At 41.8% G+C, this 144,179-nt stretch overlaps 2 protein-coding genes and 1 long non-coding RNA gene across 4 annotated transcripts; 2 read left to right on the top strand and 1 right to left on the bottom strand.

Annotated features, from left to right (window-relative positions):
- Nucleotides 1-67,012: 67,012 nt before the first annotated feature.
- DLL1 (delta like canonical Notch ligand 1) lies at nucleotides 67,013-75,449 on the bottom strand. Its single transcript, XM_031504529.3, has 11 exons — nucleotides 75,169-75,449; nucleotides 74,574-74,885; nucleotides 74,308-74,368; nucleotides 73,817-74,074; nucleotides 71,315-71,375; nucleotides 70,703-70,833; nucleotides 70,394-70,563; nucleotides 70,049-70,265; nucleotides 68,305-69,097; nucleotides 68,075-68,189; nucleotides 67,013-67,719 (listed from the first exon to the last, which is right to left on the bottom strand). The coding sequence occupies exons 1-11, from the start codon at nucleotides 75,226-75,228 to the stop codon at nucleotides 67,714-67,716; spliced, it is 2,184 nt and encodes a 727-aa protein (XP_031360389.1). The 5' UTR covers nucleotides 75,229-75,449; the 3' UTR covers nucleotides 67,013-67,713.
- LOC146767936 (uncharacterized) lies at nucleotides 75,177-75,602 on the top strand. The gene is made up of 2 exons (XR_014954311.1): nucleotides 75,177-75,309; nucleotides 75,432-75,602. It is a non-coding gene; the product is annotated as an uncharacterized LOC146767936 (long non-coding RNA).
- Nucleotides 75,603-79,746: 4,144 nt separating this feature from the next.
- FAM120B (family with sequence similarity 120 member B) lies at nucleotides 79,747-131,092 on the top strand. 2 transcript variants are annotated; one of them, XM_085576808.1, is made up of 10 exons: nucleotides 79,747-79,884; nucleotides 83,534-84,579; nucleotides 88,891-89,071; nucleotides 95,089-95,184; nucleotides 101,198-101,370; nucleotides 105,140-105,232; nucleotides 120,390-120,596; nucleotides 124,422-124,530; nucleotides 125,798-125,911; nucleotides 129,286-131,092. In XM_085576808.1, the coding sequence occupies exons 2-10, from the start codon at nucleotides 83,560-83,562 to the stop codon at nucleotides 129,336-129,338; spliced, it is 2,046 nt and encodes a 681-aa protein (XP_085432934.1). In that variant the 5' UTR covers nucleotides 79,747-79,884; nucleotides 83,534-83,559; the 3' UTR covers nucleotides 129,339-131,092. The 2 variants fall into 2 exon arrangements, with proteins under 2 accessions (XP_085432934.1, XP_021382842.1); XM_021527167.3 differs by lacking the exon at nucleotides 79,747-79,884 and adding an exon at nucleotides 82,615-82,688.
- Nucleotides 131,093-144,179: the final 13,087 nt, after the last annotated feature.

The following is a 144,179-nucleotide window of genomic DNA, read 5'->3' as shown; positions in this document are numbered from 1 at the left end:
GGTAAACTAGCAATTACAGCAGAGTCCCAATGTGGTGAGGAGACCAGGATTTGGTAAAACTGGGAATTAAGGAGCAAAATATAGAGAAGAGAACACTGGGAGGGGCAGTGCCATTCACAAAGATGCTGAATTTCCTACCCCTGGGCATTTCAATGTGCCTTTTTGCCTGTGTCCCATGGCTAGTGCACACTACAGTGTACACAGAACTTCTGCAGAGCCATGACCTTCCCCACTGCCCTGCCAGGAGCCCAAGCAAGCAGGAACCTGGAGGTTTTGTTTTGGCTTTCAAGGACACCTCCCTCTTTCATATGCTGTTTCACTCTGGAAGAAGAAGAACAGGAAGGTACCGACATTTAAGAAACAGCTCCCCTCCAGAAGAACTGCCTTCCCTAATCCTGACCATGCCCAGGGATCATACACCACCGGCCTTGCTCACTGTGTGGCTCTGCCATCACACAGGTCAGATGAGCTGAGCTGACTGGGTACTAAAGGGGAGAGAAAAGGCTGAGACCAAGGAGAACAACATCTACAGAATATGTTTGGTTTCCAGTAAGCAAGGAGATAATGCTATTTGGAGCCCTCACACAGGTGTCAGGGGCAGAACTGAAGGCTGTCAAGGAGGGAATACAGGGAACTTTCACTCTTTAGGAAGGAAGACAGAGGGGAGAAAGGATTGTTTTCACTCTTGATGAACATGGGTTTGTCCATCAGTTGAATCAGGGATTTCACCTCATTTTTTAACAAGTCAGTCAAAGGCTTGGTTTTTTCCACACACTTTTCCATGGTGCAGACACAGTCCTGAAAGCTTTTCTTGTAGTGGCCTTTCCTTACCTGCTTGCACAGTTGTCATCCCACCATGACCTCATGACCCCCTTGCCAGGTTCAGTGGGGAGAGAAGGAGCTTTATGTTGTTTTCACATCACAGAGACCCTGATCAAGTTTCAGCTGCCACGGCTGGGATGCTAGAAGCAAAAAAAAGGTTGTTCCAAAGATGGTTTATAATGCCTCTGTTGAGGTTTTGTCAATCTGTTATTAATTTTTTTGTTTGTGTGTGATTATTTGTGAGGCTCAGACAGGAAGGAGCAAGTAGCAAGATGAGGGTGGTAGAGCTCAGAGGATATTCTTCCATGATGAGTCCCTGCAGTGCCTCATCTGTGGGTGATTAGACCTCCTGCACTTTGCCTTGTCTGGAACCCTCGTCTGTTCTGGTCCCAGCTGTTTTCATAGTCTCCCTAAGAAGAGAGGTTGCTTTTTTATTCTTGGATAACCTTCTCAGAAATAGACAGTGAGGACTTCCAAACCTTCCTAGTGATGACAGTAAATTTTCAAACTCACTGGATGTGTTTTGTATACTGTTCACTTGTGATAGTAGCCTGACTTTAGAGGAAAACACCTTCTGTTGTTGAAAAGCAATACTTCATCAAGACATACTTTAGCTATTGAGCTGTCCCATGTCATAACTCAAATCCATCATTCACCGAAGAGGCAGGACTCAACACCCCCAGATGAAGAAGTAACACTCTAGCACCAGGAAATTAATGGCCAGACACACCTGATTTATTTAAAATATTTAAATGTTTAAAATACTTACATAATATTAAATAATAATTGTGCTCAGAGATAATGTCATAGGGCAGAGCAGGTTAAGTTGAGTAGACTTTTTTCAGCCCATGCCTACACTGTATCTGATATCCAAGTCCAAACCCCCGGCAGCCAGGTGGGAACAGGCTTGTCTAGAGCAGCCCGACAGGGATCATGCCCTGCAGAACAGCAGTTCAAATTTGGCAAAAGTTTGCAGTGATTTTTGCTGCCAGAGGAAAACACAGAGTGTTTCTGCACAGAGTGACTGTCCCCAGCTCCACTGCACACCTGCCTGCCTGGGGTGTGAGGAAGGGGGCTGACCCACAAGGGCTGTATGCCCAGAGGCCACTGTGGGGCCATGGGCATGTGTGTCCTGTGTATCCAGAGAGTCGCAAACTGCAGGCAGACAGAGGGGCTGAGAGCCTTCACTCACCCACCCTCCCACAGCACAGCCCTCCCTGTGCAGCAGAGGCTTCAGGGCAGGGGCCGTATATGGAGCAGGGAGCAAACATGGAGACTGTGATTGTTTAAATGCCTGAAGCCTGAATCGCCACCACTTTCTTGGAAGTTACATGCTGCACTTCCCGGGTGAGCAGCACACTGACAAACAGTGTGCTTGTCAGTTCTGAGAAACAAAAGAGAATGAAATCATAAGTTGTTGAGTTGCTCAATCTTTGCTGTGGTTTAGCAACAAAAAAATTTGTAGGAATTTCTTACCACTTACTGCAAAGTGATGGATAAGTCAACTTGAGAGCAAGGTATATTGGGAACACCTTAACATGTGAAGGAAAGGGGGAGTATGGGAGCCAGGTTTTAGCCAGAGGTGAGAAATTATGCACATCCAAAAGATCAAGACAATTTGTAAGGATGGGGACTGCAAGGTCTCAGCTTCCTGACAGCCTCTAAAAGTCACCCTCCTGGTCCTTTTCTGCTCCCGCTGTTTCCCTGACCTCATCTGCCCATCAGTGACGGATCTCTGGTCCTGTCCAATGACCCCCCAGTCTCCTTCAAACCTCAGAAGCTTCATGGAAGCTGCAAGAGTTAGATCTTCCCCACCTCCAGTGAAATGTAAGAAGTCCATGGGGAAGGACCACAGTGCAGAGTCACAGCAGCCAGTGGAGATGGGAGCAGGTGTGTGGCTGAGAGCAGTCATGTCTGCTGGTATTGAGGGAAGCATGGAAGTACAAGACACCCTCTAGTCCTTCCAAACAAGGGAACTTGAAGTGCTCAACAGAGGAAACAACTGAACACATTATCAGTGACAACCAGAGTAAGACAAATGATCACTCCATGCTGGCGTGTAAATGCCAGAGTTGTCTTAGTCTGCACTTTTCATGTCATTGTTTGCCTGAGATCTCTCTCGGAGTCATCTCTACATTCACCAGATTATCTGGATCAGTTAAAGATCTGTCATGCCATAGCTGGAAACTATATTCAGACCCCAAAATGTGAGACTTTAAGACCCGTGCTCTGCTCCAAGTACTAATGTCAAAGCACACACACAGCTGTGGAGACCTTCCTGGGCAGCCAGGCTGCTGGCTCAGGGAGGTTTTCTTCCTCTTGTTGTCACAGGAGCAAAGAGTCTCCTTTCATAGTCCTCTGTGTTCCCTTCCCCAAACAGCTGTCAGTGCCTCATGTTTTAGCCAGCTACTTTACAATAAGAAATACCTTTCCAAACCTACCCTCACTTCATATGTGCAATGCCAGCTGTCAGAGCAAAACAAGTAGTTTATTTCCTGTGCCCTGTGGGCTGTGCATGCTGAGCCTGGTTCTTCCGGCCTTTTCTAGCTCCAAAAGACACAAGCCTTAGCACTGAGGCCCAGAAGCTGTCCTGTTCTAGAGCTGTGGGAGCCTCTGCCTGGATGTGCATAGCTAACAAGTGTGTCCTGTTGAGTGCCTTCTCCAGCAGCCTTGAGGCTATGGTCTTGACTTTGACATGACCTAGTCATGCCTCTTGCCTGACTCCTTCATTGTTTCAAAGGCAGAATCCAAGGATTTGCTGTCACTTTAAAGCATTCGTCATCCTCTACAGCTCAGTCATCCTGCCACGGGGCTCAGGAGCAGCCTGAGCGTGATGCAGCAGTTCAGCTGCCGCAGGGCAGCAGATGCAATCTCTCTCTGGCACGTTCGGGTCTTGTTTGCGGTCAAACCTCTGCTCGTGCTGGATGCAGATTGTGGCATGTGCCCACAGGAATCTGCCTAACAAATACACGCCTTGCCAGCTGAGAAGGAAAGGGATTTTGGGGTGGGAAGGTGCTGAGCAGGAGCCATCAAGCTTCTTACATCCCATTCAGCAAGCTGTCCAGCTCTACAGCCACTCTCAAAGGCTGTGGGCAGAACCAGGCAGACACTGCCTGCAGAAAACAAATCCCACTTCTCCAAACATGGCTGTCGGTGCTTAGCAGAGATGCTGAAATTCACCTGGACCCCAGGTGGCTGCAGACAGCAGGACTGCAAAAGCCCAGATGCAACCTTTCCGGTACTGCCTCCATGCTGGGGCCAGGCTGGCAGAGCTGGCTCTCTGTGCTCGCCATGAAGTGGCCTCACAACCAGTGACCTATCCCTTCCTCCCAGAAGGCTGCTCTGGCTGTTTCTGAACTGCTGCCCGAGCAGCATGAGGCAGAACCGTGGCAGAGAAGGAGGCACAAGGGCCCGATGTTATTGACTCCAGCCAGCGAGCGGGCAGTGTAATCTGTCTGCTTTTGTTCCGTTCGCTTGGTGGTGTGCTCTCATTAGCCCCCCACCAACAGTCAACCTGTCAGCAGGTCTGTGCTCCAACTGCCTGACCTCTGACTTCCACTCATTCTTCCACAAATTAATTTCCCAAATTGACAAATTAAAGTGCACAGTATGCCCAAGGTCACTAAATCACACTGGGTTCTGGTAAATGTCAACTAGCGTCGAGGGGAGAAAAGAAAAAAAAGGAAAAAATAGGGGGAGGGAAGGGATAGATGGTACAAAGGGATAAAGGGAAAAAATACCATATTTGTTTGAAAGAAATGGGCAAAACCTCTGAAAGGTAGTTTCCAATTTGCAGGGGATGATGCTGTGTGAGAGGCTGTCAGCCTCCAAACAAATGGAGGCTGACAGTTCACCCAGAACACAAGAACGGCTGAAACATGGTGGGTCAGATATCTGTGCTCCATCAGGTCACCCTGACAGCTTCCCAAAATGGTATTAGCTGGCCCACAAAAATGGTGAAACCATGAAGCCCAGGCTGGGTCTCATCTCCCTTGCAGTGCCACCATATTCACACATTCCAGTTGAGTTTTTCCTGATTCCTGTCAGACAAATGGGAATGCCAGCCAGAGTCTGAGCACAGATGTTAGGAAAGCCAGTGCACACAGATACCTGAGGAGAGGGCAGAAGGGCAGACTGACCTTGGGAAGCCCCAAGGAGTGAAGAGCATTTGCCATTGCACCAAGCCTCATTGAGCCTCAGATGCCAGCCAGGAAGATGTAGCCACAAGGAACCTGCAGGGACATCAACCCCATAACCCTGCTGCCACTGCTACCACGTAGCACAATCTTCCCCAAAGGCCAAATTAATGCCTTTCTGCCATAGCCTACCGATGAGTGACCATAAACCCTGCAATCCTCAGTCTATCCATGATCAGTTTGTATTTGTTCATTTGCCAGCATTGTCTCTGAACTCATGCTTTCCTCTCCACTGCATTTACCCACTGCTTATTTACAAAAAGCCAGTGTGTCACCTCACAGCTGCCACTCACTGGGTGATGGAGACCAGAGCTGATATGATCCTCTGATGCTCCTAATAGCCTGTCTCTGCACCTGCGCTTCCAGGGCTTCATCTTTCTTTACCACAGCAGACAGCAGTGCTCCAGGGGAGATCTCACTCCTCTCCAGTGGCATTAATACTTCCCTGCCTCTTGGGAAGGCTGTGACTCACATACCTTACACTCACATTTGTCTTTTTCATGGTGGCATGATATCTCTGCTTCTTAGCTATCCCATCAACTAATACACCCAGGTCTTTCTCTTCTATGCTTGTTTTGAGCTGATAAGCTTTCAGCTTATAGTGGAAATTCATGTTATTAGTCCCTAAGTGCATGACCTTGCACTCTGTAATATTAAATTTCATCCCATTTCTATTAGTCCAGCCCTCAAGGTCAGTTAGTGCTTCCTGTATCATACCCTGATCTTGCATAGTAACTATGGACCCAAATTTGCTGTCATCTACAAATTTCATCCACACACTCCTACATTCCATCATGAGGCCATACTGAAAATATTAAGCAGAATCAGACCCAAGATTATCCCTTGAACAACTGCACAAGCAGCTTGATCATTCCCACACCATCATCGCTTGTATTCATCCCTTTCTTAGCCAGACCTCCACACACTGTTCTTATGCTTAACCCCATCATCGCCCATTGAATTAATAATTTCCCATGTGGCATCATATCAAATTCTTTGCTGATAGTGAGATCAGACATGTTTCCTTTACAAGGAAAATCAATTAGCTTTCTTTCATAAGATATCAGATTCTTCTGGCACAATTCACCTTTGACAAAACCAGGCAGCATACAATCTTGCTTTTTATTTGTGTCCTTTTTTCTGTCCTGTACAGACCCCGAAGATGTTTTTCTTGCATAGAGTGCTGATGAAAGCACACTTGCTGTGCAGACACAAGCAGTGATTGTTGTTCCATTAATGGTAGTTTCATCTAGGAGGACACAAGAAAGTGCCACAGTTGCAGTGATCCTTCCTCTGTCCTGCTTTCTGCAGCCCCTTCTACAGTGGGGGTGTAGCAGGCTTTGGCATAACCCCTGTCCAAATCAAGGTATTGTACATAGTGAGGAATTTGCCTACACAACCGAAAACTGGTGTTTATTAAAAACATTAAAGAGCAGGCTAACACTAGACAGTCCTGTTCCATTCTCCCTGCACATGCACTTTTTGGTCCTGCTGAAATCCCTGGGACTGTTCACAGAGTAAACTCTATTACTCTATAAACTGGGTTCAGTGGCTGCCATCTGGAGAAATTTTATGGCTTGCCTGAGTTCTTTCTATGATCACAACGGACAGAGGTCAGCAAATATGAGCACTCAGCCTACGTTTGTTATCTTCATTGTTTTTGTTGCTTATCAGAGCACTCTCCCAAGGAGTTATGCTTTTAATAGGCTCCACTGTAGGGTTGTCCCTTAACAGACATATAGTCAATGCCATCCAACCATTCAGGAAGTCACTGAGAAGTGGGCAACTGAGGTTTTACTCTTGCTGCATCAAGGCAAAACCATCAGCCAGCAATTACTTGAAACAATTTTGTGATTCTGTAGGGCTAAGTTCTGCATAGCCCTGTATTTTCTGTATTGGGAAAGAGGTACAGGACAAGACTTAGGGCACTGACACCATAGGCATAATATGAAACGTAACCCTGGTGAGCACAGGTTATTCCATGGTTGCATTGTGGTTCTATGAAAGGGATCCCTGCATCATTCACTCTGTAAACAAAGGACAGGGAGAAATGACAGCTCTCATCCCCTCCCATCTTCTCCTTCTCAGGCATTCTGACAGCACAAGGGAAAAGTTGGGTCTTCTCCCTCGGAGGTGAAGCAATGCTTCTTGAAGGAAAGCATGGCAATATATTCTCTTAAGTCTTAGAGGGCAGCACTATAGTTTTGAACAGAAATTGCTCTGGGATCCCCCTGCCCACCAAGTCTCTCCTCTAAATTGCAGGAGGGTAGGCATCTACTGCTTCTCTCTGTCATGGGCACTTGGAGCTACATAGGGAGGGACAAAGACTCCACCTGTCAATGCTCAACATTTGCTGTAGCAAAAAACTAATCAGTTCTGTATATTTTTGTGTGTTTGGATAAAAGATGGAGTCTTCCTATTAGATGTCTGAGGGGAATTCTTATGCACCTTGACTTCCTTGCACCGGCATGTAATCTGGGTTAAAAATCAGCAGAATAAACTCTTAGTCCTAACTCATCTGAGCATGGTGGGGTAGGTATGAATCTGTGCATTTCACATGGAAACTCCTTTCTTCTTCCCTAATCCCACATGGTAAAACACAGAGTAAATGGACATCAGCATCTGAGGAATTTTGTTGGTCTTGGGAGGTGAATTTTATAATGGTTTATCTGCTTCCCTATAACAATGACATTGCACCTCTCCAGCTAGGTTCAGCTCATAAAATATGCTCATCTGAGTAAAAAATCTGTGTCACCCAGAAGTTTAAGCATTACATTTAAGACCACTAATTGAATCTGCTGCTCTGAGATCCTCTTGCAAGGGATTCCAGAGCCTAGAAACAGGCAAATACTCTGGCACCAGCTGTCTTAAGCCTAAATCTAGTCTCCACCAAAAGTCTGGCATTAGATGTCTTCTCATTTTACATGTTTGCATTTTTAAAACAACATTCCACAGTTTTGAGGCTACTGTAGGCTGCCTGAAGCATCAATTTGGTGACTTACAATCTGAGTCTTACCCCAGCAGACAAAAGGCAATGACCACAATAGAAAAGAAAGCTGTAAGTTATTCTTTGCATTCAGCTCTGGAGAACATGCACCTCCCTGGACATGGACTAATGTGACCACATCATTTATTCTTCTGGGTCCAGGGACCTGTCTGACATAAGTAAAGAGGGGTGATTTATTTCCATATTGGTTGAAACACATGAAAACTCTACCCTCTCCTTTTAATACTGCATGCTGCTGTACTCATCTTGGTGCTGCTCGTGATAGCAGCGTCCTCCTGCATGCTGCCTTTCCACAAACCATGACACAAGTGGACAAGACTTTTACAGCAGCTACTTAGCCAACACAGCTTGAAGTCCCATGGCACTAACCAGAATCACCTTTCCCATCTTGTAACATGTAGTGATTTTAATTTAAGAGAGATCAAGCCTCACTCCTTAGTCCTCATGTCCCTTTTCACAAAACACAGGAAGTGAAAACCACAAACCACAGAGAATGTAACAAAATTCAACCAGGCTACCAGTTTAAACCTCTAGCTCGGAGCTGGCAAGCACACTCTAGATTTACCCTGCTGCATGTGAAATCAGCATTTCAACCTGTTTCTTTCACAGCTAGCTGTGATTAGAGTTTGCACCTGGGATTTGCTGCTTTCAGTGTTGTAAAATAAAGCACAAAAAATGCAAACACATAAGTGAAACACAGGCAAAAGAAAGGCAAGAGCATTTATTATAACCAAAACTTTGCACTTCATGTCACCAAGTGGACTTGTCAGTCTCATATGCATAGCCAAGGAAATCAACCCTAGACCCCAGAAATTATGCTACATATCATATAACCTGCTGGCATATTAATACCCTTTCCTTTTAAAATCTCTGCTCTCCCTTTGGAGCCTGCCCTCTCACTGGGGATCAGACTGACACATTATAGGCTCAGTTTTCTTTCTGAGCTGACACCTCGTCCAGGAAGAGCTGGCTAGGATGTCAGTCTTTGGAGGGTACATAGAAAATTCCAATGTGCAATTTGCATATCATCACTTTACTGGAAGGTATCGTAAGAAGAAATAAATAGTTCTCTCTTTTAGGTCAATACCTTTAGCTTTTAGCCAGCATATCAAACTTGAATTAAAAAAAAAATGCACTGAATTTCACTAGATGACCATCTTCTCAATAATCTTGAGCTGAGAAAAAGCCCATGCAGAAACAACCACTTTGTGCATCTCCCTTTTCCTTCTCCCCACATCTATTTATGGAAATATGTGGAAATTGAAATAATACAGTCTTTTGTTTTAGGTGACTCCAGTTGTTACCTTTTGAAACCTTCCTGAAAAGCTGCCTATAAAAAAAGAACTCTGTATAAAATGAAGTCTAGAATGATAAAATAGGAAAGAGAAAACCTGAGAAATTGATTAGTTGCTCCCATCATCTTCCCAACACATACACTTTGGTCACAGAAAAACCACTACTGAAAATTATAAATTGTGGGTTTTTCAAACACAGCAGATGATTACACAATTATGGCAATATAATATTACCTCATAGTTATACTAGAGTGACCATCTTGTAAGTATTTTTGCCATGCAACAAAGGCTTCATTTCTCCCATCACATTATGAGTATACACTTTTATGGACAAGGAATTAAATAAACTCAGAGGAAAAGCTACACCTGGACACCAGAAGCCACATACTCATAGCAGTGAGCTTTCAAGGAGCCCCCTTGTAGGAGCTCAGACTGACTGGTGTCTGGGAAACATGTGCCTCTTTTCTCCACAGGTGGATCCTCTGAGCTCAGCAGAGTAAAGTCCACATACAGGTCAGCAGCTACTGGTGTCTAATTTACAGACCAGCCTGGTAATGTCTGTAAGAGAGGGATGAGCCTCAGCTTGCTCCCAGGACCTCAGCAGATCCAGCAGGCAGCCCAGTAGCATGTGGAAATAGGAAAAACACTACCAGCAGCTGCAGAGGGAACATGTGGTGACACAGAAACTTTGACAACCTCTTTTGAGCAGTGTCCACTCCACCTAATTAAAAAAAAAAAAAAAAAAAAAAGTTTATGATTTTCTCATCTTCCACAATTCCCTATCTTATACCACTCTATAAAGACAGATTTCTCTTGCCTGCTCAAGAGATGTGAAAAACTGAGTTAGTTGCACCTTCTCAAACATCACCATGTTCCCCCATAAAGCCTATCAGAATACAGCCCTCAGTGACCTAGAGAAATTTACAAGAAGCAGGCCACAAAAGTTTTTAGAAGTGAAGAATCTGAGAAACCACCTACATTCTGTTTATTCTATGATCTGTTTGTGCATGTTTTGGATTTTCTTGCACAGGAAAGGTATTACCTCACAGAGATTTACCACAGGAAAGCAAGTGTTAAAAATAACTCAAACTTGTATTATCAGGACAGGTGAAGGATCAGAAATGCATGAGGTCTCTTCTCCCAACTTTTGTTGAGCAAATTCTTTTCTCCTTAGAGTTACTTCCAGAAGTGGTACTGGGTTACTGTTTCCAGGGGTCTTTCTATTTTTGCCCATATGACCACAGGGTGCTTAAAAAACCAGCACAACTTCCACCAAGGAGGCACAGCTGTGTGCCCAAGAGGAGTTTCTTGCATTTTGCATCTTAAAAATGGTGTGTGTTCCAAATTAAATCCTTTTGTCTGCACTTTTCTATCCATAAAGCAGAAAGTAACAAGGCTGTGGCTCCCAAAAGTAGTTTTACATATAGAAACAGTCCTCCACATCTGAGACCCTCTGAGACCATCTGCAGCTCTGAATCTGCCTGTCTCAATGCCTTTGTCCCTTCTGATTTTGACAGGTCTTGCTGCAGTCCTTTTGTCACTTTCCTACTGGCCAGGCCTATAAGGGCCTGACTTGTGTCAGACAGAAGCATTTTAAAACCTCATTCCAGATCTCTGCAGCTAACACTGTACATGGCTAGCACAGCTAGATGAACAAGGACACAGCTGCGAGCTGATGATAGAACCCCTCCTCTCACTCACTGAATACCAGAAAAGTCCACGTGTCTTCAGCTAGTTAACTTCTTCTGTAAGAAGACTTTTTTCCTCAATAATTAAATAATAATTAGCCCTATGTCAATAAATTTACTGACTGAAAATAACTGTAGCTTCCTTCCAGTTTCTCTTCTGTAATTATTTGTGGCCAGGAGTGGCCATGCAGATTTAATTATTGGAAATAAAATGTTGTGCGAAGTTCTGTATCCATGACACTGGTGTTGTTTTTCAAGGATTGCTTTCAGAGATTCTCCTAATGCTATGAAGTTGCATCCTTCAGGTTTAGGGGCTGGAATATCAGGACCACAATTTTTCTCTGAGGTACTTCCTTCCTCTGACTTAGGCTGATGTTGAGGTTGACCAAAGTGCATGCAGGGGCCAAGATGCCTAGGCAATGTCGGTCCATATTGCACTATCTGAAAGCACTCCAACAGCAGGATAAGGTCAACTCTCTCAGCACAGTAGTGACTGAAGAGTGGGCCCAGAGGAGTTCTGATGAGCAAGCCATCTATCCTGCTTTTCTTTTTACCAGGAAGCATGAGAAATGCCTGCCCTTTCTTAGGTGCATTTCACTCTCTCTTTGGGGGTTGCTTTATCTCACCACACCTTGCTGATCTGGGGAACCCCAGCACAGCCTGGTGTGCCCCACATCAGAAAGGCAGTGCATGAGCTGCTGATCTGCAGGTGAGAGCCCCCAGGTGTGTGTGCTGGTCAGCCCTACTGCCCAGCAAACTTGATGAGAGTGGGACAGCATTCCTGCTGCACAAGTTCAGTGAGGAGCCACCTTAAACTGAAGGCTATCAGATTGCCACCAGCACACAGTAGCCAGCCTGCATTTTGTGGGTTTATTCTTTCCTAGAGGGCCTGATCTGGTCCATGGCGTTTTCCCTGTACAGTAAGCTCACACCGTCTTTGAGGAAAGATTTCAGTCAGGAAATCTCTGAACATTATCTAAGTACTTTTCAGCATCAGCTATGGTTGGCTGTGTAGTTTCATCCACAGATGAATCACCCACTAGAATAAACACCCTGGGTGGGGCATGGATGGGTCTCCCTCCTCTCCCCCACCCCCAGTGCTTTGAATACTGCAGGGTTTTGATTTTTAAAACATATGTCTAACAAATGTAGCAGTGATAATGAGGAACATGTCTATCTGCCATGTTTCCTGTTCAAATTTCCGTTTTAATTTCTAAAGTTCAAGTACATTCTTGATGCCGACAAGATAAACGTGCAGCAAGCAACTACAACAGAAGTGTGAAGAGGTGAGAGCCCAGAGCTGCAAAGAAAGCCAGAACCACTGCACAACACAGCCAGGCTCTGCTGGGGGATAAGGCTGGCCCAGCAGCCCCATACCACCCTGATGACCCAGTTAGGTTGTAACACCTGATCCCCAGTTTTGGCAGGGCCTGTGCATTGCCCCAATGAGCCTTGTGTGTTCAGTGTCTAATACATTTGCTTTCTGCTGCCAAAGAGATGGTGAAAGTTTCTGTGGTCAAAATCTCCACTTCCCTCTCACACCCCAATTGCATCTAACAATTTTTTTAAACTTACCCGAGCACCAAGGACCAGATAAGCTGACATTCTAAGTGCCTGAACTGCTGCATGCTGTGTCCTTGTTGCCCAGAGTCCTGCCTGCCTCAGCAGCTGATGCTGAGACTTCATAATCAGCACAGGGCACTACCAAACGTAACAGGAGCACACATGTCATCCTTCTATGCAGGTGGGGTGATGTTTCAGGAAAAAGATGACAGACAGTTTACTCTCTTTCAAACACAATATGCATGCAGAAGTTCCTCTATCACCAGCCACACAGCTAAAATTTTACCAACAAGAAAATACTACCCACATCTCTTAGAACACTCTTTAGTCTTTTTAGTAAAAAGAGAACACTTTGACTCATCCTTTCAACCACAGGCCAGTTCCTAGAGTTTGTAAGCCAATTAGATCAGTCCATCCTGACACACTTCTCTATGGTTTTGATTCTGAGAATTTCTTTACTAAGCTTAAGATTAGAAATTATAAGAAATGGAAAAATCTTGGGGGGAAGGGAAAGGAGAGAAGATGGCTATCTAGGTTTATGAGAGGTATATTCAGAGATTTCAGAAGAATGGCAAATGGCTATAAAAAAGTTGACTGGTCTTGACAAAAGCCCTAATGAAAAAATATGGTCTAGATATCATGGAAGTAAAGGCGAGGAGATATGAAATATGAAAATACGAAATTGCTATCAAGAGATGACTTCTGAAATGAAATCTTGTCCTGCTTGCCACAATCATGAGTAGTTAAATTAAGTAGCCAAATTCTGCCTATCACAAATGGGTCAGAATTGATAAGGGCAGTCCACTTAACCTGTTCATCTGTTCATGGCAACCTTTGACACCAGCCAAACTTCTGATAACCAGCATTATCTACCACCACAAGTTCCTCCTTGTCCTTCTCATAATTGTGCATTTTAGGAGGAGGAATGCCATAGTGCCAGTCAGCATCTGGAGTTGTCTCTTTCTTCAAAGTAGACTCAGCCATACTCCTGTTTTGACTATCCTCCCATGTGCATGCAATCAGAGAAGATTTCCACTGTCCTCAGTTGTTCTTATGCAGTCTCATATGGCCAAATAACGAGCCTAAAAAATGGGTTAAACGCATTTGTCTCCAATCCCAGCTTCACCAGTGCTGGGATTTTTTCACATCTCTTAACATTAAGTCAAATACATAGGTGTCCTTTGTCATTTGGGATGTCTCGGCATCCAGCACATCTAGGGAACAGCTGCACCTTTTGGGAGTGGGAGCTGGATGCCAGATGGGTGTGGGGAATTGCACCACACGTCTCTGTGTAGGTACTACATTTATTCATCCTTCTGGGCTGAGCCCAGCCTCTAACTAACCACATTTGCTTCTCCTACTCTAAAAATGCTGATGATGTCTTCTAAAAAACTTCTGTACTTCAGAATTATCTTGTCTTATAGCTTCTGACAAGCCCTGATAAAGCACTTTCTCAGCTGTTTCTGCAGAAAACAGTAAATGTCAATAGAGCAAGTATCAAGACAAAACAGCAGAATCTGGCAATGGAGCACCCAAAATCCCCATCCAGTTAAGACAACAGCCTTTTATTATTAACAATGAGCTTTCCTCTGTCAAGTCTTTAATATTCACAATACTTATAATGATGATAATTATTTATTAGCAATGCACTGGGAACCAGGGATTGATTGTTGCATTATAACTTATCAACAGCTACTTCTGCTAGGAAAAGTAAAGAATTACTTATGGAGCTAGACACTGTTACATTTGGGCTGGCAAGGGACAGCCTGGCTGCCTCTTGCTTAAGGTTGAGCTGACTGATCAAGTGTCACACCCAAGGTGACCCTGCAAACCCATGGCTTAGGAGGGATTATAGCACAGCAAGATCCTTAGCGGCACTCACTCTTGCCCTTTGAACCCTAGACCTTATGGCTCCTCATCAAAATGTGACCTGCTTAGATAAAAATATCAAGTATTTTTTCACTCTGGAGCAACTGGCGTAAAAATTACTAGAGCCTGGTCTTGTTCTGTTTTCAGTGAGCAGCGCAGTTTTTCTGCTCTGCCTACGCTACTTTCAACATGCTGCTACTGTTAAAACTAAATAGCTAATCCAAGATCACTGGAAATGAGAATGTGACCAATCAGCACATATTGACATAAACACACATCATCATATGATCAGCACATTTGGTAAAACCAGACCAGTCAATCCTTTAGGCTGCATCCAGAAAAATCCCCTCTCCCTGAAAGCATAGGAGGAGCAGGCAGCACACCGGGCTCACCAGAGCCAGTGTCTCTCAAAAATACTGCCTGTGCATCACAACCCATGTGCATGTGTGGTAAATAAACCAAGTTTTGTGAGCAAACAGCTCAAGGGTTCAGACACACAGCCTGTGTGCAGGGCTTATGGAGTTGCTATATGTCAGTCAAACCTCTGTAATTGTCCATGTCTGTGTTTTTAATCTGTTTCAGTTTAAGCTCCTTTCAGCAAGTTTTCAGCCAAATGGCATCACCTCACATCTAGGGCAGACCAAAGGCATGCATGGCAGACAGCTACCAAGGCTGCCACAGCTCAGCTGATACATGGCTTGTGTACAAGGGCACTACATAGAGGAGGCTCACACAAACAGCTGAAAATGAAGAATGGTGGGTGAAGACGACCCCAGTCTTTTACCATGTCCTTTCTGAAATCCAGAAGGCTCAGGAGGTTGCATTATTAACCTGATGCCACTGATATATGTTTTCAATATGAAGTCTTTCATTGGAAGTTTTGCTGCCTAGAACTAGAGAAACCTAGGAGCTGAGCATGGAGTAGTGAAGTATTCCCTGCTTCAAAGCAAAGCACTCTTTGCAGAGCCTTTAATGATGTAGCAGTAGGCAATCCTTACAATGAAATCATAGACCTGAAGCCACTGAATGTCGGGGCTGCACAGGATCTGAGTTCTCAAGATGCACCCATGGCTGATTACAAAAAAGAGCTGATGTCATAACATTTCCAAATGTCTCAATAAGATGTTGAATATGCTCAGTTTTGATTAAGGCTGTAATACAGCCTATGCATCAACAGTGACTTCCTGCATGTGAGGAATATTCATGGCAATTGCAAGCTTAAAAAAAAGCCCATCACTCTGCCAAGAGGAATTGCATAGGAAAATGCTGCTGAGGACAGGGGAGCTCAGAGGTCCCATTTAAGCTGAAAGGAGATTGACCATATTTCCACCATGAAATGCCTAGGACACTCAGACTTAGAAGTCTGTTTCAGTTTCATTTCCATCAAGGCTCACTGCAATCACAGCTCCACACCACAACTTCAAGCATTTGATTTTCTTTGTGTATCTTGACATCCTTTCTCTAAAGGAAAGAAGTAACTCTAGAATTCCTCACTGCAGATCTTCTGAGATTTGTTTCATGCTTTCTCAGCAACATAAGGCCCTCAGAAGGAAGGTGAAAAGAAATGCAAGGGAGGGTTATTATTTACAAGTATTGTCCATGGGGTGAGAATATCTATTGCTGCAGGAAAAACATCTCTGCACTTTCCAACTGTTGTTACTTGAACTTGTGACGTAGAGTGGAGCTGCTGGCTTTCTCAGCAATTAAAGCTTAGCTGTTATTGAGGATGTTTCCCAACACATTTCCACAATGGAAAATCAAATACAAATGCACAGTGTCTTACCAGCAGCAGAGGAAGCATTTGCAAGCAAAGCTTAGCACGTCAGGTAGAAAGTCTACTTGAATACACCAATACATAGTGGTGTGATGAAGGCAGTCCCATGATCATTCATTAATTGAAACAAAGGGGGTTTTCCCATCCCATTCAGACCTGCCCATTCCAGTAACAATGACATAATTGGGGGTAAAAAGTGTCATATGTGGGCCTTCATTAGCTTTGGGTTGCTGACAGAACTTCCCTCTTTCACTCTGTCTCATCCCTAAGAGAGCAGTGGGGAACCAGTGCAGACAAAAAGCAATCCTTTATCAGAGCACCTGGTTAGCGGACAGGTGAACCACTTTTATTCCTCAAAAATAGCTCTTGAACACTGACTCAAGTTATCCCAGTGTAGGCTTCTGTCTGTAAATGAGGTCACAGTTTTTTTATATCTCATAAAAAAACTGGCCTCGTGCCACCAACATTGTCAACCACCCCTATCACTTTGACCAGGATGGGCTAAAGTATGCAAGGAACTTCTGTTCAGCTACTCGCTCTGCCTCTCTCTGCAGTGGTCACCCACCTTTTCAAGCATTTCAGGAACACATTAAGTCATTCTAGACAAGCTTTACTATGCAGCTAAACAAATGACCCTTTCTGAGCATCAAGCAAAATAAGAGCTTGGGAACAATTGGAGGAAGTGAACCAAGCAGACGCTCCTGCAGTAATTATCATCATTCACTTAGGAAAGAGGGGGAGCAGGGGAGCACCTAGATGGGACCACCCTCTCCTCTGAGGCTGGGGTCCACTCCCATTGTTCTCACTAGGAGTCATACCACTGCCTCCAGCAGGAGCAGGACCAGGTCTTTTAATCCCCGTTTCCTCTTGGCCGAATGAACCGCAGTGTATACCAGTGACAGCTAAATGAAGGATTCCTTTTTCCAGAGGACCGGCAACAGCTCTTAACTCATAAACTCAAGGTAATTGACATTACAAACAAGCCTTACCCAGAGGGACCCCAAAGCAGTCAACAATTGTGCTTTAATGAGTAGGAAGGGAGAAGGGGGGAAGTCTTTATATGCTGCAGTAGGACATTCTAAGAAAAGCTCTTTCCCTTTTCCAGGCAAGGCAATGATTAAAGTCTGTGCATGAAACCCAACAAGGAGGGAGGCCTTGCTGAAAACGCCTTTCTTCCTGGCTTTCCTGTGGAAAAACAAGGGGCTTGAAAAATGGTTATTGGGACTTGAGAAAGACAACAGCAGCCAGTTAACAAACCTAAACAATAAAAGAGGAAGCTAAGCTCAGATGAAAAAAGATGAAGATCCTAGCACTCTGAAGTTTTTGCACACAAACAGAATTCAAATACTAGTATGAACTGCCATAGAAGGGCAGAGAGTGGGGTGGAAGTAGCTCAGGCTGATGTAAGACAACTACCTTGCTGGCATTTTGCTTTAAATACAGTAAACCTGTGCAAGGCAAATCAGAGACAAATTTACAGCTTACAGACTGTTGTATAAAATTGACCATGAATTGCCCAGACCAGTAATATCATTTTGCTTGAGACCTCAAACTGAACCCAAACCACGTTCCCAACTTTGAAAGGCCAGTGCATTATCTGCTAAGCCATCCATCCTACTGGAAAATCTTCTCCATGTTCATACAAAAGGAAAATAAAACCCAAGCTGCTCTGGGCTCTAAGCCAAGTCTGAACACAACATACACACTCCCCAACAGGCAGGGGAAGTGTTGCAACAGGGTTTGGCAATTATGAACAAGCACCAATGGTTGCAAACTAGGCTTTTCTACAGAAGTCATTATGCCAACTGCTGTGACAGTTGTTTGTAAGTTGCAGGTATATTTCCTTGCTAGTGCTATTACATTCCTCCTGGAAGGGAAGGCAAAGCTGGAATATGCTAACCCTCAGTAGAGAAGAGCTATGTACTAAGAGACTCCTGAAATGCAGGGCACCATCTTGTTTGTTCTTTTCTTCTCTGCCCTTCTGGACTGTAAGCACCTTTGTTTTACCAGGACAGGTGTAGAGGCACTCAGAACAAGATTTTCTCTTATTTTGTTCTTTGCTTTCAAATATTTTGTCACTGCAATCTCCTGTGAAATCTGCATCCTACATTCCATGATGGAAGCTTTCACCTAGCTGACGCGCAGTTATTCTTCAAGAACATACCCCATGTGAGGCTCCATCACAGTATAGGTCTGTTGTAACAACTTATTGTTTTGTTCCATATCAAAGCAAGGCAGCGTTTATTACCCTTTATCTACATGCCAAATTCCCCTTGAGGTGACTGAAAATGTGCTCATATTCAGCTGGTATATTGCAAATAAGCTGCAGCAACAATTATTTGGTTATTGGTTAATAGTGCTTGGCTGGCTCTCATGATTTCCACAAGCACAGTGACAGTTTGCCAGCAGAAGTGACACACTAAAAGCCCATTTCCAGGGGATACTACTGCATATTAATAAGTGATTCCCCTAACTTCTGCTTCAGAAAAACCAGCCCCGTTGCCCTTTCTAGTGTTATGTTCAAAATGTGCAGGATGGCAGGATGCTGCAGTGCATGGCACTAGGCTGAAGGCACAGCTCTGCAAATGAACTTCTCCACTGGCACTAGGGGATACTCTCTTCAAGGGTTCCCCTGCAACTACTTCTGATAGGATATTTTTTATTGTGGAAAGGCTTTTCCGAAAAAGTAAATGAGATGTATATATAGTGCTGGAAGGCACCTAACAGCATTACAAAAGACAGGATAGAGGGGTTACTTTTTAGATATATGAATAAAGACCAACAGCAATATGGAAAGAGCAGGAGATATCCATGTCTTTGAAAAAAGTTTAAGGCTATTTTGAATTATTTGTACTTAAACAGCACAGGCATCCTGTGAGGCTTGAAAATTCATGTACAGCATTGCACATTGAATATCAAGAAAGTTAAGGAGCATGAAGTGCATGCAGCCGACAAGTGTGATTCAGAGAAAAGGAAATTTATTCAGAGTCTTTCTGAGTAAACCCCTAGTTTTATAAGAAACACCATGAACTGCATGGCTTAGCCACTTCTGCATAGCAAATTGCTCAGTTTATCGGTTTTAGAGTCGCTTAAGGCAGTATCAATTTTACCTAGATTTGTATCTACAGTTCCAGAGTACAGAGATAAAATAAACTTATCTTTAGACCACAAAGTCAATACCCCTACTCCCTCAGTAGGGTTCTTTTTATGGATCTTTTACTGTTTATACATTGCATGAAAGAGATAAATGGACACTAGTTCACAGAATCACAGAATGGGTCATGTTGGAAGGCACCACAGGAATTCACCTGGCCCAACCTCCCTGCTCAAGCAGGGTCATCCTAGAGCACATTGCACAGCATTGTGTCCAGGCAGTTCTTGAATATCTCCAGTGAAGGACACTCCACAGCCACAGTGGTTCAGAAACCATTAAAATGCACATTAGTAAGCACTGGTGAGCATTATCACTGAAGCTGTAATTGTGGACTCCTTGGTGATACCTCAGGAGCAATGTGGTGTTTTAAAACCTGCCAGGTTATGTGAGGTTCCTCCCAGCCACTAGTGCTTGGAAGAGAAGTGAGTCTGCATTTGACAGAGTGAAAATTTTCCTAAGCCTTAGCATTTGGAAACACTGACCCTCAACCTTTTTGCCACCCACTGGGAAATTATTCCTAGCCGTGAGAATTGCCTCAAACTACTCCCCTGAAGCTCAGTTACCATTGGGAGTGACTTCAAGTACTACCTTATTTGAATTTCTTGCCTCCTTGGAGACAAAGTCTCCTATGAATGAAACTCACCTGGCCTTCCTCAAGCCACAAAATCTGCTTGGGCTGGGCATGGGTCCAACATGGATGCCCCTGGGGTTTGAAAGCCCTCTGGCCTTGCCAAATCCCCAGTCAGCGCCTCCCTCATCTGGGCCAAGGTGCCATCCTGGACGTGCAGGAAGCAGCAAGTGCCACAAGCCACTATGGCACTTGCATGTGCCTCCAGCCAGGCTTGGAAAAAGTCCCAATCCTACTGTGATGCAACAACAGACTGCTTTAGATGGACATGCCTGCAGGAGAGGGCTCCCTTCCTTCTCCAAAGTATGGCTGGCTCCATGAGACCACAGGCAGGTTCACAAGACCACACATGAGACCACAAAGCAAGCTCCTCATCTTCCTAAGTGATTCTGTGGCTTCATTTTTCCAGACCCACTGAATAGGTCCAGTGTCTGCTCCGAGTAATGGGAGCTGTAGGCGCTCATCATCCAAAACATGCAGATTTAGGAGTCTTTATTCCCCATGAGCAATCATTTTAACCCCTCCATGGTGTTCAGAGACTTAGCTGGAGGGGCATACAGCAGCCAGGGATCAGACTTCTGTGGACTGTAGCCGTGTAAATGTCTCATCAGCAACGCAGCTGTATAAAACTGATCAAGACAAAGAGAGCTGTTTGGAAAAAGCCTCTCCTGCCCGCCTGGCTGGCCCAGCACGGCCCCGGTGCGCAGCCCAGCAGCCACGAGACGCACACGCCGCCCGCAGCAGCAACCGCTATTCACAGAGATGGAAGGAGCCATTTTTTTGTCATTAACAAAAGGCAGTGTCTATTAAAAAAATAAAAGGCGTCACAAAACAAACAAAATGATTCATTGGGATTTTAGAACTCACCTCCAGACACAGCGGGAGGGGAAGAGCTTGCCATTACCCATTCTGCTTACAGAATGGGATCAGCCCAAGAAAAAGCATGTTCCCACAGTAGACAGTTTGAGCTTGTTTTGTCAGACACTGAGGTTCAAATGACCTTTCTTTTTGGCACAAGGATTTTGGCAGCCTGGAGAATGCTGGTGCTAAATAACAGTAACACCAGCTTTTTCCTGGTACCACATAGAGTAAACAATGCAAACAGTGTTTCAGGGACTTGGTGGGGCTGAGCTGCCGATTCGGATGCAGAGACAGATCAAACTTTGGTTAGAGAATGAATGGCTCTTATTTACTTGTAATCTCCACCTTGGTGACAGACACAGACATGCATGTGAGAGAAACTCCTTCTTCAAAAAGATTTTTCACCTTTCTTGTCTTTGTGTTCTGCTTCTTCAAGTATCTTCTTAGATGTCATCTTGTCAGCTAATGTGTCATGCAGAAAAGGTACCCAGTCACAGGAACAGTATTGAGAAGCAATTGTACAGTATTAACAGCTACAGAAAAAGCAAACATAATCCTGCACTGCAAGTTTTCTACCTCAAGTTACCTTTTAATTCAACTAGTTGTGACTTTATGTCTATTTTTTGTTTAAAAATTTTTGAGTTCATGGGAAAATTTAAATTAATTTTGTCAGAGGGTTAGGGATATTTTGTACTTCACTTTTCCCAAGGTTTGTGAAAGGTTTTGTGAAGAAAGAAACCCTCTTAAGTTCTGATACAGAAGGACCCTGCCCTCTGGGGTCCCTCAGTCATTATTAGATATCCAAGAATCCAAGCAGAGGCCAGATTCCTTCTCCAGACCTGTCTGGTCTGCATCTTACTGAACTGCACTTCACTCCAAACTTGAGCATGCAGGTATCTACAGCTCCCTCCAGCTTCCTACCAAGAACAGACTTCTCAGAAGGCCAACAGAAGGCATTTCAATTGAAAAAAAAAAAATAAAAAGGGCAATCCAAAAAGCTAAGTGCCATTATCTTTTGACTAGCTTAGCTTTAGATTCACTTAAGGCAGCAAGGCAGAAGGATTGCTGGAAACTCTCAAAGACACAAGAAATAAATTGCATGACTCAGGACTCAGTATTAGCTGGAAGTGTTTGATTTATTTCCTAAAGACACTGACCCACCTGGATGCTCCAATGGCTTTGGTCTCTGTCTGTCTGTTTTTCCACTGTTCCACTCTTGACCGTCACTGCTAAAAGACGTCTTCCAAATTAAGACGTTTTATACATTATTACAACATTGAAACAAAATCAGGTGATAGTTTTCAAAGGAGCTGAAGGTAGAAAGTCAGCACCTCGCTTCCTTTTAGAACCTTTGACATTCCCATCTTCAATCCCAGCTCCCTGCAGCAGTGGGCACAGCAGTTCAAGCAGTCAGCCACCAGCTCAAAAGAAGGGCTGAGCTGGTGGTCATCAGTCTCAGCTGTGAGAGGAGCGGGAGCAATGTCCTCTGCAGTCACTGGAAAGGATACAGCGGTGCAGATGAAGCTCCCACAAAAACATAAAGCTGTCCAGGTCTCAGGCTGCAGGGAGTGCCAGAGTCTGGCACTGGTACTGGATGACAGCAGAGACAACAGCTGTGTGAAATGCAACCAGGCAGATGATGTGCTCATGGTGATGGCACTAAGAGAGGAGTGGAAAGGTTAAGAAGCATCAGGGAACCTGAGGAAGAGATTGGCTGGTGGAGCCACTCTACACCATCCCTGTGGCAAATGCACCTGCTGGCTGCATCACAAGGAGCAGAGGATCCCCTACCATCTCACCACATCAGGCAGAAGAAGGGAACCTCAGATAGTGGGCAGGGGCGGAATGGAAATAGGTCTTTTCTAGAGGCAGCAGGTGAATCCCCTCCCACAGGGAAATCTGGTGTAAAAGTTCTTTGAAAGTGAAATTGCTTTTTGTATTGACCTGAAATATACTTAAAAACATCAAGAGGTATTTGTCTTCCTGTGGAAACTGATGATACTAGTTTTTTCACTGAAAGAACATAAATGTGATATTGCTTTTGCTCTGTTCAAGTATAACAAATACTGTCCTAACCTCATGGCAACAAAAATGTTAAGACTGAATGAAGAAAACCTTGCACAGAATCAAACCCTACTACATGCCAATTAATATCTACTCCTAAGGAAGGTACTTGCAATATTAAACCATTGCTCCTTTATGTAACAAAAACTTATTTTTCTGAAAATAATGGTTTCCTGGTACTTCTTTCTAATCTGACCATAGATTATTCTTCCAAATATCTTTCTATCTATCCATCTACTTCTGTTCTCCCCACAGAGGTACCTGTAACACTTCTAATGTAAGTAAGTTTAAACTCCTCAGAATGGTGAGAGCAATGCAAGCTTTTGGTAAGGAATAGCACTTTCTCATCAAGGAGGTGAGGTGGAAAACTGAACAGAAGCATCCAGGTGTCCCACTGTCAGTGGAAAACAGAAGAGAGCTACGTTAAAGAAAATAATTTTGTATTTTCATATTTGTCCAAAAGAATGCAGAAAAAGGAAAGGCCAGAGGCTATCTACAGAAGCAGCATGGATCAACATAGCTAACAACAGACATTTGATCATCTTAAGTAGAAATAAGTCATTCATATTTACAAACATAAGCAAAATTATAATCTATTCAGAAAATAGCTTATCTAACTGTGGAGCAGACAGTGTGTCCACATAGATGTCAGTGGCACAAATTCTATTTGCTTCTGTCTGGTCAGATGAGTCAGGAGTATGAACAGTAAATTTTCAGGACCAAAGGTGTCTTGAAGATGGCTTGATCAGCTGCCTAAATATTAAGCCATAGCCTATCCAAATGCCAAGTGAGCTGTTAAATATTTCTTCCATTAAACTCAACAAACATTACCTCTCCTTTCCCCATGGGCAGACGGCAATACTACCCAAACCCATCCTGATCGCTCCTGCAGCCCTTATACCCAGCCCTGACCCCAGATCCCAGGTCTTTCCTTCCCTCCAAAATTATCGAGTTCTGTCTCTCTGCTTCAGCCTCTGCCTGAGGCACACTGCCTGGATGCTGCCAGTGAAGCTCTGAGACTGGAGTGGATGGTGACCAGAGTTCCTTTCTGCTTCTTCACTCCTGGGATGAAATGCCCCATTTTCAGACTCAGACAATGAAGTTCAGCACCCTGACCCTGCAACACATTCCTCAAGTCTCTGTTAAATTAGTAAAACAGGTATTTAGGGACAAGTGCACTCATCTGAATGCTCAGACACAGTAATTTGGCACCTGGTCCTGTTTGAAAACTGGGTCAACTGCTATTTTCCTCTCAAATCTCCTCCTTTCACTGGTGACAGTCAGCCAAAACTACTTTTCTAATCCAAGTCAGTCTTGCAGATTAATATGGCAGAACATCAGCACCTATATCAAAGAATTACTATCTGTGGGGCTGGAAAACTATGTGGTCCATCCTATTGAAAAAGTAGGATCTCAGCAGCCTTTTCAGAATTACATCCTGAAACATATGACAATTCTCCCAGCAAACAGATGTGTCAGAGAGAGTGTAAGAGAGTTTTAATATGTCCCTGAAAAACTTCCATAGATTGATGTTGTGAACATAGTCAACAGGCATAATTTGCAGCATCCCCTGAGCAGATGCTCAGGTAGAAGACTATATGGAGAGCAGCAGGAAAGACTGAAAAGGGGATTGATTGTGAAAAACATATTCTGTAGGCTGAGTGCATCTTGAGTTTATATCAGTTTCACTTTTGGTCACCTGTGTGCTGACATACTAATGAAGGCTTGCTGCCTACTTCTCAGTTTTATTACATTTTGTGTCAATCCTGTACACAGAACTACCCACAACCAGAAAGCCTGGGGTGCTACCCATTTAGATTTAGAAATTGACAAACTGAGAGCAGTTGACCTCAAGCTTTCTGTTCATTAGAACAAAACTAAAAATCTCACTTTGAGCAACTACACAGAAAAACCATGATCAGGCTGGGCTCAGTCTTTTATTAGGCTGTGCCAATCCCAAAGCCCAGCCCACTCCATGGAGCCTGTGAGAAGGGACAACTGAGGCAGGAAAGCAAATCACAGAATCAGAGTCCTGATGCCTTTGCATGGTACCCCCAATCCAGTTTGTCTCTCCTGAAGGTGCCACAGTCCTGGGTGAACATATAAGCACCATCACCAAGCCTAAGTGGGGTCTTCAGCATAGAGGCTACTTGAGAACTCAAGCCTAGTATCCAGTGACATTTTTTTAGCCTGATTCATAAATCACAGCTTCCTATACACAATTGGTGGCAGTGATATAATTGCATCCAGTCCCTCTGGATACAATTACAGGTTGTTGTCTGTAGCCAATCATTCCCTCTGTGTCATCTTGTGTGAACTCCTGCCAGTTAACCTTCATTCCAGCCCAACCTTCTGTAATTATGAGATCATCTTTTCCACCACACCATCGACACCAACTGGGGTGAAAACATCTATGTTTCAGCCCCATGTTGCAAACACCAGTCATGGTGCTTGCTGGTTCACACTCATGGACAGGACATTTGAAGCTTCTGGGATCTCCCCAAGGAAGGTGATGGAGGCGATCACCATTTGATGGTTTGATTGTAGCTTTGGGTGTTGCCATGATCTACTTGCAGTGCCCTTGCCCTGGACTCTGTTATTCTCAGCATGCTGGACACACTTTAATTCAGATTCTCAGCTATACTTGGTGTTTAGTATGATCCTGCAAAATTCCAATTCCTGTTTTGAGCAGCACAGTGCATGTTTATGGTGATAAATCCCAAGATGCTCATCAACAGATGCATGTTACTCAGGCTGACAAATTATGTCTGAGATCATATACTGTGTTTTGGCAATGGGTTTTTTTAAGTCTCAATTCAAGACAATTTTTTGCCAGTTTGAAAGCACAGCTGAACTACCAGAGAGACTCGTGCTTAACTTGGATGTATTTACTATCAAGTGTACTATTACAGCTCTCCTTTTTCTAAATTGATTGACCTTGTGAATCTTCCTTGCAACTATTTTGGAAAGAGATGCTCATGGGAACAGGAGCTCCTCAGTGCTCTAGTGAGACCGATCCATCTCCAAGCCCTATTTAAGAAAAGTTACCCTGAAGACTCTTATGGTATTGGCAGAGGCTGGCTCCAGCAGTGTGTCACCCCAGCCATCCTCTCCCAATGACAGGGCCAAAGCAGGAGCTGTGAGGGCCAGCTGCACGGCCAAGGACCTTCAGCTAGTCACATCAGGATTTCTCCAGCCAACAAAGAACTGGAAAAGTAGCAAAACACTGTGTCAGCACAGAGAATGTTTAGGTCTTTCAGAGAGTTTGTTTAATTTTATGATTCTAATAAAACATGCAGGGTTGACCTATTTCACAGAGTTTCTTCTTTTCCTCACTGCTTCTTCTGTATTTTTCTTATCAGCTGTTCTTCCTATAAATGCTGCTGCTGAAGCAGTGATTTTTTTTCATTAAAAAAAAAAAATTCACTATAATTTCTACAGCCTGACCACACTCCTCTCTTTGTTACACTGTGCCCCACTAGGAACTGGGAGGATGAGCTCCGCAGCAGGACCCCCACTTTCAAAAGTACTGGGATGCGTGTGTGCATGTGTGCAGAAAGGGAACGCGAGAGGGAGAGAATGTGTGTGTCCCCAGTTTAATTAGAAAATTTAATTGGATGGAGTTTGGGTCATTTTTTTCCCCTCCTTTAGAGCTGGCTGCAATAAACAGACTCTTCTCTTTCCCTTTCATCCTTCAGTGGTTTGTAGTTCTGCATCTGCTCTGCTGGCATTGTCTCTGCTAACGGCCATACCGATCAGGAAGCCAGAGCCAGGAGGCAAATGAAGGGACTGCATTGATAAGGCTGATCACTGAGCCCCACATAACTGGCAACTGTTTCTGTCTTCTACCTCTGGAGATGAGTTGAACAGATTGTGTAAAATTTGGTGGCTTCCAAAAAAGAAAGGGGGGGTGGGGGAAGAGGGAGGGACATCTTACTGCCTCGGCCCTCTTGCTACCTGGTACCCAGGGGTCTGTTCAAACAACATCCTCAGCACAGGAAGCAAAAGTGAAAAATTCGTGGAAGTGAGCAAATCCGCTGATTTCAGGGAATGTTTGTACAAAAGAGCAAGAGACTAAACACACTGCTACTTTTTTCTCTAGGGGCGGATGCTACAGGCTTAAGCTCTGCCACAGTACCCTCCAGCTCTCAGCTCTGGCTCTGCTGTGGCAAGAGAGCAGGCAAAGCCTTGCACCACATGCTTGGGAAAGTGCTCAGCTCGGACACAGAGGAACCAGTGCCAGGAACAGTGACTAACATTCAAGAGAGTCTCAGCATGTGGGACACTTCTCACAGATGCTGTTTTCCATTGCTCAGCATCTCATCACACAGGATATGGGCCACAGTCATAAGGTGAGATGGATATTTGTCATCTCTACCCAGAAAAAATGGCCTGGGCAAACCGAGTGGTGGCTTTCTTGTTCTCCTCAGTTTGACTTTCAAACAAGATAGTAAAGATCTTCTCCCTCACCATGTTCTGCCACCTTTCTGCACGTGTTAGCAGCTCTTCTGATGTTCACTCTGTGTTTGAGAATGCAGAGGATTTACATGGAAGATGTTTGCCCATCCTTTTCTAGCACAGAGAAGGATTATGACAAAATGAACCACTTATAGAGGACAAATTTTGATGCAAACAGTTCCTTTCCCTGAATTTTAAGACAAAAGGGACAAGGTGGGCCTCTACCATATCATCCTGCTGGTTCCTCAGGTGGATCAAGTTCAAACACAGCATTATATGGTCCACACGCCCCATAATCTCTCTCTCTTTTTCTTCTTGCTTTCCCTACCCCCCAGTCACATTACACAGTCAGGCTGGGATCAAATTCAGCTTGCTTAAATGTATATCATTTCCAAGTTGAAGTCTAATCTGCAGCCTTGTCCCCAGTGAGATACTCAATTTACCACTCCTGTAACTAAAGCTCATTGTTACGGCTATAATAATCAAATGTATCACTTTCCTAAAGGATACTTCTGGTCAACATTTTGCATTTTTAGAAACTTCTCTAAAAAACTCTTCTCTTTGTTATGTCACATGCAGACTTCCTGCTCCATTCAACCTTTCTTTTTCTTTCTGTGTCCTATTCATTACACTAATCTAGAGGCAAAAAAAAAAAAATTATATTTCCCTTGAAAGAATCAAAACTGTTTGTGTCTATGAAAGAATAATAGCATGACCAGGGGACTACAGATCAATGTTATCCAGATCAGCACTTAAATGGAAATCACTCTGCATGAAAAATTCACGATGCCCTCTATCCTTCACATGAATAATGGGGACATCTGGTTACAGCAGACAGAATCATTTTACGTGTATATATATGTGATATACAGAACTGTGGGCTTTCAGTGTAATCCAGACAATGACTGGCATTGCCAGAATTAGTTATTTTATAACTATTTTGAGGAGACTAATACACCTTCCTCTAATGAAGACAAGTTCCTAATAGTAGCATTATCAAGACAGGACAATGGGCTAGATAAGATCGCTGATGAGATCCTGTGATACCTGCAGGTTTTACCTGCTTCTATTTTTTAACTGAAATTTTTGATACTGATGAAAGGAATGGTGGCCAATCTTCTTGCCCATTTATTTCTCCTTCTTTGGCCTTGGCCCCAGTGAGGTCTCTGCAGCCCTTGGACTCTTGGCAACACCTGCGTTAAGGAGGAAGTGCAGAGCCTCCCCACACCCCAAGCACTTTGCACACTTTTTGCTCACAGGTGTCCAAAGCAGTTTACGCCATGATGGACTAATGGAGCAGCTAGCGAAAAACCATGTCTAAAATCTCTGACCACAATACTGAGGACTGTACAAACACCACTTACCTACCACCCTGACTGCCCTTCTAAAGACTAAAGCCTCAATGCTTTATGTCCCAGGACTGAACAGGACCTTCTCATCCTTTAAACACAGCTGGAGGACAAATGTCAGCAGGTCCTCTGACCTTCTGGTGTGGTGCACTTGGGTTAGGAACACCCCTCAAGAAAGTGGAAAACCTAGCTTGTTCCCTTCTCTGCTCCCACAGGACCTGATCCCATGCTCTCACCAATCCAGGGAGGAAAAGCCTTAAGGGAGAGGCTGAGGTGGAGAGGCAATGCCTCCATCTTTCCTTCCACATGAGGCCACTGCATGAAGACTTTAAGGGCTAGGAGAAACAGAGCCCTGTGCTGCAGTCTTCACATTTAAAGGCATACATGAGTCTCAATTTCTCAGCCTTACCTTTCTGTGGATTTATACTTAACATGATCCGGTCTTTGGACAGAAGTTGCCGTTTTGATTTGTAATGGGGATACCCCTGTCTTTAGTTAGGCTTTTGAAAAGAACATTAGGCCTATATTGTATTTCTTCTCACAGAACTCTCACAGCTGCTTCAGTTTTGCCTGAAAACACATCCAAAGTTTAGAGAAATCAGTGAGCTTCCCTCCTCTTTCTCAGGAAAGTCAAGAGTCAGTGTGCAGTGTTGCATAGAATCCCAGAGCCCAGAGGATGCATCTCATGTCTGTCCCCACCGTCAGCCAAGAACAGAGGACAGGAGGGCAATTCTGGAGTCCAGGAAGGGACACAGCAGTGCCTCATCAGTGTGCAGTAATATGGAGGAATGAAGAGTGGGCAGCAGTGGTGCTTTTAACTGTTGGGCATGAAATGTAAAGGCAGAGGCCAGCATGGAGAGCAGACCAACTCAAATGGCTTCAGGATATGCATATACAAAGTACACATATGTTAGAATTTGAGATTAATACTTGGAGATTAATACCTTGTCTTAAACCTGGAGAAAAGACATGAACAAAAGACATACAAGCTCAGCAATCCAGAGATAGAAATGGTAACAGATAAATCAAGATTATCTCCCACCATAGAAGAAAATCAAATAGCATATTTGTCGTTGAAGTTAATGATATATCAGCATGCGCTTTTATGATCTATATATATTTAGCTGTCTTGGACAATATAATCAGATTAGATCAGCAGAAGAGAATCCCATACTACACACTTATGTCCTAATAAATATGCACGAGAACTACTTCACATGCTGCTCAGGCTAGAAGCTGCTCTCTCCACTGCCATTAATATTGATTGGTGTTTAAGTGGAACTCACTGTCAGTCCATTGCACCAGCTCTAATGTGATAGCCATGGTTAGTGGAATTTCTCTTTCTAACAGAGACCTTAACCTTCCTGCACTTTCTGATTCCCTCAATGCCCGCTGTCTCCTCAGGTGCTGCCTCAATCAAGCAAAGATGTGGTTTACATAGAAGAGAATTTTTCATATATGAAGAGCATAAATTTTTTTCCCTTCACTCACACAATTTTAAACATTCAAATGAGGAAATTACTGTTGAGTGGTACAGACTAGATCTAATCTCATTAATCCAACAATCATTGAAATACAGGACTTCCCCTGAGGCCATGGATTAATGACCAGCTAGGTGGAGCTGCTGACATGAAGCACAGCCAAGTGCCATTAACCCCAGCCAGGCATTATTTAATCCCAGAGGAAATGTCCTGTGCAAAATTTGTTAGCACTTGGGCAAAAGGAAGAGGGAGGAAAAAGGTGCACATGGTCTGGGTGCATGGAGGGCGTCCTTCCGGCTGTTGCAGACGGGGCATCCCTGCAGACTCCCACGTGTCTCCCACGTCTGCCCCAACCCACGCTGACCAGTGGACACGTAATTAAAATGAATTAATGATCTGAAGCAGAAACTGTGTTTAATGAAGCCCCACTCAGACTTGTATGCTAATGCCAGCCCTGTTTGCAGACAAATATTTACTAACCTTCTGTGCATAAAGTGACAGGCCACCTGTTCTCCACTCTCATTATGTCTCCATAAGTCTAAAGGTAACACTGCCTGGTTAGACCTACAACATTCAAACTTCAGAGGCTCATAAACATCTTCAACAAAGCCAGATCTGCCGAGCTCTATTTGTTTCAGTCTCTCTCTTTTTTAACTCCAGCTACTGTACACTCCCTAGATGCAAACTCAACTAAATGCTGTTGCCTCTTCTAGCATAAGAGGTAATTTCCTGTCTAGATTCTCACCAAATAATTTCTGTCTTCTCAACCAGAAATCCTTTAAGGTGCTCCCAGCCTTGACAAAGAGCTCCGAAGAGAAACACAATAGGAAATGCCATATTATTAGTTGCAATAGCACTACTGGCAATACTAATAGTTATAAAAGACATCACATTCATAGCAGTTGCATTTAGCATCATTGTAATGTAATTATAATGAAATTAATAACAGTAATGGTTTAAGAGTCTACTCTTGTTTTCATTGAACTAGATGGGAGTTTTGGGATTTACTTCAGGGAACAGGGTCAGATCCTAAACAAGCAAGGATTATCCTACCAAAAAAAAAAAAAAGGAAGTGGTATAGGATTAAGTCTCCCTCCCCTTTCCACTCCAAGCAAAAGAAAACCAGGAAAGATTAGAAAGCTGTCAGGGAAACAGACAAGCAAGAGACAAGCAGAGGTTAAAAAGCAAACAAAGCTGCATGCATAGCACTGGGTGTTGCCCCTATTCACACCAGCAGGGGAATGTCCACCTGAGCAGTCCCTTACCAAGAGGAATGAGGGACCCCATGCACAGCTCCTCTGGAGGAATTAAAATGTGCCTCACATTTCACCTCTCTGCTCAGTGGTTTACGCTTGCATTCTGCACTGAGGTGTTAGTTGCTCCTATGTGCTTGGGCTGCCCATCCACCCCAACACATGAGTGTGGGAAGTTCTAGGATCCATGGGAGGAGACAATGTTTCCACACATGCAGGTAGCTCTCCTCCTTTGGCACACAGGACAGAGGTTGCTGCACACAGAGAAGCCAACACAATGAGTGACCAACTGCAGCTTGGACACTCAAGTGACACCAAACACGTTTCTTTACAGCAGGCCAAGTCTGAAATCACAAGAGCCAACGCTGAATCAAAATGTACCCTGTCAAAGGCCAAAGGCCAGGAAGAAGAGCCCTATAGGCTCATGCTGCACCAAGTTCAGCACAGGTTTTGGTAAGCTAGACCCAGAGGGGCAGCTCCAACCCTGGAGATAGGCTGAATCATGCACTCCTGGTGGCACAAGGAAGAGTAGTTGTGAGCACAGATGAACTCGACAGTTTTCCACCTCTGCCTCCTCTGATCTCCCATCAGCCACAAAACTTTCTGTTTCACATCTGTATTTTTCTGGGAATGGCATGACACAAAGCAAAGACCCACAGTATTACAAGGTCATGAAAAAAAAGGCAACCCAAAAAAAAAAAAAAAAAGTACTGCCTGCTTGCTTGTTCCTCCATCTCACCACAGCCAAACATTAACAAATGACTGTTCCTTTGTAGATAGTTGACTGTTTCCAGCCCTGACATGTGCAATCACTTTCTGGTGTCCCACCCGACAAAGCACAGTGTGAAAGGATGTACACATGAAAGCTAGGGTAAATTCAAAAACATCAGGCCCAGGCTGCAAGGGAGCTGAATTCAATATCAGCAAAACATACAGGAAAGGACAATGTATAATGGAAGTGGAGGGGAACAGAAGGGAGGGTGCACAGGGGGAGGGGATAACATAAACATTCACGCATGAAAATATCAGATGATTCGTGTTGCACAGTGACTTGAATTCAAAGTATTTATGTGGTCATTTCCATTTCTTTTCCCAAGGGGGTGCTGGGACTGGCATGGCTGTCAGAGTAGTGTGAGAAGATGCCAGCACAGGCAAGCAGTTTCCAAGGCAGAACTACAGCAATGCCTGATATTGTATTAATGTGAGTGCTGGCCATCTGGCCATTAGGAACAAGCTGCTGCCAGGGTGTCTCTCTTTTTCCATCTCATTTCAGAAGCTCTGGAGCCTGGGACTGAGACCCCTAGGGAGATTCTGGCTAAAGATCATTCCAGCATCCACTCAGATGTTGTAGAGAAAGGGCCAGAGAGCTGATAAGGCAGGAGAATGTGCTCACACCCACACAGGGAAAAAAAAACCCAACAGAGAATAACACTGAATGGGGGGGGTTAAAGATAGAAAGAAAATGCGAGCAGATGAACAAGGGAATGGTTTAAACAAATAAGAGGGAGGAAGCAGGAAAAGGAAAAGAAAAATAAGAGGCACAGCACTTACTCAAAGGAGCCTTTAAAGGAGGAGAGAGGAACAGAGAAGAAAAGGAATAGAAAGGGTTCAATAAGGAGAAATGGCTATCATTAAAGGCACAGGGGCTATGAAAGGACTACTAGCACAATGCACCTTTTTGGATTTTAACTACTCAGAACTAAAGTAAGGGCTTTCAGTCTGCCCTCTTGAATAGTACCTTGTCCCAGGAGCCTGCAGCAGCCGGTGCTTGGGTTAACGGATTAGGGAGTGTAGGCAAAGGTGCCAGAACTTTTTCCTGACAAAATAAATGCTCTTCCTTATGCTTGTTTATCTACTTTTTAACCACCATTGGAGATACTTAGATTGCAAATATTTCAGTGTGTAGAAAGACAAGTACAAAGTTGATAGTCACTATTTTATATCAGTATAGTTTTATATCAGTATAGAAGATTGCATTCCTGGAAATGTCAGCAGCTTTACTTGATTGGTGTTAAATCATTCAGAGAGAGAGAAAGAGAGAAAGAAAGAGAGAGAGAGAGAGAGAAAGAGAAAGAGAGAAAGAGAGAGAGAGAGAGAAAGAGTGAAAGAAAGAAAAAGAAAGAAAGAAAAGAAAGAAAGAAAGAAAGAAAGAAAGAAAGAAAGAAAGAAAGAAAGAAAGAAAGAAAGAAAGAAAGAAAGAAAGAAAGAAAGAAAGAAAGAAAGAGAAAGAAAGAGAGAAAGAAAGAAAGAAAGAAAGAAAGAAAGAAAGAAAGAAAGAAAGAAAGAAAGAAAGAAAGAAAGAAAGAAAGAAAGAAAGAAAGAAAGAAAAAGAAAGAAAGAAAGAACATCACCCAGCAGAATAAATCTTGGAAAATGGGCAAGAAACTGTCATGGAAGACCAAGAGCACTAAAATGACAACCTGTGAAACCTCACTTCCTGCAAAAACTGCTCAAGAACCAGCATTACAGTGTAATTTCCTGAGTAAATTACTGAAAAGTAGGCATCATGTGCAGCTCTTACTTCTGTTGCTATCATTACAACACTACTATTATTTTGGTCCAAGTGGACCTGCAGGCGGGACTGAAGTCTGACAAGAGGATCCCTTCTGAGATTTCACATGCTTCTTCATTTTACTTAACATCTGCCTGATCTGTCTCTGGCATTCAAAGGATTGTCTTCAAAAAGATGCTTCTTGCATGAAAACTGTGGTGTTAACTCCACACAGAGGAGCCTAAGTCCATCTGTAGATCATGCCAGCCTTGGAGGAGGGGCAAGCTGAACTCCACTGTGACACAAAGGACATCCAAGTCTCAGCGGTGAGTCTGGTATGGGTCTCACAGTTTGGGGTTATCAGTAGTTCCAGAGGACATGGATTACAAGAGAGGGGAGCTGGGAGGAGAAGGTTTTTCATTGACATGAGGTCTCCCATATCAGGAGAGCCACTGCAGAAGTGGTTCTCTGGGGCCTCTGGATTAATCTGGTTGACAAAGCAACCCAGAGCCCAAGTATCTATTTCCCAGTGGAGTTAAAGATGAAAAAATCAAGGTGTTCTCTGTAGATCACATGGAGAAGTACAATTTTTCCCCACTTCTGAGAAGCCTGCAAACATTACTGATTCCCCAGGGAGGTGACGTGGGGCACAGCCTGTCCTGGACTAGGAGAATAGGGGATCCCTGCATTGTTCAGAGAGGTAACCCTCAGCAGGTTTTCTTGGGGCACCACCTGCACAGGTTCACTCCTGGTACTTCTGCTCTTTTTCAGGGCAGGAGGCAGCCACTACTGCTCTGTGGCAGCAGTCACGCAGCTGGGGCACAGATACAGCTACTGGTTTTGGCAGAAGCACATCATGCTCTTGCAGCTGTGGAGATGTCTCACCTCATCTGCTTGAGATGGTGGAGAGAAGTAGCACAGGAATGAGAAGTGAGATGGAGACAAAACTCTGGAAAATCAGAGCAGGATACCGCCAGCACCGCCAAAACGGGAGTTTGCAATGGCCTTTTCACAGAGGAACCTCAGAAATTATCATAAAACTGTTGTCAGTGTGGTTCTTGGCTGGACAGAGAAGAAATGACATAGAAATAAATTAGAAAGTTTCCCACAGTGTCAGTTAGATGAGGTTCACAGCACAGGAGAAAGCTGAAGATCATTCTGCAGGAAAGAACAAACATTTACATCACAAGTAGTGTTGAGCCCAGCTTTACAATATTTACAACCTATGATTACGATATTCTCTGGTTAGGAGAACAACTAGCAACAGTGGATTACATACATTGTTTGGGATTTGATTTTGAACTGTCCTGTGAAGGCAGAAAAACTATGAAGGACTTAATATTCAGAAATAATATAATTCACACTCCAGAAAGATCAAATCCTAATGCAAACATTTGAAAATAAATATGACTTTTTTCATAATATGCACTTTAACATTGGAACCTAACCTTGGCATGTCCTGAAAGACCAAGTTCTTCCAAAACGAAAGGTTCTTGTTACCTTTCAGGACCAGTCCTCAGTCTCTTCTAAATATGGGACTTTCTTCCCTTTTTAGGCTTATTTTTGTTTTTAACCAAGAGCCAATTAGACAGATTTTGAATAAGGCTGGAGGACTTTTTGTTCAAATGAGAAAATTTTAGTCCCTTGAAGTGTAATGGGTTTTCAATAGAAATCCTCTCCTGCTGTGCATTGATCAGCTATTGATTGGTGAGGGTTTAAACTAAATTATCACTGCCAAATAAAAGACTTTCAGGATGAAGGAATGGAGCTGAGCACAGTATTATATGAAAAGTAAGCCAATCCTTTGTGATGGAATCGAAAGGCCCTGGTCACTCTTGAAGAAAAAAAATGTTAATTGAAAAATTCCTTAAATAGGTAACAGCTCCGAAAGTCTGCTTTACATAAAAGATATGAAATCACAATCAGCCGACAGAGAAAAAAGAATCCTGCAGCTCAAGTGGTTTTTCTCTCTAAATGGTGCTGATTACTTTCCCATTCATGGATGACATGGAGTGATGGAAATTAGTCATTTCATAAGAAAGGACTAATGACAGCTGAACTTGTGGGCACTGGGGGCAGTTTGACGATTGGCTCCTCGAGACAGAAAGTTAAAACAAAAGAACTTCCTATTGGGTGGAAAGATTTATCCCAAAACTGGCAGGAAAACAAATACACAAGCTTGGTCAGGCTTCAGATGATCTGGGTTTTAATTTTGCTTTCACCAGCAATCACAGGAGTTTCAAAGTTTGTGGAAAGAGCAAGGGAAAAGAATTGTGTTGACTACACACAATTGGCTATTAAAAAAAACTTCTCAAACAAGCCATTTTCTTTCAATTTGAAAATTAGAAGAATGGATCTTGCTGATTGTCTGAGACAGGTGTGGGAGGTCAGAGCTTCATCCAGCTGTTAGAACTTCAATCAAAGACGTGATCTATAGAGGCACTAAAAAGCTTTTGGTAACTTCTGTATAAGTTAAAAAGGAAGGTCGGTATTCTTAAAGAAAGGCCAGATCTTTGAGGAGGTAACTCTAGACACCTGTATCTCAACATGGATTGCACTCTGCCAGAGTCACAGAGCATTGCAGTCGCTCCAAAGTCTCCAAAGCTGCATCCCCATACTCTCCATGGAGCATGGACATGTCTTGTCTTGCCCACGTCCTTGGCTACATTAATCTCTGTCTCTATGCTGCAAAACCCAACAGCACCACCCTGAACACGTCTCTGCATTCTCTGCTGGGAAATGTCTTTGTTGCAAGCCCCTAGTATGTCTTTTTTATGGGCCAGGTGGCATGTACATAATACTGAGTATCTTTCTTATCTTGTCAAAAGGTAATGGATCATCTAGCCAACACATTTAAACATGCCATTTTATTACAAGCACAGATACTTCAGGAGAATAAATCTGTAGCCCAATTTATAGAATTTCAGTACCTCGAAGTCTGGGATTCAGGACAATCTTTTTCCCATTTCTGAACAGCTGGCTCCACAACTCAATGTGGATACCAAAACACCATCATTCAAATTCATATTTACAGGGCTCTGTAGTGTCTGGCTTAGGGATTAGGTTAGTATGTTATTCATACCTCTGGAAAAGTCTGGTTTAGACGCCACAAAAATTCACTTTCAGTCTGGCACTTTGTACAACAAAGTTACGTGCATTTCAAAATTTCAAAGGTGTCAGAGCCAAGATGGTTGCTTGGTTCTTTCAGTCAGAGGAACCATATCTACCTAGTGAAAGTTTATTTGATTATGTTGCTCTGTAGACATTTAGCTGCTGGTAGTTGTAAACTCAGTACTTGCCCAGATTGTGATACAAATATTTCCTGCAATAAGATCCAGTAGAAGCTTGCCCTATAGCAGGATATCACAACAGTAACAGAATAAATACTTCTCTTTCATAACTCTTCCAGTATCAGAAATATATTGATCAAAGCCAGAGCCTTCAAAAGAATGATAAAATATGTCATAAACCCCTCAATATTGTAGTGTAGATACTTTGAATGTTAATGTCTCAGAAGAGCCCTATCATTCATAAAAAAAGACTGGAGAGCACTCATGTAGGTAATCTCTTTAACCATAAAGGTCTCTGCTGCTTTTTTATTTATTTTACTCATTAATATCCCAAAACTGTGAATTTCATTGTGCATCAGGAGAGCACAAGCTGTGCTTTAGGAAAGCATGCATTCCACCAGGCTTGAGAGAAAGGTAACTGGAAAAATGTAATCTTTTCTGAAAAACATGAGGTCAAACTAAGTTTTCTAGTTGTCCCATTTGGTCCACAGCTCTGTGAAATGATTTAGCATAAAACAATCATTCCCTTCTGCTAATTTTACACCCTCTGACTTTTAATGGAGACAATTCATTTTCATGTACTCTTTGTGCTAAAGTAGGAAATTACATCTATCTCCAGTGCAATCTCCCATTGAAAACACAGATTTCCCTCATTTTTAGTTAAGCAATTACAACAGAAGAGTATGTTGGATAATGAAAGCTCAGGTTTTTTTACCCTTCCAGTAGTGATGAGTCACCTGGCCTTAGTAGGAGTAGACCCTGAGGTAAATGAATCTGATGATGCTGAAGACAGCACTCTGGGAGAAGGAAAACATATGAAAAGGAGATTGCAAATATTTTCTTTGCCAGCTGGGCACAAAATATCTTCTTAATTCTTGCTCATCTCAGCATAATTATGCAACAGACAAATAAATAAATTAAATAGTACCTCCCTAATCTCCAATCTAACCCCAGTATGGATACAATGAATTTTAGAATTGGAACTAAAAGAAAAACCTCTAATGAGGATGCAGAACTTTATCATCCACATAGCAAATATTGAGCAAATCATGTCAAGATAAATCTGATGGTTTTATTGGGGGACCTGATTTGACCCACAACTCATTGCCAGATACCTTGTTATGTCTCTAGGGAGTCAATACTTTGGCTGGCCAGGAAGGTCCACTGGGCTGGAAAGTCAGGGTGCTGGAGCAATGCTGGGTGTCTTCCCAGAACATTCTACACAAGCCTGGGGCCAGAGTTCAAAAAAAGAAACTCAGTAAAGGGAAGTCAAGTCTCACCTCTCCTGCACCTTGCATTTCAGAACCTACATTTTATGTGTCAAAGTTTCAGATTACACCTCACTGTCAGACTTTGGCAACTGACACAACATGCCTACTGGGCATGTTTTTCAGACTCCAGGAACTCACTGGGCAAATGAAAAATAATTTGTTTAACCATCCACACTACTCCTTTGATGCGGGTATAATGAAAATGTCAATTTCACAACAGAGAAAACTGAGGAATGGAAAAAATATCACCTACCTAAGGTGAGGAAACCAGCATCACAGACAACGCTAGAATGCAGATCCTCTAATTACTGGACTGTGTTCTTCTAATTGCCAAATGAACCCACAACCCTAGCACTGGAATGATTATACCATCATCACCATCCTGTTTACTCAACAATCCAGTATTAGAGCAATGACTGGGAGAAAATACACTTTGGTTTTGTAAAATTATCTCAGAGGTTTGACAAGTCCTCACACAGAGACCTGTAACAAGTTCAAACCACTCTTAAAACTAAAATCTGAAACAAGCTTCTGAAAAAGAATCTGTGTCACTTTCTGAAATGAACTGTTCATTTACATTCCTTTAATGATCTGACTGTAATGAACCCAATGCACTGAGCAACCCATGCAAGAAAGCTCATTTACACTTCCAACTTTGTTTTTCCAAGAGAGCTGTATTATTTACCTCCTCATTTCCTTTGGAGCATTTACGACGGGAGCTATAAGCTAAATGTTTCGAGCAATACATGGAAGATGAAAGGTGACTAAATATATTCAAGCGGGTAATAAACAGAGAGCATTTGTAGGTGAAAACAACCAGCTTGGCATGAGAGAGAGGGAGAGAGGGATAGAGGGAGAGAGGGGGAGGGGGAGAGTGAGTGAGAGAGAGAGAAAGAGAGAGAGAGAGATAATGCAGTGGGTTTAATAGGAGGCTTTTAACGTTTCCTGTTCGGGATTGGCTGGCTTATTAATGATTTAAGCACAAATTGAATTAACCAAATATTGAACATATGTTCTTTTAAACTCTCTTAAATCTACCAGAGCCTTGCACGAGAGAGCTATGCGGCCATGCTGTTCAAGAGGGGGGAGGATGACAAGGGGGTATTGAGGGTGACTGGGTAAGTAAAACATAACCTGAAGGTGGTCAATTTAATGCTGTGTTAGTGGCCTGAACTTTCAGTTCCCAAAGGGAAAGGATGATTAATGCCACTACCAAATGTATACCCATACCTGACCCTGATCTCATCAAATCCTGCTGCCACCATCTGCTGTTTTTAATTCCTCTGCAATATTTGTATTTGCTACCTCCCTCCTACAAAGAGAGGGAGAAAAAAAAATGTTCCCTGCTTATGAATGGTGTGATCTGGTTGTACTGGCTGAACGCTGGCCAGGAGGCATCTGTTGCTTATAGTCCTGACAGCATCTGCTACTATTTCTCACTTTTCCCAGCATGCTGTGAGATATGGTTTCTCCCAAAGGTGGCCTTTGTATGCACCATTGTCAATTCCATCATTGTCTGCCACAGCCTGTTCCCACGATGCAATGGTAGTTATTACCATGCTGCAAAACCTTTTCTTGCAGGCTATCTGTAATCTAAGATATTGTGTGATTGAGTTATGCAGTTAACCTTTTCCTATGCATCAAAACATTAAAATAAAAAGAAACAGGCTGGACCATTTTTGGTAGAAAAAGCTTCAGAGTTTGCAATGGATGGGAAAATTAAGCAGATTTTTTTGTTGTTTTTTTAGGTTGTTTTGGTTTGGGGAATTTTTTTTTTTTTTTTCTGCTTTTAAAATAGTGACAGTTTGGCATTAAGTCAAGGTTTAAAAACAAATAAAGATACAAAAAGCAAAAAAATGTCCCAACTAGCAGTTTTAATTCCTTTAAAAATACTATAAAGGATGCATTGTTTTTTCTCCTGATTCCTGATACGGCTATTAAGCATTGTAACCAAATGTGTGTGAATGCTATTATTTATGTGTCTGATCTTTAAATACCCTCTGCTAGTGGGATACAGGCTGAGGCTTCTGATGGACATAGGCGTCCCAAGCTGTCATCTTGCCTTGTCCTTCTGTCAAACAGTTAGTGTGTCAAGCACTTCTCCTGGGAACTTTTAGAGTACAAGCCTGGAAGCGCAGAACGGTCCCGTCTCCAGAGAGCCACTTTTAACTCACTACAATATCCTTGGTGTCAGCTCAGAATAGCCCACTATGGGGCAAGGAGAAAGAAAGCGCAACAGATGTTACGAGTAAAACCATGTTTACAATTCAGTCAAATTATTGCCCTTATGTACCTTCTGACCAAAACCCACTTAAAAGACAGCCAGGTTCCTAGCGGTTGGATTTTTTAAGTCAGTTCTGTTCATACAAATCTTCACATAGAGAACCGGTGCTATTAAAAGAGACATCACACCTCTCATATGAATGCCCCTCTCCCATTTCCCCCGAATCATCTGTTAACACTGTGGACTTTCAACTAATATAGTTATCACCTACATCTGTATTTTTGGCAATTTCTATATCCACAGAACCTTTGTAAATATCTCTCCCTATAATACATAGATCACAAGTGATATCTCGCCAAATGTATTCAGGCATCTCTTATTGTCTTTTTTTCCTCTTCAACTTTTCATTAATTTGGAGCTACTAACTACACATAAAATCATACTTAATCCCTTTTAAAATTTCTTAGGAGTTAAAGCAACCAAGGTAGCTGACTCTGGAAGTAGTACTGATAACTAGCTGAATTTTTAAAACCATTCTAGTGCTGACTAAAATCCTGGAGAGAGGGAAGGGAAAAAACAACTATGGTATTTGTGAAGAAGACTTTTAAAATCAAGCCCCCCACTCCCCAAATCATCATCCCTCCTTCCACCTAGTCTCAAGGAACTGTCAGGCAGTGCAATACAGCACATGGTGACAAAACAAGTATCACAGAAGCATTTACAAGACTGCATTTGGCTACTGTTTCTCTTAGTCTCATTAGTATTATTTTTTAATCTCTATTGCATTTTTGAGTGGAAAAATACTGAGAAAAGGAAAAAATTGTAGGATTTAATATCTCTGTGATTCCTATTTTAAATGGGGACTTCTGCTATTTTAATAGTGTTTTTATACTGCCAGCACAAGTAAGGCCAAGTGCAGTAACAGCATGGAAGGAAGGTGAACAAGTACGGTACAGACATACTACTCTCTTTAGCACCAGATCACCTTGCCTTCACACATTTGCAAGTTATTTAACATCCATTTTCAGTTTTACCATAAATTTAAATAAGGACTTCTGATTTAAAACTGCTTTGTGTTCTCTCTGAGCATGTAACAAGTTTAGAGAGAATAAGGGCACTTTACAGTTTAAGCCAGGTATGATGTTAGACAACAGATCTGCTGAGTTGTTACTGGTTAAGACCATTTAAAATACATTGCTGAATTCATGATCAAGGTCCTCTCTGCAGTCTGAAACCCTTTTTCCATAGGCAACAGAAAACAGAAAAACGTGTCTGGGTAACTCCCTTGCAGCTTTTCTACCACTAAAATGATATGAGCTTGGGGAAGCACAGACCCCCTAGACTTAGTATCTAGTCTCCATAATGGCTACAAAATCTGAGCAATGGAGAAATTCACTAGTTCTTTTTAAAAATGGAGGATGAAAAAGAGTGTGTGTGAAGGAATTCAGATGTACAAACTGTATATGATCCACTTTTATAAAACTTTATATCCACAGGCTAAAAGCAATAAAATTATCTTAGCAGCCAGAAAATATGCCTTATGACATTGAGCAGGATTATAACATACAAATGCTCCAAACGATAGACTTGAAGCTACAGATTCTTCCCAGGTTGGCTGCGAGGGCTAAGTTGCTGCAAACCTACCATCCACCATTCCCGAGTCTGTAAGTCCCTGAGGCACCACTGCATCCTTTGCTACAGCCATTAAGATACAGGATCCTTTACTGACAACTTTTTTTTGCAGGAGAACCTGTGTGTTTATTATTTCCTGTAACAAGGTGAACCAAGCTAAGACCTGTCATGAAGGGCACCATGACCTTCCCAAGATCTTCAGTAAAACAGCAAATCCCAGATGTGATGTGAGGAGGCATATAAGCGCTTATTTCAACAGAAAGAGATTTGCACCCTGTTGGCATAATATGGCTTCAATAAGACCCACTGGGTATTTTTTCCAGCTTCGGGCCAACCATACGGACTGCGATGCTTTTCATTTTCACCGCTCTCTGCTGGCGGCCTGGCTGGAGCCCGCACGTGGCTCCTGTGAGAGGTGCCAGCCAGGGGCACAAGCCCCACCTGAACCAGCGCCAGTCCGGCTGCCAGCAGCTCCCCCGAGTGAACCGCAGCACTGGCTCCTTTACAGAAAAGCCTGCGCATAAATGTTTTCGCGTGTCAGGAAACACTGCGGCAGTTACTTTTTTTCCCTGTTATTCCAGCAGCAGGAACAAGAATGGACAAAATTCCTCTTAGGATGGGTGCGCAGGGTATTTAGGTGAGGAGCTGTTGCCTCTCCTGCTCCCTGCAGCACTAGTGCCAGCAGCTCCGTTTGCAAACTGGAAAAGGGCCCTGCTGTGTGCGGGCAGGTCTGGATGGCGAGCGAGAGCCGCTGGCCGCCCCTGCTCACCCACCCTGTTTTGGGTGGGTTTAGCCAAGCGGCTCCAGCTCCCGCCCCCCAAAGAGCTGGAAGTACAGCACAGCGGCGGCGGGAGAGGCCTGTCCTGGGTGGGGAAGGGTCAGAAGGGGAGCGGATCTCGGCTGATCGCCCCCCGGCAGCGGCCGCCCGGGCGCTCGCCTCGGCTCTCCGGAGCACAGGCGACCCTCCTTCCCTCCGCCCGTGAGGCGTGAGCCGCCGCTGCAGCAGCAGGGCCGGCCGCGACCCTTCCTCCAGCCTGCTCTGGCCTTTGCCGGCCTTCCTTCCCCGGCCTGCTCTGGCCTTTGCCGGCCTTCCCTGGCCTCTCGCCGGCCTTCCCTGGCCTCTCGCCGGCCTTCCTTCCCCGGCAACAGCGGGCGGCAGCCAATGGGGCCGGGCGGGTCAGGGCGGCGGCGGCGGCGCGGGCCTTTGTGCGGGGTGGCAGGTGACCACGGCGGGGGAACAAAGCGGGGTCAGGGCGGGAGCCGGGTCCCTTTTCTCAGGCCCATGTTCTCCACTCCTCACAATCTGTCTGAATTTAACTTAGCATTGAGGGCCCTGCCTGTAGAAAACAGCTTTATGTCGACTAATCCAGGCAGAAGTAAGGGTAGACACAGAGACAGGTTTGAAGGCGGGGACGTGGCTATTCTGGTGCCTTTTTTTCTTTTTTTTTTTTTTTTTTTAACTCCCCCTCCCTTCTCCACTGCCTCCAGTGAAAAGTTTTCTGAACCAAAAAAAAAAAAAAAAATGGTGACAAGATTAATCAGCCCGTGGAGCTGAAACACATGCTTGACTTAAACAACCTCTTTGCTGTTATTAACAACTGCTCCAGCATTTCTCTTGTTATGCTAATGGTACAGATTAGAGTAAAATCTATTCCTTCTTTGCTGAACAGGCCAATTGATAGAGGCTGATCTATTTTCCTCCCTGTTTAATTCTTTTTTTCGCCAGGCACAAGTGTTTGCAGCAGCAAGAACAACAGAACATGAAAAAAAAATTCTAAAAAGTAAAACTGCACACAAGAGTGACTAGGCCCCACATTCACTAAAATCATTAATAAATACAAATCTATATCTTTCTCCAATATGCCCTGAAAATAATGTCTGAGTGTTGTAAGATACTGACCACAAAAGACAGGAAATTGAACATCATGCCTGATGTCCTGCCTTCACCTCATTCATTTTTTTTAACTTGCAGACAAGGAGTGCCTGCTAAAGGAGATGGCTTTGATTAGTTTCAATACATTCCTTGGATGAAATACGAAGGAGAAGGGATTGTTGCTGGCTAGTCCTGGAGAGGGCAGCTTGACTCAACACCACACCATGTGCTGGGAGACAGTCCTGCTGCCAGCATAGGTAGTAAGGCCATTTGCTCTATGGCATCAAGGAGAGCAGGGAGGGGACTGCGGGTCAGTCTGGCCTTGGTGGTTTGTGCCTCCTGTTAGCTTGGGCCTGACCCTAAGTGCTCTTTAGTTTTGCAGTGTTTTCCCCCACAGCTTTTTTGTAACCAAAGCCTGGGCTCTGCATCACAAGTAACGGCAAACATGACATTGCAATCTATGAGTCTACAGGACAGTAAATATTTAAAAGCCTAGTATGTCTGACATGTCAGAGAGGAGCATTCAGCACATAATAGCTGCTGAATTAGAATGTCTGCACTATCAACTTCCATTAGCAGCATGTGTATGGTATTTATATTAAACCCTTTATCACTTCCTCTGGATTTGAATTGTTCCTATCTAAATAAGTGGAAATATCATCACCCTGGCATAATCCTAAATCAACTTAAATCAGTGAGAATCCTCCCACTGATCTTGCTCATTTTCTAGATTTTGCGTACCACTGTATGCAGTATATCTGTGTACGGTCACTGCCAAAAGGTTAACATCTGCTGCTGCCTACCTCCTTCTTCAACCCAGCCAGACCCAGTCACAGCTGGTAGATACTGTAAACTTGCTCAGTTTCAACATTCCATTGCTTCAATGAGTCCATCCACTTGTGATGCCTAAGGCTGATCTGCCTGGGTCCAAAGACATTGAAGACATTCCTAGGCCAAGCGTAGATTTGGAGGTCTGCATTTGGCTAGCGCTAAATTTGATCCGACAGATTTCATATTTGCACAGAGTCAAAGACCACAGGGATTTTTAGATCATCTGCTCTGACTTTCTGTGTACCATATGCCATCATATTTTTTCCCAGTTATTCCCATATTGAGCCTAATTACCTGTACTTGATTAAAACAGATCACCCATCCTGCTTTAATGAGTAGAAATTAAAAAAAAAAAAAAAAAAAAAAGAAAGAAACTGCTACCTCCTGTGGTAGTTTGTGCCAGTATTTTAATTACTTTAAGTTTGAAAAACATGTACCTAATTTCTTATTTAAGTGTGCCTTGCTTCCATATTCATTTTTGCCTGATTTGGCCTTCCTGAACCTGAGACTTTTTCACCTTGTAAAATTATTTCTTTGCAAACTTGTGCCTATATTTAATTTTTTTTTTACAATATAAACTGGTTGAACCCTTAAGGTGTTCAGTGAAAGCTGTTTCCTTGATCTTTCTTGGCTGTTTAAAGTGAGGATTGACTGCTGTCACTTGCAAATCCTGTGCAGGCACCCAAGGACTCTTTTGACCCCTTTGCCATAGCTCAAGCAGCTTGCCCACTGTAAGTGCCATCCCTTTCCAAAATAGTCATATTTCAGGAGGCAAACCCACTTTTTCCAGGAGTGGCTCACCTATTTTATCCTAAGTATGCACTATTTTGGAGTTTGAAAGATGTTTTGTTTATCTGACATACGATCACATTGCTCCACATGAACTGCTGTGTTCTCAAGCATTCCACTAATCTTTTATGTAAATTTGAATTTAGAAGGGCAGTTTTTTACTCCAAGATAAGCAGGATTAGGCTTGCATCTGGCTGTTGTCAAGCACACTAGGAATAATCTTATTGAAAGATAATTATGCAGGGACACCTTCTTTTCCATACACACACACACCAATGTCTAGCTATTGATCTGTTTATAATATGATCTATTGCAATATTTTAAAGGACTTCAGTCTTATTTTGTGTCCCATAGCATCAGTGCTGTATGAAGTATACTTTATTTCCATAGTTATCTTAAAAAGTTGAACTTCAAATCTCATTGAAGGAGTTGGCAGTTATCTGGCAAGTTCAACTTTCTTTGGTGTCATTAATCTAAAAAATATTTCCATCATCTAATTCCTTATTGATTAAAATCTTTACTAGTCCAAGCATTATTCACCTCAGATAAATGGTAGGTTAATTGGGTCGCTGTTTCTTGAATCATCCTACTTGCTCTCTTTGAATGTTTTGCACTCTTTGCAGCTGGAGTATCTGGCTCTGAGGTGGAATTAAACTGAATGTCAACAAAGTGAGGATTTCATCAGTCAGTGGTTTCTGAATTTCTGTGTGTAAGTTACTGATCCCTAATGTTTCATACATGACTACGGCCGAAAGATGTTGCCTTATTTTTCTTCCAGTAACTCAGTGTCTGAAAGATACTTCTATAAAAAATAGGAGTATATCAAGAAAAGGAAAAAAAAAAGCTGTGAAATATCTATTTTTCCACATCTGAATAATTAATTTTTGTAATTTTCATCTCTTAATATTTATCATATCAATAGGATTTCTTTTGTTCCTACTGTAGTTTAAAAAATTGTGTTCATTGTCTTTAGCAATTCCAGATAGCAATTTACTAAACCTTAGTTTTCCCTTATCAATTTTCTACATTTTGTCCCTTATTTTATCCTTTAGAGGAAGCTATTGAGTTTTAAGAAGTCACTATATTGTTCAGCACTTATGCCTCTTACAGCAAAAAACATAGTATTATAAAAAGGGATGGAGACAACTATTCGTGCAAATCAATGAGGAAAGAGCAAAAGTGGCTATAGTTGTATATGTTAGTTATATAATAATATTTGCTGTTAATTATTATTATACATAATTTTTATTTCTCATGCTTCAGCCAGACACAGTGAACTTCCTGTCATAGCAAGTAGGCAGGAAACAAAACTGCCATTTCCATTTACCAGCCTTCACACAATTTGCTTTGGTCAACATACCATGCAATCCCTGGTTTACCCAAAAATAGCTTGTAGACAGAATCTGTGCCTAAAAATAAGTCAGCAAGGGAACTAAACACAATAATGAAGAGACTTTGGTGCTATGTGTACATTTTCCAAAAACTTGCACAATATCTAGCAATAAACACTTTTTGAAACCTGAACTACTCCATCATTAGTTGTGTATGCACTGCCTCCTGTGTTGTTTATGTTTCTGTAGCATTAGAGTCCTATTTGTGGACCCATTCTATTTAGGCATAGCACTCTGTTGAACAATACCAGATTTTGTGGTCTTGCAAACCAGCTGCTGGTTGGAGAAGAAGTAATGCAGAGTTGGGAGACTTTCTCAGTGTGGAAGTTATCAGGCTTTCTGGATCAGAGACCTGTGACAGCCATTCACATTTCTGTCTGAGATAACCTTAAACATTCATCTTTTAGCTCTGCACTCCAATGGGAATATTGTTTCATAAACTAGCTCCTTGGACAGCTGATGGTGTACCGCACTCAGGCTGGAAAACAACTGATTAGGCAGTATTTCATAAAAGCTCCAGGGGACAGAGTTTTTGAAATGAATCAGAACATAATAAAGAAATGCCTAGACTCTGCATCACTGTCTTAGGGTTTGGCTGCAAAAACCTTTGTAGGCTGATACAAGCTCGCCCTGCCCACACTCCAGGGAAGCACAAACGCTTTCCACCTTAGTCAAAACCAAGGAAACTTTGTTCTAGCAGCCTGTATTAGTGCTGCATGGATCCAAGGTGGTTTCTTCTGCATCTCAACAGGACTTCCTAGCAAAGGCTCAGCATCCTTTTAGCCACAGATTTCAGTTTGGAGCTGCCATGGGCCCAGTTACCTCATTGAACAAGCAGAGTATCACACAGCACCATATGAAAAGGTATTCTGTATAGTCCTGTGTGCACAAGAGATGGGCGAAACCCACTCAAAAGTCCATTGCATAAGACCTCTGCAAAAAATATTGCTGTACTATTGATAAGAAAAAAATCTTTTTTCTAGAACTTGCTGTAGTTAGACAAAACCAGGTCAAAATCTTGTAATCTGGAAGTGACTTCTCCAGGAAAGAGGCAAAAATATCTAGTCTAGCAGTTTTTCAAGGGCAGAATAGTGTTCTTCCCAAGAAAAACAACTGGTAAAGCCACAGGTACCAGCCCCATGCCAGGACTGTGTCAGACTGCAGTTGTTTTACTCTCTGAATGAATGATGCCACTGCTGTATTAATTTGGCTTGTATAAGATGTTCTGTTTATTTTCATAAATACCTGTAATTTTATAGTCTATCTTCTATATTATACATATCCACTGACATTACAGCAGGTATTGTCAGTGTGTGACAGTCCTGAACTTAGCTCACCACTGGTACTCTGTGCAAACTTGAGTCTAGCTGTTGAAGCAAGATATGCAGAAATTGGAGGGACCCCAAAGAAGATGAGAGAAGGCTGAATAATTTCAGCCTGTCACATTCAGAAAAGTCTGATTGGCACTAGGATACAAGTCTTCAATTATGGAAAAGGTCTCCATTAAAGAAGAGAATAACCTGCTCTCCTTATCCACAAGTCAGGAGCTTAGAAATTATAAAACAGACAGACATTAGAAAAACTTTCTGACAGTTGTGACAGTGAAGCACCCTGGATCACTAGGAGTGATTGCAGAATCTGTCACTAAAAGTCTGAAAGACGCAGATTGAAAATATTTCTCAAGAAGGGGGATGAGTCTGCCTTGGTGCTGTGCTGTGGACTTGAAGACCTCCCAGGGTACCTTCCAAGACTATTTTTTTGTGTTTACAGTACTACAGCCTGAATGTAAAGGGCTCACTCTCCATAAAAAAATAAAGAATTCTCCCTCTAAAGACCCAAAGACCAGTGTGTTAGCAAGCTCTAGCTTGTAAGTGCTAAAAGCTTCAGAATAATGGCTACTGCCTGCAGATTTCTGTGGGTTAAATGAAAGTGTCTGGAGAAATTAACTGCTGCCTATTCCAGGTTCTCAACCATCACCCATGTGCTGGAAATGCAACTGCAGACATGACAAAGAAGCAATTATCCTAACAAAATCAGTTATTACCAGTGATTCATATGGTAATGATGGTGGTGAGGATGATGATGGTACTGCTAAACTGTAGCAAGGATGATAATAACCAGTGTTTTATGGGATAGATTACAGGTTTAATCAAAATGAATAGTTTATCACAGATAATTAATTTTACAGGGGAATATGGTCCTAGAAAAATGCCTTGTTCTGAATGCCTGAAAATTACATTGATTTAAGTAGTGGGCTACCATATTTGCACTATTAATTTAGAAGAAGAGAGAATTTAGCATTTTTATGTAGATATTCTTTGCCAGCCTTAAAAAATGGGTATTAATGTCATGATCATGGCAAGGACAACCACTGCAGAGTTCTATATCTTTATTGGCATCACTTGTATAAGCTCTAAAATTTTACTTGAGTTCCATTATTTGTTTTGTACCTGACATCGAAAGAAAAAAAAAATATGCATGTGCTAATATAAAACTAGGATTGGTGAGCATCTTGTGAATTTCATAAGCAACAATTCAGGAGAATATTTGGGCTCCTATTATTACAGTGGGACTTAAGCACAGATGAGGGGGAAGGTGTCTCTAACAAATAATAAATGGAGAAGCTCCCAAACAGGCTATTATCACAAAAAAATTATTAAGCATATTCATTTCCCAGCATATGTTCTTTTTTAACAAAAAAAGGTTAGAAGCTTCATTTGTATGTTTTAGGGGGAGACTAAAGAACAAAAAATGAGAGAGAATGGGGTGATAAGATAAAATTAAAGAGTTGTCCATATTTTAAAAATTGATAGAGACATTTCAGTTCCAAGAGAACACTGCTTTATCCATCAAAAGAAGTAGGTCTGGGCTACTAGCATATGTTCTGTCCCATTCATTTTAATTTTTCCTTGTATAGTTTGCATGTTTAAATCTCTGTAAGACTGATTCTTGTTCATGCTTTTTTGTTGCTGTTGTTGATTTCAACTCATGCTCTGATTTACTTCACCAAGTACCCTCCAAATTCAAACAAGCTGCAGAAATGCTGAAATCAATACATGCCTCTTGAAGGATAGACATTTTTGTAACACAAAGGGGAGAATGACTAATAGATTACTGAAGCCTTAACAAAACCTCAACAGATCCCCATATGGTGCATTGCAATTAAAAGAGTAAAGGATGGATTTCTAATTTTTTGGGTGGAGGGAAAAAAAAAAAAAGAAAAGGAAGCATTTTGGACAAGAAAATGAGTGAGATGGAGACAGAAGTGATGTGTGACCATACACCAGATAGAAACCCTTCTTTGTGAGCCTTTCATCTCTGGGTCACTGGTTCCAATCGAGCCCAGGTCGATAGCGAACAAAAATCATTTTAATCTGATGGCTGTTTGCTGACCTATGTGAAGTGAACTGGTTGTGTCAGTCCACTTCCCAGCTGACAGCTCTCCCCATCATCAAGGCCATTGCTACAGGTGGCAGTAATTGGTACTTTTTTGAGGCCAGCTCAGCTAAAAGGCTGAAGAATTGAAAAATCAGTAGGGCTGAACCACCTCCTTCTCTTGCTCAGCTGCTCCCTCCAGGTGAGTGCTGGGGGAAGCTGGCACTGCTGTTGCCTGCACCACATCTGCTCTTTGAGCCAACAAAAGACTTCAGGGCAAAGGGGAGTCCTCTGAAGTGGTAAAGACCTCTTGTCAACACAGATCTTGGGGCAGCTGAGGGGTTGTAAGGCCCCAGGCCTGCAGTGCCCTGCGGGTGGATACCATTGTTTGTTGGTGGCCCCAGGAGAGGGCTGGTGTGAGCATGGGCCTCTGAAAGGACCCATCAGGCTATCAAGCCCAGTCCGCAGGGCCTAAGGGTCTATAGTTAAAATTCTGTCTGCTAAACAAGACCAAGGCCTAAGCCCAACTTTCACTGATGTGTGTGGAGGGACATTTGGGCTCACATGCAGATATGTCCAAAGAACTTTAATTAGCTTATATGAGAGGGGACCTGGCAAAGTGAGTTCAATCTAAGATTTTAAAATAATATAGGAAGAAATAAAATAGGAACTTTGAGAGCTTAATAAAAAACAATGCCCTAGAGAGGAGAGCTTTAATCTTTGATTTGATCAGTGTTTCTCTGAGCAGCTGATACCTCCCCTGTTGTGAGGAGATAAAGTATTAGGAAGAGGATATTATAAGGTGGACTTTAAAGTACACTGTAAGCCATAGCCACCTACCTTGTGTCCCTCAGATGCCTCCTGGGAATGTTGATTTTGACATGGGACATCAGAGATTCCAGGATGGTCTGGCTAACTGGGCCACCAAGAGGTGCTCCAAAGCCTGCCCACATGGTGCTGGCCAGTGATGTTTTCCACAAGGTAAATCTGTGCCTGCCCCACTGCAGACAAGAAGAAAAGCAGTGAAGGGTGTCAGAACTGCCAGCAATGCTGTCAAACCAAACCTCAAAAAGTGGAAAATGCACCTTGTAAGTATCTGCTTTCCCTTTCAGGGACAAATACAGAAACTTTAGAAGGGTAGTTCCCATCAGGCAATCTCCAAGTAGAAGGATCCATGCTGCTTGTGGATTACCTGACATCTGAATGAGCTACTCCCAACACTGCAGTTCACAAGAAGTTTGTGTGCTAGTACAGCTATGAGACATAGTTGCATGGGATATGGACAAAAAATGAAAGAGGCCTTAAGGAAGAATCTGTCTTTTGCACATTGAGCCTTGTGCAAGTCTTTACCATACGTGCTCCTCTCACATACATACAAATGTCCTTTTCAGCACCTACATCAAGCATCACTGTTCCTTGGCAGACTAGGTACTAAGGAATGTGGTACCTCAATTCTCAAAGTAGATTAAAAAAAAAATACATGGCTGTCCCTCATGTGGTGCCTTCCTGCGCTCTCGCAATTCCCTTTCCATCATCAGATGGACTGTGGCTAGAGGCAATCCATATGGAAGGCTGGAAGTGTTCCTCACAGGCATATATAATCTCTACTGCATTTCTCTAGAGCTGGAGAGATACATCTGCATGAAAGATATTCCTTTTCAGATTTCATTGGTGATCCCCCAGTTTGATTTGTCAAGAAAAGAAAACTCCTGGAAAATTTCAGCAACTTCAGCCTAGACATTAACGAACATGGTCTGCCAGCTAAGTTGTCTGTGCACACTGAATTCCCTTGGTAGCTCACAGTCTGAAGAGTTGGAATTCTTAGTGTTTCCAAAATCTAAAAGAAAGCTGTTGCTTGCCTGCTTGCTAAAAATATTCAGAAGGCCACAAGAGGAGGTAAAGATTGGTCTCACCTGATCCCGAGTCCATCTCTAGGCAGGAGGATGAAGAGCAACCACTTAGAGGACTGCAAGTCAAAGGTATATGTAATGACAACTGAGCTATCTGGGTTTTGGCTGAAGCGTTTACTTTCTAGGATCCTTTCTCAGTTCAAATGAAGTTAAGCTTACTTTACTGAGAGGTTTACCAGCAAGATAGGTGCAAGGTTAATTTTGCTGCCATGGATAGAGAGTTGGGATGAATGTCCTGCCATGGGCAAGGAAGTTAAATGGCAGAGCCACGATGTAGAGTTTGTAGGATGAGCCCATCTCCACAGTATGCTGTGGGATATAAGGTCTGTAATTCACAAAAGGGTGAGGAGTTATATTAAGAAGAATGTCATTCAGATACCATAAATGGATAAGCTAAAACATGCATTGTATGCTATATGTTAATCGTCATCTCCTGGACTACAAACCAGGAAAAAAAATTCAGGGACAGATAGAAACATCATCCAGATGTGAATTGCACCTGTGAGGTTTCTGACCTTCCTCTGAATAATTTGATCTACTCTTAAGTTAGATCAGTACTGGAATAAATAGGCTGCGAATGGCAGAATGCTGTTTCAGTTGGAAACAGAAATTTCCACAGCTGCTCAAACCTCTGGTCCATTTCATCTAGTATCCCAGCGGAGTCACCGGCACATGCTTCTTCAGAAGCTGTTACATGCCAGTAATAGACAGTTCTGTGAAGATACACCTGTTTTGAGCAGTTTATGTCTAAATATTGCAATATTGTCAGCTCTTCAAATTTGGGTGAGCCTCAGTGAATATTCATAACTTGTAAGCTATGGGGTTTAGGGCCCTGGAGTTTTACGGTAATTGGGAATTACATGAGACCGCCTACTTCATTAAAACAAAATAAGAGTCAAAGCCAGGCCTGCAAAGGTAAACAGTGCATGAATTCACTGCCTCCATATTTAAAGCCTTCAAAGCCTTTCAGTTAAAATCCTTTTCCGCTCTGGATCTCAGCATGAGTCTGGCTGCAGGGAGGTTTTGTGTGGTGGCCTGTCAGCTTCCATCTCCAACACAGTGAAATTCAACTAATTGTAAGTGCACATTGCTTCAGGCATACACTGCACACTGCCACTCGGACCATGCACACGCGCCGTGACCCTGTCCACCTACTGCAGAATGTGGTATTCTCTCCCCACACACACACTTTTCTTTTTTGTAACTTGCAATCACTGAAAAGATGACAGGCCAGAGCAAGGAGTAGAAATCCCTGTTGTGTTTCTGTAAAAACCAGTATGGAGGGATTTAGTGCCACAACTACATATGTGCCAAGAATTGCTGCAGTCTTTGGATTGTGCCTCCATTAATGAAAATGTGTTGGCCGGAGAGCACAGTGTGAAGCTGTGCTTGCCTGTGGGCTTTGATCTTACCTGCTGAAGCTGACCTCACTGCCATGTCAGGCTCTGCAATGCAGCTGAGGATCAGAAAGCATCAAGAGAAGAGGAGGAATAGAAAAATCAGAAATGCCTCTGAGTTGAAAACCTTCTGTGACCCAAAATAGCCTCTATTAGTGCTAATTCTGAGTTGATTGTAAAGTTCTGCAAGGTTTATAGGAATAGTGTAGTCACAGATTACTGGCAAACTGTCCCCAGCAGACTTTTTTCAGCACATATTAATTCCTCAGATTTTTCCATCTGAACTTCACAGAAGTTATCTGCATTTGTTTCTATTTCTAGTTTGGATAGACAAGTCTTTAGTTCTGTCAAAGCAGGCTTTCTTCTCTCACTCCTTAAACAAGAATCTGAGGAGTTAATAGAAAGAAACAGAATATGGTGAGGTGTGTGGTGTATGTGTGCATGTATGTCAGATACATGGATACAGTAAAGATACACATGTGTAGAAAAAATATACATAGTCTCTTCCTAACTATTTTCACTAGTTTTATTGCTTTGTTTCTTTCTTTCTAGGTGTTTGATAAATAAAATTAAAAGAAATAAGTAATTCTGAGTACTAGAGTCAAGAATGACTTTTCTTGAATATTTTTATGTTGATATGAAATATACTGGATTTTTCTTATAGAGCAAAGACAGCCTCTGAACATACAGACAGAAGGAATTAGTGTGCCAGTGAATTCTTGTTTTGGGGCCTTAAATGGTAGGGACCTATATAGCTTTTTACTGATATCCTGCAAGACATGAGTTCCATGCACAAGGCTTCACAAGGTAAAAAGTGGCACCACAGCAAACTGGAGATACAAGTATTTCTCTTCTCACTTGGCTTGAAATGTCTCACCCATTTGAATTCATGTTTCCAAGAAGAGCTTGCGATTAGGAAAAAGCAGATTAGATAGAATTGGGTGACTCAGCTGATCTTCACGTGTGTTCTGATAGGTTTTGCGTTGCTGGAAGTAGCTATTCAAGAGTTAGGATTTCTTCCTTTAAAGGAGACTCTAGGTCTATCATACAAAATGGGTCCTCTCAGAGCACCTCACTGACCTTGTGGGCAGAGAGACAGTGTCTAACACCAAAGTGCAGAGCTCAAAAGAATGACAAAGATAAATCATGTGTCCTCACGTGTCCTTCTTTACACAGGTTCTCAAGAAGAGCCAGACCCACCACTTCAACAGATTTCTCAGAGCCCCGAATCGAATCTCCTGTCTTAAAACTGTTTTCTGCAAAAGGCTATTAAATTTTTCCAATCAGGAAACTCTCAAAGGCTATCTTCTGACAACTGAGCCATTGCATTTGCAGTGCAAACAGCTTTCCACACGTTAAATTCAGAGACCATCTGCCTATTGTCAAATCTGGATTTTTCCTTGAGCATTCTGGAACTGAAGGCAAAGCATTTTCTCACAACACGGTAAATTCACTTGCCTTTTCTCCCCTGCAATTGCCCTATGGTTTCTCTGAGAAGCCAGAAATTACTGGTGTTATTGCTAGTATGGCTGATTTTTGCCATGTTAACAGTAAATCATAGTCATTAGCAAGCAAATACTAAATTCCCCCATTGTATCTTTTTCTTGCAGCTAAAGACATTTTTCATTTCTTTCTTGTCATGGTTCTTCTAAGGTATCTGTAGGGTACAAAACTCATGATTAGTCTTCCACTCTGCTAATCTTGATAGGTAATATTTTTGAAGAGTTACTGAGAAGTCAGGAGGAGGGGTTGGTTTGAGGTGCAGCAGAAAATCGTTAACCTTCAGCTAGTTAATAATCCCCAGGAAATGTCCACCCTGCAGATATTACTGCTCTGATGATGAAAAGTGTTATATAAAAACAGACTATAATTATGAGGTGGGAATCAGGAGAAAAAAGTTGTTTTTCTGAGAGTAAGTCCCCTCCAAATTTTATTTGGTTTTGATTTCCTTTTCCTAACAGTATTAAACTCAAGCCAAATGAGCAGTGGGTTGCTTTAAACCATTGCTTCCCTCATATGTAAGCTAGCTTGTACAGACAAAGGGAGGTTTAGGCATTTGTTGGTTTTTGTTTTTTGGGTTTGTTTTTTCTTTTCTTGGGAGTTTGTTGTGGTTTTTTGGATATTTGAGGGGTTTTTTGTTGTTGTGGGGTTTTTGGTTTGGTTTGGGTTTTTTTGAGTTTTTTTTTGTTTCTCTGAATACTGTTTATTTAAGTGATTGTTGGCTCTTTTCCTGTCCTTTGTTGACCCCAGGAAACAACTTTTTTTTATGTGTTTCCATTCTGGGATTTCTATTATCTACTGCCTTGTGCTGGGTGTACCTCAGTGAACAGGCCCAAAAGAGAAGGAGAGAGCTGAAGTTCCTATTGAACTAAGGTTTGAGGCCTAAGAAAACCATCACTTGAATCAAAGCACTTCAGAAGGTAGTTTACAAGTCTACTTCCCAAGAAGAAACCAGGATGCAGTGTTATCACCTTCATGAAATTAAAGGAGGTGGTTTTACAATTTAGTGGAGAGAAGCCATGCTGTTAATTAGTCACATTTATTTGACAAAAAAGTGGGGGAGGGTGAAAAGGGGAAAGGAAGTTGGGAAAGAAAAACAGAACAGAAGGGAAAAAATCTTTATGATGAGGTGCTTGGCAGGATGAAGGAACAAAAGGAAGGTTTTCTGCCTGTCTCCTGATATTTTCCAACTCAGCAAAAAAATCCATTGTGTAGCTTAAGGGGAAAAAAAAAGTTAAAGTTGAAAGCTTAGTGTGTGAAAGCAACTGCTCAACCATTGTGTAATATGGGCTAATGTAATGTCACTGTTTCCCCATGATGTAAGTTGCAATTTTTGTTCCAGTTGCTGTGGTCAATGTTATCGCTTTCAGTTTTCAAAAGAGGGCAAGGAGGTGTGTGGAGATGGTATTTCTCTTTACCCCCACCACCCCTTCCCCACTCCCAAATACTTCTGTTAGGACATATCAGTGCTGACCAGATGTCACTGATTTTTTTTTTTCTTTTTTTGCATGTGTCCCTTAACAGCTGGCAAGAATATCAGCTCAAATTATTCACCACAAGCACACTCTTTCTGTGTGTCCCCACATAAAGGGATTTGAAATCCTGGTTGCAAGAGAGGGATGCTGAAAACTGTGGAATGGATTTCTTTGGGGAGAGGGAATACTTCTTGAAGAACTTTAAACCAGTTGGGAATGGTCATGACTAGGATGCACATCCAAAGACATCCCTTAAGGTTGGTACTTCATGTTTTTGGAAACTGTTCTAAGCCCAGGATGTTTTCTTGGAACCATTGTGAAGTGTTCATAGGAATCAGTAATTCTAAATGTAGAGACTATTTTTGTTTGGTCATGTCAGCTAAAAAAAATCTTAGATGTGGTTACAGGTGAGAAATACAATGGGTGGATGGCAAATAGACAACCACTGTGCAGGATGTTCTAGAAGTGCTTGGGAATTACCCATGTGTCTTTGCTCCATCAGGCTTCAATCTACATTTTGCAAATGGACTGAGGGCAGCACTGGGTTTGCAGAGGGACCACACAAAGCCTTGGTGTCACACACAGCCTTGGTGTCACAGCATCTGGGAGATGGCAGTGGGGACGTAGCAAGTGACATTACACCTGGAACCAACACTCAGTGGGTGCCATGGTGCTCAGTACACAACAAGGGCTGATTTATCCTCATAGATCATGAGCTACTGGCCTTTGTCATCCATGTCATTACCTTCTGCCTAGCCATAGCCTTCTCCTCCTTCCCTCATATTTACAGTTGTATCTGCTTTTCTCTTCAAAACTGTCACAACTAATCAGTGTTGTATAGAGTACTGCAGTGTTCTCCCCAGTTATGGCTCTTTTGCAAAATAAGTGTGTTTTCCTTATGTGAGCAAAGATAATTAAGTGGGTCAGTACATGGAAGTCATGGCTTGACAGTATTTTTAACGTTATCTTCAGACGAGTGATAAAAACAAGATCAGATGAAGATAGCTCAGAGTTTCTGCATGCTCATAGACAGTCGGGATGCAAATCAAAACTTCAGCTCTGTCTCTAAACTGGAAAAAAACTGTGCTTATTTCATACTGCATCTTGTCTTTGGTGATGTTTTTAAATAACTACTTTAAAAGAAAGAGAAAAAGAATTTTAATAAACAGTAAGCACAGAAACTCACCTAGGAAGAGTATGCAACACATTACATGCCTCAGGTATGGTAAAGTTATGCTTCACCTTATTAAGGCTTGTATTCTATTACTTCTTGTCTCTACTCTTGTCGCATGGTTGATCAGAACAAGAATACTTTTCTAAAGCATGCTAAGCTCTTGAAATTGTTCTTATTGTTCATATCTTCATATCTACCTACTCTTCATTGAGGAAACTCTAACATTTTATTATGACATGGAACACTTTCCATATGCCCCACCACCTCCACCAGTTCCTGAAATCCATTCAGTTATGAGGCCACCTGCTTCAAAGTGCAGAGATGGGAATTGACTGTGGATTCTGTCCATTTTAGGATGCAGGGAGATGGGGCTCTAGACAACTGGAAAGGCAGTCTTGAGTGACCTAGATATCTTTAAGAAATTCTATCTCCATCTGAGTCAATACTAGCCTTGCCATTGACTTCACAGGGGTCATGATAGAAGCCCCTGTGCCATTTTTGCTAAAATTAAGGTTTTATGGTACTTGGCATTATTTCTGAAGTGGTTTTACATGCATATAAAATTATTAAATAAGAATTAATTCTAATTATTACTGTATTTTTCCATATTATTTTCCATCAAACTGTTTTGTTTGTTTCCCTGATGGCCTCAAGGCACAGAGCAGATGTTTTCACTGAGCTGTCCTCAGTGACTTTTAAATTGCTTCATCATTGAGAAATGGCAACAGTGGCAGTCTTTCTTGTGACATTCAATCTCATCATCCCTTTTATACTTATTAAAAAACCAACTTCAGGGCCAAATATAACCAGCACTGGAACCACCATCTCCAGATAGTTCAGGTAAAAAGAAAGAGGGGTATGGAGAGGTAAAGGGGAGGAGAGAGAGTGGAACAAAAACAGTGAGAGAAAACAACAAGGAAATTGGCAGAAAAGAAATAAATTAAAGAAAGCAAGTAATTTATGTAATTGAGAAGTATTATTGTGTGAATCCTCCTCAATTATTGATGGCCTGAAATTCAAATATTAATTTAGATTAAATCTTGAATCTGTTTAGCCTTAGAAATAATGGAACACATTATTAGAAAAAGGAAAAAACATTCCTCCAATGTCTTACAATGGAGTATTAATGAAAACTTCTGATTCCCCCAGCAGAAAACCTACTTTTAAAAAGACAAGTCATTAATCAGTAACAGCTGCTGCCAGCACCTGTTATTTATTCCAGTCATTAACACTTCCTTTAGCATTTCTGACAGAAATGGGTATCTTTTCTAACTGATAGAAAAGTGATCTTTGGAACATCCCCAGAACTCAGTGGCTATATTTGATCTACAATGTGTGTCTTATTGCAGCTTTTCTTTTTTGCTTGTGGGCTCCTTTTTTTAAAGCATAGATTCTAAAAGCACGGAGCATTCCATTTCTTCTTGTTGAAGATTTGTGCAGCCTCTAATTTTTGGTGTGCCCTGGTTAGCTGGTCACAGAGGTGAGGGCACACAGTGCCTGGGGGGTGTGTACAGGTGCCAAAGAATTCCCAACCCATGTGGCCCTCCCAGTGCCTAGTTCTCGTTGAGGTTAATGGAAATGCAGAGAGCATAAATCTGGGGTTCCAGTGCTACAGGTGTTGCAACGATTCTGTGTCAGTTTTGCTTTCTGTCACAGCCTCCTTGCCCAGATCAAGCATAGCCAGGGTACCCCACGGAGCTGCAGAGGAGGTTCCTCTCCTGCCTTTCCCCACCCTGACACTCTCTACAGGAGCAGGGTTCTCCAGGCAAAACCTTACCTGCCTTACCTCTTCCTACAACAACCCTTGGCTGCCTTTTGTCCTTTCTCTTCCCAATGCAGGCAGCATCTAAGCCTGGTGAATCAGGAGAAAACAGAAAATCAAACAGCAACAAGTGTAGATCAGAGGCACTTTCCTTCATGTCCATTACCTGTAGACTTCCAGCAGCAAAGCTAGTTTGGCACAGCTGCTTTCCACAATCATCCAAAACTCTCCTGTGCATGTACAGAATTAAGGCCTGAAAGACTAGTCTGGTTTAAAAACCTTATGGTAAACAGTAATATATAGTATAAATTAACATATAAAAGATGTGTAGATGTGGCATTTGAGGACATGGTTTAGTGGTGGATTTGGCAGTTCTGGGTTAACAGCTGGACTTGATATTAAGGATCTTTTCCAACCTAAATGACTCTGATTCTCTATTTCTGTGTGTAGTTAAACACAGCACCAGTGAAGAAATGTAAGCATACAGGTAATACTGCTGCTCTTTGTCATCATTTTCTTTTTCTAGGCCTCTCTTTTTGTTTAATAAATCTGTGAAATCTGTTTCATGCTTATTCACAGTTAAAACGTTGAGGTTTGTAGTAGTTTCCTACCACCTTTAGATAATGGTTTTCATCTGAAAGCCACTGTTTTCATTTAAGACTGTTGACGTTGTGACAACATTTCTGTTAGTCTTGGGGTTTATAATGTTGTTTTAGTAAAACGTATGCATGGGGTTGGATTTAGGAGCACATTGTTTCTTTAATACAGATAGATAAAGAAAGCAGTGTATTGTATTTATCAAAAGGAAATGTCAGCAGAACTTTATAGTCTGGTAATTAGATAACACAGATAAGTCTGCTGAGTTTGTGTGCTCACAACTGCCATTCCAGATAACACTTCCTGAAGTCAATTAGAAGAACTTACACAACACTATATATTTTTCACAATTCCTTTCTTTAAATTGATACAGAAAGAAAGAAAGAAAATTAAGATACAGGTAAATTAAAATACAGGCAAATTAAGATACATGGAAATATATCCATGACAAGCAGGATATGTAGTAGTTCCATGTAAGTTTTTGCTCTGAACAATCAATCCTGCTGGCCTTGAGTGAGAGTAACGGACATCCGACTTTTCCAAAGACTCCCACAGTCACAGGAGCAGCAGCTGTGCCAAACCATCACCGCTGCAGGGCAATGGAGAATTCCATGGGCCCTTTGATTCCCACTAAGGTAAAACTAGACTGAAGTGAGAGGCTTATATTTTTCAGACAGGTGGCCTTGGTAAACACCCCCGTTTGCATGTATGGAAAACCTTGTAAAGGAAAATCTCTTAGTGACTTGAAAAGGAAAGCACACAATACCCAAATTATCTCAGTTGCAGAACTTGGATCATACAGAAGGCCTGGTTCTCCTCCATACAATGTTTATATGAAATGTAGATGAGTGTCGTGGTTTGACATAGCTTGGCTTTTATTTAAGGTATTAGTTAAGGTCTAGTTAAGGTATTTTCATTGAAAACTTCCTGAATTGTTTAGACTAATGGTAAAATATTATGGTAAAGTTCGTACCTTATAACACATTTTGCCTCATGTAATTAGATGTCCTTGAGAATATCAGTTTTTCCTTATCCAGGCTACCATTAAAAGTATTTTCTGATATCTGACCAAAACTGCAGTTTGGTTATACTAAGTACAACCTTCCTCAGGACACTGAAGTGCTACTTAGGGCCAGAAAATGGGATAAGGGGTAGAACTTATCTTTAAAAATGCTTGCATTCTAAAGCAAAATCAAAAGTAAAATATACAACTTTTTAATGAGACAAAATTCCCAGATCAGTTCTATTTTTGGGGAGGAAAAAAAAGAAAAAGGAAGTTTCCAGATAATTTATTGTTTGCTGGGAAACACTTGTCATTTTGATATCTTGCTTCATGAAGAAAATGAAAGTCATAAGAGGTTTGTAAGAGTGTATTTCAGTTTACCATTTCTGAAAAACATTTTCCCCACTGAAAATCTCCTTTTTAAAAGCTTTGACTTCTAAGTGTTATGGAAAAGCATAGTTTTCCGGTACATAAAAATTCTGATTAGAAATGACCATCAGCTGCCTCCAGCATGAACGTCTTGGCCATAGTGGGAGCAGAAATGGCTTTGCAGCAGATACTTGCTGCAATAAGGGCTAGTCAGATTTGTCTGTCTGCTGTCTGCAGAAAAGTGCTGTCCCCACAAAGTTCCACTTTCATGTTATGAAAAAAACCACAGGTCAGCCCAGTTCTGATCCTTTCTCCTGCTCAGCCTCCAGCACGCTGGGAAGTTACCATGTAAAGGTACACTGACTTGCTGTAAGCACTTAAACCTTGTCCAAAGAGCCATGTATTATTTGAATTATACCTGCTTTTTTATAGCTGCACAGCCATGCTCTGGAGAACACAATGGTACAAACGTGCCTTTACTGACATTTTAGATAAATGAACAAGGGAAGGGTAGGTATCTGCACTAATGTACGTGACTTCTTTCAATATAGCTTCATCCACCCTGGCCATTCAGAAGTTTTCGCTGTATACCATTAAAAAAAATTGCCCTGTTCATATGTAACAAATGCACAAGGCAGGCTTTAAAGTAAACAATGCCAGTGTATATAGTTGCCTTAGCAGGTGAAATGGATCTGCACTAACCCTCAGAGTTACTCCCACAGCTGGCATACATCATTCCTCATCTGTGCCAAGGAGTAAGGCATTCCTGAACATGTCAGTAAGATACTCCAGATACACCTGTCCTGGAAAACTAAGCAGCTTATGGTCTCTAAAATACAATCATTTGTAGGGTTACACTGCTATGGTGATCCCTGCCAAGCTTTTGCCCCCAGTTATCAGAGTCCCAGGCTGTTCCTTGGCACAAAGCAGGAGCTACCCCTCACAGGCATGGTGGATGTAAGCAGCTGATTGGTGGAGTAAGGCACTTTAACACTGTGGGTGCAGACTGATCCATACTGACTGGCTACAGTGCCAGAGAGCAGCCCCAGCAGTGTGGAGTTTATTGGTGCAGAAGATGAGGCTGCAGCAGGACAAGAAAAGACTGAGGATGTTTCTTCCTAAGGAAAAAAGCCAACCTGTCATAAGGATGCTGTGACCTCCAGCCCCACCTCCACATGGCCATGGCCCAGGCAGCAAGCCCCACATGGCAGTGGGTCTGTCATCCACCTCTGTTTCACCAAGAGCAGCAGGATCAGCAGTCCAGTTGTCACAGCAGTTTCATCTGAAAATCTGCCTCACAGTACATGTTGGGTCTTTTCTGGCCAGGCTCTTGATTTCTCTGGTTTGCATAGCAGGTAACACAGACACAGGCAGAAAGCCAGGTCTTAACAACCAGGTGAAAAATGTACCTCCCAAGGAGGGAAGGGAACAGAGAGGCTCCTCATTCTTCTGGCACAAGAGGTCAGGTGTCAGAAGAGACTGCTTCTCAGGTTGGGATTTGGCCTAGGAATAGTTCTCAGGTAGTTTTTTTTGGAGTACATGACTTTGGATGTCAGGCTGTAACAATAGGAAAATTTCTCAGAGTCTGTCAGTAAAAATTCCCATCTGTATAATTTCTGTGGCTTTTCTCCTTGACCCTAATAGTTCCAAGCTGAGTTTAATCCATATCTCTAACTGCAAAACTGTTTTTCTGTAAAAGAACCTACCTACAGCAGAGAAAATACAGACCTTGATTGCAGATGCTGATCTGCAAGAGAAGGCTGATGGCACTGTGGCCATCCATGTCAACACTGTGGTGTGTGACACCCTCTCTGGGCCATGGACACACAGCTGTATCACATTCCCCCTGCATACACTCTGCACACACATACCACCACAGCTGCCTCCCTCCCCCGTCCAGTTTGTCTCCTCGCTGCCAGCGCAGGGTTTGCATATCCTCTCTGAGATGATGATGGATGTTTCAATTGTGAGAGAGGGCTCTATTCCATGCAAGCATCTGAAAGTGCTTTGCAAAAATAGCACACACCTCACAGACAAGCAGTCTGATGTACAGAAATAGGAAATAGCCTTACTTGCCTCAAAGAGTGTTTTAACATTCCCCACCACCACGGTATCCTCTCACAAGCACAAATGACCTTCTCCCTATTAGAATAACCAGGAGGCCACCATTTTCCTAAGGTCCTGGAAAGATTAAGTGACACAGGTCCAAGGTTGCACAGGAAGTCTGGAGGGAGTGCTGGAAATAGAAGGGGGCCCTCCTGAATCCCTCTGCAATGCCTTGACCACAAGACCATCCTTCCTCTCCCAAGGTTACGTATCAGGTCTTTGGTGGAGCCAGGAATAGCACCCAAGTTTCCTGACACATAAACTGTTCTTCACTGTGTACAAAAGAAGCACAAATATAAATTTAAATCAATTTATAAAGCTTGTTTGCAATTAAACTTAAGACTGCTGTCTGAACCTAAGTTTTCTATGTATTGAAAGATGTAACACTCTTGAGAAATCTCTGTCTACCATCAGGACAGCTAATACCTCCCAGCAGCTGACCTCTCCTTCAGTGCTTCTTCAGTGCTTCTAATTTCTAGACATGTCCTGTCTGTGCCAACAATGCAAATGCCACTTGCCACAGAGACACAGGCTGGCAGAGGTGTGGGCTGAGGGGTGCCCTCTCTGGCCACCCTATTGAGAACTGGCCCCAGACAAGGAAGCCAAGGGCTCCAGGGCTGCTGCGGGACAGAGAGAAGGAGACATTGCATGTCGAGGTATGCACATGAATTAACAGTGCCACAGTGACAGCCTGAGGAGGGACCCCAGGCCCCCAAAGTCCTGGCTCCAGGGGGATGAGTGTTCAGGGCACAGACCTGGCTGGACCAGCTGCAGGCTTTCATATCCCCCCCCCACCCAGAGGGCCACACGCTGCATCAGTGCGTGTGGCTTCCCTGGGGAGAGACGGAGATGTGCTGTGTCAGGAGGGGCACGGTGCCATGTGTCCCTGCAGTTTGCTGGACCCTTTCCATTAATTTAATGGGCTTTGGATTGGGCCCTGAATTCTCAGCTGTCCCAGCTAAATGGACTCCCCAGGCAGGCTCTCCTCTTGTTTTAGAATGAGGAGGCCATTCAGAGACCCTGCTGACCAGGAGGTTCCTGCTGTTCTTTGGCAGCAGAGCTCCCATCCTGGGGTGAGCAGAGCCCCATCACTGCCCCTTGGCCATAGTGTGCACCACCTGCACACATGGCTCCACACCTGCATCTGCCATCCGCTCTCTCAAGCAAGGCATGCTCCACTTCCACCCCCTGCCCAGATCACCCATTTTTTTGCCCAGTAAGGCCCAAGTACTGTGGATGAGGAGAACAGAACCAGTGCTCCACACTGCGTACCTCAACCCACTCTGGTCGCTGAGAGCCACTGTATTCACACATACTCAGGGCCAGGGGACTTGGTAATCCTGTAGAAGAAATAAATCCTGTGTGTGTCTGTAGCCCTAACCTTGCACAAGACAGAAACAGAAGCCATTGGGCTGATCTGTGTAGCCATCATTTCAGGAGGTGTTTCAGAAAGACAGGACCATGCCCTTCCCTTTGTCTGTAGTCTTCTGTTACTCACCAAACTCAGCACTGCTGATAATTAGCACATTTGACAAACTTATCTTTCCAAAGCTGTTTTATTTTTAAGCAAAGATGGGTAGATGCCAGTGCTGCGCATTTTCACAAGAGAAGGGAGCTGTGTGCTTTTCCAAATCTTTACCTGACAGTAAATTAAAGTAGATCTCGCTGTTGCACGGAAAACCTGATGTTACAGAGGTACTCAACCACTGATGGCCTTCCTTTTGTTACTGCTGTTTCTACAGAAGCAGCATTAAGAAAGCCTAGCCAAGACCATGGCACTGACTGCAAAGTGTAGTACATCATAAGAGACAAGCCTGCTCCATAAAGCTTGGGAAGAAGAGTAAATACAGAGAAATAAAATGCCTTGGCCAAGGTTGAAAAGCAAATGAGCAACAAAAATAGTGACAACACCTTGAAAGGCTCACTTTTCTGTCTAATCTGTGAGATTATGTTGCATTGAGCACTTGCTGCCATACACACCATCATGCCTCATTTAATATATGTTGCATCGACTGATTATTGTCAAGTTCTTATGTCACTGCTTAAATTGAAACCGCTGTTCAGACCATCACTGACAGGCTAGTTTTCAATACCTCACATCACTCTCCTTACGAAAATGTTCCCCAGAAGGACACTTTGGGATAGATGAAGAGGATAACCACGTCAGGACACTTTGTAGGAAGTGAGCCTGTATGCCTTGTCTGAGGTTTCACTCAGCAAAAAGCTAAACTTATAAATAGACAAGCCTCCTCAGTCAGTGTAAGTTTTCCACTGACCTCACACAAAAGTGGAGTTCCAGTGGTTCATGTACTTATGCACACTAAAATAAGGGGAATACATAAAGATCACCAGCTGCAAGAGCCCTTTGACTGTTTCTGAAGAACATGCAGCACAATGTGAAGGCAAGCTTTTTAGGGCAAACTAAATTGGAGAAATTGCCTGAGCATTCAGAGCCAAGCCAGGGGATGGGATCACACTCTGTCCCACTATGAAGGCAGCAGACATCAGGGGCAGAGCAGAAACCAGACACAACTGGTACTTCAGCAGGTGTTGTAGTCAGGGGAGTTGTGGCCACCAGTCAGTTCACTGTTACCGTTTCCTGAAGAGGGAAGTTTGGGGGAGCTCACAGCCCATGGGAGCACCTCAAGGACCTGAGGTAGAGGCCCTACCTTGCTAGTGTGTCCCAAAATCCCCTGGACTGCAGGCAAGTGTTTGAATTTCCAAAAAATGAGGAGTTGAGACATGACAAGCCCCAGGTCTGGATTGCAATGGAGTACAGTCAACTCTTGCGCTTCCTCAGGAAGTGACTCTATATGTGTTTACATAAACATACAGCCCAACATGACTGGGCAAATATTACTCATGATTTTGCCATTTGCCTTTGGAGTAAGACTGAGCACAGCCATGGGGTCAACACGTCAGAAGGTTCGGAGGGGAAGGAGGGAGGGTCTACACACAACAAGTTGTTCCCCAGTCTTTGTAATAAGTCTCAATCCTACCCAATGCCCCCATGAGTCCACACAGGCCTGTCAGATGCCTGGTTGCAAAGTCCAGTCAGTTCATCATCAGATATGGAATAAACATAGCACTCTGGTTATCATTAATAATATTTATTTTGGAAAAATATTTTAAAAATGAATTTCTTCATTAACAAAATGGTAAAAAAAATCAAATAACATTTGCACAATATTCCATAAATACATTTATATACAAAAAATATAGTCACATAGACCCGAAGTGCCTTTGTACATATTTACCAAAAAATTTAAATTATAAAAAAATGAACATCACAAAATACTCAAGCTTTACAATTATCATGAAAATATTTTTACAGATTCAAAAAAATAACACACTTTTTCTCACCTAGTAAAAACACATTTTAGTATCAAAAAAGACAATAAAGGCAGTGTTTGTGTCTCTAATTCAAGAAAAGACTGGCTCATAATAATCCAAAATATACACTTCAGGCAGTGCATGCTTTTTATGTCGTAATTAAGTCCATTCATTTAAATATATATAGAAAAGCAACTGACCATAGTGCAATGATAAAATTCATAAAAGGCAGTGCAACAGTAATCCTTGAACACAGACCCTTGCCTCGTGTCCATCTTGTTTCTTTATTTTGCAGTCACTTTGCTAACTTCAGTAGAGAACCAGCTCAAGCCTGAATTTAGTTTCTCAGCAGCAGTCAGTGAAGGAATCTATCTCCCATTCCTCTTTCAGCAGCATTCATTGGGGCACGTCTCCTCTGAAATTGTTCTGAACAGCCACCTTGCCATATGACCTCTGGTTTACACCTGGAAAGAGAAAACACAAGCAGAGATCAGGAGAGGTTAATCAAACATATGAAGAGGGCTGTAAGGTTGCAGAGGGTCAGGATTCTACATGAAGCACACCAAGGGGTGGGGTCTGCACACCTCAACCACATTACCATTGTACCCTAGTCTACAAAACTTGTCAAACCCACAAAATCCACAGCAGCAAGTCACTGAGCTTGTCTTTACAATGTCCACAGCATCATAAACTCAAGCTGTCTGGATTTCAACAGGTACAAGCCACTGTGGCATTATGGAAAGGAGTTTATCTGCCCCAGCATGTATTGAATGGGAGCTGCAGACCAAGAATTTTCTCTGCTATTCCAACCCTACGAACCTCAGTTGCTATGATGCACTCATCTTTCTCTTCTGATATGACATACACCGACTGGTACTTTGTGTCCTTTGAAGTGGAATATACTGAATCTGGTCGCTTTCTTTCAGAAGTATCACTATTGAAGGCAAAAAGAGAAAGAATAAGTCAGATGGCTGTTGCTTAATGCTACCAATGAGATATACACTCCCCCTTCAAAGCCAAGCCACCCCCTGCACTCAGATGTGAGGTACCTCTTTAGTTGTACTGCACTTTTCTCTTCTGCCTCTGAATCATATGTTTCACACTTGGCTTCACATTTGCTGTGCTCCTCCTTAACTGAGTCCTCATTCTTGAGTTCATGCACCAAATTGTAATCCACTGACGGGTATCTGACTTTGTAGCCATTTTTATCAGAGTTATCGCTGTGAAAGTCTACTTTCTTATTTGTGTTTTTAATCTGAGTGGCACCAATTACACTTATGGAAATGTCCTTCTCACGCTGGCAGTTTGCCAGGTTATTCATAGTCTCAGTCTCACTCCTGCAGGCATCAGGCTGGTGGTGCCTCTTCTGCACCCTGAGCCTGACGCAGACAACCACAGCAGCACACCCCAGCAGCAGCATGAGGACCAGAATAATCCCAGCACAGACGGCGATCCAGGGGAACTGGGAGTTCTGGCCTTCCATGTACTTTTCAGTGAAGTCAACGATGACGGGTCCCTGAGGTGGCTCAGGGAGCAGAAACTGGCAGTTGAGCCCGCCGTAGCCCCGGGCACACTCACAGACATAGCGGTTGTTTCTTTCATGGCAGGTGGCCCCATTGTGGCAAGGGTTGTGTTCGCATCTGCTCACCGGGGTGCTGCAGTTCTTCCCGTTGTATCCTGGGGGGCAGGTGCAGGAATAGTCATTGATGCCATCCTGGCAGGTCCCTCCGTTGACACAGGGGAAGGATGCACAGTCGTCCACGTTGTCATCGCAGTGCTTCCCAGTGAAGCCAGCCTGGCACTGGCAGATATAGGAGTTCCCCAGATCGACACACTGGGCTCCTGCAAGACAGGAAAGGGGGACGAGCTGAGTGGTGGGCAGCCGACAACACAGCCCCCGACTCGCTGTTCTTGGGGCAAAAAGCACAACAAGCAGCTGAGGAGAGCTTTCTTTTTGAGAGGTCAGCTTGACCTTTGACAAGTCTAATCCAACATAAAATGCAATTTTTTTTAAGAAAGATTTTTGTTAAGCAGATTTATTTTTCATTCTCAATCCTATTCATTTTTTAACATTTCACTCAACTCAAACCAGAACACTAACCCAGGTCAGATTAACACCACATCTCATGTTACAGAATTTGACTGGCAATGAATAAGGATGATTACAGTACAGAAAGTCTTCACTAGTTTAATCAAAACAGGAAAATTACTGTAACCAGATTACAAGTAATAATGTTTAGCACTTGTGTGGCATTTCCATGCACAGACCTCTAAGACTCTTCGTAAAGGATTTGAAAGTATAATCTTCCACATTTACGTGCATGAAGCTTCAGACCAAGTTACTTGGCCAGTTGGTCATCAGAAAATGCAATCTGCAGCAATGGCCCAAGCCATGCCATTGCTTTCTTAGTACAGATCCTACTCCACCAAGTCAACTATTGACATGATGCAACTTTTTTACAAGAGGATGCAGGTAGAGCAAGGTAGAATGGCTTTAAACTGAAAGAGAGCAGCTTTAGATAAGATACTATGAAAAAATTATTTACTGTAAGAGAACCAGTTGCCCAGAGAAGTGGTGGATGTTCCATCCCTGGCAGTGTTCAAGGCCAGGTTCCACAGGGCTATGAACAGCCTGGTCTAGTGAAAGGTGTCCTTGCCCATGGCAGGGGCTTGGAACTAGATGACTAAGGTCCCTTCCAACCCAGACCATTCTATGATTCTATGATTGATCAGTGTGACTTGTTAGGAACTCCAGACCAGACACCAAAGTAAGTGTATGCTGTTTGGCCTTACCATTAGCACAAGGGCTGGAACTGCAGTAATCAATTTTCTTTTCACAGTTGAACCCAGAATAACCCAGTGGACAGCGGCAGCTGTAGCCCCCATCAGGGTTGTCGGTGCAGCGCCCACCGTTGAAGCATGGTCCGTCTGCACAAGTCATTGCGCTCAGCTCACAGTTCTTCCCATAGAAGCCTGGGGGGCAGGTACAGGAATAGCTGTTCTCAAGATCCTGGGGGGAAGAAATGAGAAACGATCAAAACATTTGTCTGAACTTGCTCTGAAATCCAAAAAGGAATTTTAAAAATTAGTGAAACTGACATAAACTCCTCACTTGGAGGAGTTTTACAAACAACTTACAGTGCAGCTTCCACCATTCTTGCAAGGGTTGGCATCGCATTCATTGATTTCAATCTCACAGTTGGAGCCTGTATACCCAGGTCGGCATGAACAAGTGTAGCTCCCCTGACCAGTATTAGTGCATGTGGCACCATTCTTGCAGGGCTTGTGGTGGGTGCAGTAGTTCAGGTCTGTAAAATATATATTTTCTTTTTTTAGAGAGAGCCACCACGGTGCTTACTACTTTGCAAGACTACCATACAGTGAGTAAGCTGAAAATAGTTGCCTGCTCTCTGCTTTTTATAACAGATGCTCAGGGTGAGAACTCACCCTGGTTGCAGAAAAGGCCACCCCAGCCTTCCTGGCAGTTGCACTGCCACGGCTGCTGACAGGTACCATGAAGGCATCCTGGGTATCGGATGCACTCATCACAATATCGCCCCTGCCAGCCCACTCTGCATCTGAAAAAAAAAAAGATAACAAAAAAGTCTCATCAGGTTTAGACTTCTCACAGTTGGAAACCCCATCACAAACTCTGCAAGCACACTGGTGCCAGAGATCAAGCTTCCTAAAAGGCCTCGATGATCCTTCAGTGAGAAAGTCACCAAGTCCAACCATAGCATCAGCTTTCATCAATCCTAGCTATTTCTTCCACTTCCTTAGATAGACCCATGGTTCTGATAGTTAATTTGTTTAATATTTAATAACAAAGAGCCCAGCCTTATACACGGCACTGTAAACCCATTAGGTTAATATTAATGGCACTGATGTTTGACTTACGGAATAATACTTTGATCTGGCATCAACCAGATATTTCAAATTTCCATCTAATATGAAGAAAGGCCTTTAAACTAACCCTTCAAATGTCCATTGGCTTATTTTACACCAGAGCATCAACACTGAAAGACAAAGATGGAAGCAGGAAGAGAGTGGAAAACTTACTTGCATTCCCCAGGCTTGTCGCAAAAGCCGTGTTGCTCATCACATCCAGGCAAACAAATTGCTGCAAACAAACCAAGCAGGGAAAGACATCAGCACTGGTGCTAAAACAACTCTCTTTTACAAGTCTGAGTCTGAGAGCACCTTGTGGGTGGGGAGTGAGTCCCTTTTACAAGATTGGGGCAGTTAAGCACAGCTGAATTAATCTCTGGAGTCTGAAGGAGTATTGATCTTGCCCCGTAACTGGGCACTTTACTTATCACCAGGGATGAGCATTCTTCTTAATACAGTTGCACACAGACAAAAGAGGGCTCACAATTGCTCCCTTCCCCACAGCCCCTCACCCCCCTTCCCTTCCCAGTGAGGGTCAGAAGTCCTTTTTTCCAATTCTATGCACACAGCTCCACCTCTTAATATCCCCCGAAAGTGTGTGTGCAGATAAGAGTGGACAGCTGGTGTGCAGGGTGCCAGTGCAAGACAGCTGCTCTATTGTCTATTCTCTCCCAGCAGCTGCCCCACTGCAACAATACCCCGGCCCCGGAGCCAATGGGGCCGGCGGCCGGCGACTGGGCAGCCTATCCCTGCCCACAGCTAATCTATGGCACGCGCGTGATTTCGCTGCAAAAAAACTTTTTTTTTTCTTATTCAAATAAATAAGTCTAAAGTTCTTCCTCCCTCCTTCCCCCCTCCGCCCTGCTCCGAAAAGGGGCGGGCGGGTGGGTGCAGCCCTGGTAAAAGAGGTAAGCGGGCCAGCGGGAGGGAGGGTGAGAGAAGGGAAAAAAGGGACTTCTGCTCATTACTTTGCCTGGTTATGGAACTCATTAAGCAGGCACTGCAAAGTTTTAATTCAACAAAGCCAGCCGGAGACAATGGCATGCGAGGGGAAGGAGGGGGGAAGAAAAAGAAAGAAAGAATCAGTGCTGATAATCAGATCGCCTCCAAGTTGGAAAGAATGGAGCTGGGGGCAAGGCAACGGGAAGCAATCTGCAACTGGCAGCTCCACTCACTAACGGCAAAACATTCTTTTTGCATGCACACATAAACACATCTCCCCTGCCTTGTAGGTTTGTGTCAGTGCTATAAGCTGTTTTTTTTCTGAGAGGGAAAACACAGCAAAGAACGTACATAATGAGTCAAAAAAGATGGACAGCCTTCTGCTTCGCTGTGGGAATAGCAGAGATGTACAGGCATTCAAAAGTGCTGACAGCCCCAAAAGAGCTCACTATCAAAATGTTTCCTTTTTCCCCACCCCTTAACACAACTGGGCTAGGTACTTTTGGTCATAGGAAAGGTTGCAGCTCTTATTTAAAACGCCATCAAAGAAAATGTGAGCCCCTTTGCCTGCTATTCATTGTGCAACATTGTACCATGGACCGCTAAAAGCATCCTAGCAGTCACTAGCAGTGTGAATAATCAATCAGGAATGGTTTGATAGCAGCTCAGCTGAGACCACAGTGTAGGTGGGTTTAAAAAGAAACCAAAACACAACAAGAAGAAAGCTGAGACTGCTTTGCAGCCTGGAACTGTTTTCTTCCTGCCTGCCTGGCCCTTTGATGACTGCAGAGGTGCACTGGCCCAGTACGTCATCTGCCAGCATATTTCAGATCCGTGTATAGACACAGAAAATGCCATCACAGGCTGCAGCAGGGCTCTGTGTGCACATTTGGGTGTACACCGCTATGAATCTACAAAGGGCGGAATCTCATACAACCGGAAAGTATCTGACATCCTGGACTATCCTGTCTGTGATCTGCTTACTGTCCCAGCCTTTCCTGCTGTATCAACACACCACATTCCTCAAAAACTTCAAGCTCTGGGGTATGTTTCATGTCCCTCACTACTTTATTTGTATTAATTATCATGCAATGGGACAGAAGAGAGCTGGGGAATAAGTTGAATGTTCTCGTGGCCCCACGTGCAGAAATTTCTGTTAGCGGCAGCATATGAGTACCCCAAATGAGAAATGTACAGTCTAGAAGCCATAGAGAATGTCTTGGACTTCCTAATATTCTTCTTAATACAAGGCCACAGAGGATCAGACCATAGCAAAGCTATGCACAAGGCTGTTACATGGATGTTGCCAAAGCCTAGCTGCCTCCTCTGAAGCTACATACCCTGTAGGTGACTGTAGCATGGTTGCATGGTTGGAGGGTGGATAGGTATAAAAAGTAGTACTGATACATTTTAATAAATCCTCAAGCAACTGCTGAACATTTTGTTACCAGATTAAATGGTCTAAAGCAAATGAGCAAGAGTGTAGAGTTGGCACTGACATTTTGTTGGCTTGAGAAGGGGCTGTCTGCATTAACTTTCTGTGACAATGCTGAGATCTCCCACCCCTCACGCTGGTAAGGCATGGGCATGGAACCAGACATCCACCCACCATTGCTTGGTTCTCCCTCCCCATGGGGACTGATGTCAGAGAAAGACCCCTCCACCAACCCCAAGAGCTCAGGAGACACTGCTGCAAGGGGCACCCAAGGAGACAAGGAGGTGGATACTTACGCTCAGTGCAGTACTGGCCTTTCCAGCCCGGGTTGCAGACTTTCTCGCCACGCTCTCCACAGGTGAAGTGACCAAAGGCATCGTCCCGGGGGCGGCAGAAGACAGAGCAGCCTTCTCCATAGTAGTGCTCATCACACACGAAGCGATAGGAGTACTTGAGGTCAGTGCGGCCGCTGCTGTGCAGGTCCTGGGACCACTCTTCACCCACTGCCAAGTGTCTCTGGGTAGCCAGGCGGCTGATGAGGCGCTCAGGGTTTTCTGTGTGACAGTGGAGAGGAGAGCAGTTAGAGCCCAAAGCAGGCAGGGTATAGTGGGGTCTGTGGTGGGAGGGGAACTGTAGAGGCAGGATGACATGGCTGCACCAACAGGTTGGCCTCTGTTGCCACAGGTCTACCGTAGAGGAGAATGTGCTACACACTGCAAAGAATGGGGTCAAATAGGTCTGCAGGGCTGTGATTATTACGAGGAAAAGTGTGTTTCAGGACACTTACCAGTGGTGAGGTCATCAGGTGAGTCCGTGTGCAGAGCCTCAATGATGAGCGAGAAGGTGCCCTGTGGAAAGAAGAAGCAGAGACAACCCACCAGGAGAGCATGAGAGCAGGTAGGCTCAAGGGGCAGTGCCGCCAGTCCCCAGGAGTTATCAATGGTTGTCCCCTTCCCATCTTGACACTTCAAGGGGATTGGTGGCCTCTTGGAATGGCACGGGATGGGACGGGATGCATATGTGCCGCGCCCTCCAGCATCGCCCCCCACTTACGGGCCAGGTGAAGCCGAAGGGGAAGCGGATGGGATTGCTGAAGGCGGGGTCGGCACCGCCCGCCCCGTCGGGGACGCTGAAGGAGTTGGCGCCGAGCACGGGGGTGATGGCGCTGCCGTAGGTGCAGGGCGGCTCGGGGGACACGCTGGCCTGGTAGTGCTTGAGGCAGACGCGGAAGAAGGTCTTGCAGTCGCACTGCTGGAGCCCGCCGGCGCCGGGGCCGCCTCCGCGGCAGCAATTGCGGTTGCTGAGCAGCCCCTTCTTATTGACAAATTCCTGCAGCTTCAGCTCGAAGACCCCGGAGGAGCCGACCTGCGGGGAGGGGACAGTGGCCGTCAGCCACCGAGCAGCCCGCTCCACCGGCCCGACCCTGGCCCCGGCCCCGGCCCCGGCCCCGGCCCCGGCCCCGGCCCCGGCCCCGGCCCCGGCCCCGGCCCCGGCCCCGGCCCCGGCGGCTACCCCCTCCCCGCTCCTCACTGCTGCCACCGGCAGCGACAGTGCCCGCATCCCCCGCAGGACTCCCCGGTGCAGGGACCTCCCGGTGCAGGGACCTCCCGGTGCAGGCATTCCTGTCCTGCACCCCGCGGGCACTTACCTGGCAGCGGCTCAGCAGCACCGAGAGGACGGCGAGCGTCAGCAGGAACCGACCTCCCATTTTGGAGGTGCAGCTCTGGTGCCCTCGCTTTCCTCCCCCTTATCTTCTCGTCAGAGGGAAAAGGGGAAAGTGTCTCTCGGGGTAAGGGAAAAAACACAGCGGCCAAAGCCGCTCGTCCCAGCAGAGCTGGAAGAGTTACTGTCAAGGTCTCCTTCTTTCAGGAGTGTCTCTGACTTTTTTTTCCCTTTTGTCGATACCTCTAGATGTAGCCTGTCGGCAACTGACAACTCTTCCGGATGGCAAAAGAAAAAGAGAGGAAAAGAGGACGGGGGAAAAAAATTAATATTTATCTGTTAAACTCTTTTTCTTTCGCAATTCACGATGCTCCTCTTTTTCTCCAGGAAGAAAAAATAAAAATAATAAAATAAAAGCAACTTAATTCCCAACAGAGGCAGAGAAAAGGCTTCCCAAGGAAGATTAAAAATTGGCGATCTGGAAATCCCTGCAGAGGCAGCGGCGGAGGCAGCGGCGATAATTCCCGGGGCGGTGCGATTCGGGAGCGGGTCTGCGCGGCTGCGCTCACCCTGCGCACGTCGGGGCTGGTGGGTGTCAAACAGCAGCGGTGGCGGGCAGGTCACGTCGGAGCCTTGATCCCCTTTTTTCTTTTTCTTTTTTTTTTTTATCTTTTCCTTTTTTTTTTTTTTTTTCAAAGGAAGCGAAGCTCTCTTTCCTTGTTTTGGGTTTACTTTTGTTTTTAGAGGAATCCCAGCCAACAAAAATAAGCTCGTGTCTCAACAGCAGTGAACAGAGCGTGTCCGGGTGTGCTCCTACGGGGGAGGGGGTGACTGCTCTGCTCTGCTCCGCTCCGCTCCGTGCCGCGGCTCGGCTCGGCTCGGCGGCTCTCTCCGAGGGTGAAGCGCTAAGGATCTGCCTCTCCTTGGGCGCCTGCCGCCCTTATATCCCGCCGGCCGACTGCATGCCTAATGAGATGCAAATGAGCAGCCCCCCAATCTGGCTAGAGCTGTCACAAAGGAGCCACTTTTCCAAACCCTCCTCTCAATGGATCGCCAAATGGTCAGTGAGCTGTAAAATGTGCAACCCTCCTCCCCCTCCCCTTCGCGCTCACAAAACGTGTTCATTTACATTCCTGCAAATTTGGTAACCGCAAGAATCCCCCTTCTGCTCCGGCGAGAGGGTAACACCCCCGCTGCACCGGGGAGAGGCAGTGCAACACGCTCCGGACAGAGAGTAGCCCCGGGGACGGCGGGCTGTAATTGCCTCTTGGAACGTGCAGAGGAGCCGCCGTGACCCCAAAAAGTGACTCGGTGATCGTGACTACTGCAAGGGGCTTCTCCGGCGTTAAAGGGAAGAGGGAGGTGGGAGCCATCGAGCCATAACGAGGGGAGTCCCATCCCATGAAATTCACACCGCATTTACCCCGGCATAACCGGGGTAATTGGGGAGGGGGACAACGAACGTGGACGAAGTGACCCGGGGCTCGCTCTTCCTTCGGCTCCGCTCACGGCGCGCATCCCGCCGGCGGAGGCACGGGCGATCCCCGGGGATCCGGAGGCGAGGGAGGACGCGGGCGGGTTCGCGGCGGGGACTTGTGGAGGGGACCCGTTTGCGGGGCTCCGCGGGTCCCGTCCCTGCCACCACCGCTGCTGGAGAGAGCCACTCTCTGCGCCCGGGTCCCGCACCCCTCTATGATTATTATCATCATCACCAGCAACCTCTCTCTCTACGTCTCTCTCTCTCTCCCTCTCTCTTTTTTCGTCCTTCAGCTTAGTAAAAAGTGAGTTTGGTGTGTGTCGTTCGCGTGGCTGTCATTAAGGCCGTTTGTTATTGTGTGAGGGCTGAATCAGTTAGCTCTTTGTGCTCTCAGCTGTATGGTAATGTAGACAGCACCTGCTCCCTGCACAATGCGAGGGAGAGAAAGAGCTCCCCTCGGCGCACGCTACTGCCTCTACAACAATGTCCGCACATTTTTTAAAGAAATCCCTTCCAGCACTTCCCCCCTCCGCAACACACATACACACACACATACACACACATACGCGCACAAAATAAACTAGCCCAAATTTACACCAGTCATCACCTTTACAAATTTTTCAACGTACCCATCAGATAGTACAACTTTTGTTTTGATCTTTAAAACATGGCAAGGAGTTTACTGGTGCGGTGAAAAAGGGATAGAGACTATTACCATTTGAGGAGTTTCTTAATGATGGATGGAAGCAGGGGATAAAAGTTGGAGGGCGACTCTGGCATGTCACTCGAAGCAGGGTTTTCCACTTTGTTTAGGCACTCTGTTTAAACACCTTTGGTAGGCGCAGGCGGATTCATTAGGATGCAAGGTGTAACTGTCTCTGTAAATGTCATTTTAATTGTAACAGATCATTTCAGCACAGATTAAGCTTGTGTGCAAAAGGAGAGGATTTGGCTACAATAACCTCACTGTAGGTATGCCGTGCTAAAAGCCTTATTATGGCGACTTTATTGGGTTGAAACGTGCATTTGCATGGCAAAATGTGGCTTCCATTGAAGCAGATGTCTTGATCACAAATTATCTTACAATGCGCTAGGAAAAAAAAAAAAATCTTAAAGACTTCTTAAAGTAAAAGCATTGAGTAATACCAATTAAAAGAAAATCACTAATGAGTTCATTCAGCCCAGCTCTTCTTGACTGTTCCAGGACTGTAGCTGCCCACATTCATTTACTAGGGGTTTGTGGCATCTACCCCAAACCCAGGCCACCTACTCCAACTCTTGGTACAAGCATCCAGATCTTTGCAACGTTTTGCCACTCAACGTGTGTCCTTTACGTCTAATTGTAGTCAAACGATCCATATACACCCAGGTGCTCTTACTCTCACCTCTCACTGCCCCTCGACGCATAAGCAAAAGTTTAAAATGTACAGGAATGTTTGGATTTGCCTTTTTTCTTTTTTTACCCCGGAATTGTGTCTGGGGAGAGAAGGGACCAGCGATCCCGCAGGCATCCTGCGAGAACGTAAGGAAGACGGCCCAGGAGGGAGCGGAGCGGAGCGGGCGGCGGATCCTCGGAGGCCCGGCCGCCCGCCCCCGCCGTGCCCAGCCTCAGCAGCGGGGAGCGGGGGGCGCATCCCGCAGCAGCGCCGGTTTACACTGCACATTACTTTTGCCACCTAGCGTCAACATCTTTTCAAGTGGCTTGTCGCTGCTTCGCAAACTTTGCTGCGGCGTTATCCCCGGGAAAAAGAGAGAGAGGGGGGAAACATCACTTCGTATGAGATTTACTAAACGAGTGGGGCGGGGGGGCGGGGGGCCCGGGGTGAGCGGCAATATCTGTCTTGAAATTTGGGTGGTGGCCCGTCGGTGGAGGCGAGAAGTGATATATCAACGCGGATCTTTTAATCTACGAGAGATAGAAAATTGGTCCATTAGCATCTCCTTGCTTAAAAAACTGGAAATAAAAAGTTACACGCGCGAGGGCTTTAACCTAGAGATAGAAAAAAAAAAAAAAAAAAAAAAAAAAAAAAAAAAACTGAAAAAACTTGCCCCCAAATCCTGAACAACCCCCCTTCGGTACCGGGTATTTGTTAAATTGACGTGGCACAGATTTCTCGATTACCGCTGCTGAGCGTGACTGAAAGGCGCCGTGAGAGCCGGCAGGATCCTGCCCACGGCGCTTATTCTTCTCTGGCTTAATTTATGCCACGCGATTCTGTATTGGGGAAATCAAGCAGAAAGCTCCTTTTTCTGCTTTTTTCCCCCCTCTCCCTCTCTCTTTCAGATGCTGGACTAACGGGGAGACTGTTTAACTTAAGTGTTTCTATAGGAGGCTGTTGTAGTTTAACTCCTGCCCACCAGTAGCTGAGGCGAACAAAGGAGGGACTCGAGGTCTAACTATTCATCCATTCTCTGCACTTTAATTTTCATTGATTTCGAAGACAAGGGGAGCCCTTAGGGATTCTCGCTGAAGGGGGATGACACGCCTTTAGACGCGATCAGCCCCCCAGCCAGCCATCTGCTCCCAACCAAATGGCGCTTTTTCGCTCCCAACCGCGTGTCTCTGCACCGCGCTCGCCCGCCGCCCCCCGCCGTCCCCCGCCGCCCCCGCGCTGTTCACCGTGCCCGCGCACCGCCGCCGGCCCCCGCTGCCGGGCACGGCCGGCCGGTCCCTTCCCTTCCCTTCCTGTCCCGTCCCGTCCCGTCCCGCCCGACGCCCTGCGCGGCCGCGCCCGCCCCGCCGAGTGAGCCGGCGGCGGGACCCCCGGGGGCGGGCGCGGGGAGTGGGGCCCCGCCAGGGCGCGGTGACCCCGCACGGCCGGGACGTGGCGGGCCCGGCCCCGCCTGCCAGCGGCTCGCTGGGGCTGGTGGGGCATTGTGCTCCCCCTCCCTGCCCCTAATTGATACCCTTCCCGCAACAGCGGCCCCCCTCTTCTGCTCCGGCGAGCACCAGCGCGGCCGAGAGCTCCACATCAGCCGCAGCTTTTATTTCTAAGCGAGCCAGATTATGGGAAAAGTCACTTAAAAAGGGGGGGTGGGTGGGATATGCGCGTGTATTAATTAGGGCGACGCGCTGCCATCGCTGGCGTGCAACACTGATTTTTCCCGGGACGGAGGGCTCCGGGCATATGGCGAACGGTGCGTCGGCGGAGGGACGTGAACGTGTGGAGCTATGTGTAGCCGAGTGTGCATAATATTTTAATTCGATCTATAGTCCCTACGGAGGTATGTGTGCGCGGCTGCCCCATCGCCGCACGGCCCCTTCACCTGTTCTGCCGAGCCGGGCCGGGCAGGAGGGATGGGAAGCGGGGGGAGGGCAGGCAGGGTGCCGCTGGGCTGGGGCTCCGGCTTCCCCGCTGGCCCCAGGCTCGGCGGCGTGACCGGGGGTGCTGGCGGTGCCCCAGGCCCTGCCGCCGGGCGCCCCGACCCGCGGCGGGTGCGTGACGGGCGCGGAGGGGCCGCGGTGCCGGAGGGGCGCTCCGCCGCCCTTGCCGTGTGCGGGGAGGAGGATTAAGAAGTTTAGCGTGTAGGTTAGCCCAAAGTTGCAAAGGCATGTGCTGATTAGAATAAGAAAGGACAGTCGCGTGGCTCAGCTGGCACACAGCGAGGCCAGATGATAGATAAGCAGCTCTGGGTCTTCCCTTCCCCCCAGCCCCCTTTTTGAAATCGCAAATCATCTGCTCCGGCCCTATCCTAGCCCCTCATTTTCATTACAATGGTTGTGTGTTTACCTGTGATCCTAGAACCGGGCATTCCTTTGTCTCCCGAGGAGATTACCGCAGCCAGCTGCTCTCCAACCCTTCCCTGGGCAAATCCCGAAGTGGCCCCTATATGTGTTTTACTGATTGCACACGAGGAGAAAGCCAGATACCCCCTCCCCCCGCCCCGGCCCCGTTTCCCTGCGCTACTTGTTTGTTTGGGTTTTCTCCCTGGCTCGCTTCCGACGGGATTTAGCTTGTGGGAAACTAAGAGGGATAAAATTGATCACTCGTGTGCGTGAGCTGTCATTGCTCCCAGAGTCGGAAGGGTGAAGGGCTGTTTACCTCCGCCTGGGGGGCCAGAACCACGGGATCCCCTAGGGAACGACAGGACAAAAGGGGTTTGGGGAAATAAGGTTTCCCCCTCCTTGCCCTCCCTCAGTCCTAGGGTCCCCCCCCCCTGCCCCCGGTCTCGGGGGGAACTTTTCCCAGAACTTGCCGTGGGTGCTCTGAGCTGGGCAGGTCCCATTCCTTCCCCTGCCCCTGCTCTGGGACACGCAGTTTCAAATGCTCTTTCTGCCCATGCCCACCTTGAGACACCTCTGCCTTGCATTTGGAGTACTGGCATCTTTGGCCACCTTTAAATTCAAGGATACTCAAGATCTTCACCACACCAGAAGCCACAGAACACATTGAACTAGAAAACATTCTGAAGTGCTTTACCACATGAAATGTCCCTTGATCCTGATTTTTTCCTGTGCCCCAGCAGACAGATTGCCCTGTCAAGCAAGCCCAGTGTAACCCCATGCAGTGCTGAGGCCTGGCTTGTCTTGGCAGCAGTGTCATAGAGAGGGAGGGTGAGCGACAGGACTCAGATCATGTACAGGTGATAAAAAATGTGACGGCACTCCTCAAAAAAATGTTCTGCATTGCAGCTATGAGATTTTGCTGGATGGCTGGAAAGATCCCTTTCTGCTACCAACTTCAGTAGCAATATTTGCTCCTCTGCCAGTTCTCTTAGGAAAATTCCCTCTTTCGCCCAGCATTATTAATCATTTTAAGCCAGAACTATAAATAGTAGTTGCAAACCACCACTCCAGCACAGGTTGCTCTCTAGAGCCCTCTGACAGCACAGAGTGCTGCTGTACTGTGTTGCATTTCATGCATGAAGGGTTTTTGTATTCCCCCCACTTTGCACAGTGTGTACATCTTGTGAGCTGTATGCTGGCTGCAGCGCAAAACTTGCTGCTAATAAACTCTGGGGGAGGAGAGGGGGCAGCATTTTGATTACATACTTCCAGAGCTTTCCAAGCCACTTCCAATTTGTGCAGTTTTTATTTCTTTCTGCATCTGTCCACGTTCAGGGTAGGCAGGAGGTGCGAGAAGGTGGGGACAAAAACTACTCTGCAGAAGGTGATTATGAGAAAGAGGATGGGTATGGATGGGGCGGGCCTGAGCTTTTGGAAATGCTCTCCCCTTTTCTGAGAGCATCTGCCCGGAGACGAACAGATGTGGGCACCTGCGGTGACAGGCCACATATGCTCCATCCTATTCACAGGCATTCAGACACAGCCACAATGGTGAGGCTTTGTGCACTCGGAGTCACCAAATATATTAATCTGCACTCCCCAGAGCACCGCTCTCTTTAATTTTTCACCGGCAATAACTTCTGAGCTAATCTTCCCACGCGCTCCCCCGTGTCCCTCTTTCCCCTCCCGGAAAGATGTGAAGTTATTCAGGTCCCCACCTGTTGCCGGCGGGCTGCGAGCGGGTCTCGCTCCCGGCCCGCACCCAGGGCGTTATCCCTTAGGGATAACACATCCCTGGGGATGTGCGGCCCGGGGACAACGGGGGTTCCGCTCCGTGGCAGTCGTCGGGCACGACAAAGCCAACCCGCCCTCCACCAAAGATCGCGCTGCCAGGGGGGACATCAATCTCCCAAGTGCGACTCGGGGGGGCTTGAAGCAATTTCGGTGCGCGACGCTTTCATGTCCCCCGCCCCGTATCTCCCCGTGCCGGCCGGGTTCGTTCGGGGGCACAATGGCTCCTCCGGTCCCATTGTAGCCTCACAAAGCCGAGGGACCGCGGCCCGCGGTGGGGGACAGCCCCGCTGCCGGCGGCCCGGCCCCTCACAGCGGCGCGGCCCGGCCCCTCGCCGGCCCGGCCCCTCGCCGGCCCGGCCCCTCGCCGGCCCGGCCCCTCGCCGGCCCGGCCCCTCGCCGGCCCGGCCCCTCGCCGGCCCGGCCCCTCGCCGGCCCGGCCCCTCGCCGGCCCGGCCCGCCGCCGGGCGCAGGCGCGGCCCCGCCCGCGGGAAGCGGAAGCGGCGCTCGGGTCAGTGCCGGGTGCGGGGCCGCGGCCCGGGGGCTCTCCGGTGGCGGGCCGGGCGGGACGGGTGTGGCGGGGCGAGGCTGCCCGGCCCCGGCCCCGAGCCGAGCGGGCCGAGCGGGCCGGGAGCCGCGCGGAGGCCGGGGCGGGGGGCTCGGCCCTGCCGGGGCTGTGCTCAGCGGCCCCCGCACCCTGCGAGGTTCTGAAAGGCCCCTTCCAAACCGAACTGTGGTTAAAGAGGGTGGTATTCAGAACTGTCTTTAACTGATAGATTTCGGGAGTGCTTTTAAAAGCTGTCTATTCACTATACTTAGTAAACTCACTTTAATTTCTTTACCTTTTGAATACCATAAGCATGTATATTTCTTAATAAAAAATCAAAATCTATCCTCGTTTTTCTTGGGTTGTGTACTTCTCTATACGCTATTAACCTGAAATCTCCCTCACTGGATATGCTCAAGAACCATCCAAACGCAATCCAGTGGTGTGTGCTCTATGTGTCCTCTGTGCTGGACTTGACGTTCCTTCCAGCCTCACTCATTCAATGTGAATGAATGAATGAATGATTTTTTTTTTTTTGGTCGTACTTACGAGAATCTTTCGATACTTACATTTTTCACTGATATAAAAAGCAGAAGTAGAAGGAAAAATGAATGAGCACTTATGTTTGGCTTGCAGAGGGGAAGTAAACTGTTTCAAATTGTTAAAAACTGGAATATGGCAATGAACTGTCAGCAAAAGCAGAAGAATAACAGTTCTGTTTCCAAGCAGCTTTTAAAATTATCATTGTAGAATTTGATTGTTTTCCAGTGTTGCATCTTAGAACGTTGTTTTTATTTTTCTTCTTTCAGACTGCTGTGAGTTTCGGAGATCAGCCATGGGTGTTAGAGGCTTGCAGGGATTTGTGGCAAGGGTTTGCCCTGATGCATGCCAAACGATAGATCTGAGAGAAATGGCAGAGAAGCATCGCGTTGATCATCCTGATTGCCCACCTGTTATCGTAGTAGATGCCATGAGTTGCGTTAGACGCTGGTACACACCAGAATCCTGGGTGTGCGGTGGCCAGTGGCGGGAGTACCTTGCCATTTTAGAGGATTTTATCAATGCTTTTATGGCAGCTGGTATCAAGTTGGTGTTTTACTTCGACGGGGTGGTAGAAGAGAAAAAGAGAGATGAGTGGATCAAACGGAGGATGAAAAATACTGAGGAAATAGCCAGATTATTTCAGTTTATCAAGACTCACAGGAAACAGCCAGGGAGAGAAATGTTTGTTCTTCCTTCAGCTCTGCCTACTTTTACGCGTTATGCCCTGAAATCACTCGGTCAAAAAACAGTCTGCACACTGCAAGAGGCAGACCTTGAGGTGGCTGCATATGGTTTGCAGCACAACTGTATAGGAATTCTGGGGCAAGACAGTGACTACCTCATCTATGACACATGTCCCTACTTTTCCATTGAGAACCTCCGTTTGGACAGACTGGTCACTGTTATGTACTCTCGAGAAGTTCTTTGCCGTGTTCTTGGTATTAGTTTAACACACCTTCCTCTGTTTGCGTGCTTGCTTGGCAATGATATCGTTCCAGAGAGCATGTTGGAAGGCTTTTGGCACAAATGTTTATCCACCAGTCCCCACAGGAATAACAGCTACAACAGGAGAACAAACATACTGCTGTCTGTAGCAAATTACATCTCAAAAATGCCATGCTCGTACAGTAGCCTGAAACACTTGGAAGAGACTCTACCTCTGGGATCAGACAAGACATTGCTTTGCAGAGGAGTGAACTCCTATCTTCTGCCTGGGCAGCAGTCTCCATGGGTTCCTCCCAATGAAACAAATTGTCAAATATTATCCCTTCAACAACAATCACCTCTCTGTCAAGATAAAGAAATCTTTCAGGTAACTTGTTTTTTAAAGCTTAACAATCACATTATTGCCACAACTAGTTAGTGGAAATTACTGAGTACATCAATCCTATTAATTGAAATTTGCTTGTGCAAAAATCTTTTTTCTGTTAAGTAGAGCCCTAGTTAAGACTATTTCATGCATGAGCACAGATGCAGCACGTTTAATAAAATGTAGTTTCTCTCTCTTTGAAATGTCAAGTAGGTCAAATAATGGGGAGCAGCTCCTGTATAGGCCAGTAGCTGGGCACAGAAATGTGCTTCCCATGTATTATATGATTACCCACGTGCTTCCTGTGTATTATATGATTTCCCATGTTTATATGATTTGTGTATTGACTTGGTTATTACTTTGAAAACCCACAGGTCAGCCATAAGCTGGTCAATGATCTGCTTGGCTGTGCCTCGCAGTGGAGGTATCAAAGTAGCTGTGTTAAGAATGCAGAAGTTGAAATTGCTTGTGGTGGAGGCATGGAAACTCCAGAATCATCCCATACAGTCATAGAATTGAGGGTGGGCACCTTAAAGATTACCTAGTTCCAAATCCCTGCCCTGAGCAGGGAGACTCCACTAGACCAGCTTACTCAGAGCCCCATCCAACCTGACCTTGAATACTTCCAGGGATGATCCAACTCCTCTCTTGTCAACCTAGGCCAGTGGCACCACCTTCACAGCAAAGGGCTTCTTCTAATACCTAATCTAAACCTACTTGCTGTCAGCTTAAATCCATTTCCCCTCATCCTGTCACTACACACCCTTGTGAAAAGTCCCTCTCCAGCACTTCTGTAGCCTCCTTTAGGTATTTGAAGGTTGCTCTAAGGTGTCTCCAGAGCCTTCTCTTCTCCAGTTACACAAATCCAGCTCTCACCCTGTTTTCATAGCAGAGGTACTCCAGCCCTCTGATCATCTTTGCAGCCTCTGGACTCACTCCAACAGGTCAAAGTCCTTCCTGTGCTAGGGACATCAGAGCTGGACCCAACACTCCAGGTAGGGTCTCACCAGAGTAAATAAGGAGAATCCCTTTCCTTGCCCTGCTGGTCAAACTACCTTGGATGCAGCCCAAGGTTCAGCTGGCTTTCTGGGCTGTGAGCGCATGTTTCTCCTCAAGTTCACAGGTCAAGCAGCTTATTCAGGAGCACCCTAAAGCCCTTCTTAGAGCTGTTCTCTATCCATTCTCCATCCAGCCTGTATTTGTGGCCAGGATTGCTCCATCCCAAGTGTGGGATCTTTTACTCGGTGCTGTTGAAACTGATGAGATTTGCACAGGCCCACCTGTCCAGATTCCTCTGGACAGATCCTTTCTCTCCTGCGCATCGATGGCACCACATAGCCTGGTGTCACCAGCAGATTTGCCAAGGGACCACTTGTTCCTGCCACAAGCACTTGATCCCACTGTCCATGTTCATGGCAAAGATGTAAAATGTCCTGGTCCCAGTACTGAGCCCTGAGGACACCACCTGTCACTGGCCTCCACTTGTGCATCGAGCCATTGACCACAACTCTTTCTGTGTGACCATCCAGCCAGTTCCTCATCCACCAAGAGGTCCAGCTGTGAAATCCACGCTTCTCCAGTTCAGGGACAAGGATATTGTACAGGACAGTGCCAAATGCAATAAGTCTGTATTTTGTCATTTTTGGTTCAGGTTAAATTACCCTTGTTTTCATTGTCCCTGAATGACCCAAAAGCACTGCAATGGATTTATTAATTCCCAAAGGGCAGGGGTGCAGTAGCAAGTTTTATTTATGGCATCCCATACAAACAGGGATGCACTTGTGTTGGAGTGGGATATGTCAGATCAAGTCACCCTGGGGAATTGGATATATTAGCTTAGGGTGGTGTACCTGGCTAATAGAAAATATGCTACTGTGCATCAGGGTTTATGGTATATTAGTATATCTAGAGTACAATTCTGTCAATTCATGGCAATTAAGATAACATTGAAATTTTTTAAAAAATCTATACAAGGAAGTGTATTTTAGGCCCTATATTAGCCATCTGTTACTCCCTATTTTATTAGGTCCTTATAGACTTCAAACACAGAAGTTTTTTTTCTTTCTCTTGCTTATCTTGAGCATTTTCTTTAAAACAATTTTTCTGTTTCCTCATATTACTCTAAAGTAACAATACAATTTACATTTTGCTTTCTAAAAAGACTATAAAATGTTTCATAACTCCATTGTAACCTATGCAATGCTCATTTCAGCTAAACTGTAGATATATTTGGGCTTTTATATTCACCACACATAGATACAAGATATATCACTTTTGACTCTTGTAGTTAAATAGAAGATATTTTAAAAAAATCAGCAGCCATACATCATAAGAAGGTGTTGAAAAATCTCTTTCCACTTGAAGTGAAAGGAAAAAATAGCCAGAATGCCATTATCTAGGTTGGATTATGACCAGGACAATAGTGGCAATATCCTTATTCCTTAAGAGAATGTACCACCATGTGGTCTTTATGACAAATGGTCATTATTTCTTGGCTTGGTCTTTAATTTGAAGGGTTGAAGTTCTGAAGCATCATGCTGATCTAATAAAATGCTGCTCTAATAAAATAATAATGTTTAGAAATTCCATTGAAGAACGCCTCCCTGTTGCTGCAAGAATCCTACATGAAGCCAGTCCCTGGGCCAAGAAAATTACAGTCAAAATGTTAGACATGTTAACTTCTCTTTTGTTTTTGTTACAAGTGTTCAAATATTTGTATATGTAATGTGTGTGCTTTGCTTCATATTTTGAAACTCATATGTAGTTTTGCTTACCTTGCACACTATCTGAAATTACGCAAATGGCACACAAAGCTCAATTCTCACCATGCTGTTTCTCTCAGAAGAGCATAACTTTCTAGCTGATTGTAGGTATGAATCAGAAATATTTTTCAAGACACAGACATTGAATACAGCAATACTTTTGAAATCAGCTTGTAGTTTTTTTTTTAGTACATAAGATATATAGATTTTTAGCAAATTGGAATAAACTAGCATTGTTGATGGTCTCATCTGTGGCTGGTTTCTGTGCAATAGTTCAGTGCTTCATTAAAATCATGCTTAGAAGCACTTGATGTTCTGTTTTTATTTTATAAAAAAGTATACTTGGGGAGATTATATTGTTTACACATATTAGGAATATTGAATATTTCTTGCAGGGAAACCTTTAATTTATGTATAAGTGCTCTGTTGATTGGCACTGTACACAGAACGCATGACATTTTAGGAGAATTAGTTTCGATCGCTAATTACTAGTGAATGACTGCAGCTTTGACCTGCTGAGTTCCCAGGTTTGCAGATGCTGGAATTCTGCAGAAATGGTGGATTTGTTTCCAGCCAGTGGTCCAGTAACTCCTGGTGAAAGAATCTGTGGTAGCTGCAGAGGGATGACACAGCCCAAATAGTACAGCTAGCACAACATGTGCAGGGAATGCAGAGCAGGGAAATATCAGTGCCTGCTCACCATATGGCACAGGTCCTGGTGAATTTGTTAGTGGTACCCCATGGAAGCATTCACCCCGCTCAGCTGTTGAAACACCCCAAGTTTTGGTCTGGGGTTGTGAAGCAGAAAGTCTGTCTGGCTGTGCACTTGGCCAGTCCAGAGTGCCAGTGTTACTTGTTGGGCCTGAGAGCATTTTTGTTGCTTTCTCACCTAGGCTGTTTCAGACCAGCAGACCTTGCTGGTACTGAGGCTGCTTGTAGCCAGATGTATCTGTATCCAGTGCATAGTTAATGTGCAGCCTGGGTGATGCTCTTAATTCTGCTTTTTAAAACATGCCTTCAAACCTGGTTTTCCTTGCTAGTGTAGATGTCATTTCTTTTCACAGTGTAGAGCTATTGCAAAGAAAAAGTGTGTTGAAGTTAAGTATTCTAATTTTACCAGAATGTAAACTACATCAAGTCAGGTCAGGAAAATATACAGCTGTCTTGTATCGTTCATCTTGCAATAAAATTGGAAGTTTGCATTTTGTCGTTAGTTCACTCACTGTTTAAAGAAAGAAGATACATTTTCAGGTGACCAAAGTAGGGCAGCTATGCTGGAATACAGAATTAATTTTAAGAATTACTTTCTAAAAAAGTAATTCTAAAAAAGGTAATGATAGTTTTCCTGGGGATTCCTGTCCACAGAAAGATGGATGCCTGAAAAGATACTATACTGGTGTTATTTGAAAAAGCATTTGTTTCCTTCCTGGCTATTCCCTCAATTTCTACTGATGGAGAAATATCTATTTACTCAAATAGTGAATACATTTTGGTACTTTTTGACTTTTTTTAATTTTGGAGATAATGCCTTCTTCCTTCTTTGAACAAACAGTTAGCTAAAGAACAGCATATCCAATCTGAAAATTATTCGATCTTCAATATCCTGAGTCATGGAGAGATTGAATGCAGCAACTCCTTGGAAGATGACTATGACACAGAGATTCCTGGACAGGCACTTATCTACCGCCCTGCTCGTCAGCATATTTATTATATCTTGTTGGAATCTGGAAAAGGTAAGGATTAAACTACTTACACCATGATTCAAGTATACCTTCAATTTTGAAATATGGAATCTTGAATTCATCGCTTCAGTGGCTCTATCAGCATTTAGGATAGAAAATGTATTTAGGATAAAAAACTCCGAGCAGCTGAAATGTAATTCTTATGGAAGTAAGAGAAAATGTGAGAGTGAAATTATGGGGCTTTTTGTATATGGTGTTCCATTTCAGTGCTTTTAAAGTGATTTTTAAAAATTGGAGCTTTTTTCCTTGCTAAATGGGAAGTTGTGAAAGTTGTTAATGGTCAAAAGATTGAGCAAAGCAATGGTCTTTACGAGATTTTTGAAAGTTTGAAGGTATATGAAACCTAATGTTGCTTGGATGAGTGTGGCTCTGGATGAATTAGTGAGTAGTAATACACTTTTACAGAACAATAATGCACTGTTAAAGTTTTACCTTCTGTTGATTTTAAGTCTGAAATTTTCAGAGCAGTCAAATACAGTTCCTGTAATAATACAAATGCAAGTAGTCATGCCAGCAATTATTAGTTCTTTCATCCAAGTGCTAGAAAATACAATTTCCTTATCCAGTGGTATAAACAGATTTGGTAGCAGGTACTTGTATCTGTGCTTGCATTGATCTCCTTGAAGACAGAGAGTTATTTATTCACATCCTTGGACCAATTTCATGTTCTTAAGACTTCCATTAGTTAAGTGTTATCTTTACAGTGTCTTTCAGCCAGTGAGTTGAAAATTAAAAGTGTACTGAACCTTATTCTTTTGAATGTGTTGATTTCTCTGTGGTAATTGCTTTACATTTTATTGATGAAAGTGTACCGCCATCAAACCTAATATTCAAACTATTTGCTTAGAAAGGCACAAAAAGGTAATTAAGTACATGACTTCCCTCAGTAGCCAGAGGTTGAAGTTGTGCCATAATAGGAAAAAATGAATCCGAGTTTACATAGCAATTTGGAGAGAATAACAAGAATCTCAGCAGTAATCATGCACATCTGTCATTTTTCATTTTTTGGTGTACTGCCTCCAAATTTTGTAGATAATTATAACTTGGTTGGGTTTTACTTATTCATTTAAACAGCAGGATATTCACTGATGTTTTCAGAAACACCCAGACCAAAATTCTTAATTAAAAATTGTTGCTGCAAGATGGCAGGGTATTAGGCAGGTTAGTATTTGTTTTACTCAAAGAAGTACAGGATTGAAATACAGAAACGTTTATTTAGAGTCATATTGAAAATAAAATTTTATTCTGAAAGTTGTCTTCTTTTATGGAAATAGAATAAAACAACAGATAGGATGTGTTATTTATTCTTAACTCAGGCTTCCAATTCCAGAGATAATTTTCTAAACTAAATCATAGTTTAGAAAATCAATCCTTAACCCTTCCAGAAAGGTAGGTAGATTGTATCTGCATGGCTGCCTCTATTAAATCTGCATTTCCAGTGCATCTATCTACCTCTAACTGCTTTAACCATGTCACTTCCTAGTAGTTCATGAGTTACTTTTTTATTCCAGTGTATAGTTGCTTCTAAGTCAGGAGTGTAGCTCATTAGTCACAGTCTGTATTGGAATGCATAGGTATGTGTAAGCATTATTTTTTATGGATTCACTGCTACACCTACAAAGAAGCTTTGTTCTTTACAAAGTAGAATCCTTTGCCAGTTTCCCTCAGATGTGGTCAAGTTGACTGTTTTTTTGTAATTTGATAAGGGATAGGATGGGAAGAAGTAATCTACACTGTCCATAGGTTGTAGTGTATTGTAGAATGACCTTGGATTAGCATTATAAAAGAGCTTACTGGAACAAGACAAGGAATTAAATTAGTCCATGTGGAGTCTGCCACCATTATGCAGCTGCTGATGTAGCACATTTGAAGCTAACTCGACTAACTCTACACAGTTTGTTCAGTTTGCATTGGTGATACATGTGTTAGTGATCCTCCTTTTCACTCCTTAATATCATCAATTAAAATATGGTGTAAACTGACCTCTTTGCAGATCTGCTTACTTACTGTTAATTGGCAAAACAGCCAAAATTTTGTAAAAGCAGTGCTTACAGTTTTAGTAAGAACAGGTTAAAGCTAATGTAAACTGTTTGCCCTACTGTGAAGCAAGAGACTGTTAGTTTTGAATGTCTAGGTTGTGATTTCCAAGGGTGCCTAAGAGACCCACAAATCCATAGGAGCAGGATGTCATATCCTTTGAAACCATCAGCCCCTACCATGTCACTGCCTGAAGCCATAGTGGGATGTGTTGCTTTTGCTATCAGTGCCACTTTAAATAATTCTCTTGCACAGCCACTCGTTTCAATCCTTGCACATCGTCTCAGTCATGCTGTTGCAGCTGTTTGTGCAGCTATGTGGTGGCCCAGTTTGAGAATCTGAAAATAGCCTCTGTCTCTCTTCCCTGCCTTTCTTGTAGTCAGGTAACTAACCTGGTCTGTTTCCCTATCTGGCTCTGTGTAGCTACAAGCAGCTGTGGTGAAACACCCCGAGGGAATGGCAGGGAGCGGGAATGAGCAAATCAGTGCCTGCCTGTAAAAGATTGCAGAGCTGCTGAAAGAATTGCTTATATAATATTGCCTTTGATATAGTTTGGTGTGTGGTGTGTGTACCTTTACTCATGGAAATGTTGGAGAATCACAGCCTTATTTTTGATCCTACAGAAATCAATAAGGGGCTGATGGTGATTCTGACAATGTGGCATTTGTTGTCTGGGTATTTCAAAAGTGCATTTATAATTAATTGAGCCATTCTGATCAATATGTGAAATATTGCATGAAGTGATAGAAATTGTCAACACTTTAGCATCTTTCTGAGAAAAAGTACTTCTGGAAAAATTCAAGTAGGAGGGGAAAATAACAGTAAATAATATACCCTGATAGGCCAGCCAAGCTTTCTTATATGTGCAAAGAATTCAGAACAAAGCCAGCAGGTTTTGGCACTAGCGCAGTCCATGGAAATACCTGTACCTGCATGTCTGTTGCCAATTAGGAGGTTATGTAATGTAGCCTGAGCCCATGGCCAGCTCCTCGAAGTCCTGGCATCACTCCCAGTTCTAATATTAGCAGGCCAGAGTGGTCGCTGCTTTGACTCTGTCAAAAACAGTCCCTTAGCAGAATTTTTGCCAGTTATCACTCAGGAGAGTTGGTGTTGTTGCAGGGATAGAGGAGCACACATAACAACATTTTCCAACTGTCTTTTGGTTTGCACATAGTTGAAGCTGTCCTTAGGCTGCTTAAGCAGTGCTTTCACAGGTCATTCAGAATCTATTTAAACAAATGAACTGGTTTTTTTTTTGTTTTGTTTTGTTTTTTTCATTTCATTGGTGATATTCTTTATATGCATTGTGGGGAAAAATGCTTGAAAACTTAGTGGCTTTTTTTCCCCAAGACATTTCTATGTGGAGCGGGTTGGCATGTAGAAATCATATCTCCACTTTGTTCTTGGCATGTTAATGGGCTGTCAGTTCGCAGGACCTTGCTTTTAGCTATATATTTGGCTGTTTATGTGAACAGTAATATAAGTTTGCTACTAATGGGCTAAACTAATGAAAAGCATTCAGCTGATATGGTGCTGTGTCCTGTACCTACATTCACAAACATTAAAAGAATGAAATTCTAGACTTTCTATCAACTTCCCTTTTTACTATGCATGAGTTCAATGGTTGATGTCAAAAATAATCTCTCACTGGTATTTAGAATCAAGACACATTTTGATATGTTTTTCTGTGATTTGTGGAACTCATGAAGAGCAATGCTATTCACCAGTAAAGCTTTTCTATTTCCATGCTTTTTTATGTCATCTTAACTTCTTATGTCCTTGATAACTCCCTTCTGCAGTATATGGTGTTCCTAAGCATGTTCCCTATTGCTTCCTGCCCATTCCAAATCCCATCTACCTTTTCTCTCATCTCTGGCTCTTCTGCAGCTATTTGTGTATTGATTAATCATTCAGTCTGTTTGGATACAACAGGTAAGTTGACTTTCCTGCCTTTCTTTCAGTTGGTGCCCTAATAGGATCCCTCTGTCAGCTGAGTATTCAGTTCCAGAAAATGTGTAGGACTTTAATCCATTTGAAATCACTTCTCCTTCAGCAGATTTAGTTGAAGCAGAGCAGTGCATCCATGAATTAATTATAAGACAGATGTCCTAATTGTGTTAGGTTTGCCTACTTAAGAAACCAGGCTAAAATTCAGGAGGCTAAATGAGCTGAATAAATTGAATAAAACAGAGTAATCCACACACTAAATCTTAAACCCAAATGTTAAAACATCAGAATGTTTCTGAAAGTGACTTTGGGTTATTTAATTGAAGGGTTTTGTTCATAAAATAGCGTTGTCATAGACAATGTTTTGCAGTCAAGATGTGAGATTATTCAGCTATTGGAATGTACCCTTTAAGACTTTTTTTCCCCTCTAGTGTAGGCATTTTTAATTTTATTTTTAATGCCATCAGTTTTTGAACAAATAAGCATGGCAAGCCATGTGTAATAATGTCCCTCATACTCTGTGTTGGTTCTTCAATCCCTCACCTTTATTGGTAGTTTATGCTGCAGGTCCTTGGGGAAGGAAGGAAGGAAGAAGCAGGATTGTAAAGCAGATTTTGTAGTGTTTTTTTCCCCTTCTCTTACCCCTGACATTAGAAATTCATCTGAGGAATTTCTGCCCTTGCACCATAGGACACTACTTTTTCATTTATGTCAGCAGATATCTCCAGCATCGAGCTATGAGTGAAATCAGGAAATTGTGAGACAAAATCTTTTTGGATGGACAAGGAAAGGACGGTGTTGGAAAGATTTGTTTGGTTTGTTTTATTCTAGGGGAAGTTTTTGATTAGGGTTCACAATGTGGCATCAAAAATATTTGTGCAGTAAATTTCAGGGAAATTAGAATAGGTGATAAAAGGTAGGAATTTTAAAGAATAGTGGTTTCAGTATTGGTTGAGAGCTGGAGGAAATTAGAGATGCAATCGTGTGAATCTGGAAAGGGACAAGGGAAGGGAAAAAAAGAAAATATTTGAAAACGTTACTCCAAGTGCCCAGGACTAGCTAAACCTCTTTAATTAATACTGTGTACCACACTACTGAGAGGAAATTTAGGCCACTATGACATGGGTACCATAAGGAAAAATCTGGACAGAATACAAAATGCCATTGATAGTAGCACTGTTTCTATGTTTGTTTTATTTTAATGTACACTTGCATTGGAATGATTTTGAGCTGACTACTGTAAATTGGACAGTCTGCATTTCAAAAATTCTTAATGCGTGATTTTTTTTTTTCTGAGGATTGGTTTGTTTGGGTTTTTTTAAGCATCAAGTAGTTAGATGAACAATTCCTGTAGAGAATTTTTTAATTTAAGGGACATCTTTAGCAGGGCTGAGCAGGGTTAAGGTTAGGGACTAGGAAAGCCACTTGAAGTATTATGCATAAACAATTCCTTTATGCTTGATAAAAGGTCTGGAACAATGGGCTGTAAAAGCTCTACATCGGATGTAGGGATGACTCCATTGCTGTCAGCTTTCAAATGGCCATCAAGGCCTCCCTATTAAGATTTTGGCTCAAACCCTGACACAGGAAATGTCAGGGCAAGTTGAGAGGTGAATCATATTCAGCTCTGCCTGGATGTGTGGCAGTGTGACAGTGCTGAGAGACTGAGGTAGCTCATTCAGGTCCCTGAGCTATGCCACATGCCTCCAGAGCTTCCTGAGCTGCCTTGGGGTGGGAAGGCTTAAGCCTTTGAGAATGTTTTCCACAGACTCTTGTATTTACAGTTTTGGTTGTAGTTTCCCAGTCCAAACTCATGTTTACAGTACATAATTGAAACTCTTTATTTGTTCTGATGATTTGTCATAAAGATACTGAAACAATCTTTTCTTGGTTTGTTTCTAAAGCTGAGCAAACAGTCATCAAGAGGTGCCTTCTATTTAGAATCCTGATCACAGCTTATTCCAGCTGTTACAGTAGTGTCAATACTTGCATTTGACTTACTGGTCCAATTGTGTCTTTTTTAGGTGGAACCCGTCCTTTGGTAAAAGAGTGGTTTGTCTATTTTGGAAATCCTCTCAAGCAGCCGGACCTGATACAACCTGTACAACCTCCTGTTACAGGTAGAATAAAAATGTGTATAAATCTAAACTGAAAGAACCACTTCACTAAAATGAGGTTGGTCAATGCATCATGTTTGATACAGAATCCAGGATGACTGTGAAGAACAAGGAGCTGAAGAGCTGCACACTTGTAGTTGCTTTTAATTACCCTTTGTAATTATAATAGGATTCAGCTTTGAGATACATGTTTTTACTGGGGCTATGGTTAAACCCAGTGCTAATTCAAGCATCCATTCAAAAATGCAGACAGTTTCTTAGAAGTTCTAAATACTGCTCTGAGGCCAGGCTAAGCGGTGTGTTGGGCCATATTAAAACTTGTCCATTAAGCTGTTTGACAAATTTTGTTAATGAGAACAGTGGAGAATGGAAAAAGGAGTCATTTTTATATAATCTCTGACAACCCAGAGAGAGATTCCAGCTTTTAATTAAAAAAAAAAAAAAATTGACAGTTTCTGTGAAGCTGTTTCTGCTCTCTTAAGCCTTAAGTATTTTATGTGGTTTTGTCTTCTTCCCTTTGGTAAAAAAAATACATTAATGAGCACTCTTAGTGAAATTGTAGTTATGAAAAATGTGTTACATTTATGAGGATGTATCATACATTTCAGTGAAAAGATTGAGCACTGTATATATGTAATTGTGTGTATATCTATACAATTGTATCATGCAGCATAGGTTTAGGATGGGAAGTAAACAATTTTATTATGTCAGCAGGAAAATTGTTCTAAGTGTTCATTTGTCCACACAGTTGTAGTCATCCTTGATCTCACAGCTCTCAGCCCTTTCTCTCTCTGTCATCTGTTAGCAAATGGATCAGCAACTCAGAGATTTTTCTAGTCTTTCACATGAAATGTGTTTGTTCCACTGATACACAATAGCATCGATATCTTGTTAAGAAAAGTTACTGGCTACTCAGCTTTTGGAGAGTAATTACCAGTGCCTCTTCCCTCAGCATCCAGAGCCTTCTGTAGTAGTTCTTGTGCTGATATGGTCTAAATCCAAATTCAGAAGCTGAAATGCAGGCTCTTCTTTGTAAATTTATAGTAAATTTTCTTTTTCGGTATCCAAAGATTGCATATTTATATTTATATTTGAAACTCATATATTTTATGAGAGCCCTTGAATTCGAAGATGAAGGAAAACCAGTTGCTTTTTAGATATCAGCCTTTTCAAAATCCTTTTTAAAGGACAGTTCAGAAAGAAATAGGTTATATAGATAAAGTACAAAAGAGATTTTATTTACTATACAGTACTTTCACTGTTCAGTACCCCTGAAACAATATTAGGAGAGTGATTATCTAATTGGTTTTATAATAGCATGAAATTGTTGTGAAATTTCCCAACTGTAATATGAATATGCAGAGTGAAAATTGATCAGTTTATCCTGTGCAACTGTTTTATTTCAACATACAGTGCTTTGGGAACATGCTGCAAAACAAGGAAACAAAACTCAACAAAGTACAAACCATACCTATGTAGTTACATTTCAAATTGTCTGGCAAATATACTGTATTTATTGTTGTGATATTTTCCATCCCAGATAGTATACTTCTTTCCTCTCTTTCCAGAGAATCCACTTAATTTCATGTACTCTGGTTCTATAGCTCTGAATACATACAACACATAGAACCCACCTTCATGTTGACAATAAACAGGATTTTAAGTGTGTTTGTTTATAGCAACCACATAAGTGGAGTTTATAAAAACAGGATCTTCTCAGATACAATCTTTACAAACTCAGTAATGAAAGGCTGTTCAACCAGACTATTAAGAAATGGGAGGAGGACTTTTAGTGTTTATTTTTAGTGCTCTGTTGTCATTCCTTCAGCAGATAAATATTTTTCTAAAATTTTTGCAGTCCATATTTGTATGCCTTACATTCACTCATGCATCTTTGATTTTCCACAGCATGACTTTCTAATTCACCAAATAAGGTTCTCAACAGCACATCACATTTTTCAGACAGAGATCATATTTAGAACTAAATTTAAAGTTGTTTTAGGAAGTTAAAATTCAAGGCTGTCAATCAAGATCAGGTTACTCAAAAAGACAAAAGAGAATTTTACCAAAAACCTATTTGAAACATCAAAAGTGCAATTAATTTGGGAAGGCTTTTTATCTTTTTTGAAAAAAACTGATAACCTGATAATCAAAACTACTTTAGAGCTGTGCTGAGATTATATGGAAAATCCTGACTCTCTTCCAGTCTGATTTAGATTAAAAAGTCTAAAGAAACTGTGAATTTTGAACTGTAGTGTACATAATTATAAACACTTTAAATTTTGCATTGATCTTTAAAAAAAAAAAGTAGAATTCCTACTAACTTTGTATGTGTATATAAAACAGCAGTAGTGCCTTGCATCTGGAAAGGCTGCAGGTGATAGATTGAATGTTAGCTTTTTTTAAAAGCGAAATATCGAATCCCAGGTTGGTAAGATTATAACTTAAAATATATTTAAAATATAATATGTATTAACTATATTTTTTATTTTTGAGAGACATCTTCTGAATTAGCATCTGTGCTTGCTTGCATTGTCTGTGTCTTCTTTCTTCTTTTTAGAATGTTTCTTTTCAGTTGAATGAATATGATCATGATTTACACACATTGAGAGCAGCACTTATATTGATAAAAGGTGTCACTGACAAATCAATTTTGTTAGAAGATCTATGATCTAGGAAAATACTGTTTCAGATCCATATCTTCTGAACATAGCAGCTATATTTGATACATTTGCAATTTATGTGGAGCAGAAGAAGTTCTAAAGTCTTTGCTGGAAATGTATAGATTCTGCTGTTAATTGTATTTCTGATAATGCATAGGATATTGTAGCTTCATACCACAGAGTTTGGGTGTACTTTCAGTATTCTAATCATTGCATTCTTCATGAATGTGTCATGAATATGTTTAAGTTCAAAATGCTGTCTCTGTCATTAATGGTCAGATGTAATTGGCATTTGAGCTTTTTGGCCACAGTTGTTGAGAAGCTACTATTGACTGTTCCTAGCAAGTACATTTTTATAAGCTTATTTTTATTGCTCAGTATTTACATGAGCATGTAAAAATGAAGAAATATTACAGTTCTGTTATTGGTGTTATAAAAAAAATTTCAATAGTCATTACTTCATATATACATGAACATTTACTATTATACATCTTTATACACAGTAATGATGTGTTTCAAGTCGCTACAAATGTGAGGATCACCTTAAGTGTTGAGTTAAATGATATAATAGAATTAATGCATTCCGCAACTTTTGCATATATTGCATACTCATAAAAAATAATTGAAATTCAAACAGATGAAATAAATATTTATGTAGTCCCTTGAAGTGCTTTTGCTTCTCATGCTGTTTTCTATATGATAATGGTATTAAATGTGTGAGTATAAAGGAAAAAGGTCAAAAGTGATTTGTCCATGCTTTTTTTTTTTTTTTTTTTTTTAACTTGTGGGTTGTCTATTTTTGTGTTTAGGCAGGTAATATCTCAAATCCATGGAGATCTAATTAAAGCTCCTCTTCTGGGGGCTCCTGAGGACTGCAGTTCACATAGTGCTGAATATGGTTTTTACACAATTTTGTGAGTGTTGGGAGTAATTATGTTTGCATATGTTTGTGGAATTTATGGAAAATTGTGGTTCCTGCTACCTCAACAGATAATTTTGTCATTACTAGTCTTTATAGTAATGATGTTTCAGTTAGGCACATATAAATATGTTTTGGTGTGTTTTCCTTTTCTTACTCAGTTTTGCTTGTTTTTCTGGTTAATTTAGTAAATATATAGACATGTTCAGAAAATAAAATATTTCTTCTGCCTATCCAAGTAGATTTATATTTCAGAAATGTTTTTTAATTACTGTAAATAATGTAGTGAGCATGTACATGAAGCAGAGAGAATTTTGAGGGTCTACTGTAGATGAATCTTATATTGCTGTGGTCTGCATGTATGGTGTGGGACAGTCATTAAACATTAGAATATTTGTTTCTTTGTTTTACTTATATTTAATTTCATTTGATTTAATAGATTAGTCTTTGGTATTACATGGAATTTTATTACTTGAAGAAGAGAACCCTTCAGAAAAAAAGCCCTTTTTGTTGGTGTGTTCCAAAAGGACACAGCATCAAATTTTCTTTCCCAGAGTAAATAACTCACTTTTTTTTTCCCAGCCACAAATAGATGTTTTGGAAAGTGTAAAAAACTGTTTATGGAAGAGATGTCTCGAATTTTTGTTGCATTCGCTCAGTAAAGATCTATAATCTTGAATATTGACAAAGTTTATCAGTTTACTCTGAAGAAAGAAGGATTTCTGGTTTTAGGTATGCCCCTGGATGCAGAAGAGAACTTTTCTTTTAACTGATTTTTGTTGTATCTCTTTGTGTGTGGAAACCATCAAAACTATTTGAGTTTACCCATGTACAGATTGTCTCGCACATCAGGGTTGCTTAGGCTTGGCAGCAAAAGTTGGCACTTTTTTGGTTTTGTGCATGTTATATTTTATTTTCTTCCTGGAAGTCAGTCTCTGCTGTTCTTTTTTTACTTAAGGCAGCAATTTCCATTATCAAAACCAGTAATGTGAGTCTGTACTGTGCTGTCTGTACTACCCCACTCACTGCCACTATTTATGATATCTCTTACCTGCATTTCTACCTCCAATCAAGCAATTGGTTTGTTGTTTTTTTTTTTCTTAATAATGCATTTCCCTTAGAAATAAGGTTAGGAACTTACAGATTATATGATAGTAGTTCTTTTTATGGTTAAAACTTTTGACAGGCAAGTTAGCCTTAAAAATAGTAAAGGAAACATCCATCAGGGAGATAAAAGAAAGAAAATACTAATTTTTCTTCTAGTTTCCCCCTCTCTGAAGAATTAGTACCATTTGGTTAATGGGCTTTCCTGGCTAAATAAACATCATCTATGTAGATTTCAGCACCTTGTCACTTTAACCGTTTATTATCACCAAGTGTTCCTAACTGGTCTGCAGCTGCTGCATGTCACATAAAAAAGGAAGAGGTGTTACCAAATGTAGCTTAATTAGTCCACATTTAAAATTCACACCTCGTTTTTATTTAACTACAGAAGCAGCTGTACTTTATGGTCCGATTCTGTCTTTTATTGAGATTCTCAGGCATAACCAGTTCTCTGTTCTGTTATTTCACGTGCATCAGTGTTTATTTTGATAACAGATTAAATGTAATTTAAATGAGGAGCAAATTTTGCATTAGCCCACACGTGTCACAAGCTGGGCGATGGCAGCATGGGGTAAATATTAAGGATTTAGAGACAAGCATAATGATAGTAGAGAAGGTCTGGAAAGATCCATTATTCATAACTGATGACAGTTCTTTTGTGTGTGTTTGCAACAGTGTTTCATACAGTAGCCTAGGAAGTGAAAAATACCAGATCTCTGATTTTTCCCAAACTGGAACGTGCTGCAGAGGAGCCAAACCTACACAGTGCCTAGTGGAGAGTGCCTGCTCACCACTGAGTGGCATGGGTGTTCATTGAAACAGGTGATCATGAGGGAGACACTGTGGGCATCCTTCAGGGACCCCTGGTATGTTAACTCCAGCAGAGAGAGAGGAAAACAGACCTGGTGGTTCTCTGCTGAATCACTGTTTTACAGTGAAGTGAATCTCATTTAATGCTGTGCATCCCCAAAGGAAAGAACACACTTGGAGGCAGACTTTGCCCTTGCGTAGGTTAAAGGCTTGCTGTCTCAAGATTGTCTGTGTTATTGTAAGGGTTGAATTCAGTCCACTCTGCTTAAACATGCCTGTATTCAATAAATTTGGTTTAAATTACAGGCCATTTTCTTTCATTGATTTTTTTTTTTTTTTTTTTTTTGGTCAAATGCAAGTTTTGTCAAATACATTTTATTTTTGACTCTGTGGTCCTGGCGAGTGCCAAGAGCATTTCATTTCCTTTCCTGCCAGAGCAGTCATTTCCTTTCAGATTGTAATGAGGTAGACATGTTTCATCTTGTTGCTGCTGAAATAAAATAATGGATTTCTTTTGTAGGTGGAACACCTAATTTGAAAACTCTGTGGCTTGCCAAAGGGCCTGACGTGGAGAAGCAACGGTATAGTACATTTCTGGCATGCTTTCACCTTCAAGATGAGATGGAAGAACTCCAGGCTCTGGAAGCACCTGTTGCAGGATTCTGCTGCTTGCTGGCCTATCTTATGATGCAGGTAAGAGGGACAGTTACTTTTTCCTCAACTGTCAGCCCTGGTAAGTGTGAAGGACAAATAAACTGTTTTTTGCTAGGCTGTGCTGGGCACTTCTCTTAATCCTTACTGTAGGCATAGTTGATTAAATATTATAGTACTGCATTACAGTACTTTTAATTACTCCACTTAGCATGCACCATCCTGTTCGAGAAATACTTGGGGTTTTTAGTAGCTAATCATAACTCTCACGTGCCTATGACAAAACCCCTTGGGCAGTCTAGCAGAGTATAAACTGAGGGATTTCCCCTGCTCTTTGGGACCTGTTTGCAAATTAAAGTTGCTCCTTTTGTATTTCCTTTGTGTCATCAAAAGGAGACACCCCCTCAGGTGACTATGCAGACTGTGCAAACAGACAATATAAATATTTAGTCATCTCTACTTTTTCATGCCTTCTTGTCAGTCTACTAATTTTCAAGCCAGAATTGAGGATATGGCTCTTCTCACTAAATTCTGAGTAATAGGGGATCATTAGGTAGCACTTCTGTTATAATTCCAAATACCTGGCATCCTTCAGATTACTTTAATTGTAATAAAAAGGGACACAAGATTAAATACAATATTGCTTCATTATTTACTTTTCTCTTAAGTATTTAATATTTTGTCTGTACTTGCCACATTTCAAATGGTGATCTCACAAGCAGATTTTCCTCTCTGAGGATGAGCAAATTATGCATTTATCTAATCTGATAAGCTCAGCTTCACTTGTACTTAAACTGAACTGCATTTTGTCTTTTGTTTTGCTTTTTTAGACTTCAGATTTGTACAGACATTTTTGTTTTTTAGACTACAGATTTTTAGGTGTGTGATACATGAAAACAAGTTCTCCCTGACTTTTCCTTTCATTTCCCTTCATGTGTTTACTCAAATTTAGATGACATATTGAGGAAGTACATATGGGAATTACACAAATGATCCGTATGGGTAATTTTTTTTTCTTTAATATTTGTATAACAGGATACAAATTGAAAATTTTTTGAAGCTAATACTTATTAAACATAATTTCATGCCTTGTAATTTCAAGTCAGTTGGATATATATCACATACCTACATTTTAACATACTTGAAGTGTTTCTCCTATTAGAATGTGAAAATGCAGTTTCCTTTATCACTATTTCACTTATTTATTGACTTATTCTGTGCACCCTTTCATGAGAAGGGGGATTAAGAAGAGGAGTAACCGGATGAAACACCTACAGAAATGTGGATTTACTGAACATTGATCACAAGCTATTAATAAAATAAAAAAAAAAAAAGCTTGTCAGGAAAATGGTTTTCAGAACTGATTATCCAATGGCCACTATTATAAAGAGAGATGAAATCAGATTTACAGCTCTTGCTTTCAAAAGGAGCAACAGCAGAGAGATCATGCAAAGGGCACAGTTTGATGGAAGATTTTTCATGGCAGTGCCAGTTTCTCAAGAACTGCCCCATTTTCCTGATTCTCTTCTGCCCTTGGAGTTGCACTGATACAGTCTACCCTGGGAGCCAGACTGGGGAATTGATTTGAGTTATTTTAAACTTTGGTTATTTCTCTGATATTGTCTGTTAGTTCCCTTGGATATTTGAGAGGAAAACATGAGGGCAAGAGTGTCAGTGGCCATGCTTTGAGCTGGCCATATTGCTTCCATTTGTTCTATAGCTGAGAAAACAAGGCTTGTCTAGCTGGATTCTGACTCTTGTCTTTACACTTTGGTCTTAAATTTTTATTAGAGAAGGAAAGTGAATTGTCTCCTAAGAAATTATTTAAGTTGAGAAAATTGTAGGTTGCCTTGAAGCAGGCCTGAAGTCTTCCTTCAGCTCATATGAGGGAAAATAAAATTCTTTAAAATTTCATTACTTATAATTGAATCTAAGCTAAAAGTGAGGGTGTTGCAGGAACCAGCATACTAACCAACCCATCTGGCTTCCTTAGAATGTATGTGCAAGTATGTAATGAAAACTTCAGATGCATTTTTTTAAGTAAGAAAAAAAATCCAGTAAACAAAAAATATGTAAAAAAAGTGTTAATATGAAAAATTTTTTTTTTCAAGTCTACCTTTCAAATATTCTCTAAATTAAGAACAAAAATAGCAAAAAAAATTAAAAAGTATTAGGTCTGTCTTTAAAGTTGGCAAAGCAGTGAATGAGTTCAAATCAAACAGTGAAGCCTCCAGACAAAGGGGAATTTTCTCTTTCAATCTCTAACAGTTTTGGATTAAATCTTGACAGTGGAACTGTGATAACTCACCAAGTTTGATTACTGAATAAAATACTTCTCTGAATAAGTGTTTTTATATTCATAAGCATTTTTGGCTGATCTGTTAGGGGCATTTTCTTGCTGTTGTCCTTGCAAGCAATCTTTGATTTCCTTTTCTTAGGACAAATTTGTGCAGGTTTTAAGAATTGTTTGTAGATAAAAATCACTTCTTCTGTTACTTCAGTGTATGAAACGTGCAGGTTTAGTAAACCTCTCTTGTTGCCACCTACACAAAGGTGAATTACAGGGTAAAGTAGGGCCATTATCAGATCTTAGCAGACAGGTGGAGTTAATGAATACCAAGGAGCGTTTTGAAAGCTTAAAATGTTTCTGATATCCTCCACATTCTTGTGCCTTATGCAAGACTTAACAGCATCATAGAGGAGAAAGTATCTTACAGTGGGACAAGCAGTGGTGCTTGATTTACAAAAAAAAAAAAATCTTGAATAGTGGTTGAATGATTTTTTTTCCTATTAAAAGAAAGGCAATGCAGAATTTTTGTCAGTCTCTTAAGTGTTCTGTACTCCCACAATGCACATTTCCACATTTTGCAAGAGAAATCTTTCCTCAAGTTCCAATTGATAAGGAATTGTAATGCTCTGTGGATCTCACTTTGGAGCTCTCTGTATATTCTCAACTGCTATAGCAGATAAGTGGTCTTGGTGCACTTGTGTTTTGTAAGAGGAAGGAGAGGATTAGAACTCTGGTACTGTCATGGAATCATGCCATGCTCTCAAGGTGCTGTGTTTCTTCTGAGCTGATCAGGTGCCTCTGCAACATCTCTAAACACCTTTTCACAGCAGAAAAATTGTCCATTCCCCCTTTACTGATAGAATTGAACTGTTACATCAATTTAGACATGTCATTTCCTTTTCCCCACTTGAACATTTTAGATTTTAGTTTTAAGTTTTTCCCTGCTTCCATATGTAGCCTAAAAACCTGAAAGAAATCAAATATGTTTTGATAAATCCTGAAATTTAGGTTAAAATAGGTAATTGAAATATTTTTCAATATTTTTGAAATTTCTAACAGTTAAATGTGTAAGCATTTTTTAAAAATTCCTAATGATCATCATATCTGGGGCTCATTGAGGTGGTTTTTATCCTATGTCTTGATTATAAAGGAATTTATTTTGGTTTGTTTGTTTGTTTGTTTGTTTGTTTACTGTGTTTGATGTAACAGAGAGGGAGAAATTTCCTGTTATTAAGAAACTCCAAGGGAAGTGAGAAAGGAAAAGTGAAGGGTGGGCATTTTGTTTGATGTGTGGAAATTCATGTGTATGCACTGTACCAAAGATTTGGGGTATGCACTTGCTTCAAGCTGTGAAAGAATGTATTTTGTTCCCTGTGTGTTTTCCTGGATGATGCATTCCTGGTGGTCATCATTACATGAGGTCACTGTTCCAAGTTTGATCTGCTTGTGCAAGAGGATTCAATTTTCAGAAAGGTCCTCATCAGAGCCTTCAATAATGTAGCATTTTTTCATCTGTTTTAGGTCAGTAGCCTCTCTCTGGAGGACTTAAATGCATTTCTGGCACTCATTCTCTGCCTCAAAGGGAAATCAGCAGCTCAACTGACAGGCCTGCAGGTATGGACTGGAATAATTGTAGCATGAAATACTCATGGAAATATTGTGATAAATGTTTTGGGGGTAAATCATTCTACATTAATTTTTTTACAGATACAGGAGCTAAGGGTCAGGGTAAATATATAGGCTTTTCATGTGCTATATTTTATGTGAATACTTATATTTACTAATCACACCAAAAATTAAAATGGAAGGGACATTTTGTAGTGATTGCAATCCTAGAGTGAGCAACTTATTCTCAGAATTCCTCCTTCCTTATCTTCCAAACTTCCATCTGATGAAAAATTGTTAACATGAATCCTGTCATACAACATTTCTTCATTTTTTTTTTACTGAGGAGAACTTTGATTTTAAACATGAGTTGTATAAAAATCTCTAGATTAAATTAAATTTCGGTATTACTGTTTGAAGGAGACTACAAACAGTATAAACCTAACCAGAATAAACTTACTTAATGTGACACACTGCAGTGAAAACTATTTGGATTACACTATTTTGTAAGTATTTTGGATGTTATTTTAAATATTTTATAAATACTCCATGAAAATCTGTTTTTTCCTTTCTTATCTTCTGCCTTTCCACACGTGGATTGAAGGCTCCTAAATGGTTTTGTCAACTGCTATTTTGAGTTGTGGGACTGTTCAAAGAAATGGAATGGTTAGAGCCTTAACACATCTTCATTCTGTAAATCTTGCTTGGATTTCCAAAAAATTCCATTTCTTTGAACAGTCCATAAGAAAATTTTGAAAGTATTTTTTTGTTGATATCAAGGTAACACTCCTGTTACTATCCATGTATTTCTAGTGCACAAGTACCAAAATAACAGAACCAGTGTGATCCCAGTTCCATTATTTGGTTCCTTATAACAGATGAAGTCCAGGCTCCTATAAGTTTCTTCAAAGTCATCACAAATTTGATTTGTAGCTGACTGTGTAACAAAAAGGAAGCAATGAAATGAAGGCAATAGGGAACACAGCAGAAATGTAGGATTTATTTCTGTCAGATACATTACTGCACACAGTGTTGCACTCAGTAGTGGGAGAATCAATAGTTCAAGTCTGCGTGGCAGTCATTCAGCAACAGCATAAAGGAAATCAAGCCCAAACAGGAAGTGTTGAAACAACTTGTTTATAGATGCATTTACAGGGATTGTTCCATAATTTTCTAAAGTGCTTCTAAGTTTATTCTGCTTGAATTAGAGGTCTTTCTTTGATTCATTGTGTTGTGGCTCTTTGAAAATACAAACCTGCATCCAAATGCATAACATTAATCAGTGTATGCTACCTATCAGCATTGTGCTGATTGAAAGTTGTTTACAAGATTTTGTTATTTAGCCACAAAGCTTATGGCAGATCAGCTGTGCACACAGAAGTGCAGGAAGTGTGAAGCTGGTCTTACACTGTGTCATGTATCACTTTATGAAGTGGACAGAATGTTGTTGGAATTTACTTCTGCATGCCATTGGCAATTCCTTTCCAAAGTTATGTCACTCTGCTGCTTATATAAGCACTTCATGTACTGTCCCACAATGCCTTCTGCTGTGCTAGAAACCAGCACAAGATCCATGTAACATAGCTGAAATTTTTTGTATCAGGCCACTTTGTATATCAGCTCCTCATCTTATTACATCAAAATTCATGGTAGTGTCTTTGGTAATTGTTTGAACCAGAATAAATCTTTTTGAAGGGAATAGTAAGGAAAGATTTTGGTCTCTTTCTCTTCTGAGGTTGTGAATATATAAACAATAGTCTCAAAACTTTCCCTCATTGCCTTCAAATTAACCTCTTTTCCTGTGTTTTGATGACCAGACTTTCCCTGTGGAAAAAAGTTGCTGTTTCTTAGTTGTATGTGTATCTGTGTCGTGTCAAGCTGTATCAAGAATAAAGAACTTAATAATGTCCTGGGAATTCTCTCTTGAAAGGGCAGGGGACTAAATAAATAGAATATTTTATAAAAATATTCTAAGAATAATGATCAATAAAGGAAGCTTTCTGAGAATTACTGTTCAAGCATCTAATTGTCAAGATCCCATCTCAGAATAACTTAAACAGTTTTTACTCATTACTGTGTTCATTTTGTCATTTTACAAACTTGAGTTATGCTCAGTAGAATTATTGAGTTATTTTAATAGTGAATAAAGTATCAATAGGTATTTAGTAGCTTATTTTTTCTAGATATTTGTGTTTAAAATCAAAGGATCCAAGTGCAATACACTAACATGCAGTTGATTATTAAATGGAATTTACAGTAAGAAATCAGGAATAGAGTTTATTCTGTTTACCATAGTTTTTGTTCTCCATTGAAAAGTTAAAAGCAATGCCTAGAAAGAGCTAAATCACAGAGCTTCCAAAGAAAATGGTAAAATTAGTCAGCATCTGCAAAATTTTTTGAAGGTATTTTCTCATTTGCCATTTTGGATTTAACATTATAATATTATTTAAATGTAGAAAAAAGTTTATTTATTTTAAATATCTCTTTGAAAAACACTAATTTGATTTTAAAAAGTTATCTCTTTCTGTAAAGAAGCCAATTAGCAAATATGTTTTAGCAGAATACCCAACTTCCACTATGAAATATGGGAGGAAATATAAATAGAGCCCGTTCTGATGGAATGAAGAGAGCATTTCAGCCTTCACTTTCAAATCTACTTTCTAATATGCTGTCCATATTTCATAGTTAATGAGATCCATAAACCCACAAGTCTATGAAACAGAGAAGTCTATGGTTTGAATAAAGTGGGTTAAAGCCATAAAAAATATAGTTTATCTCATGCTGAAAGAAAGTGGGCTGTGAACATGTAACAACACTATACATTAAATATTACTTTCTGAGAATAACATAATGTTTATACATGAAGATTTGATTATTTTTTCAAGATCGATGGTTTCAAAATACCAAAATGTGCACACGATAAAAAAGACATTTTTCTGGTTGGACTTTTTCTTGTTTTCTTATGGTGCCCCCCTTATATGGTAGATTAGCATTCTACTTTGCCCAAGCCTCCCATAGAGCTTATACATAAGGTCAGAATTAAATTTTGGACCCCAGGTTGTCTAGTTCCCTTCTTTCTATTTTAATCTGGTGTGTGGTGTTGGCAAAAAGCCCAGAGAGCCATCAGTCTAACTTTGAGGCCATTGCAGAGAAAAAGACGCACCAGCAGTTGTGCTTCCAGACTCATTTCTTATATTGTGCTGGCCTTGGTTGTTTACAAGTGCAATTACAGTAATGCATGTGAAATACTGCCCAAAGAGGAAAAAGCATAATGAATTATAAATGCAATTACATTTTTTTCTAAGATTACTCTAAATATGTGACAATATGAAAAATTTGCGTTGGAGGTGTAAAACTGTGAACCACAACTTTTCTGAAAGTTGTGACCAAAGATGAAATGGAAAAATTTGGTTAAAAAGGAAATAAAAACTGGAAATTGGTAGATGAATTTTGGGTCCTGATAAATTATTTTAAAAGTTAAATGTATGTCAGAAAATAGGAAATCAAAGTTAATAGCAGATGCATGAGTGGACATACACATCACTGCTGGAATTTAGGGCATTTGCAAACCCTTGATAGCTTTGCTTTAAAATGTCCCATTTTTCCAGAATATCAGCTTAATAATAACATCTTTTGTACCACTTGTAAAAGGAGCAGTTTGGCTGTGTATGAGGTATAAGACAGTCAATTGCTGAAATATATTCCTTCAATTTTTAAAGAGTTTTTTGTTATTCAAAATTGTTACTGATGTGAAATGAACACAATCATTTTAGATGAAATTACAAAATTCAGAGAGTCTCTGCTACTTGATTGCAAATGAACTTTTACACAATCTGCATTAGGTATTAGGTATATTTAATTACCTTTTGGAATAATAATAGTAAGTATAAGAAGAAGTACTTAGCTAGTTAACTAGTTTGAAAGCTGGAAATAGCTTTAGCAAGAGTTTTACTTGCACAGAACTTCTGAGTAGTTTTCATTGTGCAGCACCGTGGAAGCAAAATTACCTTGGTTTTATACCTTGGTTTACCATATTACACAAGGTCTTTTTCTCTGAATATTTTCCTTAGGGATACTTGGCCACATCCATGCAAAACAGTGGTATGTTTTAGAGTCATAAGTAGTAGTGTAGGTGTCTTGGTTGGGATCACTCAGATTCAAAGAAGGATGCTGCTGCATCTATTCTGTTGTTTTTCTTCTGTGCCATCCAGACAGAAAGGCAAAAATAATACCCAGATTCTGAACACTCGATAATTTCAATTTCCTGATGCGTTGGCAAGACAAGCTATGTTTGTCAACACCACTATGTATGATATTTTTCAAACAGGCCCCAAGAGCCTTTATGAGCTATCTGTATTTTTAAAAATATGATTATTGAAAAAAAAGCAGTTTTTCTCCCAGGGAGTGTATATTGTGTCTGTGTGACTCTTTCCTAATTAATATTTGCCTGAAGTCTAATTGGATTGAGTAAAACATAAAATGCAAGTAAGAATATTGTAAAGATCTTAGGGATAAACCCTTCTTATATACAAAGGACCTGCTTCTGTAATGTAAATTAGTATTAACTAAAATGGAATTTGAGTGCATTCCCAGATGCTTTACTGAATCAGGGTTCATATTCCCTTAAAATTTGCGTCTGTCAAAAGTGTTTTAAAAATTCTAGGTGAGATTGTAACTGGCAGATGGTGGAGAGCAGAGGGGATTGAGGTGATTTGCTGATCTTGGCATTGCTCCCCAGCCCATTTTCTCATCTGTGGTCTTCAGGTTTCCTCAGTGTTCTGGGCTAATCTGGAACTAAAGTGCAGCAGTATGGGATGTGTATTTCAAGTTGGTATTGGTTCAGTCCCTGTTCAAAATTAGAAATATTCTTCTCATATACTCAAGATCTTAAATGAACCAGTCCAAATAGAAAGTTCCACTGCACTTACATGGGTCAAGCATTAGTGCAAATACAATTGTTTCAGGAGCTGTAGTTCCTCTCTACTTACAGCACTTTTCAAAGACCCATGTCGAAATTTGTAGCTATTTTCATAACCATCTTTTGAAGTTTGGAAAATAATTTTCTTAGTCCACTGACAACTAGCTCTACCTTTTTTTGCTGCTGTTGGTTCATAGGCATATTAAAAAGAAATCTTGGACTTAACAAACCTATTCAACTTGCAGACAAGATTGTTGTTCTGCCCCACTCTCCCCATTTTCTTCGTGACGAAATTTGGTATATTTATTAGTATTATTAGAGTCTATTTCCCTGAACATTTTTTGTAGATGATGTGAGCCCCAATGCCAGAATTCACATAGCTGTGTAAATTCTATTATATAAAATTGGCACAAATACAAACCACAGCATAACTAGATCACAGAACTGTCAAGCTGGAAGAGGCCTCCAACATCATCTAGTTCAACCATAAGCCCAGCACCACCATAATTACCCCTGAACAACAACCCCAAATGCCACCTTCAGATGCTTCTTGAACCCTTCCAGAGTTGGTGATTTCACCACCTCCCTGGGCAACTTATTCCGGAGCCTAACCACTCTTGCGGTGAAAAAAAATTTCCTATTATCTGGTCTTTATCTCTCCTGGTGCAGGTTAAGGCCATTTTTATCTCATCCTTTCATCTGAAGCATGGCAGAAGTGACCAGCCCTCACCTCACTACAGCCTCCTTTCAGGTGCCATAGAGAGCTGAGTTGTAGGTCATCTCTTCCACTTTGTGAAAAAAATTCATTTGTTTAGATGGATTCAGTTTGCCCAGGGAGAAAATCTTGTGCAAGGCTTTCAGCAAGGGTCTTAAAAAGAGGATTTTCATTCCTTTGTGGAAGATGGTCTTGCATTTTTCTGCATAATTGTGTTAAGTTTGCTGTGCGTTTCTGTGAGTTTTCCCCTTTACTGTCCTGTAGCTCATAATTAGCAAGGTTTCAAGAACATGGAAATAGCAGCAATGTTTCAGTTATAAATTGCTTTTAGACTGTATATAGCTTAAAGAATATTTCAGGATGCTTAAGGTAAAAGACACTCTGGAATTTCAGATAAGAAAATTGCTGTTAATTTTTAATCCATGCCAAATAATATTGCAGGAAGTGAAACATATTTGTTAGTAGTGAGGGTAATAAAGCTCTCCCAAAATATCAAGCAAACTGACAGCTTTGAAAAGTCAGAGATAACTTATAATAGAGAGGGGAAAATAAAGATTTCTGGTATCAACTGGCATTTTCCTGCCAAGTTTGTGTTGGTCAAAGTGTACGTTTACTTCTGAGTTCAATAGCACTCACTTCCTTGCGTACTGTATGCTGGAAGAAGCCAGCAGCCCATGAGGCTCGGAGGTGGTGTTTGCATGGCACAGGTGGAGTTGCTCCCCGCTGCCTTTGAGGGCTGACCTGTGTCCCCCAGGGCAGGTGACATCCAGGGGCTGGAGCAGGGAGGGAAGGGAGCTGTCGGGAAGCGGTGGCACGCGCGCACCTGCCCGGCATCTGCTCGGGGCCGCCTGCACCTGCCCGCGCGCCGCTGTCACACCCGAGCAGGAACGTGAGCTGCACATCTGTCCCTGGAAAAAGATGCAGATGGCTGTGTGCACCTTCAGAGAAGCCAAGTGTTTGCTGAAATGAGCCACTTAGAGGTGGATGCCTTTATAGGCTTATGGTTACAGTACTTTGCTGGACGTACTGGAGGTTTTCAAATTACTATAGTAGAAATGTTTATCTGGAAGATATCAGAAACAGCAAGAACTGATTTGTTCCCTTTCTTTTCAAGTATATTCTTGATTGACATGGCCACGGATAAAAAGTCAAGACAGTGTCCAGTTCATATCTGTTGCTTCTTTAACTTTGGCCAAATTGTTCCATTCTTTCTTGTATTTTAGGTCTTGTTTGTAACAGTAGTCTCAATAATACAAGGTTTTTAGCCAAAAGTGCTGTGTGAAAGTGAACTTTTAACATGTTAACATTAATACTGATATCATACATGTATTCTCCTCCCCTTCATCTTTTTTTGGGGTTATTTAATTTGATGTTTACTGAGAAACAGCTGACATGTGGTTGAAGGTACTTTTTATAAAGAAATGGAGCTGTGTTAAGAGAAAAGTGATGCAGGTATATTAAATATCCCTTACCAGCATTATTTTTTAGCATCCAAAGACATCATCACTTGTTAAGACATTCTAAGCCCAATGATGCACGTGAGGAAAGAACAAACAGGGACAATAAGCACCAAATGTGTAAAGGTAGTTGTGTATTACCTCCAAAGAAAATTTATGATTTTTGGAAAGATTTAGTCAATTGTTTCTAATCTCATCAGCATGTCAGCATGTTTAACTTTCTAGCAAAATCATACAATTTAATGTTGTATTTGTACCCTGAGGCTCCAGTACAATAGAGGAATAGTTCAGGTTAGGAGCAATGGTAAGTAGTATTTTTCAATTACAGGAGGCTGAAAGCATAGTGATGTTGCAGGAAGTTTATTTTGGCACAGCACCTTCTGCATTAAAAAAAAAAAAAAAAAAGGTACTCTTTGTTTTAAAACGGCTGTGGATCAGTTCCTGAGGCTGAAATGTGAAATGTTATCAGCAAAGTGCCTGCAGAGTCCAGTGCTGGCTGAAGGGCTGCAATGCCAAAGTTTGGCTTATTACAGAGCATGCATTTTCTTTAAAACAGCATACTACTCTGTATTCAATAAGTCTTTAAAAATGGCCAAGTTACTCTCACATAAACTCTTTCTCTATTTATTTTTAATTTGCTCTGACATAGTGCTAACACAAGCAAATGTAAAATGCTACCTGTAAATAATTTTATTTTTGTTAAAACTTAAATTTTTAGTCAGTCCTTGAATAGCTCAGAAGACCATCTTTTGCAACAGCTGTGTGCACCAAACCAGGATTCTCTAATTTCTCTGTATGCATTCATCTAAACCACAGCACAGCATTGGCATTCTTGTGCCAAAAGGCAGCAACTTTCAAACTGTGTGGCAGTTTTCCATTTTGAAAGGAATATGTGCTCTGGAAGTGGATTCTCTATTGTAGCTTAGTTTCAAATTAAATCCTGATATCTTGAACATCCCTGATCACAGGTTACAGTTTGTCAGTTCCCTTCACAGGTCATCTGAAATGCTGCTGCATGACTCGTTTGATTTGTCTTGGAGCTGTCATGAAAGCAGACAAGTTCTTCTCTTCCTCCTCAACCTGTGGACTTAACACCTAGAAAATTCCTTAGCCGAACTGTTTACTGTGGACCATATCACTTCAAAGGGTGAACCGCAGTATCAACAATCTTACTGTGCAGCTGCTTTGCAATATAAAGAAACCCAAGAGGGAAAAAAAAAAAAACAAGCTACAAAACCTATATTGCACTGGCAAACAATATTTGCTCTACTGGAATTCTCTACACAATATATCTTGGTTCAATAACAATTTTGTTTGAAGAGCTTATGACATTAATAACAGTTTGATAATGTTTCTGGAAGCTGCAGTGCTTCAGACATGCTAAATTTTGCCAGATCCAATTCTGCTGAAATTTACTGATCTTTCTGTTGGTTGCAGTGCGAAATAAAACAGACCCTTAAGAAATAAAAACTCAAACATCTTAAGAGAGGGGTTGGTCCTACATTAGGACAATTGAATAAATCTTGAATTTCCACTCTGAATCTAGGGAGGAAAGTAAAGAATACTGATTTTTAAGCTTGGTTAATTAAGCCTGGGACAATTGTAGCAGTGAACTGCAGTTGCAGGTCTAAGCAGTTGCAGGTCTAAGCAGCTGTCATTTACCAAGAGAGTCTGAGGCTGTGTAAAGACAGACTGCATTAGCAAAGGCAGCCAAGCACATTCTGCCCAGTAGTTCTGCTGGTGGCAGAATTTTTACACCTAAAACTGTGTTGCATGGACTAGTCCTATGATTAAACAAAGGGGTTGTGATGGATTAAAGTGTGGATAAGGACTTCAGATGCAGAATGAGGCAGCAGCAAATGAAGACCCTCACTTTGAAGATTTTGGTAATGGAGCTAGACAGTGTAGAGTAGAATACAGAAATATAAAGTGAGTTTCAGAAAGTAAAAGAGTGGGAAAAGTTTGGTGTTTGAAGGCTTACAGTGGAAAGTTACTGGGAGAGAAGTGACCTTTTGCATACTTTCTAAATTTTTTCTCTGTGTCCCCTAATAACATTTGAATGTGCTGGCCAATTTCAGCTGCATTTGACAGAAATGTAGGAGTCTGGGAGAGCAATACTTACTGCTGGTTGTTTTAAATAGACAGCAGGGAAGATGGAGAAGGCACTCTAAGTTGCCCAACAGGACGAAACTTTATTGTGGCATCACTTTTATTAGGGCATCCATGTGAGAGGGAGACATCACTACAGGGGGCTACAAGAATTTTCAGAGTCCCAAAAAATTAAAATATGTTTCCCTACCAACTAAGTTCAACATTATCCATGTGATGGCAAGGTGAGGATGTTCAAGGATAAGTACATATCCAAAAACATGAATGAATATTTAAGACACTAAAAGTTAAAATCCATTCACGTTTGTAAAAGGGACATGGTTGCAGGGTGAGCTACAGTCATATCGTTAGCGTGGTGACTATAATTCAAAATTGATGTCAGCATTCTGTAGATGTCATAGGTACTGTGGACTTTCACTAGCACTTTAGATCAGAGATGAACAGTTGTGGCTAAAATAAGGGAAGTAATGTTATTTTAGTCTTTCTGCGGGTGTTAATGTGCTGTCCATTGCAGAGCTGAATAAATAAGCTGAGAGGACTAAACTTTTTAATTGTGAAATTAATTATCACAGAAGTGTCACTTCTGCTGGTGTTTGTTGTGGATATGATAAAGAGTTCTGATAAAAGCAACTGTTTATGAAAATTAAACAAGAAATTATATGTAATCATTTTGGAACTGAAGGAACTTTTTTCTAGTTCCAAATTGGTTAGCAGTAGTACTTTCGTGTTACTATTTTTACTTAATGGTGCTTAATGGTAAAAGCAATTTTTATTTTTTTTTAAAGTTTGCTTCAATGGTGGTTTTGGTTTAATGTAAATACAAGTGTTGTTCCACAGAGAGGTATCATTTTACATCAAATTCCTGATAAAACCCAGTAAATAAACTTTCCTGAACATATAAATACTAAACAATTGGGTTGTTTACAGCTAAATATTTACTTCAAAGTCTTAGAAATGTTTAAAAACTGGTTTTTCTAGTTTCTGTTGCAGCCAATGCCCTCATAGTATCTCTTTTCAATCCTCATTTTCCTTTGCACACATCTTGTTTAAGCAGGAAGAGCTTAATTTAAGATGTAATCTTTCATCAGAATAAACCTTAGACTGTTTTCAAAATACTGGTGCTCCTCTCCCCCTCAGTTTGACAGGGCCCAGCAGCTCATTCCTTACAGCTGACTGATGCCTAGTAAATGCATTGTTTCACCAGCCCACCTCTGCAGGGTGACACTCCTGTAATTTACCAACATCGACACCAGTTTAGGTTATCTTTTTTTCAAGAACAGATAATAGAGTCCAGTGTGCAGGGGCTTTAGCATCCTTTGCCAGCTCCCAGTGGGAATTTATACTAATGGCTGAAGGCAGGACAATCTGGTCTCTGTCTTTGGGTTGAGGTTGTTTAGTGATGCTTTCCATTGCAAAGACTTGTCATCAGCTGAGTATTCATCTCCCTCTATTTAGAACACAGTGTGCCTTAGAGCTCTCGGGCAAAGCTAAGCCTTACTGTTCTAGTGACAAGTTCCTGAGACAGGATCTACCTGCTGCCTTTATTGCTCAAGCACAAATTGCCTATGGTTAAATATTTGATCATTTAAGATACAGGTGGCTGCTAGGGGAGTTAATATAAGAAGCAGCAATACTGATGATATACCGGTGGAGTTCAAATGGATCTAAAGGGAACTGGTTAAACTAGACAAGTACACAGATTTTGATCAATACCACTTGAATTCCAACAGTTTATTGCATAGGACAAATTACATGAATTTGTATCTATTGTTGTTGAATTGATTCATTTTAACTAGAAATCATCAAACCCTAACCTGTTCCTTGAGTGCTATGTTTCCCTTTTTATCAGAAAAACAGGTGTGTTCTTTCGTAGGTCAGTGGGGAAGGTGGGGAAGGGAGGAGTGGAGAAATGCATTATGTATTTTTAAAGCTTTTTCTTTTTAAATATCTGTGTCAAAATGTTAGGCATAATCATGTCTTCTGTATTCAAATTCACCACAGGAAGAAGGCAACAGAACAGGAAAAAAGTAAACTCTAACCTAAGTAACAATTGTTAATACAGATTTTTTACATTGAAAAAGAGCATGCCCAGAATGTTGTTGAAAATCCTACTAAAGGAACACTTTTTAAAATTAAATGTTGCATTTAGTACATTGAGATAGAGAGGATGTGTAAAGCAGCACAAGTAAAGAACTGTTAAATAGTCATCATGTATTTTCTCCTTTATTTCAAGCAATTTAGATGGTGAGATGGCTTTGCTGTGTCTGCTGACATCTGCATGTTCAGATACTCACCCTCACATTTCAACTGTCATAAAACATATTTATTATAATTTTGACAGAATTTGAAGCTTTTAAACTCCAATCTGTTGAGGGGCAAATGGGTTTTTTGTATGCTCCTGGAAATAGTTTGTGCAGCTTTAAAAATGAATAGTACAAGGTTTAGACCTCTATCAAAAAATCTCTTCTGAATCTACAACGAAGAATCAGAGGACTAATAGTATTTCCTTAAAACTTAAAGGTATTTTTACATCCTGATAATTTTTTTAAATTATTATTTCATTAGTTGAAATTTGAACTGGAAATTTTCATTTCATATACAAGACCTATGTATTTTCTCATCCTCTAAGTTAAAAATACTCAGCAGGGATGTGCAGTCTCAGTCTAGACTTGCAAAGTGCTACTGTGAGCAACCACCTTCCACCCTGCCAAGCCTCTTTCTGTCACCAATACACATGCACACAGCCACAGAGATTGGCCTGAACTCAGTAATATAAGTCCATAAATCTTATAGCAAAGAGATTTCTGAAATTGTTAGAAAAAGCTTTATGCGTACTGTTGTGGATGCTGTAGCACTTCTCTTTCTCTTTTCAAGTATCTTACCCAGTTCAGATCAAGCCTCTGATATCAGTAACCTCCGTTGCAATGATGCTAGAGGACTGTGAACTTTTGAGTTCTGAGTCTTTAAACAGGAAAAAGTTATCTTTTTCCCCAAGTGCTGGCAGGGTGGGGAGCTGCCATTGGTAGGCACAGCAGCAGGGCCACAGCAGAGGCAGCTGGTGCAGGAGGAGCAGTTCTCACACATTCCCTGTGTCTCTCACACTAATGTCATCAGCTGGTGGTAGGAAAAGCAGCAGCAAGATCACAGGGCTTCATTTCACGTGGTTCACTGGGGTCCTGAGTTTATAGAAATGGTAAAAAGAGCAGACACAATTTCCAAAAGGAAGTAATCTCTAGGGTGTAATGCCCTGCAAGACAAGACTTCTTTTCTTTTGGAATTTTCCACTTCTCATCACGATGTCTTAACACTGCAGACACCAAGCAGTTGTGAGTATTCCCATGGCAAGGCCACTGTGGTTTGCCATGTGTACAGCCTCATTGTTACAGACTCACTGTGCTTTCATTTTCTTTAGTTTTCATTGCCAGACATGGAAAATAGAAAATATCCTTTAGTGAATGTATTTCCTGTCCTAATAAAGAAATCACTGTTGATAGCTCTTGCATTGGTCCTGCTCATACTAATTTCCATTAAAACACCAAGCCTTACCTGATATCCCTCACACACACACAAATGCTCCACCCCCCAATACTAAAGTGCATTAGGAAAGTCCTGGACTAATATCCCTAGACAATGAAGTCTTCTAGAGCCTGCCACCAGCAACATTATTTTATCTTGTTGGTCAATATGTCTCAAGTTTAACTGAAAAGAGCACAGCTAAGGTTGTAAATGATGTGGACACACTTCCTTAGCAAATCTTCAGGTTTGATCTGGTGATCAGAAACAATCTAGTAAATGCAATGTAAGAATTTCAGCTGCAGCATGATAAGTGACTGTGTGCACTCTAGCAGCTTACTTCAGTACAAATACTGGTTCACTTAAACCACATTCCTCTTTCAAGTACCCTTCAGCATCGTTAAACAGTTTGCAAACCCCTGCTTTACTTGCCAGAGCAAGAGAATTATGAGTGTTCATGTAGTTACTAGTCTCAGCTGGTAAAATGGTAGCTGACATCTGGAGGCAATAACTTTCTGAAACTCAATGGCCTGATCCCCTACTGAAAATACATTTGTTTTAAAGGAAGGGCAGGAGAGAGTCTCCTTACTCTAATATGAAGTGTCACAATCAGAAAAATATGGACCTTTCATTTTCTAAATGATTGCTCAAATTCTAGTGGGAGGTGTCTCTGCCCATGGCAGGAGGCTTCAAGCTAGATGAATGTTAAGGTCCCTTTCAACCCACATCATTGTACAGTTCTGTGAAATTAGCTTGTGTTGGCTGCAGTGGTCTGGATGTCAGTGGTTGTCTCCAGTTATCTGCACTGGATGAATTTCAACTACTGACTGTCATGTTGGGTCAGTGCCCTGATGGCCAGCCTGATACCCTTCCAGGAATCACTAGAGACAGAAGAAGTTCTTCCCAGAGGGCTCTGAACCTCCCTGTCTGGCATGTCCCTGCCTGCATTTTCATATCTGAGTCCTCTTTTGGTTTTGCATTTTACAGAAAACTGCCCATGGAGATGCACCTCGTATCTTCAAGTCAGCTTAACAGAACCCTACTGCCCCTTATCTGTGGTTAGGGAGAACCCCATCACAGAAGTCAGCTTCACCTAGTCAAATTTCGCAACAAAATGCAGCTCATTGCATAATAGTGCAGAAAACCTAATTCCTTCACCAGGGTCTATTCTCCAAGTGATTTATGATTTTCAGTTTTGGAAGAAGCTTTGTAGCTCTTTATTGCTAGCAAAGGTTTCCTGATTTTGTTATGTGGACCTTAGGAAGGAAAAATTTTGATTCATTAGTACAGCATTTCACAGATTTTGCTAGTTCTTGTCATTTTTAAAACATAAGGCACTAATGCTGTATGTTCACGCCTTTAAGTCTTTTGGAGATCTTTCAAGATGTAAGATATAATAATGGCCAGCCCTTTCCATTGCATTTCAGGCAAACAGTTCACAACTCTGCAGGAGCTAGAGCTAAGACAATTGGAGTCACTTTTTGCCCTTTCTGTTCTGGACTATTTTGGATACTATTCCATTTCTGGTATAATTTATACTGTAAGGGTACACCAGCTACAAGGGATTACAGCATTGATGGCCACACTGTTATGAATCTTTCCTGATCCTAAAAGACTGCTGTGGAAGAGACTACAAAAGGCATTGCCTACTGAGAGCTTTATATATTTATACAATATATATATATTGTTTAAATATATATATTTAAACAATACTTAAAATCAGAGTTTTCCCCATACTGGATTCAAGGTTTTTATATTTTGCTGTCCTCTGCCACAACAGGATGTTAAATTCATGCATGGAGTTTATCTTGGCCATGAGTTTTAATTGTCTTGTTGAGTTTCTCATTTTGCATTTTCTAAATGTTCTCACATGATTCCAGTATTTCTTCTGGAGATATCCAGGTTGAAGTGAAATAATTTGACTTTCAGATTACAGTAGAAAGAAATTCTGGAGTGTTTAAAATAAAAGCTAGGATACAATAAACTTTGCTCTGTCAAATGCTGCAACTTAAATGATCTTTAAACACTGTAACATTTCCGGGGTAAACAAATTCTGGAAGGTCAGTGGATCACTGTACACATCAATTTGTACTCCCAGTTCATGTTTTGCATTCCACTTACAGATTTTTTTTTCCCTGCAGAGCTGCTAATACTTGAAAAATGCAATGGAACTATTTCTTTTGCTTTTCCATTTACATTTTGAATGTATTTGTCTTAAAAACTTGAATGAGATGCTGTGTTTATTAAACTTCACTTATTCCACTTCATTGAATAAAACTAGGTACAGAACCCTCAGACGAATTCTGGTGTGGAGTAGAGGACCATCATTGTCACAACATCAGGACAGCTGACAATTTTCTCTGCTGCTTGTGTGTTTATATGTGATGATAAGGTGGCTCATATTTCCTGACTTGTGAGACCTGCCTTTGTGTGTGTGTGTGTGTGTGTTCACAGCTTGCACAAGTGGACTCCAGGGCTGTACATCTGGGCGCTGTCCTTATCCGTGGCCTTACGACTTTGCTGATGGCCAACAGCGCCTGCGGCTTTCCATTCAGGATGGATGATCTGATGCCTTGGGCAGTGTTTGATGGAAAACTTTTTCAAGAAAAATACCAGAAGGCACACCAAGGTTGCTCTGTGGAAGAACTTTTGGAAGGCAATGTAAGTAATCACTTCCTTTTAGTTCTGCATGCTTTGTAAAAATGTACCTGTCCATTTTGTTTGTTGTTTTTGTATTCATGTTTACACTTTTCCTGTTTTTTTATATTTTTCTTATCTTTCTTATTCCTTTTTCATTCTCTCCACAAAAAATAATTTTTAAAAAAAGAGTAGAAATACTGAGCTTATGAAGGAAGCTGTAATTTTACCTTTTTGTTCCCACTACTCAGAAAATAATAGAAGGAAAATAGTTGTCAATTTTGAAAATGAAAATGCCTACAGTAGTTTTCTAGTACTGAGATATGAATGAGATCTTTCTCCCATAAGATTTTAAGGAACATATGAAGAACACCTTTAAAAAAAAACAAATGTTGAAGTGAGATATTTTTAAAGGCATTAAAGAAACTAAATTTTGAGATGAAGGTTTGGCAAATTCAAAGAGGAACTGCAAATAAGAAGAAGGTACATTCTTTTAGAATAGGTAAATATGGGTATTTCTTTTAGACTCTCTCCAAGTACCTTCCTGTAGCTCTAAGTACTTATTTAGTTCTCAGTTACGCTTTATCTTACAAATCTGGGGATTTATCAGATTTGCATGCTGTATTACCAGAAGAGCAGTGTGATTTCAGACATGTCTGGGCAGGGAGGTCCTGCTGAGCATTGCACAGGGGCAGCATGTCCAGGAGAGGTAGGGTCTGCTGGACTCAGTGCTGATGCACTGGTGAAGTCTCAATCCAGACCTGCCTACTGCCCCACCAGCACACAATATGTGGAGAGATCCTTGGGCAAATTTTTACCCATCTGGGAAGGTAGCTCAAAAGAGCTTCAATTAATGTGTCTTTCTCTATTAATGTGTCTGAAAAGACTGTATCATTTAATTACTTTTGAAAATCTTACCTTTACAAAATGCTTTTACCTGCTACTAAATGCATCACTTGAAGTTAAAGTAATTACAGAGAAAACACTTTCAGTTTTGATTTATTTTCATCTTATGCATCAATGCCAGTTGTTTTTGTAAAACTGGTTTTCTTTTGTGATCTTGTGTCCTGCTGCATACCATGATGGTCTGGAGTGAGGAGTGCAGCTCTTTTGGGTGGGTGGAATGAACATGTTTTTAGCATGAAGGAGGAGAATAATCCTTTCCATATGTGTTCAATCATATGATTGGGACCATAACCTCTATCCAAATCCTGTGGTTCATATTAATTGGTCTGTTGATTTCAGTAGATTTTGGATTGGGCTAATGGTTCATCCGGGAATTTCATGCAGGACTTTTACAAAACAATAGAGGGTTTAAAGAATAAATGGGAAAATGTTAAAATATCCAAAATGAAATTGATACTTGTTTTCCTCTTGGGTACAATTCAGGTTAGTGAATAACTTTGACAATAAAAATTTAAATCTGTACAAATTTTATATTAATTGATACAGATATTTTTAAATGTGTTATGTAGTATGTTTTAGCTAACATTTTAAAGTCTTGTGTTAGTGTTGGAGTTCTATTTTATTGTGCTTTATAATGAAGATGAAGAAAGATCTTACTTTCCTAGAACAGAGTTAGAAAAATTCTTGGTCAACTGAAATATCTAGGTTAGGGTTTTTAAAAGCCTGATGCTCTTTTTAAAACAAACCCCAGATAAACTGTTCTGTTGAGAGGAAAAATACTCTTAGCTATGTGTACTTTCAGAGTAGATTAAATACCTTTCTCTTTTTTTGGTACAATTTCATGGTACATATATGGCAGAGATATGTACCCAGACTAATAAAATAGCTTTCCAGCTTATCAGTTTGAGGCAAGAATCTGTTTTGGGGAGAATTGCCAAGAGATACCAGTTTAACTGGGAACACTGGCAAGGCAACATGTGATTGGTTTTCCCTCTTATTATAAGTTCAACTTTAATAAACAAAATGGTATTTAGTTCCTGGCAGAGCTTAATATACTGCTGGAAGCCAAGATCTTTTAGCACTTGTTTATTAACAATCTACCCTTGAGCACCACAAATCTAATCTGGTGATAGTGACAGTATTGTATACAGAAAAGAAGTTATTCTACACGGTATGTTTTGTTACAGAAAAGAAAAATAATAGGAAAAAGTTATTCCTTTGGTTGTTCAGTGCTTGTCTCCTAACTCCTAGGGTCCCTTCTCTGTTATCTGGACTTGAGGCAATCTCAGAATCAGTGTTGTTTTGAATCTGATAGGCTTAAGTACAGTTAATAGGTTTCTGACAATTACAGTGGAAATATAATCCTGGTTAAATATTTACATGCATATCAAAAATTTTGAACATCTTAGGGTTTGCTTCCTACAGGTTCTTATACCAAAGGAAGAAAATGTGTACATTAAATACAGTTGATATTTTTGTGGGCAAGTTTTTGTGTAGCTCAGCTCTTTGTAGCCTAACAACTGTTAAAAGATTAAAAAATGGATAGCTTCTGATAAGAATAAAAATAGAGCCATCTTGTTTTTTTACAAAATGAGGCTAAGCTCATATTATGCTAGTTCTGTTTTTCAAAACTGTAATCATATTAGTTTGTTTATCCACACAGAAAATTGGCTATAATAGACTCATAAAGAAGTGAGGCAATTATATTATCACTTTATTAGCCTTTTTATTGTGCTTCTCACTAATGAGTATGTTCATGGTCAATTTTTTTTAATTAAAACCAAATTACATCATGGGGTCAGCATAATTGATGTGTTTTGTTCTTTTCTGATCTCACTTTTCATCCAACCTCCATACATTCTGAATTTATTCTCCCAGGAATAAAATGAAAGGTTTTTCTCTTTGCTCTTCACAGGCTGGACCCAGTTTGAGTGGTAAAACAAAAATTTTTAAAAATCTGTGGGTTTTAGTTAAGTCTCTCTAAAGATGTTTGTTAACTCAAGAAATGTATTAAGGAAGTTCTCAGCAGGGTTCATACAGGGAGTCAGAATCTACCTATAATTTAAGAAACCTCTCTAGCTACTGCAGTCTTTTGGATTTTTTAACTTGTCCTGTCATATTCAAAAGGAAATGTCATCTTGTAAAAATCACTTCAATTTTATGAAAATAACAAGTTATGCTATTATTCTAAAGTCTCTTTTCCTAATTCTCTTCATTGTGTAGTAAATCTCGCATGCCCTGTATCAATCAGGAAAATAATATATACATTCTAAGATGTGTCACTTTTTCAAAGCTCACAGAAATCAGAGAAAGTTAAAGATGTATCACATCTCTCAATATTGCATCCTAAAATAGCTTCAGCTTGACCTTTTGACAGTAGAATTTTTCATCACACCACAAGGTAAACACTTGAATTTAATTCCCCCATTTCTTTTTAGACTTAGTTAGGTTTTATCAGTCAGGAGTTGGGGCAGATGTATTACTGTTGGGTGAGTTCTGTTTCTAATGTATGAGATTAAGAGGCTGATTCTAACTGGTGTGTTTTCCATGAGTTCATCAGTCCTTATCTGGAGGCTTTAACCATCTCTGCCTGAGGTATTGCAGATGGAAGTCTACTTAAGTGCATCTGCAGGTGCAAGGTCATCGAATAGGACAGCAAGATGCTGTCTCACATCTGCAGATGTGAGCAGAGAAGGAAAAGCTACTTCTCTGAGAAAGGGGAAAGCATTTCTTCTGCAACCCTACTCATCCCTCTGGGTATCCACATTAAATATTAAATGTTCAAACTTTATTTCCTGTAAAAGTGTGAACCAGATCTCCCAGCTTCTTGCATGCCCAAGTGTGTCTAAGACAAGTCTTATAGTTGTTGTGTATGTGTTTAATTTGTGCTACACCTGAAGAAAGAGCAGAAGAGTCATTGATTTTTAATTGTGTTTTCTGCAGGAGTCTTTGTACACACCCTTCCAGAATTTGAAATCTCTCATTTGCAAGGTTTGCATGGCAAAGAACAGAACAATACAGAGCAGACCAAGAGGGAATGGATTTAACACAGGTTGGCATTCTGTGAATTTTCTCAATAAAGTTAATACATAGATGAGCTGAATTATTCTTCAACAGCAGCAGCAATTACCTTGGCAGCCCATCAAGCTAAGTAAATTTTAAGCTCTTTCTCCAAGAACCAATGAATAGATCTAAGACAATATTTACTATTTTTAGCAATTTATGTAAATTTGATTACCGAAGTTTATATAGAATAATATTTCCATCTAGGCACATAGCTAGTGAGATTTATGCAATAAGTATCATTAATTGACAAAAACATCACTATTTATTCAGTGACTAAAGATATTTTTATAGGAGAAATTAAATGGCTCAACTTTTTCTTGCAATCCCTCAGGGGAGCTATTTAACATTGATAGTTGAAGGTCAGAATGAGGCATTGAAGGTGAAATACTTCTTATTGGATTCACTGACATATTTCAAAATAGAAGAGAGCTTTTGGTCAATTTGAAAAACTGTGCTTTCTTGCTTAATATCTTGCTCTTTCCCCCCAGCTTTATGGCTCAGTTTGCTAAAGAACTCAGTCTGAAAAATTGTTTTCCCTACCTGAGCTGCCTGACTTTCAGGGTAAAAAGCATCTAAAAGGTTTTTAAAATCACTCATAGATCAACCTGAATGTTGAGGCTTTGAGACTTCAAAATAATTTACATTGAATCTCAGTGTTTATGCTCACACTATATTTATTACCTGCTTAATACCTGATCAGTTATAATGTCTGTGAGGACAGAAATTACCCGTTCAGAATTCCTTGAGCAAATTACAACAGACAGAATGATTTTCTGCTAGTTCAGTACTTTGCATTATGTGACAGCAATACTTCTTCTGTGGGTCTACAACAAGCTCATGCTGGACATTCAAAATTGAGGATATCTGTTGGTGATTTATAATACCAGACCTTGGTAGCATCTGCTTTTCCTTGAGAGCTATATTTAACCATTTTAATTATGATTTGTGATTCCAATTTGGAGAGAGATTTCTGTTTGTTTTAATGACTACAGTGTCCAAATCTGTGTCATAAAATTTTGATCTGGTTTCTAAATGCACTTGTTAACAGCTTGTAATCATGATGTGCATAGATGGAAATGAGGACAAGAGCCATGCTCTTAGGCTGACTTTAGCTTGGTAAGATCATAATTGTGCATGAGTATTTTGGCACAAAACTAAGAAATACTGTTTCCTGAAAAAGAATACACTGTCTCTCCTTTTCTCCATTTCATCTTACATTTTGTCAGAGCTGCTTAGTGAATACTGTTTTTCAGGAAGAGAACAAAGAGATTTTAATCCCAGGTTCCAACAGCCACACAGAAGTCATTGTGTTTCTCCATATCATAACCAGATGAGGGAGTTCACACAAAGACATCTGCAATCCCAAGGTAAAAAAATGGATACATGTTTGTGGGTTTGGAATTGTCCCTATCACCAGTATGACAGCTCTGTGTCTACCTGCAGTTCATGTTTATGTGTGCAGTAACCCTACAGCAGTCAGCAACAAATCTTGCACTGATGCCTTAAGTTTTAGCTTTTATATTTTTCAGATTCTGGGCTGCTTTAGTGTGTAGTTCTGAGCTTCATCTCTAGGCTTGCTAAGCTCACTTCACAGAGTAGGTAAACAGAGCAAGTCCATTTCTAGCCTGGGACCAAGGACAGCCCATATTAGTTTCGGGCCCAAGAACATAAACAACAATGGACTTAAGAGAGAAAAACAAGAAGAATGGGGCTTCATAACCTAAAGCTGTAATTGGACAATTAACTCCAATATGCAAATGGACCAAAAGTTATAAAAATGTGACACCTCGTGACTGGTTGACCATTTTTGTGACCATTTTGGGTTCATCTTGGGTGTAGCCCTGGCTGGGCTCTTGTACTGCCCAAGGTATATCCTTTAAGGCCTTTTAATAAATACCTACTTCATTCTTTTAACTCTGTCTAGCCTCTGTTCTAGGTCAGCTTTCACAAGGCATCAGCATCAGTTATGCAGTTGTGTATTGCCACTTGCAAAAACTAATTCTGCAGGGTGAGGTGGAGTGTAGCATTGTAATCTGCAGTCATCTTCCACTCAGTGTTCTGGGAAATAAGCTTTCATGTGGTATTTGTAATTTTCATGCTTGGTCTCAGCTGAACTGTGTTTAAAATTGTAACAGTTCTAAAACAAATTGGCACAGCTGCACAGAAATGTGTCTGAAGTCTTTAGCTGCAGATCTTCGTTCATACTTCAACAAAACCCTCAAGCATATGAATAAAGTTACCCACATTCTTAAGTGGCTTTCTAGATCAAGGTCTTTGCTTCCAGGTCACTGCCTAAGTGATACAAATGCAAGTTTTGTCTTGCCTTGGCATTAATCTTAAGTCATTCACCAGTCTCACTTCTTGAAAAGAGCTGACGTTTCAGTGAAACACCACAGTGGATAACACTGTTGAGCTGACTTAATTCAGTTTTACTTCCTCGTTACTGTGAGTTGAAGCACATACATGTAGCTTAAAGAAAATAAGCAAAAGGAAGAGAGGTGTCTAAGAAACATTAATTATTTTATTAAGTCTGCAGAGCCTGAATTTCTTTTATGTTTCCAGGTGAGGTTTTCAAATAAGATTGCTGATGTGATTAGGAAAGATAAATAATAAATAGATACAGTGAAATCTTTAATGTTTAATGTTTCAGCTGCCACTGTTGAATGCTTCAGAGTAAGATAATATAATTTGATTCACAAATAAAATCTTTGATCCTCTATGTAAAATATAAAGCTAAAATATAGAGTATGTATGTTGATCACAAGCAAAACCCAAACTGGTCACTGTTACCAGTTCTTGACCATCTGAAGAAACCTGATATTCAGGGGTCAGATAATCTCTGACCAGTTCCAGAGATCTTATGGCTAGCATAGTCCACAAAGTACATTCCACAGTAGCTGTGCTGCTGTGTTCTAAATGTCTTTCAGTAGCATTATTTAAACAGCTTGGCTTCTTCTACACTATCCCTATTTCTTACCCTCAGGACACTCTTAAAACATGATCCCATAACTGCAGTTAAATTGCCTGTGTTATAAGTAAAACAGGTTTATTGGAAAAATACATCTGTCCTTATAAAAGAGCCCTGCAATATTTTAGAGCTCCTTTTAAAGTGATCTGCCAACATGACTCATTTTGGCAAAATTATTTTCCTAAGTTTGCTAATATTAGCACAGGTATTTGGGTTACTTCTCTATGTAGCTGTTGTCTGTTATATGTGTGTCTCAGCAAAGAGAGAAAGAAAAGAACAAAAAAGTAGCCATATTCTGTTCATGATAGCTTATGTGATAAAACTCCCTAGTAATATATCCCATCCTCTATGTGCCTTTCCATGGTACACTGTTATGGCTCCTGCTGTTGCACATAATACATAAATCATTGGATTAAGTACAGTAGAAAGTAATGGAACAGTAACCATACATATCTTCTGTACATATCTTCTGATACATATCTTCTGTATCAGGAGTGATAAGGCAGCCTTTGCTCTCTCTTATCAGTTAATGTTTAAGAATTCTGTGACAATGTCTCAGCTTCACCAGAGGAGGAAAGAATGCCTCCACCAAAATAGCATCAAGCTGAGAAGCAGTGGTATTTCTCTGAGAGGATGGCTTCAATCCCCTCAGACAGAACAAGAACTGGGCTCAGGCATCCTTCATTATATGGCCAATAGTAGCTACCCAGCTGCTGTAATAAGCAGCTCATCCTCTAGCTGTATTTTGAGTCCAGGGAATTCAGCTGTGGCTTTTTTTGCTTTTTAGGAAGGTTGGGGTTTTTTTTGTTTGATTGTATTAATTTAACTTGCTCTCCATAAATTTCTTGGCTGTGTGTTCCAAATGGGTAAAAGCACACCCCTGTTACTCAGAGCAGGACATCTAAGCCTCAGGAAGGTAGATTTTCCCTTAATATTTCTTGTTTGATAATTTATGGATTTTAGGTTTGTGGCTGCAACACCACACCACAGCCCATACACCCTATTGGCAGACAAACTTCATTAATTAGAAGTTAAGACCACTAATACATTGTTTTACATCACAATGTTAATTCATTCTATAAGAACCTTAAAATAAACTGAGCATTAAGAACTATGGAAACCACTGTTAATTATCCATTTCTTTACAGAATGTAATTGCATCAAAAGGGTACATTCACTTCAGTCTTAGCACACTGTAAAACACATAACTGCTGATAATGCAAGCAGTCTCTCATTTGCAAGATACTTAGTCAAGTCTTCCACACTGGTGTTGCTTTCAATCATGCTTCTGATTAATAGGATTTTGGTAGAACTGTAATGCAGATGGGACCTAGTAGAATGTCTGAGCTGAGAAAAGATTTAATTTACATTGTGAGTACTGCTTTGCTAATAGGGCTCTCTAACTAAAGCAGTATTGTGCACAGGCACACTTAAACCAGTATGAAAATATTTGTAAATATAGCTTATGTCTGGTTCTAAACAGCATATTATCCTTACCTGAATTCACACAGTCATATCTGCTAACCACAGATAAGATTCACTATCCCAACCCATTAACTGGACTAGGTTTCAAAGTTACAGTCACCCAAGAGCTTTTTTAAAAAGAGCCACCATGTACTTTATGCTCCAGGATCTCAGAATACTAGCCATAATTACACACCAGCTGGACAGAGACATTTATTTGTAACTCTTCTTGCCTGCTATCTTAATAAGCCCTTGTTTTATGCTTTAATGCTCATTGAATGTATTTAATTCCTCTCTTACTCTCTCCAGGTAGAGAATCGGGACATCCACACTGGAGGAGACACCACCTTCCTCCTCGGTAAAGAGTTCATGTCTACAAGTGGCAAATGGGATGGTGGAATAGTTGCCACTGGGATTATTTTTGTTTATGAAAGCCTGTTTTTGTGAACTTTGCAGAGTAACTAGAGGTGTGACTGTGGAGGAAATCACACAAAGCTGAGGCTGTTCAGCTTGTTAATCACTTACTGTGTTAGGACTAAGCTTGTTATGAGACCAGAATCACCAAAACTTAAGTTACAGGTACCTGAGGCACAGTAGCTTCCCAGTATAGCTACACTGTTTTGTCCATTTGACAAGGGAAAGTCTGAATTGTTTTTTATAACATTGTGAGCTAAAACTGAGTGTAAATTTCAGACTTAAACTATAATTTTTGCATATTTTTGTAATAGTTGTTTATATTACAATACTTTCCTCACCATTAATAATATGTCATGTCTATGCTGTATTGTGGTTTATGTCTTGAATGTAGATTATATCTGTGTCTTAAGGGTTATACCAGTGTTACTAAAACCCTGAAAAGTTTGAAACATGACATCACTGATGTAAGCATTATTTGCCAGTGAAACAATGTGACCTTCTTGTAAAATGTAACACTTTTTTACAAAGGAAAAAATTTGCTTTACATTTGATACTTCTAGTTAAGCAACTTTTTATAAATTTTTCAACTGAGGAAAGAATCTATCATGCTCTACTTCTATAAACTTCTATCATATTCTATAATAAATAATACATATGAGAATTCAGTATTTCTTTTCTGTCCAGAAGTCTAATTTAAACACTTACCTTCAAAATTATTTCTTTAAAATTGGGATGTTTCACTATGTGATTCAGTTTCAGTAATACATGTATTTGTTTAGTTCTAAAATCAAGGGGGTGTCAAGAGAGGTGCCAGGCTCTTCTCGGTGGTGCCAAGCAATAGGACAAAAGGCAATGGGCAGAAAATGATGCACAGGAAGTTGCACTTGAATGTGAGAAAGAACTTCTTCACTGTGGAGGTGACTGAGCACTGGGACAGATTGTCCAGAGAGGTTGTGGAGTCTCCCTTGCTGGAGATGTTCAAGAACCACCTGGCCTCAATCCTGTGCCATGTGCTCTGGGATGACCATGACTGAACAGAGAGGTTGGGCCAGATGACCCCCTGTGGTCCCTTCCAGCCTGACCCATTCTGTGATTCTGTGATTATTCAGTTAATGTTGTTTCTTAGGCCTTGTGCAGGTGACTCCTTTGAGTCAACTGGCGGTGGAATGTCATTCCTCTTTAGTATCCATATTATGTCAAAGTGAACAGCATTGTCAGACATCCATAACTCCTTACTCAGTTTCCTCCCATGTATTTTTCTGTTTGTAACCCAATAAATATATTTTTCATACTCTGTATATAGCAACAATTCAACTAAATAAATAAGCAATAAGGATTTCTAGTTTTATTGAAAGTGTGAGCAGATACCATTTCACACAGCACGGTGTCTTGATTTGCATTTCAGGAAATGCACTGTCATCATAGGGGTATTCCTGCTTCCTTTTCCAACCGATTTTCCACTGATTGTAATTGTACTATCATTTTTTTTACTATCATTTTTATCCGTCCCCTCCAAACCTTTTGAAATAATGTGGTCTGAATTTTATGGAAACTTCTCTGGTTTCAGGGATCTTATGATGTATAATGGTGTATTTTAAAAGAGTGTGATTATGTGCCAGAATTTGTTGGTGTAATTCCCTCTTCAGGCTTTGATATGAGAAAAGATGTCTGTTGTCCTCAATAAACAAAGTTAAATACAGTCAGAGTGGGAGTTTTGCTGTGCTAGCTGTGGTGTGAATTGTTGGTAATAATTACCCTGATTACTGAAGAATTGATAGTGTCTCTGTGAGGTTATTTTTCTTCCTAATGTTAGACGATAAGCAGAAGCTGCTTATTATTATTATTTCCAAGCCAGAAGATTTTTTTTCCCACCAGGAATAGTAGAGGGAAAGTAGAAGCATGAAGTTGAAACATAGAGGTGCTACTTTCCTGTCTCACTGAACTTTGAATTGTTCACAATACCACAAATCTTATGGAGTCTAGAAAGAAATAATATCAGAGAACATGACTGTAAAGGTTCCAGTTTAATAGGGTTCCTTTATTATGTGGACCTCAGGGTTGTTTTGAATGGTTACAGAACAGAGGACAAACAAACATGGGTTTGAAGTGAAAGAATGTATGTTTGTGAAGAAAAGGATTCTTGTTCAGTTGTACTGTTTAGTCTTCTCTGACCCAAATATTCACTGAAATGGTGGATTGATTTATTAGCTTTATGTGTTCCCCTTCTGGAAGGGATCCAGAGAACATTCTATTACATCAATAACTTAGTCAACAGTGACTCGGCAGAAATGGTGACATGGTCATTGTGAGAGAGTGACTGACAAGAACACATCTATCAGCAAACTGTTTTGCTCTTTTGTGACACCATCACACTGGGAATCTGGACTGAAGAAAACCCTATAACAACAAGTTAACAGCAAGAAGATGCTGTGGCACTGCAAGTATCAAAACATATAGCTTATGCCTCTTTTATAAAACAGGAGACTACAATTTTAATTGCTCTGCTACCTTAGAAAGTGCTGTGCTGAGATGGAGGGGAACAGCCATCCTAAAGCTCTACAGATCTTTTTGTGCCATGCTGTCTGAGAAAAAGTATAAGGATACTCCAACATATGGTATTATATTGCAGAGGTGATCTTTATTTAAATGCTGGGGAGAAAAATAAAAAATTTACATGTCCACATTTAAACACTGACTCCCCATTGGCAGCTAAACTGGACAACAAGGCTAGTATATGCTCCTTCACTTGGAAGTTTGATGGGATAGTCCTCTGTGGTGCAGAGCTTCTTTCTCTTAGAGAGCATCTCTTGGTTCTATGGAAGCATGGTCAGCCCAGTAAATGTCCAGAAACCTTGGTATGTTTCTGCCATAAAGGCACATGAGAGCACAGGAATGCCATGGGGTGGTGTGAGCCTGGTGAGGCTGCCCTCGTGGGTGCAGGCTGATGGCCTGGCAAACTCCTCGGTGCAGGCCATTCAGGATGGCTGACGTTGCTCAGGACGGGGCTCGCAATGGTGGCTATTACAAGTGCCAGTGTTTCCTGATGTCCCTGGTGCAGAGGTGACTGATGGCTCCATGCCTACAGCCTAAAGGCACTGCCAGGCTCTCCTCCAGGTCCTCAAAGGGCTTTGACTGCCTGCAGCTGGATGACCTTGGATCCAGCTGGTTGGTGAGGAAGACTTGTGAGAGAGCTGTGGGAAGCCTCCTGGGAATCCCACAAGACTCTTGACTCAAGAGCAATGTTTAAGCCCAGGTCCTTGCCCTTGGTGCTTGTCTAATCTACTTTGTAGGAACTCAGTCCTGTGCCTGTCTGATTTTGCCTTTGCCTTGATGATTTGACTTCCTTTTGTGACATGGGCATCCCTCATCCCCATGGACTTGTTCTTTGATCACAGGACTGTTGTGTGAAGCTGGTTACCACCATCAGACCTGCTCTGCCGTTCTTTGGGTACTGTGGGACTGCACCCTCAGCAGTGAGGCCACTGTCCTACATTGCCCCTCCACTGCTGCCTTGCCATTCCCTTGTGGGGCAGGCCCCCCTTGCTGCTCCATGACAGCTTTAAGACTGACAGCACAGGGGGTCAGGAAGTTTGGCTGAAAGTACCATAGTACTTGGATAGTGTCAAAACAATAGATATGGCCTGTGGGCTGAAAACAGCTGGGAAAACTGAAAATGGCTACAAACCAGCCAAGTGTCTTTGTGTATCCCTGCAGAATTAGGACCTTGCTTTCATTGCTTTCCCAAACCTTACAGCTCACACCCAGACCTCTCTCACCCATAGCCAGGCTAATGGGTACAGTGTTTCAACTGTGCCCACCACAAATGTGAAGCTGGTTCAGAACACAGAAGCTCATTTGTTAGGGTATGTTCTTGAAACTGATACTCATAGAGCTTTCTGACTTGTACTGGTTTTGGAGCCCCAGGTTGGTGATCAGGCATTAAGTTTAGCCTACAGTTTTTACCTAGAAATATGGCATTGAGGCAAGACATGATGAGTTGAAAAGTTGTCTGTAAAAGGCAGGGGCAGCTGGCAGGGTATTCTGTCTGGGTGTTCATCAGCCTAAATTTATTTAATCTTACTACAAAATTAAGGTCTAACGTCTGGTTTTGCTTGTGCCAACTGGGAAAATACATCTTTATTGTATTAAAACCTCTTGACCTTAGAGTCTGGAATATTTGTTCAGGTAAGGAATCCAGACCAGTTACTGACTGTGATGCTCTACTGGGTGCTGCTCGTTGCCTGGGTAGCAGCTATGGTAGTGCACACCTTAAAACTCACTAACACGTCTGAAATCAGAGTGCAGGCAGGACATCAGCTGTAGCAATTGCAACTGCTGTCTCCTATACCTCTAAAATCTACAAATACAAATATAAAGCACCAAGTCTGGCAGAGTTCAAGGAGGGTTTGGACAATACTCTCAGGCACATGGTGTGACTCCTGGAGATGATGCTGGGCAGGGCTAGGGGTTGGACTCAATAATCCAACTGGGCATATTTTGTGATTCTGTGAAACAGGGACATAGGCATTTCTTCAGGGCAAAGAACTGTTCTGCGTGCAGAATTTTAGTCACACAGTGTTGTATTCTGCACTGGGTGTTCATGTTTGATATCAAAATGTATCTTGCCAATAAGCATCACCAAAAGATTCTCCTCTCTTCAGTGATGACATTTGTAATGACTGTTTACCATTCCTTTGGATATGGGTACATACAGCCCATCAATTTAGTATTCTGAGGCTTTTGTCTTTGCATTAGTTCATATGTTTCCAGTTATACATTAGATCACTTATCCAATGACCTGTTATTAGTAGTGGTCCCATAGATAAATGGACATGTTAATTGTTAATATGGTTAATCTGGGCATTATTTTTTTATATTAATACACTGATATTTCAAATGTATTATCTTCTGTTTTTCCTGCCAGAAGACACAAGAAATACTAGACACAGAAACTAATCCTGAACATAAGCTCTCTGAAAATGCTTGATAGCTGCAGGCTTTTTAATAGAAAATAGTGTGCCCTGTCTCAAAAATTAGATAGCCAAGTCTTCAGCTGTTTTTTGGACTCATATTAAAGAGCAAAACTGTACTGTAAGAGCTGTGCTGATATCAGATTTCAGTTGTGCTGATATCTGATATCAGTGTTTCCTAAATATGCTTTAGGTGGCTTAAAAACTCATTAATCAGTGAAAGCAATCATAGTTTTTAGAAAAGTGATGAGAAACTTGCATGGCATTTATAGCATTTGGAAAATGTAGGTCAAGGTAACCATTCAGGAGTTACCTTCATCACATTCAGCTTTATTTTAGGCAAGAGGTTGTTCATCAATAGCAGAAGACCAGCAGGCTCTGTATCTACTTCCTGATAAAACTTTGATTTTTAACACTTGTGATCATGATACAACTCATCTAAAAGGGATGTAAGTGTATAATATGCTGCCTTTTGGTCATCATTTTTGTCCTCTAGTTTAATTACCCATCAGGTCCTTCAGTCCTTCTGATCTACATTCTGCTGAAGGGTTTTCAATTCCAGTGAAGTTTATGGAGGTCTGAGGCGGGGTGCTGGTGACAAGGCTGAAACTCTTGTTACATAATACAGGTAGGAAAGATCACCACATTTAAATAGGGTGATAAGGCTGCCCCCAAATCTTCACCATCTTTGACAAGGAACTTGCAATACTCCTCTCTTTAACAAAGCCTTCATTTTGTAGGTGTGATTTGATTTCTGCTCCACCTTCCCTGTGCAGAGTGGGGGTTTCACAAAGGAGAAAATAGGAGAGTTTCAACCAAATCCACTACGAAATTGCATTTCCAAACAGAAGAGGGAGAGCAGCTATACAGTTGATATACGGTAGCACAGAGCATTTAGAAGCTGGCCAATGCATCTAGACCAAAACTTCTAGGTTTTAAAAACAAATCGGAAACCTTGAGCACATACTGGTTTGGAATACACTTAATGCAGATTTGTTTGTGGTTTTTATTGACTACCTGCCTATCTAGGCACATCTTGTAACTGTGTGACACCAGTGCAATTATAGGCATTGATTGCGGTTTATGCTTTAAATAAAGATTAGATTTTAATGATTTCCTGAAGTTTTTGAACAAAGAAATACTAACCTGCAAATTCAGCCTTCTTGTATTTTGAGGAGGGAATTCTTTTACTTATTTGTGTTGCTGGTTACTATATTAATTCTTGGCAACAAATAGTGCTGCAAGAAACTTTTGCTCCAAGCAAGTTAAAAAATAACATCAAAGGAAAAATATTAAGTGTTAACAGGAGCCAGTTTGCATGTCTTAACACTTCCTTGTTGGGAGCAGGAAAGAAATCCCAAATTTGTCACTGTGCATTTGTTTACACTAAGGTGTTATTGCTTAATCACTCCACCATCCCTCTCCCTCATAAACACCCCCATCTGCCTGTAGAAAGAATTCAGTTTAACAAGGCTGATCGTGTATGATGTTAGAAATTAGGAAGGAAGGGGGGAGAAGAGAGGGCAACAAGAAAAAAGAGAAATAAAGCTTTTCCTCTGTCCTTATGATCCAGGAGTGCAGTGTTTCAGGGGGTTTTTAACTGCTCTGTGTAATTTTCACTAGGGGCTACAGCTGGTGCCAGCTCAAGCATTTAGATTTTGAGAGGATAAGTGTTCAGCCTGCTGGAGGATAAGATGCGTCTCTGTGTGCTGGATATGATCTATCCTTTGAGGGGAAATAGTTTAAGTCACAAAACAGCTGTGCTTTTAGCTATGTGAGGGTAGCATGCATGAAGTTTCTGTAAGAGACTCGGTAGCATTTTCCTCCCATATGAAAAGTTTTCTTGCTCTTTATATGAGTTCAGTAAAATCCCTGAAGGGCCAGAGGGAGTGTCTTTCTTTTTTTTTTTTTTTTTTTTTTTTTTTTTTTTTTTTTTTTTTTCCTGAATTCTGTTGGTTTCAAGTTGGGACTACCAGAACAGAAGTTTAAAAGTAATTTTATGAAAGAAAATTAAGCTGATATGAGGCCAGGGTTGCTTGAAAAACTAAAAGGCTATGCATCTAAATGAACTGTGTCCTTTCAGATGTGTTAGGCTGATGGTGCTGGGAAATTAGCCCAGGCCTTCTGACTTCTGGTAGCTTCCCTGACTGCTGGACTACAAACTGGCATGACAGATTGCATCCAGCACAGTAGGCTGCAGAAAGTAGTTAATGGGAAATAGACTGCTTTGATGTTCACTTCTGGTGGGCTGATCCTCTGGTTTGAAGGCTAAACATCTATTGTCCCCAGTAGGAGTTTTCTTCATGAAAAAACTTTCACAAAATCTGTAATTTCCATTTTGTTTTCTGAGACTGTGGTTTTCTCTATTTCGACATTCAGTAGCCAGCAAACATTTTCAAGAGTGATTTGTAATTTTTGTGTCTCTAACTTCAGAGGCCACAGACGCAGCCTTATTTCTCAGGTATAAGCTAAGCATCTGTCCTCTTCTGCAAAAGCAGATGTCTCTAAAGTATTTCCATCACAGCACCAGAAATGAAGGCACCTAAACACGCTGCCTACTTTGCTGGAAAATGGGGCTAAGCACTGCAGAGATGCACCTTAGAAAACAGGCTCGGCTAGAATTAAAATGGGGGGCAGGGTGAGGAGACTGAGAGCAAATACAGTAACAGCCTATGATTAGAAATCTTAACAATGACAGTGAGTTCTGTTTAATTCCTAACTGCTTAAAAGCAGGCCTGGGGAAATGCTCTGCTTAGAAATGTCATGGAAAGTGCAGCTGGTCCATAGGCTTTATCTTGAAAAGCAAAGGATCTTTCCCATTTTGCAGTAACACTGCCATTTACTGGGCCATACCACTAGCAATTTGCAACAATGAGAGGGAAAAAAGCTGCCATTTGACCTAGAATGCAATTTTCAACTAATTAATAAAGTGACCATTAGTGCCCGAGGGGATAATAACAGGAATAAGAACAAATTACTGTGGGATGCAAAGGAGGCTTGGGCATTGTATTGCAAATTTCTTATGGTACTATTCTTTTTTTTCCCCCCTCACTAATACTTTTAAAGTGCCCCCACTCAACACTTGCTCCTTGTAGGACCCTTGCAAACCACATAAGAATTAGCCCTTCAAAGATGAATCGGGATCTAATTGTTGTTAACAAAATGCCACCTGGAGAGAAATGTTACAATATACCTTCATTACAAAGCATTCAATCTCTCTCACGCTCACAAGTCCTGGCTACAGTACAGACAAAAAGAAATAGTTGCTAGCATTAAGATCAGGCACCTGCAATTATTTGTAAGACACTGCCAGTCCCTGCACAAATATGCTCCTAACATTGCATGAGCCTTGCTAGAACTGCTCTGTTTCTGCTGCTTCAGAGCAAGTTTTGCTGGGATCTCTCTATTTGCACCTCTAACCTGTCACTGGAGCCATCATATTGGTGGGGACATCAGGAGAAGAAGCTGCACCGTTCACCGTGCTTTCTCAGGATGTGCTCTACCATATGCTCTCACTAAAGACTTCTGTATTTTATGGATTGACAATGCCCTGGTTTCATTTCTCTGCCTGAATGACATTTTACTTGTGGGTGCAGTACACCCACTACAGGTCCTGCCTGCAGTTTCAGTGGTTGGAATTGAAGATAAGACCCACCAGTGTCTGTCATGTTTGTGCTGTGTGTCCACAGAAGTCTAAGTCAGATGACACTACTCTTGTCTGTCCTGGAAATTCCAGTCATCTGTTTTATAGCAAATTGAAAACTACTGTCCACAGGCTCGCTTTGCTCATGCCTTGTGTACAAAGTCAGGCAGTCAGCTTGACTGAGAGCTAACTTCCCTAAGAAACTAACAAACTCTAGTTTTTGATCAATTAATCTGTCTGTTGTGACCAGCACAAAGAAGGGACAGACACTGGTAGCTGGAAGCAGGTGAGAGAGCACAGGACTTTCCCTTCCATTTGGGAAAAGGACTTGCTCCACATTAAGGTGAAACCAGTCTCACTTCCCAAAAGCATTTTGTAAAACTTGTTTGGTGGGTTTTTTTAAGCAGTGGGAGACATAGAATCACAGAACAGCCCAGGTTTGAAGGGGCTTTGTAAAATCACCTGACCCAACCTTCCATGGGAGAAGGAGCCCAGATGAGGTTATTTAGCCTGTCTGATCTCACCTTGAAAACTTCCAGTGATGAGGACCATACCACACCCCTGCAGATGTTGTTCCAGTGAATGACTGTTCTCATGGTAAAGAATTTATTTACTATATTGAAATGAAACCTTTCCTTGTCCCTTGTCTTCTTATTTCAGTCAACATGAATATCCTGCTCATTCTGAGGATCAGAAAGTTGTAAAGTGAAGGAGAGGTGGAAGCAGTCTCCCTTCTTTCTGTTCCTTTCTCAGATTACCCATCTCCTTACCTGTCCATGCTGCTTCAGAAAACTGAGGGACTCATTAGAAGGGAATACTCAGATACCTTGGACAGGTTGATTTCTTAACTGATGGACTAGGAGGCAGGAACTTCTGGAGACCTAAGCAATGTTAACATCCTTTGGCTGCTGGTTTTCCTAGAAAAAAACTACCTCTGTCCAGAAATAGCACACTCAGGGCCTGGTTTTTGGATAAATAATCCCAGTACCCCACTCGCCTCATATTTTGGAACATATGTAGTGCAAATAGAGATAGAGAAATTTTTTTACTCATAAAAAGCGCATTATATGAAACCAAACCAGTCCTTCTGGATCCTGAAAGACTTCAATTGTTAAATGTGATTCCAAATGTTCTTAACTGGCAGAAACTGGCTGTATATGCTCACCCTGCAGCTGTTTTGTAAACAGTCAGTATTATTGCTGCAATTAAAACACATGCTTTGGATTTTTCATTTTGACTTTGGCTATCATTGAGCATCTCCAACTTCCACTTAAGGAGGCTGTTCACCATAAAGGATCTGCGCTGCTTTAACATCAGTGAAGATTTGCCAGAGGACCAAATGGTGATGACTGAAATACAGTCTTTGGTGTAACTGGTAGGCTGAGGCTGCACCAAATTAGTATGTACTAGCTCTGGTTTTACATGCAGTGGAGGAAAGGAACAAAACATCCCCTGTGACTGGAACATCATTCCCCAAACAGCACTAGAATGTGGACTTCTAAGAGCACAGTCCCAGACTTTGATTGCCTTTTTGATACTGAAAGTCATTGATAGCATAAAGCATAACACAGCCCAGAGCATAAAATGAGCATCTTTCAGCAGTCTGGCATCCTTGTGCTTGAAATTTATCAAAAAATGGCTCAGCTACTCAGTCTTCTTAGGTTAAAAGTGTTCTTAAGTGGCTTTGCTAGAGTTGCAGTGCTTGCCTCTGCAGTGAGCAGCAAGAGCTCAGTCCTGGGACCTTGCTCCTTACGCAGTGATGTGCAGGGGTGTGTCTGTCTGTGCACTCATGGCACACATGTTAATTAGGGAGCTCTCACTGAACACGTGTTCAGAGCTGATGAGGATCCAATTTGTTCTGCTGTAAGAAGATTCTGTCTAATCATTAGGATGGGGGTCAGAGTTAGGAAATCTGACTGATTCCCCTGCGCCTTCCTAGATCTGTCATTTACTGGCTCTGTGACCTTGCTCAAGTTATACCAGAATTTTGTGACACTCATTGTCATCAGCTGGAGCACAGATCCATCTTTAGAAGTACCCAGGAAGCTGAGAGACATGGAAAGTGATTGCTGCAGTCTATATTCCACACTAAATGTGTGGAATATTACCCCAATAACTCTGTAGTGCTGAGGCCAGATACTTAGCTGTGCAAAACTAGGAGCCACTTGAAAATATCAGCAGATGACTCTTTGTGCAGCTCTTTGCTAAAAATCTGTATTCACTTCTCAGAATATTCTTTTCTCAGAAAAAAAGACAGGAGATCCTTGTGTGAATTGGGCTATACAACTGCAGAGCATCTGGGTAAAGCTCCTGCGAAGAAACTGTGAATAAACTGGAGGATGTATAGGGGGTTATCCAGGCTGCAAATCTCTGACCAAATTCATGCTCTCCAAAGAAAAGCACAAGGAGCAGAGAGGGAAGCATTTGCCATTTCCAAAACAGCTTGGCAGTCCCCCAGGACTGCAGACAGACTTCACTGGAGGGTCTGTTCTTCTGCTGACACAAGAGATGGATGTACATACGAGTCCCATTAGCATTGAAGGGAGGTGTCTGCTAAACTTTCCCACGAACTAGTGGAGGAAAAGGCTTCTAAAGGTATCTCACAAGGTAACAGAAGGCTGTGGCTGCACATGCTGCCTCTCCTTAATATCTGCCTGTGATACAGCTGTACACTTACATCACTTGGATGTATCTACTTGACATCTTGCTGTCTGTCACAAAGAGGCACTTTGGAGCCATGCAGCATGCTTGCCCATTATCCTCAGTGCAGGTCTAGAAATACCCAACTTACATTTAAACTGTTTGTATAGTGACCCTCAAACACAGATGGTTGATTCCAAGGACCACAGTCTCCTTTGAATCCTATTTTTATTGAATGTTGGAATATGTGTTTTATTATTTTATTTTATTTTATTTTATTTTATTTTATTTTATTTTATTTTATTTTATTATTTCCCTTTCGTGGCTGTTTTTCTGTCTTTTCTAGCAAGCATTAAAGTTTATTTTGGGCTGAGGAAAGCTACGCCCTTTGTGACAATGTATTATGGAGCTTTATTTAATCCTGCGGGGTATTTGGGTGCATTTTGTAGGGGGAGGGATGGAAGGAGTAAAGGAAAAAGCTGTAGAAATAGTGGAACTGGAGATCTAGACTCCTAGAAGGTGGCAATCTGTTAACTAGCGTTCTTGGGAAAACCTTCTGTGATGAAAATAAAACCCCGTCGTTAAAACCCAGCGCATTTCTCTTTTCTGCCCCTGAATGTTGTTAACAATGTTGCACTCTGGTTAAGTAAAAATCTAAAACTGCAGTGAAGTGTTAGTAATCGGTTCCTGAGCAGATTCCCTAATGCTATTCACTTTTCCCTGCTAATCTTCCTGTGTGAGTTATAACAATGCAGCACCAAATGAGAAGGAAATGTCAGGTTATGTTTCAGGGCCAGCCTCCTGCCCACCCTCCATCTGTGCTGATGTCAGTGCTTATTGGAACATATGCTGCCTGTTGCTCACTGACCATCTGTTAGCTGAGCTGATGAAGTGTTCCCGTTGCTGGGACAACCCGGCCCTTGATTGCCAGTGGCACCGCAAACATTTTCTGCTCAGGTTTCACTTTTATCTGTGCTCTGGAATGGCAGCTCCGCCGTGGCAGGGGTTACCCCATCCCTGCGCTTTCCCTCGGCCCGGCTGGGGAGCGCGCTCATCATTCAAGGTGCAGGTTTTGGGGCAAGCTGCTAAAAGGCTGCAGCAGAGCTAATGTGCCTGTGAACGAACTGCTGGCATTACAGCTAGGACACAGGGCCAGGCACGCTTTCCAGGGGGAGCCCAGGGTCGAGGGAGCATGTCTGGAAGTGGTTAGAAAGTTTTTGTGAAGAGGCTGTGGCTGGTCTCATGCAGAAACACCCACAGCCCTGAAGACACGCAAGGCTGCAGAGGGATCTTTGCAGAAAAGCAAAAGGCAAGGGATGGGCTATTTTTCCTTTGGTTAAGTCACTTGTTCTGAGACTTCTGCATGTTGTAGTGGTGCCCGACTGCCACAGATCTTTTGGACATAACTGAATCCAAATGTAACATTTTTTTTTATGGTGTGGGCCTCAGTTTAAGCCATAGCAGTGATAGAACCATTTGCCTGCACACAGCCTTTTAGCAGCTCTGTCTGGTGACCTTCCCCCTCTTTTAAAAATGTCTACAAACATTAATCAATCCCCATGACAAGCCTGTGGGGCTGGCAGGTGGCATTCCCACTTTACAGAGGGAGAAGCAAGTGTGAGAGCTGGCACGAGACAGGCGGCGTGCCCACCTCCCAGCCTGGCCTGCTGAGATCACTAGACCAGATTGCCCTTCATTACTCACTAAGAGCCCCAGCTCTGCCATGCTGCCAAGAGAAGCTGTATTCCAGACACCAGGGCTGAGAAGACTCTGCCCTGTTGTTGCTTCCATCTTATATGTGAAGGGGATAGAGCAGCATCTGATTAACGAATGCTGTTGGTGAAGCTGACCACGATAAATAGGGTAAAATGTGGCAGCTGTTAAGATACAGAAAGTCTGGATGTTTGGGAATGTTAAATGCTCTGAAGCTGTGAAATGTCTTGGTCTTTCTCTGTTGGTATTCCTCAGTGTTTTCCGTACTGACCTTGGGGTTTTGGTTCCTGCATGACCTTGATCTCTCACCCCAACTTTGGAACTGAAGACTATCCCATCATCCTTCCATTTCTCTCACTTCCCCTCAGCCTTGCCTCTTTCAAGTTTTCTGAAAATCTTTTCTCAGATATATTGTCCCTTTGCAGTTCCCTAGCTTGCAAAAACAAACTTTTTAGTCTTTCATCCAGCCTATCCTTTCTGTTTCCTACCTCAATCCAGTTGTTCCTGTAGCCTGGCCAGTCAGCTGTACTCTGGTTGGCCTTTCTGCCACCTTCCCTTACTTCTCATGCTTCTAAAATCCCTTTTTCTTCTGTTCCCAGCATAAAAATCCTCTTCCCATTTCTGTCAGGTATCTATACCTCTTTTCATAAGGCTAAGTTGTAAGTTTTTCAGGAAAAGGCTCTTTATTTTTAATCCTATGCATCAATTCTTGTTTTAATTAAATTACTGAACAATACAATAATGTGTGATCAGAGACTACATGACATGTGGTAGGGCTGGATAAGATATCATCCATTCTGACATAATCCTAGGTGTTAATGTACAATTTCAGCAAATGTTGCTATTTCAGGATGTTCTGGCAGAACAGTCTGGTTTTACTCACCCCAAGGACAAGCACATGAACAAATTACCACAAAGCCAGTAAGGGTGGGGATTCACATTGCCTCATCTGCTTTGTGATGAGTGCCTAATTATTGGGTCTTACTCTGTGGCACACGTGGGGTAGTGCCCTGTGCTTGTGTCGATTTGCATGCCAGGTCTCTTACCTTGCCTTTATTGTAGTTATGATAAAAACATTTATCTGCAGCTTATCACAATTACCACAATGGAGCCTGAGCACCTCTAAATTCAAACTGTCTCTTGTGGTAACTTGTTTCATGCCATTCTGCTTTTAAATCCACTTTGGTGTACTTGTGGAGCAAAGGTGCCAGCATGTAGATGAAAATTAGGCTGATCTTTTCTCCTCTCCAAGAACATCAGAGAGCTTGGTAGTTTTGGTATCTTTACAGACCTAGACAACTCTGCATTTTGAATCAAAACAAAGCAGAATTTAACACTTTGCTTCAAGATTTGTCAGCTTCATTTTCCCTTAGTACAAAAATGTGAAGGAATACTAATACTATAAGCAATTATAAGTCCAGCCCTCAGCAGGATTCGTAGCTCCCAACTGAAAGTGCTATTTTTATCAGGGCAGGACTGCATATTTTGTGTAGATTTTTAGGCCTAGATTAGATGGTGGCACTGCTTTCTACACTGAGAAAATAGATTATGCAATGTCTTAACTGAGTGCTATTTGAACAGTGAGAGTGGGCAATTAGAGAGCTTTGAAGCCTTGAGATATTACCAGCAAGGTGAGATGATGCATATACAGGTAATGTACCAGAAATGTGAAATGTCTGTGCATTTCTAGGGAACTGTAGGGGCCAAGGGTCATCTTGAAACTCCAGATAGTGATTTCCTTGCTGCCACCATGGGCACCTATGGAATGATTGCTGTCCTCCTCTTGAGCAATGCCAGAGGTCCCTGGTGCTGTGCCTGTT

The sequence above is a fragment of the Lonchura striata genome, chromosome 3 (assembly GCF_050655825.1).
Source record: "Lonchura striata isolate lonStrDom1 chromosome 3, ASM5065582v1, whole genome shotgun sequence".
NCBI lineage: Eukaryota > Metazoa > Chordata > Aves > Passeriformes > Estrildidae > Lonchura > Lonchura striata.
Note: the sequence above shows the minus strand (reverse complement) of the source record. Positions and strands in the feature narration are given on the sequence as shown.

Coding starts and splice junctions, on each gene's coding strand:
- FAM120B (XM_085576808.1), top strand. CDS start 83,560: ATGGGTGTTAGAGGCTTGCAGGGATTTGTGGCAAGGGTTTGCCCTGAT. Junction 95,185..101,197: donor TGTACAACCTCCTGTTACAG/GTAGAATAAAAA, acceptor TTTCTTTTGTAG/GTGGAACACCTAATTTGAAA. Junction 105,233..120,389: donor CTCAACTGACAGGCCTGCAG/GTATGGACTGGA, acceptor GTGTGTTCACAG/CTTGCACAAGTGGACTCCAG.
- DLL1 (XM_031504529.3), bottom strand. CDS start 75,228: ATGGGAGGTCGGTTCCTGCTGACGCTCGCCGTCCTCTCGGTGCTGCTG. Junction 71,376..73,816: donor AGGCCAGTACTGCACTGAGC/GTAAGTATCCAC, acceptor GTTTGTTTGCAG/CAATTTGTTTGCCTGGATGT. Junction 70,564..70,702: donor TGGCCTTTTCTGCAACCAGG/GTGAGTTCTCAC, acceptor TATATTTTACAG/ACCTGAACTACTGCACCCAC.